Here is a 144,179-nt window from a genome sequence, read left to right as displayed (position 1 = left end):
ATACTTTGAATCATATGGGGTGCATGGTACCATGCAGGGTCCCTTAAGAAGCATGACAGAAATTAATTGAAGGCCTTGAGGTACATCAGATATAAAGGGCAAGTCACACCTGAAGGAAGAAAATACATCATAAATAAATGATTTCAACAACTCACATGAGTCTTTTTATAATTTTACTCAAGTTAAACTGAGAAGTAAGAAAATGACATGTGAACAGAAAAGAGGGAAAACACATGAAACAGGAGAAAATGATGAGTTGGAATTCATAATCTACACAAGGAATAAAAGTATCAGTTAAGCATCTTTACGGCATTCATTATAAAAATCCAATAAAACCGTATTTCAAAAAAAAAATTCATTTGCTCAGAAAAAATAAGTCAAGTTGACCTTCACATTCACCTGGACGCTGGACTTGAATTTTACTTTCTTTCATTGTTTAATTTTGGTTCTTCAGTCTTCACTCTGTCATAGTAAAGTTGCTAGAACATTGTCAGGATCCTAATATCCCTGGTTCAAGAGTGAAGAAACCATTATGCTTCGGGGAGGAAGCCAGGTGCCATAGGCTACCTTCTCCTCAGCAATATCAGAGTTGCATTTGCTCTCATTGGATCAAAATCTATCCCTAAACCAGCTAATGTAGCTTCTGTAACGTAATTCTCTGAATGGCCAGGTCTAAATGGAATAAACATCCTAGAGTCATAGGTGGGATGTGCATCACCAAAATGCTATGTGTGTGGTGGGGAAGGGAGGCGGACAGTGCTTTACCAGGAGGAGAATTCTGACGAAAATAGGTGGCAATGAATGCTAACAAGGAAACAAACAAAAAGGATAAATTCTATTACAAGAAGAATGAAAGAAAGAAAACCCAAGAGCTGATGGACTGCTTTGTACGAAAATTGATCTTGGATTTTACAAATGATGGAATAAATTATGGCAAGTCAAACCATTAATTTTGCTGTTTTCAAAACCCCAACTCTGTTGATTAACTTGTGAATTACATTCACTCAACTCAATTGATTTGGGAAGTCAAATGATTAAAACTTCAACCTCATTGTACTATGACTCTTAAACATTTGTCCGGCACTATAATCTTTATGAAAACTTCCTCGCATTTGTAGTTGAGGTTGAATGCTGTCAACACTCTCCAATACTTGTGCAGAATCTGCATGAATAGTAAAAACGTTACTCTCTGAGACCAGAGAGGGATGGAAAACAATAGCACCACAGATATTTCAAGAAGAATCAAGAAACAAGTATGGGATGGACACAGAAAGCAATCTGGTTGCTGCAATCTAAGTGGAGGAAAGAAACCATTTTTCACTGAAAGCTTAATAATAAGCTTCCTGTGAAGTAAGGCATTAAATTCCTATTTTTAACTTACAAAACAAAACCAATGAGACTAACGAGACTGGCAATAATTAACTTTACAAAGGTATTTTGCTGGTCAAGCCCAGGACAAAGACTCAAACCCAAGTCCCTATCACCCTAAGATCCAATGCATAGACTACCAAACTCTCACCCTCTACAAAGAGTCATTTTATTGGGTAATGAAATTCAGAGTTTCCCACATTTCCAACTTCCTTTCCCTGAATCCACATTCAAAAAAAAAAGCAGGGGAAAAAAATTCTCAGAATGGTAAGTGGGGAATACAGAGGTTTACAGAGATTTTTAGGAACCTTTCCTCATGGCTACATCTGTCTTTGATACTTTTGGTGAAATATTTATTTCTCCTGAATGCACTGTGTAAATGAATCTGGTTTGCATTTTTTTCTAGTCTTGCTTCCAAATAATCTGAGAAAAGTAGACACTCATGGGAAGGAAGATGACCACAGTTGGATTAGGCTTAAAATAGGAAGTAGTATTTTTAGAAGTCTTAGAGTGGGGTCGGCATTGTGGGTCAGCCTCCATCTATTTCAAATAAATAAAATAAAAAATTTTTAGAAAACTAAAAAGGTCCTCAGAATCATTGCTTCTGTGTAATTTATTTTAAGTGTGCAATTATGGATATTTCTAACAATGCCTTTGCTGCCTCATAAAGAAGCCACCAGTGATGAATAAAATGAGAAAACTGTATAATGAAGAACATTTCTAAAATTCTAAATAATCAAATTAATACACATTGGTCGCGTATCCAGATACCTTTTTCATACTAAAATATGGTGTTCTAGTATGCACCAGGAGTATATCTAGTTAGGTCCCCATGCTTCGTAAGAAGGACTCCCCCACCCCAACATTCTACATTTATCTGCTAGGACATTTTGTTTGATAAATCTTATACATAAAACATGTTCTGAGGAAAATCTAAAGACAATGATAAAAAGCAAGAGGTACTTATCAAATTTCAGGGCAGTCTTAGCACTATACAATATTCAGCATGCACTAGGTGACAAAAGATAGCAACTATTCTTTACCACAACAAGGAACATTTTCCCTGATAAAAAGTCAAGAATCTGCAAAGAAATCTTTCAAAAGTCAAGAGTATCGTTTAGAAGCAAAACTCAGGGAAGAAATTCAGATTTGTGAAAATTTGACCACTCCTTCTCATTTTTGATGGTATTTCTCCCCTTAAATAACAATTGCTGAATGGCTTATCTTAAATTGATATAATCTTGGAGCCGGCGCTGTTGCGCAGAGGGTTAATGCCCTGGCCTGAAATGTCAGCAACCCATATGGGCGCCGGTTCTAGTCCCATTTGCTCCTCTTCTGACCCAGCTCTCTGTTACAGCCTGGGAAAGCAGTAGAAGATGCCCCATGTCTTTGGGCCCCTGCACCCACATAGGAGACCCGGAAGAAGCTCCTGGCTTCTGGCTTCAGATCAGCGCAGCTCAGCCGTTGTGGCCATCTGGGGAGAAAACCAGCGGACAGAAGACCTCTTTCTCTGTCTCTAACTCTCTATATAACTCTGTCTTGCAAATAAATAAAATAAATCTTTAAAAATATTGATACAATTTTATGCTTTTTCTCTCATTTCTTCATGAATTTTTACTAATAACAACAGTAAAAACTAGCTAAATATGATAATTTACATAAAATTCATGATTCATGTAAATAAAGGATATACTGCCGAGTGTTATCAAAGTTTCACTCAACATAGTGATCTTCCTCAAAGAATCATACACAGAATGTGGGCTGGCGCCGTGGCTCAATAGGCTAATCCTCTGCCTTGCGGCGCCAGCACACCTGGTTCTAGTCCTGGTCGGGGCGCCGGATTCTGTCCCGGTTGCCCCTCTTCCAGGCCAGCTCTCTGCTGTGGCCAGGGAGTGCAGTGGAGGATGGCCCAAGTACTTGGGCCCTGCACCCGCATGGAAAACCAGGAGAGGCACCTGGCTCCTGGCTTCGGATCATCGCGAAGCACCAGCTGCAGCGGCCAGTGGAGGGTGAACCAACGGCAAAGGAAGACCTTTCTCTCTGTCTCTCTCTCTCACTGTCCACTCTGCCTGTCAAAAAAAAAAAAAAAAAAAAAAAAAAAAAAGAACACCAGCAATGTTTCCCTTTAGTTTCATGTTGGAGATAAGCAGCCAGAACACCTCAAATATCACAAAAAGGTAACTTGGCAGGAATGCTAATGGTGCTTGTGTACAAAGCTTGTGTCTTTTTGTTGTTGTTAATCAAAATACCTTTTGTATAATTTTCTTAAATGAAACAAACAGTATTTTTATTTCATTATAGGTAGAGATTTTTCTACTCTTTAAAAAACACAGTAACTTCAAGAAGAAACTCATAGCCAAACATGAATTTAGTCACTTGAAACCATTGTGTTCATCAGTGTTAAAAAACTTTCAAATTTTCACAATATATATCGCATTAGATACTCTTTTAAATGTTGTAGACCATTTCTATTTGTTAGTTTTCCTTCTGGCAGTATTTGTTAAATAGAGATGTTTTTATACCTTTGTCAACGATGATTCTGAAAAGAGAAAAACTCAGTTGACAGCACATCTATTTAGACTAGAAGCACATTGCAGTGTTTATTTTTATTTCATGAACTGCTTTGGAAATGAACAATTTGTCAAATATAAAATCATAAGGAATATGGATTCATTTGATGTTTACATTATGAAAATTAAATGTAACTCTCTTGAAGTCATGAAACTTGTCATTTTGCTCAATGATAGTCTAGACTAATAGAAAAGACTACTGAAAACAAAAAAATTACATTGCATCATATTAGTAAATAAATAAATGAATCTGAGAAAATAGAATCTATTTTATCATGTTATGTTGATTTTATTCATACAGTAATGTAAAAGTAATCAAGACATTTATCAATAAGACAATTTAGTATGCATAAAGCATTTAGCAACATTTCTCATACAGTAAGGTTTTTATTTATCTTCTTCTGGATTAATAAAAACAGAAATTTCATTCACAAACATTAAGAGAAAATGTGTCAATAACACCAGTAAATTTCATTTGTGTGAATAAGAAAGTAAGATAAGGGCTGCCATTGTGGCATAACTGATTGGACTATCACCTGCAGTGCCAGCATCCCATTTGGGCACCAGTTCAAGTCTTGTCTGCTCCAGTTCCAATCCAGCTCACTGCGAATGGGCCTGGGAAAGCAGTGGAGGATGACCCAAGTCCTTGTGCCTCTGCTTCCATGTGGGAGACCTGGAAGAAGCTCCTGACCCTGGCTTCAGTCTGGCTAAGACTTGGCCATGGCAGGCATTTGGGGAGTGAAACACCTAATGGGAGATTTTTTTTCTCTCTGTCTCTCCCTCTCTCTTTAACTTTGCCTTTCAAATAAATAAATCTTAAAAAAAAAAAGAAAAGAAGATATTGGTTAACTGAACATCAGCTGACATTATTGAGCACTTACTATGTGTTGGAGATATAGGAGTTTGTTTTCCCAGCTGTTTCAGGGTAAATTCTAGGATTCATTTTTGTTGCCATAGGCTCTATTTTTACCTCAAGTCAGGGAAGGGGACCAACCCAACTTGAGCTACAATGATTAATGATTAATTTTCTCAAAAGAAAGATTGTAAGTCTATTACCAAAATAGGAGGGATTAATACTTACCAGGAAAATCATAACTTTACAATTCCCAGTTTTTAAAAGAAGTGGTAGCTCTTAGTTATGTAACAGAATTTTAATTCTCAGCCTTATCCTACTAATGGTGACTGCATGGGGTTTTAGCTTATTTTAGGTAACTGTTCTGGAATTCTCAGCTGTTCTCTCGATCCTCTCCCCAAGCCTTTTTGTTCCTTCCTTATACTTAGAGCTCTCATATATGTGAGTAAATATTTGCCTGCATTCCTCTCTAGTCCTGTTGTCCACTGTCATTTTCCTTTAAATGTCTGTTGTTGGACAAATTGTTGTCAGTGACAATATGCAACAACTAGAGTGGACTAAAACCTACAACGACTTTCAGAATGAAAGCAAAAAATGTCTCCTTCATTTCTAACCTTTGGGGGAAAAAGAGTTCTGATGACTGTCCTGGTAGAAAGCTAGGGACTGAACCTGCCACAGTCTTCTACAAAATGAGCTGATAACATTGTCCATTGATGCTGAAAGGTTAACGGAAAAGTTAGACCATCCAGAAAGTTTATTAAGTAAAATTATGGAATTCAATAAATTTTTTACCAAGACATTTCCTGATCACTGCTCCAGAATATAGATTAATGATGATCATTTATATATATATATATATATATATTCTCTTACAAAGACAAAAATGGCAAAACCAATTATTACATGATTTTTTACCTAAAGATTTTCCAAGAATCTTATTAGTTACTGAGATTAAGTCAAAGTTCAGTTATTTTCTGCTAAGAATAATTACTCAAACAACATGTTTACTATAGAATTCAATAACAATATATTAAAAAGATGCAGATTTATTTTAGAAATAGATTTTTATTTAATACTATTCTGCCACGTTGATAGTAGATAGTATTACTTTACTAATTAACTGAAAATTGAGATGTTCCAAGGAAAATACATGTTGATCTATGTATAGTTACACTGTATATGTAATATACTTTAAGCAGCATGTCAAATTTTAATATATTGAATAGTTTTTACATCCACCACAACACAATTATAATGACATATTAATGTTTGAAATGCATAAATATCAGGCCTTTTTATTTCAAGCATTTTAATGAATTAATTTGTGGAAAAACAATAAAAATGTATTGAGTCAATATTCTTTGGAAAACAAAAGGATTTAAAAACGAGCACTTTTGTGTGTACTTAATAAAATCACTCATCACCAGAAAACATGGTAGCTACTTATCCTTGATATTACTGCATTACATGAAAGTCATGGGATTTTGCCTTGGAACTAATAATTAAAGGCAGGTACAATGAAGAGGAATATGAGATATTGCTGGATATTTAGGATGACATTTTTTGAAGATGATATTTTTTACATTGGTGATAATTTCTCAGTTCAGTAATTTGTTGCTGGTTATTTTCTGTTTCTGTGCAGGTGTTTGCAATCAATTATGATGTCTTATATATAAAAATTATTAAATTGCTAAACACTCCTAATCAATGTCTCACTGATGACAAACCTGATATAGAAAAATTTAGATTGCCAATAGGCATTCAACCTATAATTTCACCAGATCTTGGAGCTACAGAACTTACTTGGCTTTCATTTCCTGCTGTTAAAAGACTTGGAATGCAGCCCTGTGCTGTGACCCAGACCGTTAAACTGCTGGTTACAGAGCTGGCATTGCATATGGGTACTGGTTCAAGTCCTGGCTGCTCTATTTCAGATCCAGCTCTCTGCTAATGCATCTTGGAAAGCAGCAGAAGATGGCCCAAATATTTGGGCCTCTCCACCTATGTGGGAGATCCAGATGAAGCTCCTGGCTCCTGGGTTTGGCCTAACCCAGCGCTGGCTGTTGTAGGCATTTGGGAAGGGAGCCAGCAGATGGAAGATCTCTGTCTCTCCTTCTTTCTGTAACTCTGCCTTTCAAATGTATGAATAAATCTTTATTTAAAAAAAACCCTTGGCATTCAGGACTCTATATAAATGAGGAGAGCAAGGTTGCAAGATGTTTCCTAATGTCCTCAATATGGCAAAGCTGGTAAGATGAGAAGTTCCTTTTAGTTTCAACTAGCATTATTTTACTTCATGCTTTAAAACAAACATGAGCAAATAAACAATTTCTTCCAAAAAATAGAAATAACAAACATTGCAGGTTCTTTGTTTCTTTTAAGCACAATAACAGATCGAATTCTACTTTTAAAAATTTACATTATCCAAGAAATGCAGTGCTTATTGAGCCATAATATTTTATTCATGTGATGTTGGGAATGTTTATAGCATGTCATTCTCCGGATAGAAGAGGACACATTCTGTGTATGATTCTTTTTTTTTTTTTTTTTGACAGGCAGAGTGGACAGTGAGAGAGAGAGAGAGAGAGAGAGAGAAAGGTCTTCCTTTTGCCATTGGTTCACCCTCCAATGGCCACCGCGGCCAGCGCTCTGCGGCCAGCGCAATGCTGGTGCCTCGACCGGGACTAGAACCCGGTGTGCCAGAGCCGCAAGGCGGAGGATTAGCCTATTGAGCCGTGGTGTCGGTGCTGGTGTTCTTTTTTTATGATTTTACCATACAAATATACAAATTACTGGGCTTTCATTGTCTCTCTCTCTCTCTCTCTCTTTTTTTTTTTTTTTTTTTTTTGACAGGCAGAATTAGACTGTGAGAGAGAAAGAAAGAGAGAGAGAAAGGTCTTCCTTCCATTGGTTCACTATAGCTAAGGCTATAGATAAACCTTCTAAATCATGATTTAAATTTTAAATTCTTATTCAATAATGGATTTGTATAATTCCTAATCAAATATATTGTAAGGAAATCATCTCAGTTTTTGTTCCCATGTTCCCTCTCTTTTATATTTTTAATATTTAGTTTACTGATTCTTCTTTGCATTCCTCATAATTACTATTTTGTCAATGTCATTCTTTAAGAAAGGTCACTTAACTCTAAGGATGTTAATGTTAGTGTTATAATCCATCTATGGTTAAAAGACTGCAAGCTTATATATGCATGTGTTTACCTCCCTGCCTCCCCCCCCCCCCACAGATTCAGAGGAAGAAAAAGAGATAAAGTGTTACTTTTTGTAATGATTATGTGTTTTTAACCTTATTAACCTTATTTAAAAACTACCTGAGAAGTTAGCATTTGATGCGGCTGTTAGGATGCGAAACCGGACGTATCAGGGTGCCTAGCTCTAGCTCTGGCTACTTGGTTTCCAATGGAAGCTCCTGCCGATGTGCAGATGTGCACGATGGGAGGCATCAGGTGATGGCTCAAACACGTGGATGTCTTTCCCCCACGTGGGAGACCTGGGTAGAGTTCCAAACACTTAGCTTCAACCTGACCCAGTGTGAGCATTTGTGTGGTAAACCAATGGATGGAAGACCTTTCTCTGTCTCCGTCTCTGTGTCTCTCTGCCTTTCAACTAAAATGAAAACTTAAAAAAAAAAAAAAAAAAAACCTACTTCAAATTAGATTTATGAAACCATTGAGAGTAGTTCCAGCTAGAAGTGATACTAAATGAGCATAGGAATTTATGGTATTTAAAATTACTTTTGTCATTAGCCTATGTTATCTTATAATTTGACAAAGAATAAAAATAACAAGGATACTTCACAAGTTCATGGAAAGTGGAATTAAATAATAAATGTATTTTATGGTAGAAAAGTTAGAGGGTCCAGTACTGTAGCACAGTGAGTTAAGCCACAGCCTGCAGTACTGGCATCCCATCTGGGCACCAGTTTGAGTCCTGCTGCTCCTCTTCTGATCCAGCTCTCTACTAATGCACCTGAGAAAGCAGCAAAGGATGGCCTAAGTCCTTGGGCCAGTGAACCCATGTGGATGATCAGAAAGAAGCTCCCAGACCCTGGCTTCAGTCTGGCATAGCCCTGATAGTTGCAGCTATTTGGGGAGTGAATCAGCAGATGGAAAATCTGTCTCTGTCTCTCTTTCTCTCTGACTATAACTCTGCTTTCAGATAAATAAATGAATCTTAAACAAAAAAGAAAAATTTGCAAGTTTTCTCACAATACTCAAATTCCACCCAGTTTCTCAAGACCCCAGGTATTAAGGCCATGGTTTAAAAGCTGTGTGTCTTCCTTTTCCTTTTTTTTTTTTTAAAGATTTATTTTATCTAATTGAAACACAGAGTTACAGAGAGTTGTAGAGACAGAGACAGAGAGGTCTTCATCTGCTGGTTCACTCCCCAGATGGCCGCAACGGCCAGAGCCAGCAGCCAGGAGCTTCCTCCAGGTCTCCCACATGGGTGCAGGGGCCCAAGGACTTGGGCCATCCTCTACTGCTTTCCCAGGCCATAACAGAGAGCTGGATCAGAAGAGGAGCAGCTGGCACTAGAACCGGCACCCATATGGGATGCCAGCACTGCAGGCCAGGGCATTAACCCCACTGCGCCACTGCGTCGGCCCCAACTCCGTGTGCCTTCCTTTAATATGCTGTGGGAAAACCTGGCTGTTTGGTGTCTATCACCCAAAAGAAGCTCCTCATTTTAGTTGTTTATTAGTATGGTTTTACTCTTGGCTTTTCTGTGCTCTCTGCATCCTTAAACTTTGGGTGTTAGCTTTGAGTCCAGTGGCCTTCACCTGCATAGTGTTGTAATAGGAAGAGGGGTCTTAGGATGCCTGCTGTTTGAGAAGAATTTTACAGTTCACATTTGGTTCCAGCTGAAAGCAGACTTCACACAGTACCTATACTGGATGATGGGATATCTGGGAAACACTATTTTATAAGCGCTGGGACAGTGGCAACCCCAGATTTGCTATTTTAGCCATCTTGGTCCATTTCCTCAAAACTATGTCAGCACTATGCTTTGCTCAAAGGAAACAAACCACAAAGATTGGCTGATAAATATTTATTAATCAATTTTTAGAAAGCCTTGTTTGTGGAGTACAATTTGGAAATTAAATATTTTATATATGGTTTCCTTTGTGGGTTTGTTTTGACTTCCAGATTGTTTTATACTTTTTTGAATCTCATAATATATTTATTACATCTTTTCTAAGAACTCTTTAGGATATTTTGCAAAAGCCAATTCCCATTTAATGCCTATTTTTTGAGACTATGTAAACAAAACACACTAAGCAGCAGAAAGCCTATAATTGAAATAAATACTAATTTTCTTTAACTTTGTTTTTGAATGAACACTTTGGATTAATTTAGAAAGGAAGAATATTGCCTTACAGTGTCCTAAGGGTCTACAGCATTCATTCACACATTAATTATTCCAACTGCAGAAACTGCATGATGAAAATTGACAATATTTACTTTCAAGTGGCTTCTAGTCCAGTTATAGCCATATATGGAAATTGACAGCCTCAATCTTTTTAAAACTGTTTATCTAGCCTTTCATCATTTCTGTTCAAGTGAATACAAGTTCCCAATACCCTGTGTTCAAATTATCATAACTTAGGACAAAATATCATTGGGATCTAGATCCTGATTTACCAAGATTCTGCAGATAACTAAAATTTATGCTTAAGCACCTTCCAAAATACATCTTTGAAAAATAAATTAAGTACACACACACACATATTCATTTGCCCAAGTGCTAGAATTTTGGGTCAGAGCAAGAGAACATTTTCAAACACAAAATGGAAGGGATGACTATATACAAGCTTTCCCTAAATGGACATACAAATATTTTGTAAAAGTTAAAAAATAGCCAGTATTAATGTGACCCTGATTTTGATTATGTCAATTTAGTAAGAGGAAGAATTTGTAAATGTTTTAATGTTGCTGAGATGCTTTTTCTAGTTTTTAACACCACTTTTTTTCTTTTACACCCCTTTCATTTGTTTCCAGTTTGTGTAAATATTATAGAAGTTTGCAGGGAGGTTGTACAAGGGGCCCATGCAAGTAGAAATTGTACTTTCAAGGCAGGATGGAGAGGCTCTTACTTGCTCTAGCAGAGTGAAATGATTGTAAAGAAAAGCAAAATCATTCCAGGACCGTCTGGCTGTAAAAGATGAGATTAACATGAGGATCATAAAAAATCGATTTTCAAATTGCCACTGGGTTGCTTAACAGCACAAAGAAGTGAGATGAAGATTTAAGAAGCAAAGGGAAACAGAGATATCAGAAACAAGTCAGAGAAACGAAGTCATGGAATGAAGGAAAATGCATAAAATGATTTTGCCAGAGGCACCTGACAGTATGCATCAGAGCAGCAGGGGGAGCTATGGTATCACAGTTGTCAAATTCCAGTTTTTAGAGTGAAGTTGCAGATTTATGGTTCCAGCAAAAAGGACATGTTAGCGATCCTTACTTTGTAATAAACAACCTGGCTACAGAAACAGGGATGAACTTTAATGATCTGTATCTTCCACAGAAGTCAAAAGCATGATCAACACATTGTCAACGTTGGACAGACTTGGTCTGCATCTCACAACGGTATGAATGAATTTACTCCCTGACCAGTGTTTTTCCTCCTACATTTATGGGATTGGATTTTGAAAGAAGTCATACCTATCTTCAGTTAACTGAGGGAAGAAATTTCATAGGTAGGAGAACATATGCAAATTGTCATGTAGGAAGCAGAGAGAATTTTCTTAACGATTATATTGTTTGTTTAGTCTTTTATTTTAAAAATACTTTTATTACTTTGGCTTGCAAGGAATTAAAGGCCACGTGGCAGAGTCGGTGAATGCGGACACATCACCTTTTCATAATGAGCCTTTTCATAATGAAACTTGCAGTCCTACCTCTTATAAATAACCTATTTCTTAGCCATTATGGCTGCCTCCTGAATATAATTCCATGGTTTATTCCTAGCTGTATTTATAGCTATGTATTATATCTATTTATTTAACATAGATGACAAGGTTTATGCACAGTGAACTGAAATGTTGCCTCTTTGATCCATCATGCTGTAAAACTCCTTGTTCCATGAAATCTGCCTACCTTTTTTTGAAGACTTAATGAAGAAGTCAGCCCCCAGTGTGCTTCTGTGCTGGTAGCAGGATTGGAAGCCCATGGAAACAGCATTATGTGAAAGGCATTTCTCAGAGAACTCTTCCTAAGACAAAATGGGTTATTGCGATTCAGGGTACTGTATTAGTTTCCCAGGGCTGCTGTAACATACCACCACAAATCAAATGGCTTAAAACAACAGAAAAATGTATTTTCTCATAGGTCTGCAGGCTTGACATCAAAAACAAGGACTTCTCAAGGAAAAGACTAGGAAAGACTCCTTCCTTGCCTCTACCGAGCTTGTTGTGGTAGCTGGCAGTCACTGGCGTGCCTTGGCTGGTGGAAGCGTCATGCCAGTCTCTGCCATTGGCTTCTTATGCCTGTTTTCCATGTTTCTCTGTCCTCTCTGACTTTTAGAAAGACTGCAGTCACTGGATTGAGGGCAACTCTAAATCCATTACGATATAATCTCAATCCTGAATTAATGACATCTGCAAAACTTTATTTGCAAATAAGATCATATTCTACGGTTCTGGGTGGACATGACCTCTGAGGTCAAGGGGAACATATCAAAGGTAAACATCATTTTTCCTGGTTTTGATTGATAAATTATAGAACAGAAGGCAAAGTAGCCAAATCAGAATAACCTTAAAGATGCAAAAAATGAGAAAATAGGTACTTGGATAAACAAATACTATGCCTCCAGCAAGAGCTTAGTATTTATTAACAGAGTTAAAAGAAAACAGAAAAGAAATATTTAGTTGCTATATCCAAAAATCAACTGACAGATGTGATTACACTCACAAATGAATTTCCTTGAAAACATCTATGATAACTGTGCAATTTAAACTGTTTGTATGTAATATGAAAAAAAGTCATATGGAAGTTGAATGCCATGGGTTTGCATTCCAGCATTGCCACACATGTAGTGCAATGTAGACTTATTATCCATTGTTTTGGAAACTGTGTTTCTCTATCTTCAAAACTGAATATATAATATCTCTGGAATTATCAGAAAATGTTTGGAGTCAAAGGCTAGAGTAGGGAACATGACAAATATCATTTATCCTCTTTTACTTCTTCCTGTATTCAGTTCTCAGTCCCCCCCAACACTTAGTGATAATTTCAGACTTGAAGGGTAAACAAAAACTGATTTGTGATTTTATACAATGATAATACTGGCTATGTTTCAGGCATTGTTATACTACTGAGTTATCCTGAAAAACTAGATTTTTTTAATAAGGATGAAAAGTCCAATTCCCAATTGTTTTCCATTTTTCCAAATACTTAGCCTACTGAAGGCTGCATTTGTATGACAAATATTTATCGAACAGATAAAACTCTTAGCACAGTGCTTGGCATACATTCACTTATTTATCTTTTCTCCAATAAACATGGACTGTATGATTACTATGTGCCAGGGCCATGCTGGACATGAGCCCTGCCCTCATGGAGCCCAGTTTGGTCAAGGAAACAGATGTTATTAATCAAATGATCATGCAAATGTAGCACTGGCAATATGATAAGGAATATTAAAAAACGAAGTAACTGAGTTCTAGAAGCTAAAGATTTTGGCCTGATCAGCAGCCTTTCCTAAATAAAGTAAAAACTGCCCAGAAACCTGAAAACTATGAAGTGTTAGCCGGGAAAACAGAGTAAAGAAATCATGTTAGGGTGGAAAACCAGAATGCATAAAGTCCTGATGACAGGAGAAATTTTCAAAAAGCAACAGGATTGTGGAGTAACGTGAGGCTGAAGAGACGAAGAAGGGACAAGACTGCATGGAATCATGTAGGTAAGGATAATTGTCACTACTGTAACCTAAAAGTAAAGAATGACAATAGAGGTTTTCAAAAAATAAACCAAAAATTCTCAAACTTGGCAATGAAAATATTCTTGTTGCAGTTGAGATGGAGTGAGGAAGTTACATATTTATTTAAGTAAACCAACCTGGGAGGCTCTTAGAATGGGCTATGTGACTGCTTATAGCAGAAAGAAATGTATTTACAGAGTAAGGTCCAAGGATTGGACACGAGCACTTAATTCCAGAGCCAACTGAATTGGTACTCAAATCTCTGGCTTGCCCAACTGGGTGGATAATATTGCCATTCACTAAGAAAGCAACATTGGAATGGGAACAGGTTTTATTGAGATGGGGTAAGAGGAAGAGTTGGGCCATGATAAATAGGAGGAGTCTTTAAGACCTTCTAGGGGAGATGTCACCTAGGTAGTCTGAAAAAGGGACCAGAAGTTCTAGAGACTCTAGTTTGGAGTTACTAATTTGCCCAATATTAAGATTGTAGGGGACCGGCGCCGTGGCTCACTAGGCTAATCCTCTGCCTTGCGGCGCCGGCACACCAGGTTCTAGTCCCATTCGGGGCGCCAGATTCTGTCCCGGTTGCCCCTCTTCCAGGCCAGCTCTCTGCTGTGGCCAGGGAGTGCAGTGGAGGATGGCCCAAGTGCTTGTGCCCTGCACCCCATGGGAGACCAGGATAAGCACCTGGCTCCTGCCATCTGATCAGCGCGGTGTGCCAGGCGCAGCGCACCAGGCGCGGCAGCCATTGGAGGGTGAACCAATGGCAAAGGAAGACCTTTCTCTCTGTCTCTCTCTATCTCACTGTCCACTCTGCATGTAAAAAAAAAAAAAAAAAAAAAAGATTGTAGGGGCTGGTGCTATGGCATAGCAGGTAAAGCCACTGCCTGCATTGCCGGCATCACATATGGGCACTGGTTCAGGTCTCAGCTGCTCCACTTCTGATCCAGTTCCCTGTTAATGCACATGGGAAAGCACAGGAAGATGGCCCAAGTACTTGGGCCCCTGCTATCATGTGGAAGAAGCTCCTGACTCCTGGCTTTAGATCGGCCTATCTCTGGCCTTTTTGGCCATTTGGGGAGTAAATCAGTGGATGGAAGATCTCTCTCCCCATCCCATAACTCTGCCTTTAAAATAAATAAGTAAATAAATAAATAAATAAATCTTTAAAAAAAAAAGAGAGATTGCTTACAGCAACTATAAAGAAGGAAGACCTTGTGGCGCCAGCACACCGGGTTCTAGTCCCGGTCGGGGCGCCGGATTCTTTCTCGGTTGCCCCTCTTCCAGGCCAGCTCTCTGCTGTGGCCAGGCAGTGCAGTGGAGGATGGCCCAAGTGCTTGGGCCCTGCACCCCATGGGAGACCAGGATAAGTACCTGGCTCCTGCCTTCGGATCAGCGCGGTGCACTGGCCACGGCTGCCATTGGAGGGTGAACCAACGGCAAAGGAGACCTTTCTCTCTGTCTCTCTCTCACTGTCCACTCTGCCTGTCAAAAAAAAAAAAAAAGAAGAAGGAAGAAAGTGATCCAAGGATTTAAATAAACATCAGTATCAGAGATATAGTTAGTTTAAATAGTAATATTTTATATTTGTGTGCTACATGAATAATTGTGTGTGTTTTAATGTATTTTTCCCATAATATATTTAAAATTCTAAGTCAATTTTACTTTACACATGATCAACAACTGAATAATTTTTAAGTAAATCAATAAATTGATGAAATTTTCTCTTTGTTGATCTCTCCAAGTTGCACTAAATCTGGACCTGTACCCTTACATCACTTTACCTTACACTATTTACCAAATACACCCTCTACCAGGTTCGGTGCTAGGTACTTGCAGTACAAAGATAAACAAGACATGTTCTATGCAGTTTGAGGCAACAACTTCTAATGCTCCATGTAGAAGCTACAGCATGGGGAAAAGCTAGACTACATGGGTTAAAGAGCATATCTTTACATACAATATAGATAATATTTTGTGATTGTTTTCAAGGGATTTAGCAGAAGGCGTCAGGGAAGACTTGTAGAGGAAGTAATGTTTAAGCAAAGCATTGAGGGAGCAGAGCACAGAGGAAAAGGAAGGATCCCAAGAGCACAGCAGAACATATTCAAAGATTCACAGTCAAGACCCTGGTGCTTTCTGGGAAATAAAGCACTTTGATATGAAATTAAGCGGATACTTCCAAAAGTTAGTAGACATTAAATCATAACTGAATGCAGTCTTGTTTTGCTCTTGTTACACAGTTGGTAAAAGAGATTCCTGCCAAATCTATAATTGGAGGGGTTAGATGAAATGAAAATAAAACACCTTTATGATTCAACATTTTCTGAGGTTTGCACATTGACAGAGGGAAAAACATATTTCTCTGAGAGAACATTTGCTTGTTTTTTAAGTACTATCTAAGTAACACATTATATATGAAATGTGTATGCTAACATATCAAAGATCTTTTCTCCACCCTTCACATTTTACTCTTTATCTTTTGAGCTCCAACTGTTGGAGACTTCTTTGATTCACACTTCTAGATGATGTACTTCCTGTTCAAATGAAGGCTTTAAAGTCTTACTGTGATGAAGACCAGCACATGCTAAGACCCTGTAATGTGGTATGAATCATGCTTCACATGCAAAGGTCTATGCTTATTGTAACCCAACAGCAAGGCTGCAAGAACAATCCCAACCCCTTATCTAAGGGGAAGGGCAATTAGTGATGAAAGCTTAGTAGGGAGGATGTCTAACTACCTCCAGTGCAAAGAGTACACAAAAGCAGTTGTGCCTAAATCAATTTTTTCTTATGTATCGATTAGACATAGTTGAAACCAGGTTTCCCAATACATTACATTTTTTTCTTTGTAGCAGACAACAGAAATTTTTCCCTGTCAGCTGTAAACTTCCCCAACCTAAAGTAATTAGCACTGATAATCAAATAGCTGTTATTTGTGAGCAACCTTAAGATAAATACTCTTCAAGAAAACAAACAGTTGGAAGAAAACATTCTTATGTACGTGGATAGATGGATGATAGATAGATAGATAGATAGATATAGATATATATGTATAGATTAGTTCCATTGCTGATTTTCCTCTTCCTTAAAATTAAATGAATTCTTCATTCACTATTATAAACTAAATATTTCCTTTGAGTCCAATTAGCATTGCTGAAAGAAAAAGCAAATCAAGGCTCTGTTCAGCATGCATCAATGTAATGGAAAATCAGGTCTTTTATTCTAGCTTTAATAACTGCAGCTTGATTAGAGGCAAAGAAAAGGCTATGAAGGGAGAAGGGGGAAAGGAGAAGGACTGCCAAATTAGTTCTATAAGAATTCTCAACCTGTCTGCTCTCTGGCTCACTATTCAAATGCTAATTGAGCCTTTTGGTAAACAGAATGGGTAATCATGGAAGACAAAAACAGACAAGGAAAACAAATGAAATATCATACCTTATCCAAAACAGCATGGCATTTTTCTGATAAGCTTTGGAAGATTTAAAATTTTAAGTCCTTTGGTCTTATTTTTTTTCTGGCAAGATTATAATTAATATAATAAAATAAATATTACATAATCAAATAAAAAATGACAAAGAACTGCTTTGTTTCAACAATGAAACCAGTCATGTTATAATTAGATAAGAGGATTTATATTCACAGCTATAAACATGAAAGTAGACCATGAGGCTGGATAAAGGCAAGTTTTTAATTCTTAAAAATTAATTACATGGCATTATTCTTATCAGTACACAGAATGCATTAATTATACAATTAATAAAAAGATGAAAGGGATTTTTTTGGGGGGGCAATTGTAATGCACATGGGGACATTTGGTTTTATACCCAGAATTGTCCTTCAGGCATTTCTATAATCTTCTTACTAGGCAATGTCAAGACCCTAAACCAGTTAGAAGGAATACTGAATGGAGTGGGTCTTTATGTCAGCACTTACACACATTTAGGAAAGGTGGTGGATTTCCATGTAATTGGGATCTAAGGTGTAATAGGTTTAATTTGAGGTCCTCTTTAAAAGAACAGCAGGAAAAGCATTGTCAGCAATGTGTAATAGCCAGCAAGAGTGGCAGCTCACTGGTTCACAATGGGCTTCCTTAAGGATGAAAAAGTGATTATCTTACTACCACAGTTATTTCTCTGAGTACTTCCATCATCGACATAGAATGGAAAATGCCTAGTGTATGCTCCCACTTTATCCTTGGAAACATTATATAGCTATAAATAACATTCATGAAGAAGAAATGTGGTCATGAAAAGACAGCTAGCTATCAGGAGTACACTCACAGGCCGAATCCACTTTCGGAAACTCCAAGGAGCTATCCAAATCCTCTTGCTGTCTTACAATTGTGTTGTATCAACTATTACTTGCAGTAAATGGGCTATCAGCCAAGGCTAGGACATCTGTTTTTGTTATATACAAATAGTTGATGTAACATACAGCAGGCTGGCACAGTCAGATTGCAATAGCATTTGACTTGGCTGACCTGCTGGTAATATTGTATGTGGCAAAAAACATGGGACAATATCTTACCTGAGAAGATATCACTCAGGTACTTTAAGACTATGTAGCAAACACTTGAAAATAGCACATATTCTTCAAATTAAAAAATTGCTAGATGTTGACAGTTTTGGACACAACTGTAATAATATCTAGACTGTGATACCAATGATAGCTTTCCTTTTTGGGGGAGGAAAGGGAAAAGGTCTAAAAATAGAAACTACAGGATCATAATGCTGGTGTCTGGGCATTGAGTACACTTCCCTGTAGGGCCACCTGTCCTCATTCTTTGATTTGATATCAAATTGATATGAAAATGCAGCCTCAAGCTCCTACCTATTCATATCAGATTACTCATGCTCAGACCCTTACATAATACAAAAAAAATCTGAGATACCACTCCTTGCTTTTAAAAGCTGCCCTATTCTGCCATTCTCTTTTCTCTGTTTTTCTCTCTGCCATTCTCTTTACCTGTGTATCCCTCTCTTCATCTCTCTCTCTTTCTCATACACATATATCCTACAAATATTCTTTGCCAGTTCTATAGCCTGTCACCTTGCTGTTTTCTGCTTCATTGTCCCTGGGCATAACAACATTGCAAGGTTAATGATGAAGCACCTTGGAAAAGGGTGTTTGTTTAGCTTACGGTAATGTTTTAAATGTCTTTCTGTGTGTGTCAATTTCATTGCTTCTAAAACAAAACCCATCTGCAATCTGAACCTGCATTCCATATTAACACCTCAGACACATTTCTGCAGGTTTTTTGCCATCCTGTCCTGGTTGAAAAATTATATGTGAGACAGGAGCTGGCAAACACTAGTATCAGTCTGATAGGTTCAAGCTTTGAAAATCACATTTTTCCAAGTCTTATTATCAAACTGATGTGCTGTGGCATCTTGTCCTTCCTAACTTCCCTCAACTCCTGGCAAATGGAGTAAAGGAACTGTGTATTTAGCCACCATTTCTTTGTGATTCCTTTGCAACTGTAACTATGGAGCCTCACCATAGTCACTGATGGGGAAGTTTTCAATTCTTATAAGAGTAGGCAGCAATATTTCTCTAAATATTAAGGTACCCGTATTTAATAGGGATGCTTTTGCTCACAATATCAGTTACCTTCCTATTATTTGTCTCACAGTTAATATAAAAGATCAATAGGTTGTCATTAGGGCACCTGGTGAATTGGTACCCCTGACACTAAATGAGATTAAGCAAATGGGCTGTGATTTGCTTTGGTCAGTGACACAGACCAACACAGCTGTGATGCTGTCCTGCTGGAGTTTTAATTGTCAGTCATCAACTCACCGTATTTTCTCACCTTACGAAGAAAACTGTAGGAGTTCATTCCTCATGGAGTACCTCGTACTCAATCCCTGGAGAACCAGGCTTAACAGAGCAACCAATGACCCTCACTGGGAACGAGAAAGAAATTTAACTCTACTTGGTTAAACCACTGAGAATTGAGGTTTGCTTGTTTGTTTTCACAGAATAGCTCAGAATATCGTGACTGATACACCATCAGAGACCAATCTTCCATTAAATATCCCTAGACTGAGAACTCAAAGAATGATGCTGTGGGCTAGGAAAACAACCCATCTGCTCACGTATTCAGGGTAGGATAAAAATTCTGCGGTTCCATTAGTACTAAGCATTGCTTTAAGAGTTTTATATGAACTATGGTATTTAATCCTCACAACAAAAGGCACTGTTAAAATCAGAATTTGTTAATGTTTAACTTCTCTGAATTCTATATATTAGCTGCTTAGTATTTAGTTAAGAGGTTTTTTTTTAGAATGAAATATGAATTTATTGTTAAGAACAAAAGAAACATAAGCCTTCATTCTCTGTGCAAAACCATACTGTCAGTTTTGACAGTCTTGAAGACAGCCCTTTAAGCAATTGCTGTTTGGTAAAGTATGCGCCTAAAAAGACTAGGAGGAAAAGAGAAGAATCAAGCCTCCTTAGGTCTTCAGTAATAGTGTGCTGAGGAGACAAAGCAATTGTTCTCACAAATATGCTTATTTAAGATCATTATAGAAATTTGTTTCCCTTCTTTCAAAGAATATGTTCTGAGGGCTAAAAATCATCCTATCATATTTGGACACACAGAAATAGTTACCGTTTAAGGATTGAGAGGTTATTTGTTTCAAAAGTTGTACATGCTCTATCACATAATCACAGCTTGTAGTTTTCAGAATAAGCTCTTGCTTTGCCATATCTTTTGAGTTTAAGTTGGCATCAGGGACATAGGTATCTGTCTATTCAAAGATGTGTGTGTAAAATATATAAGCTTATATCTTTGCCTCATGAAAATTTGCTTGTGAATGTCACAATTAAAAAATCATTCTAGAAGGCAATTATTCAGCAAATTATTAAGAATATTCATAATTTCTATAATAGTGGATATACCCTCTGGGTATAAACAACTGAAGAAAGCCTCCATCCCTCTCACTCTTTTATAAATACACACACACATGTGGATAGCTCAAGGGCAAAAAAAGTGAAGATTGATTTGCCAGTCTCATTCTGTGTTTTTGAGAAGTGCCCTTCCCAGTAACTCAGAACAAATTGAGGAAGCATTGCATCATGAGAAGATAGGCTGGTATGGGAGAAGTTCAATATAAAGTATTCCATTCAGATTGCTGATCCAATCCAGAAAAAGCCGAGTAACTGTGATTTTTGCTACTCAAACTGTAGAAACTTATAGATTCATATGGGGTCCATTTAGACTTGTTCCATTCTTTTGGGTAGACAGTATATGAATGCTAATCAGTGACTCCCTATGATCAAACTTTATGGGAGCAATAAAAACACTTGCATTTGTAAATTTTTGTCAGCATGTGGTAACAGGTGTTCTTCATGTGCAAGGACAGTGAACAACACTATGAAAATATGAAGTACACAGAGGATTTGGGGGCAGTGAATTCTTATAATAATACAATGATGGACGCCTATCACTTCACATTTGTCCAAACCCATAGTACGTGCAACACCACGAGTGAACACTAGCAGGAATCATGGAAAATAAGTGATTATAATGTGTCAATGTAGGTCCATCAACTATAACAATATACCATTTTGGTGGGACTGTTGATAACAGGCTATGTAAGTGGGACATCAGGCAGTATGTGAGAAATCTGAACATTTCTCCACTATGTATTTTTGTATGAACATATGTTTCTGTATGTGTATATATCCATTATATATACACACATATATAAGATATAAAGCTGTTTGTATTCTTTCTATATTCACCTGAGACTTTCTGTCTCATGTTAACTTATGATTAGCACACTAAGAACATCGTGCAACATTCTGAACATGACGTTTTCTTATGCATATGCAGTTCCTTCTACCTGAAATGCCTTTCCTTTTTTCTCATTGAAAGCTCCTTGCAGCTCATCCTGTGAAACCTAAGTGCTCTGGTAATCACGGCCTTTTCCACCATATTGTCCCAATGTGAATAAGGAATACACCACTCTAATTTCATAGCTTGCTGAAATTTTGTACTATTACCACATCTGTTAATAAATATTAGTTTACATAATTTCAAGCAAATTGGAAGCAAGAATCTTGTTTTTCATTAATCTCTTTATTCATAGTATATGCACATGTAGAAAGTCACTAATTTGTGGAATGAATAAATGACTGGATAAATGAAAACTGATAATCTGGTAGAACATTTTACCCACCAATTCATCAGCTATGGTAGGCACTGTGGAAAAATGAGGCAGAGAAGTGCCTGTATCACAAAAGGTAAAAGTCAATGTAATGAATAATTTATACTCTAAGCAAACTTGATGAAATTATTCATTACATCAAGCAATTTTCTGAGCTTATATTTTTCTAGTTGAGAATGTGAAAAACAAAGAAAACTGAAAACCACAAAATTTAGCCAAATCCCATGTTATTAATGATATTTAACTATTAGTCACATTTTGTCATATTTATTTAATATGTTAAGTAAAAGAATTACTGTTATCTGAACATGTCCCATGAAATTCTGTTAGAGATTTAGTTTCCAATGATGTTGACTTTTGGGAGGTGTTTAGATCACCAGGCTCATGAATAAATTTACACCTTTACAAAGGAGGCTGAAGGAGAAAAGTTCATCCTTTTTCACCCTTTCCGTCTCCTGTCTCACCTACACGGAACAAAACTACCAGAACCTTGATTTTGGACTTCCAGACTCCAGAAGTGAGAAAAACACATTTCTGTTCCTGATGTAAGTTACTTAGTTTCTCATATTGTGTTACAGCAGCATTAAAAGACTAAGACAACAATATTATAAACCTACCTCACTGGCAAACTATAGGCCTTTGGACATGACTATACTAGCATGCTTCTTTGCTACTTCTACCCCATAATAAGAGGTTTCCCAAGCATTTTTGGAAAGCTAACATTCAATCTCCCTCCCAAGCTTTTAGCACAGAGCCAGCTATATGTTTCGCAGAGCCCAGTGCAAAATGAAAATGTAGGCTGTCCACTGGGGACAGGGAAATCAATCTCCCCTTCTCAAGAACCTCCCGCCCCAAGCCAAGGCTGAAAGGTTATTCTCAGGTAAACAGCTGAGGTGTGAGTGAGAGGCTACTTACTAAACACACTGTGCCACTGACAGCCCAGGAAAGGAACGGCTGACATTTCAGTTATGGCACCAATAAAGAAAAGGAAGAGAGTAATTAACCTGTCCAGTTGCCAGAGCAGGGCAGGCTTCCCAGAGTCCCCACCAGTGTATAGCAACCCAAGGCCCCGTACAGAAAAGCTCCAGGTTTGGAGTGGAATGCTCTGTGGTGGCTGCCTTGAGATTCCTAATAATTTTATCTTTGAAATTGTGTTTTGTAAGCAGTCAAGTGGGAAAATAAGGCATGTGCCTAGAGGCCTGAAGCTTCACTCACATGCATGTGAGTCCCCAGAGCGCTTGTTTGGAGGTTCTAGCAGGGGAGTGCAGCTACCTGTATACCCTGTGAGGGAGGAAGGGCACACGCACCCAGCCAGCCAGATCAGCCGAATCAACCCCGATGATCAACAGGGTGACATATGGCACTGCCAGGTTGCCCTTACATCCGAGTACGTTCTCAGTAACCCACCCTTTGCTCCACAGAACCCCAACCCTGCCTGATTGACCCCACCTGCTCAGTGAGCCCTTATCTAATGGCTGCAGCCCTCTACCCAGATGGGCAACCTGGTCACGTTAGCATGAGAAGGTCTATTTTCACATTGGCTTCTGCCCCCCAGGGAGCCCTGAGTGAGGACACTGGATGAGCATAGGGCACAGTTAGAATCTCCCCCCCCCCCAGGCTAAAACTAGAGTGAAATCTTCATGATCCTTAACAAATAAAAACAAATAACAAAACTGATACTTCTTTGTAAAGTCTCTTCCTCCTTAGACCGCCATCTTTCTCACTTATCATTCATTGAGAAGCTTATTGAAGCCCTGACTATCTTGTTATCTTATTTCTTTTCTTGTCTTCCTCATTTTTCAGCTCACCATTAATTGACTTCTGGTACCACTACTCTTCATTAAACATGGATTGATTATTAAACTTTTAACTATCACCTACTATGTCTTAGGGCACTGTTTAAAAGCTTTAAAAATATTGCCTTATTTGTTTTTCACAATAACCTTTCAAAATATATACTATGCTATGCCTATTTTTATAGATGATGAAAACAAGGCACAGAAAGATTTTGTAATTTGCCTCGGATCCCATTATTAGCAAATGGCAGAGTCAGGGTGGTTTCCTTCTCCTTCCTCTTTCCTTTCCGCCCCCTCTCCCCTTTACTCCTTCCTCTTCTCTGTTTCTTATTGTATTCATGAGGCAAAAAGAGTATGACACAGACAGACACAAAGAGGGAAAATTCCTATCTGCTGGTTCATTCCCCAAGTGCCCAAAAACCAAGAGCTGGGTCAGGCAGAAGCCAGGAAGCAAGAATTGAATGCAGATTTCCCATGTTGAATGGCAGGGATCCAACTTGAGTATCACCTGCTACCTTCCAAAGATGTGCATTAGCAGGAAGCTGGAACTGGAAGCAAAACGTATTCAGACCCAGGCACTCCAGTATGGGACAAGAGGCTTTCAACTGGTAGCCTAATTGCTAGGTTAAACGTTCTCCTCAGAGCCAAGATTTAATTCAGAAAGTCTAGTTGTAGATATTTCACTTGTCACCACTGTTCTATACAACTCCACAAAGAGTGTACCTCCACCTATTTAATCAACAAATCCAACAGTCTTGTTTTATTTCATATTTTTCTTACTTCCAAACTCTTTTTAATACTGCTGAACACCTAATCTTTTCTGAGACATTACTCTCTGCTTCTTAAAGTAGCATTTCTTCTTGATATATCATCTATTCCTATAGTTGGTTTACAAATCTTTAATGTTTGTAATATTTTAATATTTGTTAATATCCATTTCTTCATGATTTTTCCTTCCATATCAATGTCCTTAGTGATCATTTCTCAAATCTACTCTTTATGCTCTACAAAATCTGCCTGAGTGACCTCCTGGACAGTAGCTCCTCTTTTACCCAAGGTCCTTTTATAGATTCTTTAGATGAAACATTAATTATTTCTACTAAAACCACTGACTACTGCCAAAAATCTTTTGACTGCTTGCAGGCAGTTGGCTAGAATTTGTCTCCTCTCTGCACTGTCACTTTTCTTACACCTAGGTGAATCAGTGGCCCTCACATCAGTTGATTTTATTGCCAACCTTGAAAGTTTAAATATATAGGCCTTTTAATGATTAGTATCTTTTAGATACAGATGCAACCAACATTTAAATTTGCCTGTTCTTTTGGACTTAAGTTAATGACAGATTATTAATTGTTGACATGCATGTGTGTATGTGTATTCATAACTTTATTTATCCATGTTTTGTATGATTTGATCATGACCTTCTGAAGCAGAAACTAAGATGCTGAACATCTTTATACCTCTGTGCTACAGTTCAGAGTATGTCTTGAATATATGCTAAATATTTAATGAACAAATGAAGACACTAAAACATGATCTTAGATGTTCAAGAGACAAACTAAGTATATAATTGCTAGAATCAGCCCTTTAAAAACTTAGTTATGTTCATCACTTTAATACTGTTTTACTTTAAAAATACATTTGAGGGCAGCTGTTTGGTCTAGTGGCTAAGCAGCCAGTTAGGATACCTATATTCTGCACTGCAGGGTTTGAGTCCTGGCTCTACTCTCAATTCTAGTCTCCTGCTAATGTGCACCCTGGGAGGCAGCAGGCAATGATCCATAAGGTTGGGCGTATGCCACCTATGTGGGAGAACTGATTTCCATCCACAGCTTGACTCATCTCTGGATGCTCTGGACAATTAGGGAGTGAATCAGCAGAGCTCAAGAATAGTAATATATGGTAAGGAATAGCAATATATAGTAAAGTAAATACACACACACACACACACACACATATATTTAGAAAGAGAGAGAGAGAGAGAGAGAGAGTCTTCCATCATCTAGTTCTCTCTCCAGATGGCTGCAATGGCCTGTGCAGGGCCAGGTCAGAGCCAGAGCTAGGAGCCAGGAGCTTCTTCTGGGTCTTCTAGGTGGGTGCAGGGGCCCAAGCATTAGTCCATCTTCCACTGCTTTCCCAGATACCTCAGTAGGGAGCTGAATTGAAAGTGGGGCAGCTGGGACTTGAACCAGCACCATGTGGAATGCTGTCATCACAGACAGATTGCCACAAGACAACTTGGGTCTTTCGACAGACCACAAGACGTAGCCCTGACATATAACGAGGTAAAAATCTTAGAGTTTAAAAATTAAACTATAGGGCCAGCGCCATGGCTCACTTGGTTAATCCTCCACCTGCGGCACCGGCATCCCATGTGTGCACTGGGTTCTAGTCCCGGTTGCTCCTCTTCCAGTCCAGCTCTCTGCTGTGGCCTGGGAAGGCAGTGGAGGATGGCCCAGGTGCTTGGGCCCCTGCAACCGCATGGGAGACCAGGAAGAGGCACCTGGCTCCTGGCTTCGAATTGGCGCAGTGCTGGCTGTGGCGGCCATTTGGGGAGTGAACCAATGGAAGGAAGACCTTTCTCTCTGTCTCTCTCACTGTCTATAACTCTACCTGTCAAATTAAAAAAAAATTAAACTGTACTTTTCTACTTGTGAGTTTTGTCATCTTGAGTACCTTGCTTTTTTAAAAGATTTATTTGTTAATTGAAAGGCAGTGTTACAAAAAAAGAGACAGAATCAGAGAGAGAACTTCCATCCACTGGTTTGCTCCCCAAACAGCCACAATGGCCTGGGGCTGGGCCAGGCCAAAGCCTGGAGCCTGGAACTCCATATCTGCCTTGCATGTGGGTCCCAGGTCCCAATACTTGGGCCATCTCCTACTGCTTTCACAGGTACATCAACAGGGAGTTAGATCTGAAGTAGAGCAGTTGGGACTACAACCATTGTCAACATGTGATGCAGGCTTCACAGGCAGAGGCTTAAGCTGCTGCACCACAACTGTAGCATGAAGTACAAAAGTATTTTAAATTTGTTTTCTTACTTAAATATATGAATAATAATACTGTCTCCATCATAGGATTACTTGGGGAATAAATTAGGAAAACAGACAACACAGATTGAACATGAATGTATCAGCCACTTTTATACCAGGGTATGGAACTTCAGTACCATTGGTCATGTTTGAAACAAGAACAACATCCATTATCCAAAAGGTTGTCTTGGGGCCCCGCATTGTGGTGCAGTGGGTAAAGCCGCTGCCTGCAGTGTTGGCATCCCATATGGGAGCCGGTTTGAGTCCTAGCTGCTCCTCTTCCAATCTAGCTCTCTGCTATAGCCTGGGAAAGCAGAAGATGGCCCAAGTTTTGGGCTCCTGCACCCACATGGGAGACCCAATGAAGTTCCTGGCTCCTGGTTTCGGATTGGCACAGCTCTGGACGTTGTAGCCATCTGGGGAGTGAACCAGCAGATGGAAGACCTCTCTCTCTCTCTCTCTCTCTGCCTCTCTCTGCCTCTCTGTGTGACTCTGACTTGCAAATAAATAAATCTTAAAAAAAAAAAAAAAGCAAAAGCAAAAGGTTGTCTTGTTATGAACTAAAAATATCTATGTTACATGGTTAGTAAGGAGTTTGAAATGCATTAATTTAGATTTCATTATCAATCTCCATTCTAACCATTTAATATAGATGATTTCTCTAAATGTTACCCACCAAAGGATTAGTGCCTTGTACTAAATTACACAAGTTAACCACGTATCATAGACACTGCTGGAATCATGGTGCAATAAAATGCACTTAAATACTTTTAATAGTCTTATGACTGGTTTATGAGATAAAAGAAAACAGCATGAAGGACAAGCATTGTGGCATAACGGGTTAAGCCAGTGCCTACAGCCTGGGCATCTCATATGGGCACTGGTTCAATTTGAGTCCCAACTGTCCCACTCTTGATCCAGCTCCCTGCTAATGTACCTGGAAAAGGAGCAGAGGATTGCCCAAGTCCTTGGACCCCTACACTCATGTGGGAGAAACAGATGAAGCTCCTGGCTCTTGCCTTTAGTCTGGCCCCACACTGGCTATTGAGCCATCTGGGGGAGTGAGCCAGTGGATGGAATTGCCCTCCCTCTCTTTCCCACTCTGTAACTCTGCCTTTTAAATAAATAAAATAAATCTTTTTTAAAAAAGTGTGAATTTTAAGGAAAAACATGAGAAGACTGAGTACAGGGAAACCCCAATGCACAGCAGTTATGGAATCATAAGTGACCAATCCAGGGATGAAGAGGGAAAATTAAATGACGAGTAGGAGAGGGCAGTGCCTTGGAGGGCAAGTGAACAAGTTGTTCCAGGCAGAGAAAGTGACCAGCTATGTCAAGTTGTGAGGTTGGATCAAAATATGGAGAGTATTAATTTACCTTCTAATATCTGTATGTTCTCCCTGATTTGTGTCCATTATTTTACATCAGTAAAAAAAGTGAAATTTATTTTCTCCCTTTTGGGGTCTTGTACATTGGCTACTAGTACAAGGCATTCAAGTCAGGGTTTACCCTTAAAAATAGTACTTGAAAAATTTCATGGAAAAAATGGAATGAAAAAGACAACCTTATTTTGGTGTAAAATATTTTTTGAAATCCACATACAGATTTTTCATAGTACACATCTTTTCCATTGACTTTTGAAGGTCCCTTATATTTGTCTGCATTGTGTCCACCTGTCCTTTTCTCTTAAGCCTTCCTTTCTGACATCTCTTTCTCAATAAGATAGCATCAAATTGTTCTATGTCAGCCAATTGCAATTTGTGGAGACAGCAGGTTTTAAACCTGTCCTTCGTTCCATCACTCACGCAAAGTGAAAGTTTTACACCAAAATTGCCAGTTTGTATAAACACTCAAAAGCTGCCTACCTTGTTGAGCTGCTTATAAATGGAAACCTTGTCAACCTGTGTGGAAACATTTCATCTTTAGACTTCAAGATATTGATAAACACCATCAAAACCAGGTAGACTTCAAGATGGGTCTAAGTTCTGGGTTGTTGGGCAGAAAACAGTTAAGACAACGATGATTCCTTCAAGCCCTGCTTTCCACTTAGCACACGGAGTAATTTCATGCTTTTAGGGGATAGATTGCTGAACCTTTCTGAACTAAATGGTCAAAGCTTTCTAAAATATAAATGGCAGATAATGGCAAGAAGCAAAATTGCCCTGGCTTTCCTTTTTAAATAAATACGAGAAATAAAATTGGACTGAAAGGTGTATTTTGTGTACATTCTAAATTTGGATTATATTTTTGCAATTCAATGCATGGTTTCCCCAAAAAGGTGGACTAATGCTTTGCACACCAAGGCTAATCTAGTTTATTTCATTAAACCATTCCTAAAACTTGGAACTGAAAGGAAATTTAATTTTACTTCTAACTATGTGGAGTCCCACTAAGTCATCTTCCATCAAATGCTCTGCTATGATTATGACTCATCAAATCATTCATCTTATTTATCCTGTGCTATGCTTTTTCATACAGGGTATCACATTTGCTCCCAGGAAAAATTACTCCTATTTCTTTGAAATTTTCTCCTTTCAGGGCTGGCGCCGTGGCTCACTTGGTTAGTCCTCCACCTGCGGTGCCGGCATCCCATACGAGTGCTGGGTTCTAATCCCGGTTGCTCCTCTTCCAGTCCAGCTCTCTGCTGTGGCCTGGGAAGGCAGTGGAGGATGGCCCAAGTCCTTGGGCCCTGCACCTGTGTGGGAGACCAGGAAGAAACACCTGGCTCCTGGCTTTGGATCGGTGCAGCGCCAGCCATGGCAGCCATTTTGGGGGTGAACCAACAGAAGGAAGACCTTTCTCTCTGTCTCTCTCTCTCACTGTCTAACTCCATCTGTCAAATAAATTAAAAAAAAAAAAAGCAATTTCCTCCTTTCACTATTTTCTATCCCATTAACCTTGTGGACAATATGTTGAGAATATTTTGGCATGTTGTTCAAATATCAAAATTCTTCGATGTCTGTGCAACTACCACCCTCTTTAAGCACATTTTTGAAATATAAAGTAATTAAATGTTTAGTCAAGGTTCTGTGTTTGAAAATGTACAGATAATCATTTTAGTGGCTAAATGCCTAGACTCTAAACTTGGGCTGTCTGGTCCGAGTTACTCCTCTGTTCCTTACCAGCAGTGAAATCCTGAGTGATTACTTAACATCTCTGATTCTTTGTTTTTCTCACAGATAAAATGGCGTTAATAATAAATATTTTATGGCATTGCTAGGAGGAATATTCACTAACCTCCATCACTGTTTTGAAAAAACATAAAAGGAGTGCTTTAAGAGAGCTTGAAAATTAAGGAAATTCATTTAATCAATTTCATAAACAGTAACATCACACACAGTAGATGTGTGGAGTCAATTTTGTATATCTCTAACTTATAGATATTTATTCTTGACTTAATCTCAAAACCTAGGCAAAACTGACATCTTATTATTAGTGCTATTTATGGTTGTGATAATGAAATGTAAATATTCATGATCAAACTCTGCTAGTCCCTATAATTTTGTATCTCTCCAATTCATAATAGAGACTATTAAACAGGATAGAAAAGTATCAAAAAACATGCTGAAAATAAAGGAAAGAACAAGTAATATGTCAAATATTGATCTTTATTTATTTGGGTTTTTCTCTTATTTTATTTGAAAGGCAGAGAGACAGAGAGAAAGACAAAAAGACAAGTATTTCCATGCACTTGATTTATTCCCAAAATGCCTGCAACAGCCAGAATTGAACCAGGATAAAGTTAAATGCATGGGAACTTAATTTGTGTTTCCTACATAGTGGTAGGGACCCAACTGCTTGATCAGTCACCTGCTGCCTTCTAGCATGTGCATGAACAGGAAGCTGGAACAGAAATGGAGGCAGAACTCAAACCAGGTTCACCCATATGAAATCAAGACATCCAAGCATTCTCAGGCACTGAATCAAATGCCCACCTCTTGCATTCTGTCTTAAATAGTGAATTCTGTAGTAAACTTAGATCCTTAAAGTAACACCAAATTATAAAAATAAAGACAACATATTTTAATTATTACCAGAACAAACAAAGAGTTGTACAGGGGTGCTAGTAACATAGCCTGCAACAGTAGTATCTCACTTAAGTGCCAGTTGAGTCCTAGTTGCTCTGTTTCCAATCCAGTTCCTATTACTGCATTTGGAAAAAAAAAAGCAGAAAATATGTCAGATGTTTGTGCTCCTGTTGCTCACATGGAAGTCCCTGATGGAGCTCTCGGCTCCTGGCTTCTTTGGGCAAGGCCCATCTTCTATTTTAGGAGATTAACCAGGGGATGGAGGATTTCATTCTTTCTCTGTTCTCCCTATCTCTGTCAGTCTGCCTTTCAAATAAACACATTTTAAAAAAAAGTTGTACCAGCGCATAAGACTGTACATGTTTATATACATATAATCTTGTGTATGTGTTTGTACAAGCAGGCTTCAAAAATTCACAGAAAATGGAATTAAGATAATGTTCATTTTCCATGAAGTTTTTGAAGACCTTTTGTGTAAGCACATGAGTTATCACTTAGAGCATTTTGTAATTCCCATTGCTGTGTACAACTTTATGCCTGTAAGTGTTATCAGAATTGTCAGAGCCATGCCATGTAATTCTAATAATAAGGGAAGATCTGAATAGCTAGATTGAGAACAGCAGATGTAGCTTAATGGTACTGGTTATTTACATACTTTGTTTTATTCACAGATGCCTATATTTATAGCTTTTATAAAAGTCCAATAAATACGTTGCTACATTTATTACTGAAAATTTTCAGGGCTGGTGTGGCACAGTGGATAACGTGATCCTGGGATCCCATATGGGTGCTGGTTATAACCTGGCTGCTCCACTTTTGATCCACCTCTCTGTAATAGCCTGGGAAAATGTCTTGATACATTTACCAAGAACTTTCAGAAGCCACATTGAGGGGGCAAATTGCCTGAATAAGTATTTATGGACTGTGTGCTATGTGCCCAGTGCTATGGTAGGAATGTAAAGGTATATGGAATAGAAAGGATTCAATCTCATGATCTCAAGCCTCTCAGAAGCAATTGCTCAACTTCTTTCTTAGACTTAATCCTATATTGGAATATTTCTTAAACTTCAATTTACCTCAAATCTCCAAGGGATCTGACATGATTAAGTGTCATATCAAAGTGTCAGATTCAATCAGTTTAGGGATGGACCTACGTTGCATTTCTAAAAAGATCCCAAGTGATGTTGATACTATTGGGTGGAGAACATACTTTTTGAAAAACACTAAAATGTCATCAATTGTATTTCTTCACTGAATGGTACAAGGAAGCCGAGGTGCTGCCCAAACAAGAATATAAGACTTTGTATGTTGGGTACTAATGTCATAATTAAAATTCTTTTACTTTCCTATCCTGATATATAAATCGCATTTTATATATAAGTATATAAATTAATATATATACATATATATATATATATATATTGTGTGTGTCTAAGTGTCTAGAATATTTTTTTGAAAACCATGTGCTTATTGATGGACAGAAAGTTAGTGACACAAAGAGAAAGAAACCAAAGTTTCTTAAACACCAGCAAAAAGACGGCTAAAATGAGTTGACTACAAATTATCATTCTTTTAGGAATTATGTCCATTCTACTTAATTACCAGAATGATTGAGATCAAGGAAGCTAAAACAGTATAGTATCCCCACTTATCCAAGGAGCATATATTCCAAGAACCTCACACCTCATGGATGTTTGAAACTATGGCTAATATTGAAACCTATACAAACTATGTATATCCTAATATCTATCTATAATAAATTTAAATTTATAAATTGGGCACTGATACAGTGATGAAATAAGTACAACAACTAATAACAAAACAGAACCATTACAACAAAATAAAGTAATAAAATATTTAAAACTTATGAATTGTTGATTTATGATTGTTTTCCATTTCATTCTTTCAGACTGTGGTCAACTGCAGTTGACTGTAAGAAACCAAACCGTGGAAAATGAAACCTCAGAGAAGTGGCATTATTTAGAAAAAAAATTTAAATTGTAAAAAGGTGTAAGATGGCCGGTGCCGCGGCTCACTAGGCTAATCCTCCGCCTAGCGGCGCCGGCACACCGGGTTCTAGTCCCGGTCGGGGCGCCGGATTCTGTCCCGGTTGCCCCTCTTCCAGGCCAGCCCTCTGCTGTGGCCAGGGAGTGCAGTGGAGGATGGCCCAGGTGCTTGGGCCCTGCACCCCATGGGAGACCAGGAAAAGCACCTGGCTCCTGGCTCCTGCCATCGGATCAGCGCGGTGCGCCGGCCGCAGCGCGCTGGCCGCGGCGGCCATTGGAGGGTGAACCAACGGCAAAGGAAGACCTTTCTCTCTGTCTCTCTCTCTCACTGTCCACTCTGCCTGTCAAAAAAAAAAAAAAAAAAAAGGTGTAAGATGCAGTTTTCTTAGAGAGTTCTTCCTCTCATCTCTGAATCCTAGAAGCACAACATGGGCCATCTCTCTCCCTATGGCACCAATGTGGACTTTTTCTCTTCATAACTGCTGACTGTACTGGGCCTAGCACAAGTCTTTTTGTCACTTATTGAATTTCACTGCAGTGAGGCTCTACACCGTGGAGAGAAGCTAGACACAGGCCTTACATGCACCTCAAGATTCCTAAAGAACATGTGCCATGTGTTTGTCATCCTTTCAGAAAAGCACATCTGAAGAGCACTTTAATGAGTTTCCTAGAGAAAATCTGAAGCAATCGTAATGCAACTAATCATTTCCTACCTTCCTACTGAACCTCTTATTAATTAACATGTTAATGCTCTGTTTGATTTCTTAAATTTAGTTTGAGAGACAGTAAAACAGCTATTTTCAAATTAAATTAAATTGAGTTGTGAGAAGATTTTCAACCGATATAGGGCTTTTTGTACTCCACTAATTCCAGTACTCATTAAGGTAAAAAAAAATCAATGAGCTTGAAATGAAAGTGTTGATATTATTGTAGGTGAATTCTACTTCTGAATAACTTATTCCTTCCATGACAATGTTTTACCACGTATGTGACATTAGAAAATGCAAATTTCAGTGCTTAAGGAGAGAGAAAATTTTCCTCAGTTACCATAAACGTCGCACAAGTTTCTGTTTAGGGAATTAGCATAGTCATAAACCGTAAAAATTAAGATTTTTCCCTAGTACAGTAGACATCCTTACTGTAATAGGTTGCAATAATCCTTTGCTTTTCAATGGTGTATTACTCTCAGTTCACTGTGCAGATTTCAGGTATAATTAATTACATTTTATCTTACTCTAAGGATTTTCATTTTAAAGCAAAAGTGGTCTAGACTTTTTCTCTAATGGAATCTACCGGGAAATGTTATAGAAGATAACCCTTAACACAAGAGTTAACACATGGATATGGACCAATTGGTTATCACTTATTCTTCTTCAATAGACAAATTTCAAGTACTTTTATTTATATTGATTTGAGTTTCCTAAATCTCATCTCTTGATCATTTTATGTTGATATTCAGGATCTCTTCTATCATCAATGTTCGCAATCAACTATTATTAGATCAGCCTACAGCAACAGTTTGGGTTCATCCCAGAATGTCTTCAGCTATAAGAAGAGCTGTGGCTATAACAAAAAGCTTCCCAATGTTTGCCCTTGGATTATGCCAGTGTGTCGGTGCCTTTCAAATTTTAATCATCATATGAATCATTTACATGTTATCTGATATGCAGATCCTGATTCAGTGGAGCTGGGGTGGACTCTGAGGTTCTGCACTTCTTAGAAGTTGTAAGATGATGGTCCTCGGAGGGGCAAGGGTTTAGATGACATTGATAAGTCAAGGGTAAGGTTAATATGTATCTTTAATAACTGCAGTTCTCACAGATTGTATGAAAACCATATTTCTTTCTGCTCATAAACAGTACTTTCAGCAGGACCAATATTCTGGAGGAAAAATTAAAATATTTCTATCTCGTTCTACCTTCCTAAGTAACACAACAGATTGCTAAGGTGAAAAGACATCTTGATCCATTTTCACTGCATTATCCGTTTGTAATTTTAAGTTACATGATACTTGTTATACATTTTTTGATCTTCATTTGCTTTTTGAACAAAGCATTTGGGGGGCCCAGTTCAGGAAACGCTTATTCCTTAAATTCCATTGCGACAAAGTTTCTTCAAATACTTTTTTGTTTCTTTTCTTGGAGAATCTTATAAAATGAGGATACACAAAAGGACTGCATGTGGAGTTGGGACAACATGCTTGTACAGTCTTAAAGATAGCAGTCATGGTCAATTGTTTTGTAAAGGACAGTAAGATTTCTTAACATCCTACAAGAACCAAACAGAACATTAGATAACAACTTCCTTACCAAGTTATACTTAGGTCCTTCTTAGAATATATGAACACGTTGAATCAAAATTCTATAGCTTCTGAAGTGTTAAATAATGAAGTCAGTCTATATCTGTAAGTAATTTTTGTTACTGGGAAAAGAATTTTTTAAGAGGACTTCTTCCTTTACTAAACACCCGTTTCTTGTCAAAATGTGTATTTTAGTTCAAGACAGCAGTTCTCAAACTGTGCCTTGCATTAGAAGCACAAGGAGATCTTGCTGAAATACAGTTTGTTAGTCTTCACCCTCAGAAGTCCTGAGTCAGTAGGTATGTGTGGGCTATTAGAAATTACATTTCTAACATTTTCTAGAGTCTGAAGATATTTTGGTCCAGGGCCTACACTATGAGAACTACTAATTTAAGGAAATGTGTTGTACTTTCTCATGCTTATCAAAGATGGCCAAATTTTGAGAATGTTAGGCTACTAAGGAGAAGTGTGAAGATCTTGGTCTTTGTCTAAAATATTGAAACAGAGGATACAGATCTCTTGGAAAATGAAACATCCGACAGATGTCAGTGAGTACTAACTTTTCTCAGCCTAAATACAACATGTCCAAAGAAGTCTTCACAGATGCTTAAACCACTATAGCTTGCTATAATTGACCTTCATGGTGATAATCACAATTGTAATCATAAAACAATTATTTGTGAAAATATTTGTTTAGTGATTCTACTGCCCATTTGACTGATCTTTTTAAATATCATCATTACCTCTATTGGTTAACACTGTATATGTTCAGCATCTGGTTTGGAGTTTGGCATATTTTTGATGCTCAGTATCCTCCAAAACAAATGGTGGGGATAAAATATTACTACTCTAATATTTATACAGAAATGGTAGGCTGTAAGTCTCTTAAATCAGAGATGATATTCTCCTTTTTCCATCGTGGTTACTTTTTATTGATTATGACATCCTTGCACGTTGAATGCAGACTGGGCCCTGGAATTATTTTCAATAGACATAGCTTCTACCAGTTGTCATCTATGGCCTATGAGATAAAATCTAATTGAAATTCCCACAATCGCTTCTATTCCGAGTGGACTTAGCTTTGTTCACTACATATTCTCTAAGATTTTTGCCTCTACCTTTGTTCATGCTGTTTCATTTATCAGAAATAGTTACTCTCCTCCAAACACACTCCATTTGTTGAAAACCTATTAATTCCTTAAGTCTTATCTTGAGCATCATCTTTGCTGTGAAGCGTTTTTAAATCCCTTTAATTAGATGAACCTCTGACGACTCTAACCTTACTCTACCTTACAAGTTAGTAATCTGTATGCTTGCCTCTAACTTTTTTCTAAAATAGTCCTCCTTAAAGACAGGGAAAGCTTACTCAACTTCTTCAAGTAACTTCAGTTATTAAACAAATATATAATGAACAAGTATTTTTATGTGCCAAACCCTGAATTAAGTAGGGGATACAAAGACAATGAAGACCTAGCATCAGCCTTCCAAGAAGTCATCATTTTCCAGGGAATAAAATAAACATTTAAATACAGAGTTTTAGAATAATACAGAAGTTGCTACATTAAAGGCATTTCAAAGACCTAGTAATGGGATAAAGAATGAAATTATCATCTCTGTCTAGCCTAAGTGTGGTGCGGTAAGATACTACAATGGTTAGACACTATTAAGTATGAGGCTTAAGAGATGAGTAAAAGTTTTCCAAGCATGGTAGATGTTCAGTTCCTTCCATTTAATCAACTTACTTGCATTGATCCTAACACAGCTCACAAAATTGAAGCTAGTTAGGCAAACTGTGTTCTCTTTATTTTTCTGAATGTCTGCTGCATGAATGTTTCACAACTTTCACACCCTAATTCTCCCACCATTAGCTGCTGTTCTACAATATAGCACAGTTTGCCTCAATCATACATCTCTTGCCCTTTCCTTCATATGTTTCTTGAAAGGCAAAATGACAAGCCAGCGCCGCAGCTCACTAGGCTAATCCTCCGCCTTGCGGTGCCGGCACACCGGGTTCTAGTCCCGGTCAGGGCGCCAGAGTCTGTCCTGGTTGCCCCTCTTCCAGGCCAGCTCTCTGTTGTGCCCAGGGAGTGCAGTGGAGGATGGCCCAATGCTTGGACCCTGCACCCCATGGGAGACCAGGAGAAGCACCTGGCTCCTGCCATCGGATGAGCGCAGTGCGCCGGCCGCAGCGCGCCGGTCGCGGCTGCCATTGGAGGGTGAACCAACGGTAAAGGAAGACCTTTCTCTCTGTTTCTCTCTCTCACTGTCCACTCTGCCTATCAAAAAAAAAAAAAAAGGCAAAATGACAGAGGGAGAGATGGAGACAGGAGACAGAGCGAGAGAGAGAGAGAGAGAGAGAGAGAGAGAGCAAGCTTCCATCTATTAGTTCACTCCCAAAGTGCCAAAGTGCCTCAACAGCTGAGACTAGGCCAAGTCAAAGCCAGGAGCCCAGAACTCCTTCTGGGTCTCCCACATGGTTGGCACGGACCCAAGTACTTGGGCCATCATCCAGTGCCTTCCTATTTGCATTAGCAAGAAGCTGGATAGGAAGTAGAATACCTAGAACTCAAATTGGCAGTCCTACATGAGACACGGGTGTCCTAAGCAGCAGCTAAACCTGTTGTGCCACAGCACTCACCTCAGGAAAGGCATTGTATCAGAATACTTCTGAGAAGATTCAAAGAAATCAAAGGTGGCTTTCATCAGTTGGAAAACACTTGGTGTATCAATCAAGTTATAGGAAACGGTGATTCCCATATAAACACAAAGCTGCTACAATATCTCTTAGCTCTGAGTGTCTCAAATTGTAGGGTTTCCCATACTCATCCAACAACTGCTAAGAAACCTGAGACTATTGAGCCCCAATTCTACAGATGGATTTTAGAAAGTCTGGCTATAACTCTAGAACTTTGCAGTTGGAACTTGCATCACAATATGGAGGCAATACTGTAGGTGAATTATGCCTGATCTTATGGGGTTAAGTTTGAAACAAAACAAATTATTTTTCCTTCCACAATTTCTGAAAACTGAAGAACTTTGCAGTTGGAACTTGCATCACAATATGGAGGCAATACTGTAGGTGAATTATGCCTGATCTTATGGGGTTAAGTTTGAAACAAAACAAATTATTTTTCCTTCCACAATTTCTGAAAACTGAAGTGGGAAAGAGCAGATGAAAGACTGTACCTTTTCCAAATGGCCTGCTTCAAACTCCCTCCTCTGTTGCCCTGGAGCAAATCAAAGGGGTTGGCGGGGAGGGGTAACTGTTGTCTCCCCATAAGTGACACAAAAGCAATTTTAGAAATCTATTTCTCTTATTGGTCCCTTGTGCCATTATGATTTACTTAACAAGAAAGATTGAAGCCAATACTTGCTTAGACGATTGTCTAAGAAGTGCTAATCGAAGTTTCAGTATCTATCCTAGAATCAACCAAGCACACAAAGTTTTCCTTATCACACTTTCCCCTCATGATAGCTTTAAGAAGATGGTACAGCTGCCCCACTTTACAGATGAGAAAACCAGATCAATACCAGGGAACATCCAAAGGTGAAAAACAAAGTCCAGGTTAAGATTAAAGCTAAGTGTCTGATTCTATAAACCACTTTGTCTGTAACACATCAAGTAGATGGTACTTCATTTCATTTTGGTGGAGCTGCATACCTGAAGTAAAAGGTTAGTTTGTGCATGTTGTATTTACTAGTTTAATGATAAGAAAGAAACTCCATCCTTCCCATGTATCCTCACTCCTACCTGAGAGTGGAATCTGTTATCAGTTTCTCCTACAGTAGGCTTTTGCCTTCTCTGGTTTCCTTTCCCTCTTCATTTAAGATTCTGTATTATCTGTTTTTGATTGAGCCACCTTTTCTTTCTTTTCCCGTGTATTTCTTCCCAGTAGCCCTCTGGTTTTAATACTCAAGACTTTAAACCTCTCATTCTTTTTTTAGCGTTAAGCTCTGGGCTTTCCTCTCTCTCCTTGTCGCTTGTTGTTTCTTTCATTTAGTTTTCTATTTCCAACCATCTATTCTTTTCTGTATCCCATTGTTCTAGATTTCATCTTAGCAACCTATTGGAAGGGATTTCCTTCTTTAGGATTTCAGTCTTAACCGGTGGAAGAAGAAACTATTGACATATCTCTTATTAATTTAACTGATCATATCTATATTTTTCGGGTTTTATTTGATTTACTCAAAAGTGTGTGTATCCTATTTGTGGTCTAACTACTATGAATTGCAAATCTGTGATATAATTGCCAAAAAGTGAAGTGAATTTAGCAAGAGATATGATAATACACTCACTCACCCCTTGAATCACAAGGACTCATCAGCATTGAAACAGAACATTCTCTGAAAATAGCTTTCAACAAACATGCAAGTTTTTAGACACTTTGGATCAGTAGATTTTTCTAATCTAAGGTATTGTCATAGTAACTACTAAATATAGCTTTAAAAATCAACCTCTTCTCTCTCAAGTTCATAATCTATTACAAGAGCATATAAAAACTTATTGCAATGATTTATTATCACAAAATTTATAAGATTGAGAATAATCAAATGTTATTTTATATCATGATTCACAGCCCCTAATTTGCAAAGACTTTTGTTTCATATCGCAGTTCTGTTTAGTAAAGGAGTTAAAAGCAAAAGAGCTGCCAGAACAGAGAAACCATCACAGGAGCAAGCAATGCAATGCATCAAAGCAACACAAGATGTCACTTTTACATAGGCCTGCATTTCTTGAGTAAGGCTGCATCCACCTTGTGCATAAAATGACATGTGGACGGGGAAAATATCAAGAAGATTCACAAATACTTCAGAAGCATGAATAGTAGCTAAAACCTTAGTTTTGTTGTCATTATTTGTAGCAATATCTTGAAAAGTATCCCCAAACTGGAATTATTCCCCTTTATCTATATAAGAATAGTGCAATGCCCTCACAATGCATTATCTTATCCCATATCCCTGTGACTTTCTGGATATCTCAGAGCACAAAACCAAGATCTCTTCAGTTCTAACATTTTTTTTTTTTGGACAGGCAGAGTGGACAGTGAGAGAGAGAGAGACAGAGAGAAAAGTCTTCCTTTTCCGTTGGTTCACCCCCCCAATGGCCGCCACGGCAGGCGCGCTGTGGCTGGCACACCATGCTAATCTGAAGCCAGGAGCCAGGTGTTTCCTCCTGGTCTCCCATGCGGGTGCAGGGCCCAAGCACTTGGGCCATCCTCCACTGCCTTCCCGGGCCACAGCAGAGAGCTGGACTGGAAGAGGAGTAATCGGGACAGAATCCGGCGCCCCAGCCGGGACTAGAACTCGGGGTGCCTGTGACGCAGGTGGAGGATTAGCCTAGTGAGCCGCGGTGCCGGCCCTAACATGTTCTTCATCGATGCTTCATTATTGCTGCTCCATTAGGTGCCTACCAATCTCTTATTTGAGACCTGATCTATCAACTATCTTTTTTTCTGATCTTGCTAAATAAACTCATTTTGCATACTGCTCCTCTTAGGACCCTCTAAAATGGTTCCAATATCAAACCTCATTTGCTTCCAAGGTCAGGTTTAACATAAAATATTAGCTTCTTGTAGCTGCCAAGAAAAAATAACCTCAAATAGAGTGGTTTAAGATAAGAAACACCGGCTGGCCCCGTGGCTTAATAGGCTAATCCTCCGCCTGCGGCGCTGGCACCCCAAGTTCTAGTCCCGGTCGGGGTGCCGGATTCTGTCCCGGTTGCTCCTCTTCCAGTCCAGCTCTCTGCTGTGGCCCGGGAGTGCAGTGGAGGATGGCCCAAGTGCTTGGGCCCTGCACCTGCATGGGAGACCAGGAGAAGCACCTGGCTCCTGGCTTTGGATCACCGCAGTGCACCGGCTGCAGCACCCATTGGGGAGTGAACCAACGGCAAAGGAAGACCTTTCTCTCTGTCTCTCTCTCTCTTGCTGTTCACTCAGCCTGTCAAAAAAAAAAAAAAAAGATAAGAAACATTATTTGTTGAACATCAAATACATTATAATTTGTTGAACATCAAATACATTGTGGCTTAACTGGTAAAGCCCCAGCAGTTTTTCAGCTGTTCTATTTCCAATCCACATCCCTAATAATGGCCTGGGAAAATTAACAGAAGATGGCCCAAATGTTTGGGCACCTGCCACCCATGTGTGAGACGCAGATGAAGTTCCTGGCTCTTGGATTTGGCCTGGTCCAGGACAGGCCATTGCAGCCATCTGAATAGTGAACCACAAGATGGCAAATCTCTTTCTCTCTCACTCTCACTCTCTGTAACCCTTTCAGATAAACTACATAAATCTTCGAAATTTGAGTTGGATCTCACTAGGCTAAAATCAAGATTTCAGTTCACTTGTATCACTTTCCAGAAAATCCGGTAAGAATTTTTTTTCTTTTCTAAATTATGCTTGCTTTCTATTAATCATGGCTCCTTCCCCTGCCTTCAAGTCAATATCATCAGACAAATCTTCTCACGCTGCCATTCCTCTGGTTTTACATAGCTACATCTTCCTCTATTAGTTTTAAGGATGCTTATAATTCTATGGGCTCACCTGGGTTATCCAATACACTCTCCCTTTCTTGAGATCACCTGAATAACCCAACTTCTATCTGCAACTTTCTCTTTTTACATATACCTAGCAATCAACAGATTCTAGGACTAGAACATGAAAAATTTGTGGCTTCATTATTTTGACTACCTCACATGGTTCTGAAGTCATTCAAAATCTGTCACACCTTAACTTGCTCTCCTAGTCCCCTTGAATGGTTCACTCTCTTCCTATTTGTCCCTGGTTCTTTACCCAACCTAACATTCCCATTGTCCATTCTTGACTCCCTGCACTTCAGTCAGCTTCCACTTCAATTCACCTGCACTAGGAAACTTTTAAGAACTCTCAGGCCAGGGGCAGCCATTTGGTAATACTGGTTGATGCTGCTTGGTATGCCCACATTCCATAATGTCATGTCTGGGTTTGATTCTTGGCTCTACTACCAATTCCAGTTTCCTTCTACTATACACCCTGAGAGGCAGCACGTGATGGCTCAAGAAGTTGGGTTCTTGCTACCCACATGGAAGATCTAGAAAGAAGCTCTAGCTCCTGTCTTTGACCTGGCTCAGCCCTAGCTGTTAAGGGCATTTGGGAAGTAAATCAGCAAATGGGAGATCTCTGTCCACCTGTCTCTGTGACTTTCAAATAAAACCTAATAAATAAAAAAGATTTAAAACCTTCTCAGGCAGAACTGACCACTCCTTTGTTTATACATTCACTGACTACTTTTTCTATAGCATTATTGCATTATTTAATTTTTCTCTTTATTTTTTTATCCCAGTGAGTTCCCTAGGATACACTTTTCCCCAATCCTTAAAGTTATAAAATCATGAAAAGTGGTAGATATACTTTGTTTAATGTTTGAAAGAGCACATTAAGGAAAAGGATAAGCTGCTACTATAAGCTACCATAAACTGCTACTTCTTTTCCAAACACCAATTGTTTAACATAATAGAATAGTATTTTTGATCATTTATAATACAAGGCAGATGTTCCTGGTCCACTAGGAGTCTTTTTGTTATTTGAATCCAGACATTAGAAGGAAAAAGAACATTAAAAAAACAACTTAGCCTGTAGGCCATACCATTTCTCTTTATGTTTCCTTGGAGAAAACTTAGTTATGTGGTCAAAAATTCAAAGCTTACAAACAAGCCTGGGAAACACAGTCCAATCACACATACAGCAAAACCCTATTACCACAGGTAAGGAAGTAATATGTATATAGAGAGAATTCTAAGCCCTGCTATGAAGATCCGATTCCTCTATGATGTATTTTATCACTTAATAGCTGTGTGGCTTTAGGCAAGCAACTCAGCCATTTGAATCATCAACTCTTTGAACTATGAAACTATAATTGGGGAAAGGTTATCTACCCATTCTGTGGATTATACTGGACAGTTAATGGAAATCACTTAGCGTAATGTATATGTTCATCATCAAAATGACAAGGCTGGTGCTCCTGATAATTTTGCTTTTCTATAACAGAGGTTACTTCAATAAAGTTTGCCATTTATAGATGTAGTTTATTCAAATTCAACAAGATTAAGATGAATGATATTATTCCATTTGAATAAACATACAACAAGGAATGCTTTTATCAGAAATAGAATAAGAGAGATAGATAATCAGAGGCAGACACAAAAGTATTTGAATCATTTAGATAACTATATTTATATGAATCATAATAAAAGTATTAATCAATGGAAGGATAAAAAAATACCTAGCATCTGTTTTAACTATCTCTCTGAAAATAAAATAACATAATGTCAGACCAGCTTAACTGTCCTTGCACTGCATACAAAATTGAAAATCTTAAAGTTGACTCAAAATCAATTCTGAATGGATTGTAGGTAAACAAAAACATATTTTAAGAGATTAATTAAAGAATGAGCACACAGGTTTTCTGAACAATGAGCTGAAGACAAGTGGAGGGGTTGTTCCCAGCTGGAGACTAATAAGAAAAGAGCTGCTATATTTCTTAACTAAAACTTTTTCACAGAAACTTGTTCCATTTCTCTAGGGTCAACACTTAAAATTGTAATACTTAGCACAATCTTTAGTTTCATTAGAAACTGTCACTTTTCCAAAGTGGTTGTACCATTTTACATTACTTTGGAATTGTTTGTTTATTTCAGATTCTTTGGTTGACAGAATTATGTCCACTTTACATACTAAGAGTATTGTCTTTGTTAGGAAATAAATGGAAGACCTGACCACATGAACCCACATGGTCTGAAATAATTGGAAATGAATATCCATTAACCCTTTGAGAAGATAGACCATGAAGAATCCAATTTCCCTTAGACTTCACTATCATTCCTACTTGATCTACCATTTGATACCACTGACACCTACATATATGAGTTTGCATACCCTGATGCAATGGACAACAGGTACAATCTAAGCCCCTTTAGCTGGCAGATCACTGTCATTTGAGTGGCAACTTGAGCTCCGAGGTTTGTATGTATACTTTCTCATTGTTGTTTTGGTAAGTAGAACATTTCTGTCTGCTTTTGACTGCTTTCTCCTTTAGCTACGCCCAGAGGGTGATGACAGAAAAAGCTACAAAGCTATTGCCATGGGAGAAGGTTCTGATGACAGTGGCAGAGATCACAAGTCATGATTAATACAACCTCAGGATATGTCATCAGCTTAGTATTCTGTTACTTAAGACTAATGATATGAAACATAGTTGGAACACTGAAGTTTCATTGTCCATTTCAAAGTGCTTCAATTCCCCATGGACAGACGCAAGCTGATAGAAACTTTCAGGCCGCAAACATAGAAGAGCTAGCTGGAAGTATGCCCTTTACGCTTATGTGAATATTCCGTCACTGTTAATTCTCCCAGCTTGTTTATTCTGCTACTACATAAGAACTGAGGCTTGTTTTTAGCAGCATTGATTAATGTGTCATTGGTCTTTAAGACAGGAAATAGAACATCCAAATTTCCCATATGAATTTAAAATAAGTCAAATTTAACATCAAGATAAAATGTTTACCATGGTAATAGCAGAATGGGCAAGCATCATTCAAAACCTTTCAAGGCTCACAAAGAGCATTTGAAATCTTAATGTCAATATATACATGGCTAGATATTAATTGTATTAATCTACATAAGTGTGTCAACATGCTTTTAGTCAAAAGAATGGGTAGTTCATTTATTTTATACATATTTGTATCCATTCAAAATTTGCATAGTTGTGTTTTCTATCATCAATAGAAATTGGTCTTACTATTAGCAGTTTAGAATTACTGAGACAAGCATGAGGTTGAACCTATACCTTTAGAACACTTTCTTAAACTCAGCACTATTGAAATATTGAACTAAACAGTTCTTTGGAGGAAGAGACTGTCCCATGCATTGTAGATGTCAGAAAGTATTTCTGTTTTCTACCCATTAAAAGCCAGTAGCAGGGGCTGGCACTGTGGCTCATAGGCTAAGCCTCCACCTGTGGCACCAGCATCCCATATGAGTGCCAGTTCCTGTCCTGGCTGCTCCTCTTCCGATCCAGCTCTCTGTTATGGCCTGGGAAAGCAGTGAAAGATGGCCCAACTGCTTGGGCCCCTGTACCTGTGTAAGAGACCCAGAAGCAGCTCCTATCTCCTGGCTTCGGATAGGCCCAGCTGTGGCAGTTGCAGCCCATTTAAGGGGTGAACCAGTGGATGGAAGACCTTTCTCTCTGTCTCTCCCTCTCTCTGTAACTCTACCTCTCAAATAAATAAATCTTTAAAAAATAAGCCAGTAGCACCCTCCCACTAATTTGTGACAATTAAAAATTTCCCCAAATATCTACTGGAAGTAAAATTACCCTCTGGTTGACAACCATTACTTTTCAATAAGTGTCATTTCTCTCTTGTTACAAAACTTAACAAGGGACACAAAAGTAGCAAGATGAACATCTAGAACAGGGTGGTAGGCCTGTTTAGCTTCAAAACAAAACAAAACAAAATATGTTCTATACACTAATTGACAGTGTCTCTTGATTCTGGAGTTACATGGACAACATTGTGTTTAATTAGATATGAGGCTTTTCATCAGTTTTTATTTTTATTTTTATAGGAGATGAATGTCTACTATTTACAAAGTACTATGACAGGGAAAGAGGCAATTATAAATTTTATTAACTTACCACCACTAAAGAACATAAACCTTTTCATTCATAAATGACTAATTCAGAACTGAGGATAGAAATTACATGAACTCAAATGCACATAAAGGTTGAAATATACATTTATATGTACTCACCATTATCTTGTTAAACATTCTTATCCCATTAAAGTTTGAGCATCATTACATAAATATATTGCACAACAGTGAAGTTATTACCTGTAGAATTACATAGTGAGGCATCAGTTTATTCTTGTAGTATAAGATGGTGAATTTGGCCCATTACCTGTTCCTATAAATAAAGTCTTAATGGGATATAGCTAAACTCATTTGTTTTTTGTTTGTAGTTACTTGCATAATATGAGGATAGAGTTAAGCAGTTGTTTTGGAAATCACAGGGCTCACAAAGCCAAAAGTATTTAGTTAGGCCTTTTAAAAATAAAACTTCTCAATCTCTACATATAAATTCAACATGGCCAGGTTTCTGTAGATGGGTAGTAGAATGTATCTTACTTGTCTGTGTTTATGCATTGTATGCCATATTTTGAAACATGTATTCACCTGAAATACACAGCTGTTTTCATATCTGTGAAGCTCAGGAAATAACAATTAGCCTTTCTTCCCCTTAAATTAATTTAATAAGAAAAATTGATCCAAATGTGCTAAATGCTCATTCTGTGTCAGCCAATTTTCCACTTTTACTTGCATTCTACTTAATTATTACAACACTGTGATGTAACCATATTCTTACTTTCCAGGGAGATATTGAGGCTTATGAAGGCTTGCAACTCCCTCAAGTTCACACAGAACTGGAATTCAGGTATGTTTGACTGCAAAGCTCAAGTCTTTACATACTATACTCTGTACAGTAATATTTAGTCATTTTAGTTTTTACACATATTTTCAAGATCTAAGCAAATACATTGTCTCAGGAAAATAATAATTCTTCTAATCTCCTTATTTGATGCCTGCTCTAATGAAAGGAGGCCAAGATTATTGATAGTCATGTGGAAAATACATAGTGAGCTCCTTCCCTTCATTAGACCCTGTGCAAGATAAAATCAGAGTACTGAAAAAAGACAAGATCCATGACCTCGCTAAGATATCCTTCTGGAGGGGAAATAAAAGACAAGCAAAATATGACAACTCAGAGATGAAATGGCCATACCACTCATAGGGACATGTAGCAGGTAATAAAGGAAGACGGAGTTTTGATAAATTCATATGGAACCAAGATATAAGACATCAGTAGCAATTGGCACCAACATCAATGTGGACATTGGCAGTTATCTGCTTACTTGAGGAGTCAGAAAAGTTGGTAAGTGGTCAGGGAAGACTTCTTTGGGAATGAGAAGCCAGGTGTTTAAAATCTGTCATCAGCTGAATGGATGAAAGACACTGCCCCAAGAAAATGAGAAGACTGACAGGGAACAAAATGGGTACCATGCCCACAGAAACCAGGCTCTGGCATCATACTAGAACACACTACAAAGCAGCAGATGCTGATCAGGTAGGCATAATCTACCTTAATTGGCCAGGTCAACAATATTTCTAAATTGTCTCATCTCTCACATGGTCAACATGGTGACATTTATTAGTGAAACAGGAATCATGAATGCTATGCAAGAGACAAAGAAAAGACAAACCAGATGCCTGACAAATGGAAACTATATAGAACTGATCAATTGATATGCACTTTCTATGTAAACTAGCAATGCCCAGACATTGATAAATGGCTCCCTTGTGGAACTACCCTGGCAAGCAGGAGACTCCTTCTCAGAGGCTTTGCTCATCCCGCTCCTTTATTGTCCATGTTGTTCTTCTCCATCACTGTGAAACACAGAGCTCACTCCAAATTCCTGTAACACTTACAAATGCCTTAGGATATAGAACTGTTTTTACACAATTCCAGACTCTGCAAAAGTGGGTCCTTTAGTTGGGAAAAACATGATATAATATGTCTAATATTCACTAACAGTAGAAGACATAATAAAAGCAAGTGCTAAATTGTGTGGAACAGCAATGAAGTACAGAAGACACTGGGAGTAGCAGAGATAAACAGAGTATGGAAGAGGAAGGAAGAAAATAGGACACAAGTTGACAGTTTAAGGAAAAGTAGGATCTGGATAACCAGGAAGGAGGTATGTTAGGTTGAGTGAATGTTTTTGGTGATAAACTGAAGTTGGGATAGAGTGCACAAGCTCTGGACTTCTAAAGACAATGATCCAAATGAAAGAAAGTGTAGAGAATACTGGAAGAGAATTTCCTGTTGATAGCTTTACATAAAAATGAACATCATTTCTGATAATTGAGTGGAAAACCTAATAATATATCCAATCACAAACAGGTAGTATGCGAGAAATAAAATTCTATCTAAGATAACAAAAGAATAACAAATATGCTTACAAATCACTGCTCCAGACAATTGAAAAGTGTTGAATAATATTGAATTTGATAACAAAATAACTTTGGAACTTTCATGGAATTTGTATCATGTTGAAATGAAGATAGGCTGTACAGGTTCAGTATCTCTAATTCAATAACCCAAAATTTGACATGACAGGACAAATGGAAAATTCCGTATCTAACCATTTCTGATATATTATAGTCAAACACATAAAATTATTGTAAAATATTATCTCAAGTGAACTACAGGCTATGTCTGTAAGATGTATGAAAAGCATAAATGATTTCAGTTTCACACACAAGATTCTAATTATGTATAGACAAATACTGTAAAATCTGAACATCCTAAATCTGAAACACTTCCAGTCCCCAAAATTTTGGATAAGGATCCCAATCCCAAACTTAACTTTAAAAATATTTTTATCATAAAGTAAATCACTCTAACACCACTACTTTTGCATTTCTAATAAATATAACTTTTTCCTTGTTTAAATAATTGTTTTAAATATAATGTGAACAAATTTCATGTATTTCATAAATACAGATCTAGGAGCACAGTAATACATCCCACCCTAACCTCCTTCCCACCCATTCTCTCACTCTCCTTCCTCCTTCTTTTCTTATTCTTTCCTTTTCTTTATAGAATGACATGCTTCCAGTTTATTTTATAGTCATAAACTTAACCCTCAACTAAGAATTCAACAAATAGTAAGAAGAAGGAAAAAACACCTCTGCTGTTCAACAGTAGAGACAAGGGCTGTAAACCAGTCATTGAATCTCAAAAATTCAATTTCGCTCATACACATTGCATTTTTGTAGTGTATTAGTGACCAAAGATCAGGGATAACATATTTGTGTTTTTGGAACTGGCTTATTTTACTAAGTATAAAGGTTTCAAGTTGCATCCATTTTGTTGCAAAACAGAGGATTTCATTCTTTTTTAATGGCTGAGTATTATACTGTAGTGTGTGTGTGTGTGTGTGTGTATGACATTTTCTTTATATACTCATTGATTGGTGGGTGGGCATCTGGGTTGATTCCAAATCTTAGCTATTGTAAGTTGAGCTGCAATAATAATGGGGCTAGAAGTAACTCTTTGATATGCTGATTTGAAATTGTCTGTATAAATTCCCAGGAGTGGGATGGCTGGGTTGTATAGTAGATCTATTTTAATATTTCAGAAAATCTCCATACTGTCTTCCTCAATGACAGTATTGTTTACATTCCCACCAACAATGTATCATGGAATCTTTTCCCCCAGTCTCACCAAGATTTGTTGTTTGTTGATTTCTGTATGAGAGCCACTGGAATTAGGGTGAGGTGAAACCTCATTATGGTTTTGATTTGCATTTCCCTGAAGGCTAGTGATCCTGAGCATTTTTTTTTCATGCATCTGTTGCCCATTTGAATTTCATCCTTTTAAAAATGCCTGTTCAAGTCCTTTGCCCATTTCTTAACCAATTCTTTGCTTCATTGTTGCTGAGTTCGTTGAGCTCTTTATAGGTTCTGGATATTAATCCTTTAAATGTTGCATAATTTGCATATATTTTCTCCCATTTTGCCTGCTGCTTCTTCACTTTACTGGGCATTTCCTCTGCACTGCAGAAGTTTCTTAGCTTGCTGCAATCTTATTTGTCTATTTTTGCTTTCAGTGCCTTTGCTTCTGAGGTCTTTTCCAAGAAATCTTTGCATATGTCAATGTCTTACAGAGTTTCCCCAATGTTCTCTGGTAGTTTGATTGTATCAGGATGTGGATTTAGGTCCTTCAACCATTTTGAGTTGATTTTTGTGTAATGTATTTATTTAGGCATCTAACTTCATACTTTTGCATGTGGAGATGCACTTTGCCCAGCACCATTTGTTGAAGAGACTGTCCTTGCTCCAGGGATTGATTTTAGCTCCTTTGTCAAACATAAGTTGGTTATAGATTAATTTCTGTAGTTTCTATTCTGTCCAATTGGTCTATATGTCTGTTTTTATGTAGGCTATTTTTATTATAACTGTCCTGTATTATGTCTTGAAATCTGGTATTGTGATGTATCCAGCTTTGCTTTTGTTGTATAAGATTGCTTTAGCTATTAGTCTCTTGTGTTTCCATTTTTCAGCATTGTTACCTCTGGATCTGAGAAGAATGCCATTGGTGTTTTGTTTGGGATCACATTGAAACTATAATTTGCTTTTACTAGTGTGGACATTTTGATGATGCTGATTTTTCCAATTCATGAACATGGAAGATTTTTGCATTTTCTTATTTCTTCTTTCATTTCTTTCTTTAATGTTTTATAGTTTTCATTGTAAATATTTTTCACCTCCTTGGGCAAATTTACTCCAAGGTATTTAAATTTTCTTTTATGATATTTTGCATGGGATTGATCTTACAATTTCTATCTCAGCCATGGCACTGTCTCTATATACAAAGGCTACTGATTTTTGTATGTTTATTTTATATTCTACAACTTTACCAAACTGTTTTATGAGTACCAATAGTCCGTTAGTGGAGTCTTTAGATTTGTCTCTATATAGGATCATGTCATCTGCAAACAGGGATAATTTGACTTCCTACTTTCCCATTTGTATCACCATGTGTTTTTTCTTCATGGGTTTAGGTGGGCACCTGCCCCTGAGAGGGCTCCAGACAATACTCTAAGTCCCTGTGGTCTGTAATTCTCTGCCTCAGGCAATAACACAAGGGACAGTGGCTACTGCAGTCTGCTCTCATTTCTCTTCAAGAAGATGGCATCTTCTCTTGATGCTGATTCTGATATTGGTAGAAGCAGAACAGAGGAGCACTGCCTGACACCGAGTACGGTGCTCTGTAGGAGTGGGAGACAGGAAGAAGCAGGTTGGCTCTCCTGTTCCAAGCCTGGCAGTTGTTAAGACACCAGTCAGCTCCCCAGGCTAAAGCAAAAGTCAGTGGGTAACTGTGAAATTCCCTTTCAGCTAGAGCAGTGGGCCACACAGCAATTTCTTCCTACCTTGTCCTGGTATCATGGTGGCTCACGGTCAGTAGTTGGGTGCAGCAGTGTCCTATCCTCTCTCATGTTGTTCCAAAAAAATGTTCATTTTTTTTTCAATTTTTTGCAAAACATTTACACCATTCAGGTCCCTAGAAATGTGGTCTTCCCTTTTTTCTTTTCATAATCAAGAGCAGCTGAAGTTAGTGTGGCTATAGCCTATTCAGCCATCTTGGATCTCCACCAATTTATCACTTAATTACAGTACTTACCTTACTGTGTATATGACACAATGTAAATAGAAAGCATTACAATTCATCACCTTCCTGGCTCTAATCTAATGCAGGTGGCAAGGTGTAAATCAAATTACCACATGAATGACCCCATATTCAAAAGACAGATAAGAATTACATATTAGAAGCTGGCCTAAAACATTATCCTGAGTGAAATAAGCCAGTCCCAAAGGGACAAATATCATATGTTTTCCCTGATCAGTGACACCAAAAAGGAAACCTGTTAAAGTGAAATGAACACTATGAGAAACGGTGACTTGATCAGCCCTTGCCCTGACTGTTGATGAACAACTTAATACGTTATCCCTCTTAGTATTTTTTATGTTTGTTCTACTTAATACTTTTGGTTGAATACTGTAATCAATACACAGTTATTCTTAAGTGTTGAAATTTAACTGAAAAGTGATTGCTGGTAAATATAAGAGTGGGAGTAAGAGAGGGAAGAGATGTGCAATTTGGGACATGCTCAAGCTGACTTGCCCCAAACGGTAGAGTTAGAAACATACCAGGGGATTCCAATTCAATCCCATCAAGGTGTCATGTACCAACGCCATCTCACTAGTCAAAGTGATCAATTTCTGTTCACAATTGATCATAATGATAGGACTAAGAGCCAAAGGGATCACATAAACAAGACTAGTGTCTGCAAATAAAACAAAAAGAGAGTGTAGGAGAGTGTATACATGTGAAGTAAAAACTGGCTATTGTTTGGGTATTTGTGAAAGGACATTAGGAGATCACTGTTTTAACACATGCACATAAGAAATAACACCAAAAGAAAGTAAGCACATTTTACAAAATCATTTCTATAATCCATCATGTGGAGTTGGACTGAGAACAAATCAGGGAGCCAGGATCACAATCCAGGGCTCTGTCGTAGGTGGCAGAGACTCAGTTACTTCAACCTTACTGCTGGCTCCAGAGACTGCACTGGCAGGAACCTGGAGGCAGGAGCTGGAACTGGGAATTGTACTCAGGCACTCTGATATGGTATGCAGATGTTTTGAACACTAGGCTAAATGCCCACTCCTAATGTGAGGTTTTAATGTAAAGTGAATTAAAATGATAGAACCCCTTTTTCTTTGAAGTTGAGCCTTTACTTCAACTATGACAATGTTAAAAGAGATACTGATGACTTTAGAATACTCTGATTATTTTCATATTTGAATGAAAATGCAATTACATTTTTTTTAATTTGTTGCCTTTTAAGGGGTGCTGCAGACCAATGCACTGCTGGACTGCAGGCTTTTTTTTAAATATAAGGTGAACAAATTCTATATATTTCACATATACAGATTTAGGAGCATAGTACTTACTTCCCCTTCCTCCTTCCTTTCTTATTTTTTTCTTTTAATTTTTACAATGACATACTTTCAGTTCATTTTATATTCATAAGATTAACCCTCCACTAAGTCAATAATTTAACAATTAATAAGAAGGAAAAAACACTTTTGCTCAACATTAGAGCAAGGGCTGTAAACAATAATCAAATCTCATATCATTTTCACTCAAATACATCAATTTTGTTTGTACTCTATTAGTTACCACAGATCAGGGAAAACATGATATTTGTCTTTTTGAGATTGGCTTATTTCACTAAGCATCATGAAATACAGATACATATATGCCAAATAGTTTCATGGAGAATACATTTAAGGGATAGTGAGAGATAAATTGATTTAGATAATTAAATGGAGTCCTAATTCAATGTGTGCCTCATCGGTAGGCAAAGACATTAGAGAAAAGAAAAACAAAAAGAGAGTGTAGGAGAGTGTATACATGTGAAGTAAAAACTGGCTATTGTTTGGGTATTTGTGAAAGGACATTAGGAGATCACTGTTTTAACACATGCACATAAGAAATAACACCAAAAGAAAGTAAGCACATTTTACAAAATCATTTCTATAATCAGGGATGATAATCATCAGTAACACATGATTTACTTTTAAACCTATCAAATGCTAGAATAGCATATTTTAAAATTATATACTTTTGTGCTTCACTGCAAATTAAATATGGACCGCTGGATAACAACTCTCCTAAAGTTTGACCAAGTATATCTTTCTAGTAAATGTGATATTTTAAAATGAAGTTAGGAAAGTAGGATGATCTACAAGAGAAAAAGAAAAAATGAGACCTAATTACATAACAATTAAACCATCAGTTGTCACTCTCTAATACTGTGGAGTTTCAAATGGAATGTCATGAATGATTTACACCTGAACAAAAATGCTATTATGATCACATCTCTTTTGTCCATGTCAACAAATGACACTTTTGACAATCAAAATTTAATTTATGCCTAATGCTGGAATACTATCGGTGCTCAGATTTGTAACATGATTTTAATATGCTGAGTGTCTTAAGAATGCATTTCATCCCAAATGGTAGCAAAATTATTCATGACAGAATGTTATTAGATTAAAGGGAGTTTATTAACTTGTTTCTGTCCTTTAACTGTAATTCAATTAATTTGCCAATCTGAGATAGGACATTATCTTCAAATATGCCTGAATATTCCCAGAAATATATGGTAATGGAAAATAAATGTTCATCAGATAGTAGTGACCATCTTAAACCCAAGCATTACTTCTTTAATTGTCAGAATAGTCTTATGTCATCTCTAACTTTTATAAATAAGAAACATGAAGCCTACAGACTTTAGCACTTTTGAAGTAACCCACATGCGAAGTTGATGAGCTACAATTTGAAACCATTTATCCCAGCTTACAAATGATAAATCAAGTAGCAAGTTTTACTACCAACCACAGGAAGACAAACATACAACCTATAGCTCTAGAAGTACCAGTGGCTAGATCACACAATCTCAAATAGCTGATTTATTCATTTATTCTCCATAAACTTCATGTGACTCATCTGAAAAATGACATTCATAGTAGTACCTACCACTTCTTTGAGCTGAGATAATTCAATGACACGTTGCACAGAGCTAGTTTCATAGTCCAACTTTGTGTTATGTTTGACCCTATGTGTGTATTCAAAAACAGCTTACACCCTACTCTCAGATTCACAGATATGTTTATAAAGTTGGGTATCTTAAATTTGAATGGTGTAGCAAACATTTCAAAATGATTTTACACAGAATATATTCCTGCACATGGTTTTACACTGTACATTTTATTTAACTATGATAAATTTAATATCCATGAATTTAAGGCTTAGGAATAATACACAAATTACAAGAGCTGCAACTCAACTTGCTTTAGGAAAAATTTCAGTAGAATATTCTGTTTTTTTCTTTTGCTAGCATGGCTAGGTTTGAGATTCAGATCTAGGCATTTTGCTACTTTAGGTAGTGTACTTACTCCTCAAAATACTTGACTTACTTTCTAAGCTTCTGTGGAATCAGCAACCTCTTCATTTTTTTCCCTCCCTTCAAGAATTTCTCCAAATCTGAATGAATATATACCTTTTATACTTTATCTATCCTCTTATTATTTCATCTGAGGATGATACCTCTATTTTATTTAAAGAGGAAATCTCACTTAACTGTGTGTTGCTTGAAACTAGGATGGGTTCTATGAATGTTCTTTCAATATCTGGAATGTTGTCTTGCTCACTGTAGGTTCTTAGTCAATTTTTAATAGAACTGCTGAACAAAATTTGAAAATCTGTAAGCTTGGGATCTAACTTTTTATGAGATGCTATTCATGTCATCAATCAAGCCACTTATAATTTCATTTGTTAAAATTCTCGTTTCAACATCATTTTTAATCAAGTCTTTGACAAATTTAAAGAGAACTTTGAAAAATATAAGAAACAGAGGCTATTTAGCAAATACATTGAACTTATGTCCCTTTCCTTACTACATTCCATTTTCAAAAGACTATCACTTCCATGTGCTGTGCATATTCTTCCAATTCAAGTTAGTGCCTATGTCTGAACTGTAGGCATTAATACAAAATATACTGAACTGAATTGTATGTTTTATTATTTATATCAGGAGTATTATATCTGTGAATTTCATTTTTCATTCAATTTTGAAATAAACCATGTAAATATACAAAGAGCAAGTTCACTTTAATTGTCAAATAGAATTACATGTTGTAAGACATCACATTGTTTCTTTACAAAGGAGAACAAAATAAATAAACAATAATAAACAGTGCTGTATTGCATATTCTTGTGCATGCTTCTTTGTTCATGTAGGTAGGAGTATCTAGGATATAAACCTTCAAGTGGCATTGCAGGATTGGGAGATGTATGCATTTTCAACTATTTTGCTCTCAGAATCACCTTTTTCTCATATTTCATAAACAGAAAATCCGAACTTCCACATTTGTGAAAAATGTCAATCTCAGCCTTCTTTGAACCATTCCCACAGCTTCCGCTGTGGCCTGGATTTCCTCTCTGGATAAGCTATGGCACCTGCCAACTACCTAGACTTCTGTACCCACACTACCCCCTACAGACTGTCTCCCAAATAACAGTTCAGGGGATAATTTTGCAACCTAATTCAAATCCTATCACTTTTCTCCTTCAGCAAGTACATTGAGTAAAATAGAAAGACCTTGGAACATTTCATAAGATGCAGCCACATTCAGAACTGCTTTGTTCATCTGCTTCCTTTTCTTTTTCTGTTTTGTTCCTTGCTGTAGTTGGCAGGAGACCTGCCCTGTACCACCATCATGTTTCTAGGAACAGGCCAGGATTCCTCACTTCCTGAGAATGTGTGTGGTGTTTTGTAGTCCCTCTGCACCGTCCCCTCCCACCAGATGACCGGCAATGATGTTGACTTCTGTCCCTCTGCTGAGCAGGGGACTTAAACTCCATACCCTGTTTTCTTAGGTTAGCAGATGACTCAAGGAAAATTTAGTTCAGTGCTCTTGAGATCTATTCTCTCTCTTTCAGATCACACTTTCTTTTCTATTAAAACATGTTATTCCCCCATCCTATCAACGCTTGGTCTCTTTATGATGTCTTTAAAGTAAATTTATCTTCTAATTTTTCCAGCAACTTTTTTTTGGAAGGACCATGACATGTAGTCTGATTTTTAAGCATTATAATTTATTCATTTTTATTTATTTGAAAAGCATAAAGACAGAGCAATCTTTTACCTGCTGGTTCTCTCCCCAAATGACCACAATAACTGAGGCTGATCCAAGCTCAATATCAGGAAACTGAAACTTATTAAGACCTCCCATGTGAGTTGTAGGGATCCAAGTACTCAGGGTACACATTTACAGGAAGTTGTAATCAGAGGTGGAGCACTGCAATATGGTATGTGAGTATCCCAAATGGCATCTCAATTGCTGTGCCAAATGTCCAGCTCTTAAAAGACTTTTTTTTTTTTTTGATTCAAGAATCTTTGTGCCTGGTATGATTAAGCTTTCTTTTCAAAGACAGGGAAACTCATATAAAAATCTGCTTTACAATTAAATGAATATAATATGGTATCAACATTTTTAAATGCCCATAAAACCCTTGTTCCTTCACAAAATCAAAAGCTCTTTGAACACAATCAGTTCCTAAATGAGATGTCCTACTTGTTAAATTAGCCCTTTAACTTTGATTTTAATAGTCTCCAGTCCTTCAGAAGCTCATCAGAAAAGAAAATGCTATGTAGCTATTACATTATTAGGTACATGGCATGAATAAATGGAAAGCGTGCAAAATAAATTCTTGCACTATTTTCATTGTGTAAATAGATTGAAACACCCATCACATGCAAGTGGTTGAATTTCTAAGTGTCTTAGAAACACAGAAAAGAGTGAGAAAAATGACAAAATGTATAATAGCACCATGAAGTTAAATTAATGAAATAAATGTGGAAAACAATTTATATACTTTGGTAATCTTTCCTTTTAAATTTTTATTTAATTGCTAAGATAGGAAAACAAAACTGTAAAAATCTTCCATAATTTGTCATTCAAAAAATTAATAAAATAAGAAAAGCTGTGTAACTTCATCTCTTGCTCTTTCAATCCTGAAAACTGGGGAAAGACTTGCTGGAAACTTGGCATGTGTTTCTGGAATTCTTTACATAATGTTTTCATATACTTTCTAAAGATTTTTAATAAAGCTGAGATAATATTATATAAACTATTCTCCATATTGCTTTTTTTGGTTTCCTTTACCTTAAGTTAATGCATAAATTTAAGTTATATTTAAAATTGTGAATAATACAGAAATACAAATATGTTTCTATTAAAGAATTAGAATAGAACATGTGTTGGCACAAAGACAGTGCCTGTAAATGGGTTACAATTTAAAAGCTATTTTATAATTTCTTTTATGATAATATTGCTGAAGAGCAGGTATTCAGCCCAGTGACTGGTTAAGATGCCCACAACACACACTGAAATACCTGGGTTTGATCTCCAGCTCTGGCTCAAGTAACTCTTAACTCCAGCTATGGCTCAAGTAATTAGATCATTGCACCTACGTGGGGGACTCTGGTTGTGATCCAGACTTTGACACCCACCTAGTCCCAGCCACTGTGGATACCTGGTAAGTGAATCAATGGATACCAGCTCTTTCTCTTAAGTCTTTCCATCTTTAAAGAAACCTTTTTAAAAACAACTATTTTAAAAACAACATTATAAAAATAATTTCATCTTTTCTAACGTTTGTCATGTGGATACTGGACCCTGAAAAGAACTTAACTGGTTCACATGATAATACTTTTGAAAGTGTTGGTATAAGTTTGGTTTCTGCTTATTTTATTTGTAACAATATACTTCTGTTTCATAAATAAAATCGCAAAGCTCACAAAGGAAGAAGTGACATATAAAGCAATCTATTGACTTAGATGAAGTCAAGGACTTTTCCAACAACCTATGCAATCTACAGTAGATCACAGAATCAGGAAGTAGAAGCCCAGATGGCAGATGGAAAAAATTTCCAGATTCCATCATTTTCTTACCTGTATATCCTCTGGGTGATCCTGAGGAACACACTAGTGGGGAAGATTATACAGAATGTTGGTTACCAAGAATTTCCTCACTTCACATTTACATAACAGTCATGAAGGACAAGTGAGAAACTTAAGTATTCAAGTATTCATTAAAACCAAACTGCTTCTGCATCACAAATAGATCAAATCCAGTTTTTTAAGTGTATGAATCTCAAGTTTGTCTTAGTTCATTGGGGTGCTATTAAAAAAAAATCCTAGATTGCGTAATTGATAAATAAGAGAAAATGATTGTTTATAATTCTGGAGACTGGAAAGTCCATGATCAACGTACTAGCAGATTCAGTGTCAGATGAGGCCCAATTCCTTATTAATGGCAACTTTTAGCTATGTCTTCCTCACATGACAAAAGGGAAAAAATGCTCACTCAGGCATCCTTATAAGGGTATCAGTCCTATCCATGAAAGTGGAGACCTCATGACCTAAACAATTCCAAAGGTCTGACCATTTAATACTAACACATTGGAGATTAAGTTTCAACAAACCAATCTGGAAGAGGCTAAGTATTCAGAAAACATCACATGTATTCTGAATCAAAGAAACATTTCAAGTGTATATGTTGTGGTGTAGTGGGTTAAAGTGGCACTTGGGATACTCACATCCTGTATCAGAGTGCCTGGGATCAAGTCTGTCTTCTGCTTCAAATCCACCTTCCTGCTAATGTGCCTGGAAGGCCGCAGAACATGGCCCAAGTATTTGTGTCCCTGCTAAATCTCCCTTTGGGAAAGCTGGATAGATTCCCTGGCTCCTGGCTTTGGTCAGTTTCTATGGGCATTTGGGGAGTCAAGCAATGGATAGAAGATATTCTCTCTCTCTCTCTCTCTCTCTCTCTCTCTCTCTCCCTCTCTCTCTCCCTTTCAGATAATTAAATCTTTTTCTTTAATAAACCCATTTTCTTTTTAAAACAGTTTATTTATTTATTATTTAAAGTCAGAGTTACAGAAAGAGGGGGAGACAGAGGGAGAGAAAGATCTACCATTCACTGGTTTATTCCCCAAAAGGCTCCAATAGCTAGACCTGAGACAGGGCAAAGCCAGGAACCAGGAGCTTCATCCGGGTCTCCCACATTCATGCAGGGCACCAAGCACTTGGACCATCCTCTAGTGCTTTCCCAGGTACATTAGCAGGGAGCTAGATGGGAAATGGAACAACCAGGACTTGAACCTGCAACCATATAGACTGCCAGCTCTATAGATGTCAGACCCAATCCTAAACATAAAAAATATATAGATTCCAAATAAGTTTTTGTTATAATATACCTTAGTGCTTCCTACTACATATTGAAAATTAACCATCAAATAAGTTATTACAAAAAAATTCTTATAAAACAGAATGTTCAGGTGCCGGCGCTGTGTGCAGAGGGTTAATGCACTGGCCTGAGGCACCAGCATCCCATATGGGTACCGGTTCTGGTCCCAGCTACTCCTCTTCCAATCCAGCTCTCTGCTGTGGCCTGAGATAGCAGTGGAAGATTGCCCAAGTCCATGGGCCCCTGCACCCATGTGGGAGACCAGAAGAGGCTCCTAGCTCCTGCCTTTGGATCTGCGCAGTTCTGGCTGTTGCGGCCAACTGGGAAGTGAACCAGCAGATGGATGACCTCTCTCTCTGTCCTTGCCTCTTTCTGTTACTCTTTCAAATAAATAAAATAAATATTTAAAAAACAACAGAATATTCAGTTAGTTAGTTCACCTTGTTTGCAAACATGTTGATTAGTAAGTGTGTCCATATTATTTAGAATATTTGAAATTTCAGCTTGAAGTGGAAGCATGACTGAAAGAAAACTAACAGAGCTGATAATCCAAGTATTTGAATTCTTGGCTCTAACTAGTTAGATGGCCTTTTACAAGTTGATTGCTTTCCTGGATCTGCACTCATTAGCTGCAAAAGTCAGGTTTGTACAAGGACAGCTAAAATGCTGTGGTTATGCTTCAGTGTGCTCTCTAGTACAAACTCTCAAAGAAATTCAGACTTAGACAGGCAGAAGAAAGAATATCCAAACTAGATGACAAGTCTTTGGAAATCTTGCAGTCAGAACAATAACAAACAAGAACAACAAAAACAAAACAAGAAGAAAATAGAAAGCTTAAAAACAGTGTTGGAGATTTATGGGATACTATCAAATGACCCTATCTACTGGACGTAGGAGTTCCTAAAGGTGTGGAAAGAGAGAATGGTTTAAAAGGCTTATTTTGTGAAGAAATTACAGCAATCAGTGCCTATATCAACAAAATGGAAAGGTAACAAAATAATGAGCTATCAATGCATCTAAAGATCCTAGAAAAACAACAAATCAAACCCCAAAATGGTAGGAGGAACAATATAATTAAAATTAAAGAAAAAAATAAACAATTTGAAACAAAAAATACAAAAGATCATTGAAATGAAGATCTGCTTTTTTAGAAAAAATTGACACACCATTGCCCCCCCCCAAAAAAAGATGGAGAAGACCCAAATCAATAAAATCAGAGATGAAAATGGAAATGCAACAACAGATACCACAGAAATAAAAAGAATCATCAGGAATTACTACAAAGAGCTATATGACAAAAATGTGAAATCTAGAAGAAATGGATAGATTCCTAGACTCAAAAAAATCTATGAAAATTGAGTCATGAAGACAGAAAACCTAAACAGATCAATAACTAAGACAGCAATTGAATCAGTAATAAAGACCCTCCCAACAAAGAAACACTCATGACCAGATGGCTTCACACCTGGATTTTATCAGACATTTAAAAAAGAATGAATTCCAATTCTTCTCAAGTATTCAAAATAATAGAAATGGAGGCAATCTTCCCAAACTCCTTCTATGAAGCCTGTGTCACCTTAATTCCTAAGCCAGAAAAAGATACAACAGAGAAAGAGAACTATAGACCAACAACATTGATGAACACATTGCAAAAATTCTCAACAAAATATCAACTAATCAAATCCAACAACACATCAAAAATTTCATTCACCCATATCCCTGGTATGCAGGGATGGTTAAACAGTTGCAAATCAGTCAAAGCGATATATCACTTTAACAAACTGAAGAACAAAAATCATTTGGTTACCTCAATAGATGCAGATAAAGCATTTGATAAAATAAAATATACTTTCATGATGATAACCTTAAGCAAATTAGGTATAGAAAGGATATTCCTCAATATAAGGTAATTTATGACAAACCCATGGCCAGCATCCTATTGAATGGGGAAAAGCTGAAAGCATTCCCACTAAGATCCATAACCAAACAAGTTTGCCCACTGTCACCATTGCTATTTCATATAGTCCTGGAAAACTGAGCCAGAGCCATTAGGCAAGAAAAAGATATTAAAGGGATAAAATTGGAAAGGAAATCAAACTATCCCTTTTTGCAGATGACATGATTCTATATATAAAGCACCCAAAGTACTCCAATGAGAGACTATTGGAACTCATACAAGAGTTCGGAAATGTGGAAAGATCTAAAATCAACATGGAAAAATCAAAAGCCTTTTAAAACAAAGATAATACCATGGTTAAGAAAGAACTTTTAAGATCAATCCCATTCACAATTGCTACAGAAAGAAATACCATGGAATAAATTTAACCAAGGATGTCAAAGATCTCTATGTCAAAAATTACAAAAACACTAAAGAAAGAAATAGAAGGAGACATTAAATAATGGAAAAATCATCCATGTTCCTGGATTGGAAGGATCAGCATCACCAAAATGTCTGCACTAGCAAAAGCAATTTACAGCTTAAATATGATCCCAATCAAAACACTTATGCCATTCTTTGCAGATCTAGAAAAAATGATGTTAAAATTCAATTGGAGGGGCTGACGCCGTAGCACAGTGGATTAACGCCCTGGCCTGAAGCGCTGGCATCCCATACGGGCACCAGTTTGAGACCTGGATGCTCCACTTTTTTTTTTTTTTTTTTTTTTTTGACAGGCAGAGTGGACAGTGAGAGAGAGAAAGAGAGAAAGGTCTTCCTTTGCCATTGGTTCACCCTCCAATGGTCACTGTGGCCAGCGCACCATGCTGATCCGAAGCCAGGAGCCAGGGGCTTCTCCTAGTCTCCCATGGGGTGCAGGGCCCAAGTCTTTGGGTCATCGTCCACTGCACTCCCGGGCCACAGCAGAGAGCTGGACTGGAAGAGGAGTGACCGGGACAGAATCCGGCGCCACAACTGGGACTAGGACTAGAACCCGGTGTGCCAGCGCCGCAGGCGGAGGATTAGCCTACTGAGCCACAGTGCCGGCCATGGATGTTCCACTTCTGATCTAGCTCTCTGCTATAGCCTGAGAAAGCAGTAGAAGATGGCCCAAGTTCTTGGGCCCCTGCACCCGCGTGGGAAACCCAGAAGAAGCTCCTGACTCCTGGCTTCAGATCAGTGCAGTTCCAGCTGTTGTGGCCAACTGGGGAGTGAACTATTGGATATAAGACCTTTCTTTCTATCTTTCCCCTCTCTCTGTGTAATTCTGACTTTCAAATAAATAAATTAATCTTAAAATATTCAATTGGAAACAATCTTATACAACAAAAACAAAGCTGGATACATCACAATACCAGATTTCAAGACATAATACACGACAGTTATAATAAAAATAGCCTGCATAAAAACAGACATATAGACCAATTGGACAGAATAGAAACTACAGAAATTAATCTACAACCAACTTACGTTTGACAAAGGAGCTAAAATCAATCCCTGGAGCAAGGACACTCTCTTCAACAAATGGTGCTGGGCAAAGTGGGTCTCTACATGCAGAAGTATAAAGCTAGATGCCTAAATAATTTACACAAAAATCAACTCAAAATGGTTGAAGGACCTAAATCCACATCCTGATACAAACTACTAGGGAACATTGGAAAAACCCTGTAAGACACTGACATAGGCAAAGACTTCTTAGAAAAGACCTCAGAAGCAAAGGCAATGAAAGCAAAAATAGACAAATGGGATTACATCAAGCTGAGAAGCTTACGCACTGTAAAAGAAACACTCAACAAAGCAAGAGATACTGACAGGATGGGAGAAAATATTCGCAAACTATACAACTGATAAAGACTTAACATCAAGAATCTATAAACAGCTTAAGAAATTCAACAACAGCAAAATAAACAATCCAGTTAAGAAAAAATGGCCAAAGGCGGTGCCGCGGCTCACTAGGCTAATCCTTCACCTGTGGCACCGGCACACCGGGTTCTAGTCCCAGTCGGGGCACCGGATTCTGTCCCGGTTGCCCCTCTTTCCAGGCCAGCTCTCTGCTGTGGCCAGGGAGTGCAGTGGAGGATGGCCCAGGTCCTTGGGCCCTGCACCCCATGGGAGACCAGGAGAAGCACCTGGCTCCTGCCTTCGGATCAGCGCGGTGCACCAGCCATGGCGGCCATTGGAGGGTGAACCAATGGCAAAGGAAGACCTTTCTCTCTGTCTCTCTCACTGTCCACTCTGCCTGTCAAAAAAAAAAAAAAAATGGCCAAAGGACTTGAACAGGCTTTTTTTCGAGAGAGGAAATTTAAATGGCCATCCAACACTTGAGAAAATGCTTACACTAGTCATCAGGGAAATGCAAATCTAAATCATGGTGAGGTTTCACCTCACTCCAGTGAGAATGGCTCTCATATGGAAATCAATAATAAACATATGCTGGTGAGAATGTGGGGGGAAAAGGTACCCTAATCCACAGTTGGAAGGAATGTAAACTGGTGCAGGCACCGTGGAAGACAGCATGGAGTTACCTCAGAAATCTGAATACAGACCTATGATATAACCCAGCTGTCCCACTCCTGGGAATTTACCCAAACCAAATGAAATCAGTATATTCAAGAGTTATCTATACTCCCCACGTTCATTACAGCACAATCCACAATAGCTAAGTTATGGGATCAACCAGATGGCCATCATCTGTGGACTGGATAATGAAATTATGGTATATATACATATACATACACACTATATATACAGCTGAGTACTACTCAGCTGTAAAAAAAAAAAAAAAAAAAAAAAAAGAAAGAAATCCTATATTTTGCAACAAGATGGACGGAATTAGAAACCATTATAGTTAGTGAAATAAACCAGACCCCAAAAGACAGATACCATGTTTTCCCTCATCTGAGGTAACTAATAGAATACCTGAAATATAATATATTAGAGTTAACAAGACATATTGAGAAATGAAGATTGTTTATAGCCCTTGTCTCTTCTGTTGAGTAAGAGTGTTTTCTTTTTTTCTTCTTCATACTATTTGCTGAACTATTTTACTTAGTGTAGGGTTAACTATATGATCATTTTTTAAAAATATTTATTTATTTATTTGAAAGTAAGAGTTACACAGAGAGAGGAGAGGCAGAGAGAGAGAGAGAGAGAGAGGTCTTGCATCCGATGGTTCACTCCCCAAATGGCTGCAATAGCTGGAGTGCACCCATCCGAAGCCAGAAGCCAGGAGCTTCCTCTGGGTCTCCCATGTGGGTGCAGGGACCCAAGGACTTGGGCCATCTTCTACTGATTTCCCAGGCCATAGCAAAGAGCTGGACTGGAAGTGGAGCATCTGGGTCTTGAACTGGTGCCCATATGAGATGCATAACGCCCAGGCCTGGGCGTTAATCCACTGTGCCACAGCGCTGGCCCCAACTATATGATCATTAAGTAAACTGAAAATAGATCATTTTAAAAATTAACAGTGGGAATAAGAGAGGGAGAAGGAAGAAATATTTGAGCATGGGGTCGGGGTGGGGAGGGAGGATGGCTAGGAAAATACCAATATGTTCCTAAATCTGTACATATAAAATACATGAAACTTGTGTAACTTAAATAAAATTTTAACAAAAAGGTGATCAATTTTAAATATATAAACCAATAGATAGATAGGCAGATACACATACACTCAGGCCTCAATCAATAATCTTATTAAATCCTTGCTTTTCAATGGAACACTTTTATATTCGTCTTAAACATGAAGATGAAGATAAATTCTGAGTACACAGAAGTGTGACATAATATACAGAGCCAGACTACTATATTTTCTAAGATATTTAATTTTTAAAGAAATAAATATTTGCTAAACTTGTTTTTAAATCTTTGTAATGACAAGAGAGCTGATACCTATTTCTCTAAATCATTTTCACTTTTAACAAAGTACTCATAAATGGTAGTATACTAAGCAGGTTAAAAAACTACCACTATGTTACCACTCTGAATAGCTGCTTTTTGGTTAGGTTTAGTAATTAATTTCTTACAAAAGTCAGCATGTAAAAGCCACAGAACATGACAAACAGAAACATATTATAAAAAAAATAAAAGTAACATATTATAAGAGTAATATATTATAAAGTAACATATTATAAAAAATATTTCTCTGATTTTAGTTCTTTTAGTCAAATAATTACATTGATACATTATTGAAATCAAGCTTTTACTGATACCTAAAAGCTTTTGAATGAACAAGTTATGGGGTTGAACCCTGCCTACTGACATAATTATAAACATCTTTGAAACACGCATACGTAAGACTATCAGAAGAGTCTGTAATAGCAAATTTGACCCTTGATCAGAAACTCCATAATGTAAATGAGTTAAGACCTTAAGGATGATGTGATTGTGAATACTCTGCAGATAGATTAGATGAAGTTGATGAGAAAAACATACTTCTGTTCAAAAATTTATAAAATAAATTATGCCTTTCCTATGAAATCTTACATGTCCTTTCATAGTTGGCAGAAGAAAATTCTATGGGAGGCAGGGAAATGGAACAAAATGCAAAAACAAAATGAAATGATCCAATCTTCACTTTCTTCCACTTTCTTTTCACTGTGCTAACAATGACTCATTAACTTCCTCTTCATATACCTATTATCTTAAGTAAAATGAATTTGAATGAAATGTTTTGTTAATAAAACAATATTAAAATTGGAATCACATTTCTGTCTTCAGATTCTTTCTTTTTTTTCTTTCTTTCTTTCTTTCTTTTTTTTTAACAGGCAGAGTGGACAGTGAGAGAGAGAGACAGAGAGAAAGGTCTTCCTTTTTGCCCTTGGTTCACCCTCCAGTGGCTGCTGCAGCTGGCGCGCAGCAGCATAGCGCTGATCCAAAGGCCGGAGCCAGGAGCTTCTCCTGGTCTCCCATGGGGTGCAGGGCCCAAGCACTTGGGCCATCCTCCACTGCACTCCTGGGCCACAGCAGAGAGCTGGCCTGGAAGAGGGTCAACCGGGACAGAATCCGGCGCCCCGACCGGGACTAGAACCTGGTGTGCTGGCGCCGCAAGGCGGAGGATTAGCCTATTGAGCCAAGGCGCCGGCCCCAGATTATTTCTAAGATGCTAAATAATCTGGAGAAATGGTAGGAAAAAATATAAAGGAATTCATTCTTAAATACCTTGCGAGAGAAACTTCCAATAAACTAGACAATTAGAAAAACAGAGAAACATGAGAATAATATAATATAGCATATTAAAAATCATCCAGTCCCCAAAATGTCCACATATGAGGAATACTATCCAACCATCAAATGGTGCATTTGCATTTTACATACTCTGTGCAATCAACAAGACAAGACAAACACCTGCCTTTTCTGTATCAAAACATTAACATGCTTAAGTTCTATTGTATTCATCTTTCAAATTGATGTCCTGGGTAGTTAGCCTACAACAGAGGGGGAAAATACTCCTGTGAGTCATTTACAGAACTCAGAGACATCTACTCAACACAGTTAATGCTTGACCTACATATAAGGTGATTTTTTTCTTTGAGGACAAAAAGTAGCAGATTGACAGAACCAAATCTTCATAACATATCATTACTGAAGCCAAAAAGAACCTCGGGAAAATGAGTAAAGGCAACAGCACATATTATTTAATGCATCTCTTTTTCCTAAATATTCTTGCCCTCCAATCTTTTAATCATTGTTCTGGCATCCAGCCCAATTTAAAGCCTACTTGTATCTTTTGAGTAGTTCTCCTGCAGCTGTCTGAGTGCTGTAGGCTAATGGTGAAGGGGTTAAAATTTTCTTCGTTAGCATATTGACACTTTAGGTTAAAGACCCTTGAAAAACAGCAGGTGCAGAAAGATTATGCTGTTTATTAAAAGCAGACAAAATCCTCATATGAAAGACACCCTCCCACATTACAGAGAGGCAAAATCCTTATCCTCAGGGAGACAAGTCTGAATCAGAGAATTCTGTAGCGACATTGTTAAAGTACCTTTTAAGCCTCCCCACATAACTTAGTTGATTCTTTAAAACTTACTACAATTTTTATAATTCAATATTTAAGTAACTGTTTCTTTGATTTTTTCCTTTCTTTATGAGGGATCTGGTGTGACAAACAACTTTTGTTATATTTTTCTCTTGTTAATCTAATTCATGTCCATTTAATTCTCTGTCCTACTTTTGAATCTGGCTAAAAGGTTCATGAGAGTCTCACAGGCATGGAAAGCCATGACATGGTGGCAAAAAACAATCTAAAAGAAAGATCCTGGTGAACAACACTCCAGCAGAAGGAACAGGCCATCAAGGAGAGAAGCGCCTTTCTCTGAAGGGAGGAAGGAACCTCCACTGTGATACGGCCTTGACTAAACAAGTTCTGAGTCGGTGAACTCAAGGGGCTTCCATAGCCTAGACAGCTCATAGCAAGAGTCTCGGGTGATTGCTGACGTCATAAATAAGAGTGCCAATTGTTAAATCAACAACGGGAGTCACTGGGTACATGCTCCCCACGTAGGATCTCTGTTCTTAATGTGTTTTACTATGAAACTTAAAAACAACACTACTGGTCGAACAGTACCCTATACCTTGTGCGGTTGTGTGAGTGCAGCCTGTTGAAATCCTTGCTTAGTATATACTAAGTTGATCTTCTGTATATGAAGGTAATTGAAAATGAAACTCGATGAAGGGCGGGATGGGAGAGGGAGTGAGAGAGGGGAGGGCCATGGGAGGGAGGGAGGTGGGGGGGGAGCCACAACAATAAAAAAGTTGCACTTTGTAAATTCACATTTATTAAATTAAAAATAACTATATAACAAACAAACAAAAAAGAACTTAATACTTTACCCTTTTAGTATTTTTTAAGTTCTACTTAAAACTATTGGTTGAACTCTGTAATTAATACACAATTACTCTCGGCTGGCGCCACAGCTCACTAGGCTAATCCTCTGCCTTGTGGCGCCGGCACACCGGGTTCTAGTCCCAGTCGGGGCGCCGATTCTGTCCCGGTTGCCCCTCTTCCAGGCCAGCTCTCTGCTGTGGCCAGGGAGTGCAGTGGAGGATGGCCCAAGTGCTTGGGCCCTGCACCCCATGGGAGACCAGGAGAAGTACCTGGCTCCTGCCATCAGATCAGCACAGCACGCCGGCCGCAGTGGCCATTGGAGGGTGAACCAAGGGCAAAAGGAAGACCTTTCTCTCTGTCTCTCTCTCTCCCACTGTCCACTCTGCCTGTCAAAAAAAAAAAAATTAAAAAAAAAAAAAGAGAAAAAATACACAATTACTCTTAGGTGTTTAATTAATGCTATAACTAGTACTGAAATAGTATTTTACACTTTGTGTTTCTGTGTGGGTGCAAACTGTTGAAATCTTTACTTAATATATGCTAAATTGATCTTCTGTATATAAAGATAATTGAAAATTAATCTTGATGTGAATGGAAGGGGAGAGGGAGTGGGAGAGGGGAGTGTTGCGGGTGGGAGGGAAGTTATGGGAGGCGGAAAGCTATTGTAATCCATAAGTTGTACTTTGGAAATGTATGTTCATTAAATAAAATAAAATAAAAAAAAATTCTCTGTCCTAGCTGGGACACCAGAGATAAAGGTGGAGTATTTGCTGCCCATACAATAGCCACTGTGTAACAGACTTCACAAACCAGCCACGATGATTATCCTTACAGGTCCATTCTTTCTCATTTAAAATAATATCCACCTGTAGTAACATCTCAAATATTAAAAAAAAAGCAAAAATATGTAGTTTTAAGGGTTGTTGATAAAATAATGTTTCTATTTTGCATTTATATGACAGATTTTTTTTTGTGGGAGGCATTAAATATTTTTCTTTTCCCTTGAGGAGTTCTAAAAAGGGACTCCTAGAAACTGATGGAACTATATAGCAGTACATTTATAGCTGGCAGGAAAACCCTTGAACTTTACAACTGCTTAAAGTAACGCTGACTCCAAATATTAAGCAGAGTCATTTTCCAGATTATTTATCAGTTTGGATAAATGCGCAACTGGTAAATGTGAAACACCTCTTGGGCTGCACTGTTAATATACTCATGCCTTTTCCTTATAACCTATTGTGGGTATCTAGTCCACATACATTATGAAGAATAATGAAAGCTTTATGCAATATAATTTTTTAATCTTGCAAAATTTATATTACTTTACACCTCAGTTGATTTCTCATACGAATTGCTATAGTCCATTGAGAAAACTTTGAAAATGCATATTTGGAATTCACTGTATGAATCATGCCTTTAAGTGTTCTTTATTTTTATTTTCTGACAATAACAAAATTACTTAATGTCATTCCAAGTTCATCCCATTCTATATACACATGTACACAGTGCTGGGGTAATTCACTTATGTAGTTCAACATCTCCTTTGTTACAGATGGTAAACGTGCAGATTTCTCCCTCAAGGAAAGAAACTGTTTCATAAAGTAATTGCATATTCTGCTCATTTTTTCTCTTCACTGATGCTTTTGTGTTGTTATTACACCCTGTCAGATTAATAATTAGCATGCAGCCTCCGTATGACAAAAATGCATTTCTCTTGATTTTCAAAAAGCCCTTTTAGTGACTCAAAGCATGTAATAACTCTAGCTGGTAGAGATAGTAACAGCGAGAGAGAGAGAGAGAGAGAGAGAGAGAGAGAGAATTAAAAAGCAAACAAAACAGGAACAACTTCAAGAGCTACAGCAGGATCAGCTCGATGTATTCCTTTTGATCAAGGTGTTGAATTTTGCGATGATCCTCAAAGAGGATCTTGGGATCTGGAACAGGTGACTTTTGTGTGACTTTTGAAATAATTTCTATTGAAATAAATAATTAAATGAACAGTTCATGTGATCATGTCAAGGGGGAAATCATCCAAGAAGAGTACCCAGTAATAAATCTTTTGAAAAGGAACAAAATAACAGAGTTAATCCTTAGGCAGACCTTAAGTGAGGCTGAAGACCCCAAAGCTTTGGCAGCCTAAAGCACAGAAGTTGAAAGACACTGTCAAGTATAATCAGATGGAGAATGTGTCCATTAGAAATTGGATTACTAGAAGGGGTGACTAACACATTCCATATCTGAGATATCTTTTACGAAGGGAGAGCGGCAACAAGCAATACTGGGACCAGTGCTGTGGGTTAAGCCACTGTTAGGAACGCCAGCATCCAGTAATGGGGCACTGGTTCGAGTGTGGTTGCTATGCTTCTGATCCATCTCCCTGCTAATGCACGTGGGAAAGTAACAGAGATAGCCCAAATGCTCGGGTCTCAGACACGCAAGTGGGAGATCCAAATGGAGTTCCAGGCTTCTGCCTTTGTCCTGGCCCGGTCCTGGCTGTTGAGGACATTTGGGGAATGAACCAGCAGAAGGAAGAGCATTTTCTTTCTCTCTCTGCTCTCTCTTTGCTCTCCCTTTCTCTATGACTCTTTCAAACAAATGAAAAAAATCTTGAAAAAAAAAAAAACAATAAGAAGAAATTGTTTTTGCAAAATTGCAATACTAAAGTTGTTCTTAGAATGTGAGAGGGAGTAGGAAGAAGGGTTGGACCTTGGTAGGAGAGGGTGTGTGTGTGTGTGGGAGGAGTGTCAGTATGTTCCTAAAACTGTATATATGAAATAAGTGAAACTTGTTTAACTTAAATACAATTTTATAAAATGAAAAAAAAGTTGACACATACATATACACACACACACAAATAACCACAGAGTGTGAAAAAAAAAAAAGAATTGATTACTTAATGTGTAAAGCTCAGGACAAAATAAAAATACAGGGTGCTGTTTTCAAAATAGTGATAGCAGAGCCTTCCTGGGTCAAGTCCAGGCTCTTAGAAAACTTTATGTTTGGGGATCTTGTAACTAATGTCATGTGTCATGCCTATGAACCTGGCCTTCCAATGAAGGTAGCTAGTAGACTGACCTGGCTGTTCTCATTATATGTCTCAAATTGAGAGCCAGCAAAGTCTCTAAAGAAGGATAGAGATGCACCCTGATTTCAGTCCTGGCTCTCCTTTGACTGTAAGTGTGACTCTGGACAAATGATTCACCTTTCTAAGTCTCAGTTTCCTCATCCACAAAGTTGGGTCCACCACATACCCACAGCACCCGTCGCAGAAGCCCCCATATTCATAGCAAGTGCTCAGCAAAGGCTATTTACCATCTCACGCGGCAACTGATGACGTTACAGGCCACGTTACTCACCATTTCTGCTCCTTTTATCTGTTATGTTAACTGATACTGAACTTAAATCTAGTGTGAAGATGTAGAAGAGAATTACTACTGTTGATTAGCATTTTATGCTTTTTTCCTTATATAATTAATGGGAAATATCAATAAAAGTTGAATCCATTTTTTCCTCCTTAACTAATATCACTTAACAATGACTACATCCCAGGACTCTATTACCTAAAACCATATGGCAACTTCCAAGGTGCAACTAGCTGAATTGATGAGCAAATTTCAGAAAGAAAAGTAACATATCCTAGTATATCTGTTGTATGTCACCAGTGTCAATGACAATGACCCATAACAATGATTATAGTTAAGATTATGAAATCATAATGATATCATTGCATAGTGTTGACAATACTACTGGAATTCCAGTAAAACATAGACTATAACATACAGCTCAGAACCTTCCAACAAAGAGAAAAATATTAAACTGCCATCATTTCCTGTGTATAAAATGACACAAACTGATATCCAAATATAAAACTATCTTACATGTATGTTAGTACTGAGCAGTTATACTGAAACATTTTATTGACCTTATGATTTCACCCAAAGTTCACTGATTTGCTCACTTAAAAGGAGAATATATACATACGTATGAATTCATATTTATATTCTACACAAGGAAACTTAAAATGTTGGGAAATGGAATTAGAGATATGCTTGTTTTGGTGTAAAAAATTGAAATCTATGCATAGATGTCTCAAAATGTGCATTTTTTGAAGATACCTTGCATGTATGGATTTCAAATATTTTGAAAGTAAATAAAATACATTTAATTTTAATCTCATTTTTCCCTGAACTCTTTGAAGGAGACTCAAATATAGGGCACATTTATAACTTATATGACTTAAAAAATCACTAGATGTAATAATTGTACCTTTTGGTGGAGTGCTGTGTAATACTCGAAAACATGTATACAACATAAACTGATTAAATCTGCAAATTACGTCTCCATTTCCTTATCTGTTTTTCTTTATGTTTGGGGCATTACAGCTCCTCTCTTCCAATGACTTTCTCTTTTCAAGATATAAGTTATTCCTTCCATCCTTTATTCATTCTACAAATATTTATTAAGCACTTTCTAAGAGTCAGGTACTATTGACACATTTGATATTTTAAAAATGAACACATTAGACAAAAACTCTTGTCTCCACAGACATTACACTCCACCGGGAATGATTCTCAACACGTAAACAGTAGGACAAAAACTTGATAATCATAAGCAAAATAGACAAACAAAATTTTTTCCTAAAGAAACCTTTTATTTAAGGAATACAATTTTCAAAAGCACAACTTTTGGAATATAGTGATTCTTCCCACCATACCCGCCCTCCCACCCACACTTCCACCCTTCCTCCTCCTCCTCCCATTCCAAGTCCCATTTTACATTAAGATTCATTTTCAATTCATATTTTTAAAAAGAGGAGATTTAGAATCCAGACATTTCTAAGTTTTATATTAGCACTCAGACATAAGATAACTTAGATTCTATTCTATGATACTTTAATATAAAGGGTGACTACTTTGTACTCTAACCTATATTGAACAAAACTATGAAATTTTTGTGTGACTGGAGTCTTATTATGCTATGCATTTTTTAACTTTTATTTAACAAATATAAATTTACAAAGTACAGCTTATGGATTACAGTGGCTTTTCTCCCCCCCATAACTTCCCTCCCACCCACAACCCTGCCATCTCCCACTCCCTCTCCCATTCCATTCACACCAAGAGTCATTTTCAATTATCAATTTAGTATATATTAAGTAAAGATTTCAACAGTTTGCACCCACACAGAAACACAAAGTGTAAAATACTGTTTGAGTACTAGTTATAGCATTCATTCACATTGTACAACACATTAAGAACAGAGATCCTACATGAGGAGTAAGTGCACAGTGACTCCTGTTGTTGACTTAACAAATTGACACTCTTGTTTATGGCATCAGTAATCTCCCTAGGCTCTTGTCATGAGTTGCTAAGGCTATGGAAGCCTTTTGAGTTAGCCGACTCTGATCTTATTTAGACAAAAAAAAAAAAAAAAAGAAAGAAAGAAAGAAAAGAAAAAAATTGAAACCCATTAATTCTGGTTTCAATGACAAAATGTGGATTATCTGGTTTAAGAACATAGAGCAATACATATGAAAATACTGGATATTTCATTAAGTGCTCAATTCTCACATACAGACATGAATGTAGACCAAACAGGAAGAAGACAGGAGATTCCTAACAAGATCAGGCAGGCTCATCTGTTAATATTAGGTAGAGACATATGCTTTCCCTAGGTGCGTGCACGTCCAATTCAGCTAGTAAACACCGAGAACCTTCAGGGTTGCTTATCTTTGATTCCCAAAACCTTGTCTAGGATGTAGGGACATGTAAGACAATCAAGAAAGAATTATAAGATGAAAGTAACTATTTCATTGCTTCAATCCATTTTTCATGGAACTGGGAGAACTATTACAAGGAGATAGCCCTTATCTTTAAGCACATTATAATTATTTCTGAAAATCTGGTTATTCATATAATGACAAATCTATATCTACAGATACTGGAGATTATTCAGATTACTGGGGATATTACTCAGATTCTACTTTTATAAAAAAAAAGCCTTTTTCTTTAAGGTTCAGCAACTGGCTATATTGTTTCCTGTTGAAATTTACTACAATGAATATATTATAAAAGTAGAAACCTATAATTTAATCTTGGAGGACAATAACTTCTACAGAGTACAAAATTCAGAGGTAGTGTAGTGGAAAAGAATTACTAATATCCATAGCGTAAGGTCATAAAGCTATCACAAATTTCATTTGATTCTACCAGTTTGCTCTCAAAAACTGTTTTAAGTTCACTTATATTTAGTCTGCACATTTGAACACTATGATTTAATTATTTGCACCATAACTGATGATACTAAATCAGATATACATTACCTTTTTTATCCCACATGACTATAACTTCTGATTCAAAATGACCAACACTATTAAGACACAATAGTCAAAATATTTCATAATCTCACAATTATATTTTTTAAAAAAGCCTCAAGTACTGTAAAAATACTGCTTCACTGAGAAATATCATGGACCTTTATTCAAGCAGAGGGTCAGAATTTTATTGTACTATGAGTGAAGAACACAGCCTTGGGAATATCTAAGTGAATCATGGCTCTTAATTTTTCATCCAGTAGCTTTTTAAATAGTTATGGGATAAAATGTGTATCTTATGATAATAGACCGATTCACTAAATAGTATTTACATGATTAAATGGGGTAAATTAATATAAATGGAGTAGATGACATTCTCGTGAAAATAAATGAAGGCTAACCAGGGCTTGTGTGCATCTCCTGTGGGCACTGGTTTGAGTCCCAGCTGCTCCACCTCCAAAGCAGCTCCCTGCTGATGGCTTGGGAAGGGCAGCAGAAGATGGCCCAAATGCCTGGGCCCCTGCTACCCGTGTGAGAGACCTAGAAAATCTCCTGGCTCCTGGATTTGGCTTGCCTCACCCTCAGCTGTTGAGGCCATCTGGGGAGTGAACCAGTGGATGAAGGACCCCTCTCTCTAACTCTGATTTTAAAATTAGATAAATTTAAAAAGTAAAAAAAAATCAGAAAAAAGCTAACTAAATGACAAAAAATATCACTTTTTATATTTTAAATAATATATGTTGAATTTATTTTCTGAATTCAAATCATGTGTATGATTTATTTATACATAATATACCTTTAGTTCATTTTTTTCTTTTTTTAACTTTTATGTAATAAATGTTTCCAAAGTACAACTTTTGGATTATATTGGCTTCCCCCCCCCCATAACCTCCTTCACACCCACAATCATCCTATCTCCCACTCCCTCTTCCATCCCATTCTTCATCAAGATTCTTTTTCTATTATCTTTATATATAGAAGATCAACCTAATATATACTAAGTAAAGATTTCAATAACCTGCACCCGCAAAGACACACAAAGTATAGAGTACTGTTTGGGTAGTAGTTTTACCGTTAATTCACATAGTACAGCACATTAAGGACAGAGGTCCTACATGGGAAGCAGGTGCACAGTGACTCCTGTTGTTGATTTAACAATTGGCACTCTTGTTTATGATGTCAGTAAGCACCCAAGGCTCTTGTCATGAGCTGCCAAGGCTATGGAAGCCTCTTGAGTTCACCAACTCCAATCTTGTTTGACAAGGCCATAGTCAAAGTAGAAGTTCTCTATTGCCTTCAGAGAAAGGTACTGCCTTCTTTGATGGCTGTTCTTCCCGCTGGGATCTCACTCACAGAGATCTTTCAGTTAGGTCATTTTTTTTTTTTTTTTTTTTTTTTTTTTTTGCCACAGTGTCTTGGCTTTCCATGCCTGCGAAACTCTCATGAGCTTTTTAGCTAGATCCGAATGCCTTAAGGGCTGATTCTGAGGCCAGAGTGCTGTGTATTTATACCCTCCAGCTGTTTCTCTGCAATTGTTCTAGTCTGTGGGATGTTATAGAGTTATAAGCAAATTGCTGGAAGTCATTGTCTTTCTATACATTATGTTCTAGTGGAAAGATAAAGTATGAACAAATACATAAGTTATAAATATTGCAAATGGTGATAAAGACCTAGAGAAACTAGGTAAGGAATGAAGAAAGAGGGATGCTATTGTAGGGAGAATGGTCAAGGAAGATGTCATATTGGTAAAAACCTAGAGGACATGACTTTGCAAAGCACTGGGAGATATGAGGACAGCTTTCTAAGAGAAGAAGCAAATGCAAACATCCTGGGCTGGAGATGAACTTGGTGCACTGGAGCAACAAGAAAATCAGACTGACTGGACTGTAGTATTCAAGGAGAGAAGAGCAAGAGACAACAGAGAGAATTGGAAGGCCTTGTAGGTTTGGTAAACAGTTTTGGTTTTATTCCTAGTGTGACAGAAAGCTATTTTATAAGTTTTGAGTCAGATGACAATATGGTTTGATCTACAGTTTTAAAAAGGCAGTACCTTGGTTTCTTCAGAGCAATTATGGGAGAAAGCAGACAGACAAGTGATGGAATGACACACATTATGGTGCTAATGGTGCTACCGGTACAGTTAGTAAGCCATATGGCATTATTATGTTATTCAAATATACTGGTTTTTGGTTCACTAGCAGAGAAAGACACATTTATTTATTGTTTAATGTTTTATATAAAGAAATACACTAAATGATACGAATGGATATAAAAAATCATATTGAACGCTGGCGCCGTGGCTCACTAGGCTAATCCTCCACTTTGCGGCGCCGGCACACCAGGTTCTAGTCCCGGTCGGGGTGCCGGATTCTGTCCCGGTTGCCCCTCTTCCAGGTCAGCTCTCTGCTGTGGCCCGGGAGTACAGTGGAGGATGGCCCAAGTCCTTGGGCCCTGCACCCCATGGAAGACCAGGAGAAGTACCTGGCTCCTGCCATCGGATCAGCACAGTGCACCAGCCGCAGCGCGCTGGCCGCAGCGGCCATTGGAGGGTGAACCAACGACAAAAGGAAGACCTTTCTCTCTGTCTCTCTCTCTCACTGTCCACTCTGCCTGTCAAAAAAAAAAATCATATTGAAGGTGATTCTGGCCTGTAAAACCCACGATTCTTTAAGGAAAGTCTTTCCATCAAGGGCTAAGAATGAAAAACAATGTTCAAGAAGGAATATTTTTACTGATGGTCATTTCTTCCATCTGAGGAAAAGTAAATGCACCATATGAACAGATAAAAGAGATAAAGCTCCTAAATATATCTCAAAAAACAGAAAAGTTTACAATCACCAACACAGTGACTATATTTTTATGGATTTACTAAGCAGCCACTCTGAGCAATAGTAATAGCACAAAAATGATGCTACCATTTTTGCAACTCATTTACTACTCCTTGAAGTGGTTTGCTTTATCTCAACTTACTCCCTTCCATAAATGGTCTAGGGAATTTTACACTTGATTTTAAAGTCAAGGGCATTCAGGCACCAAATGTTTAAGTTATTTGTGCATTCTAAGTCACGGTACCAATAAATGATAAAATTGGAACTCAGGCCTGGAAATTTTTGCACTTAATCACTGTACACTAGTGGTTAATTTAGTGGAAAACATACCGACCCAATTTCTCTGGAAGGTTTGGAAAAATTAAAAAACAGCTGATGACCACCCTTTTTTCTGTTGGTTGTTTTGAAATAAAGACACAGCATCTGTTTCATTGCAATATGGGCCAGTAAGGAAGCTTACAAACAAATACATCCCATTGCAGGGTGTATAGTGGCCATTCTAAAGTCAGCAAGCCAATATAACCAACAAGGACATAAATACACTATGTGACAGCATAATTAATCCTCCATTACATAATCAATGAAGATTCGTAATGTTTCTAGGGAAATGGAATACAGTAGAATGAACCTGAATTTCCCCTGTGCACATATGTTGAGTCCTCATTCAATGAATCCTCCCTGGAGGGGACTGTAGCAAATACACAGAGCCTCTCAAGGACAGCCAGGGTTGTAAATCGTAGGCTATAAAAATAATAATATCATATTGTGCCAACATTTATAATTTATTTGTTGGACTCACAAGTGAGAAATAGGGGTTAGCTGGCAGGTCTAATTTGAACTAGTGTTGGCAAATTCATGCTGCATACTGAAACACTGCTTCCTATATTTCATTTAGCTTAAAATATATAATAAAGCTCAGATGAAGGAACTTCCTTTGCACAAATGGAACAATGAACAGAGATTTTTGTAATAAAATGGGCATAGATTTTTGATATTGGAGTGTGAGCAAATTCACAATTTTGCCTGACTTGTAATGGGGAATTCTGATTATTTAGAATTGAGGGAAGTAATAAAATTAATATAATTATTTTTAAAAGAAAGCAAAATTGCATAGTTTGTTCATTGCTTTGCTACTGAAAATTATCATTAGAAAATGGAGAATTACTAACTGAAGAAGGACACCACTCTGAGACAGGGAGAGGTTGTTAAATGATTTTAGTTGTTTGGCACCAAAACATGTAGTCTTATCTCAGTTGTGACTTAAACTCTAGTGATTTTGGACAAACTGTTCAGTTTCCACAAGACCCACAGACAGAGCTAGGAGTCCTTGCTATTTTCACATTCATGAATATAAAGTAAAGTGTGTATAAGAGAAAGCAGTATTGCTCTGTGTTGAAGGGGGTCCGCCATTCCTAGCTGGTAGTACTGGCAAAACTTTCAGTTTCTGTGTATGTCAGTTTCCCCATCCTATCAATGGGAGAAATAGTATTTATCTTTGAGACGTTTTGAGGGATAATAAAATGTTATATATGTCAAGTTCTGAGAACTGTGCCTCTGAGAAAGTGAGAGCCCAATAATTGTTAGCCTTGTACATACACTACAGTTTCTAAAAAGCGGCATGCTTTCAGTAAATATTTACTGAATAAGAAGAGTGAGTGTGACTAGGAGTTCCTCTGTACCTATGCCAGCTTCTTATATAGAACTATGGTTTGCTATAGCTTGTGGATTTGTACAAATGTGTCATGGGTAAGCCACAAAAACATGTAACTGCTATTTCTCTCTGATGATTTTAGCCAAGTACATATAGAAATATTTGAGGGGTACCCTATTGGGTTTTTGCAAAGTAGAAAGCATATGAAAAAAAGTCGTGAACACACACCCACAGCAGGGAGACTGTAACATTTATTTGTAAAATTGTTAGTCAGTGGATGGTTTAATATAAATGTATGAGTGATAGAAGACAACAGAAGCAGAAGAGGTAAGAAATGAAATTTAACTCTTAGCATTAAGTAAAAAACTTTTCGGAATGTGGTGTCAAGTACACTAGAATGTATTTTTTGGAGGAGGAGTTTAATAAATTTGAATAAAAGGTCACCAGGGAAACATTTTCTTTTGAGCTATCAATAGTCACACCTTTAATGGTTCAGTTTTTTCCCAGTTACTTCCTTATCTCTCACTTAGACTGCACATGTCTCTCTCCTAGATTCCAGATACAAAGCTCCCAAAAGGTAGACCTTGTTCTGACAAATTGATAAAATATAGCCTTGGAAGATCAACCTGGCAGAGATATGTTAGATGGAATGAATAGGAAAAAAAGGAAAAGAGGAGACTCAGAAGGAAACAACTTCATTAGATCAGTGGTTGAATGGCAAAATTCTTAGTGAATGTTATGATTCCACTTGGAAATAAAAATAAATAGAGCATTTATGTTTTGGGGAACGTAGACAAATATTGCACAAGTTCAGTAGCAACAGGCTTCTTTGTTGCTTTTATTGCAGTGTATAATATGTGATAGCTTGAAGTCCCAATAGTGTGTTTACCCACTTCTGATGTAATTTTGGCTCACTATTACCATATGGGAGGATAAGATTGCTGAATTAGAGTAGCATATCTAAAATTTTAGAGTAGAAAATCTAAATTTTTCTTGTGGTTTGAATATCCCAGAAATCTTTCAATAATTAAATAACATACACATTCTAATTGAGGGGAAAAATTGGTCTTGAATATTCTTATAACGCATACTGTGATACAAGAAAATGAGTCTTACAGATAAAACAGATTTCTCCTTCATATATTTTGAAATAAAAATTAATCTCTAGAATAGGGAAGAGACTATAAAATGCAGGGTCTTCCCATTACAAATGCCTGTAGATTATGTATAAATTTCAGCTGTAGGGAACAGATTTATCCCCAGATCCTTTCCACCCTCTGAGTAGGGAATCCTGCTGACAAATGGAGAATAGACTGTTACAGAAGGTTAGAACAGTTTGAACACCAGTTTTTCTGTGTTTATCCAACTCTGTAATCTCTCTTGTGGATATATTAGATTTGTTTGCATTTTTAAAATCTCATGACTAGATTTTGAAAACAGGAAATTGCTTCTGCTATGAGAGATCAATGAGCTCTTGACTCCAGCATTTTCAACAATAGTGTGCTCTGCTGATATGGCAATGGAGATCAGAGGAATATGAGAATAAGTTTGGGTTCCCTATTAGGCTTTTCAAAAAATAAAGGCACTCAGCACAAACACAACAATACTTAGGAGTTTTTAAACTTAACAGTGCTTGTCCAATTAGGTCATTCAGTTACCTAAAGAAGCAAAACACTTAGGTTCACACCCACTGTTGTAAAGTTGTCTTTTTGATAGAGGAGAGATTAATAGATTTAATTTAGAGAAAACTGTATTATATAATACCCTGTAATTACAAGTTAAAAAAGTAAAAACACAAACAAAACCACATTTTTGGCGCCTCAGTCCAAAACATAAGCCAAACCATTTCAAACTGGAAACAGTTCCAGAAATGTAAGCCTAGGATTTTTCATTTTATTTCATCTTGATCAGAAATAGCATGAGATAAATTGGGTAAAAATGTATTTTTCCCTCAACAGAACCAGTTAACCTCTTCCAAAGTAAACACCATGATGTGGCCAAGTATGGGATACATTTGAGTCTTCGCCTAAACCACGCTGTGTCATTGGTCTTCCCATTATATTGCCTAAATCACTATCCTCACCCCCTTTCCTGCCCTTTTGGAAGTTCCATTTCCAAGATTTGATGCTAAAAGTTTAATTTCAAGGTGTCTTCTAAATTATATCTAGAAATCCCACAAGCAGCCCAAACTTTGCATATTTCAATCTTAGTAAAATATCTACCTATCTCCCAATAAGGATTCTTTCTTTTTGCTTTCTGTGCTTGATTTCTGGTACAGCTTTTCATCAAGTTCAAATTTTTGAAAACTTTTCTCTAATTATCCACCTACAAGTGATCCCCAAATGAATGTTCCTCAGAAATCTCTGCCCACATTTGTATATCTTCTCCCTGGCATTTATGCCTTTATTGAGTCTCAGTAAAACTATATAATATCTAAATCCCCAATTTACTCTATGCCTCTCATTCTTTGCAGCCAAAGAGGTGTTAGCATATCCCATATATTATCCCTTCTGTTACTCACACCTTGCAGTCCTTCAGTGATTCCTATTGCCATCAGGATAAAATACAAGCCTTTGGATTGATTACAAGGTGCTTCATGAATTGGTTCTCATTTGCAGCTGACAATTCTCGAAGTTCTCTCCTTTGCAGGCTATTTTCCATCTGTGGAAAGCTTCCTGTGTTTGTTTTCATAATTACATTCTGGCACTTCAAGATACTTACCATGACCTCAATAAAACAAAACGTAAATGGTCTTAATTTTCCTTCTATCACTCAAGGTGACAGAAGCAGCATTATAAACATAACAATGTAAGAAATTAATATAAATACTCCAAATCCCTTTTTTCTAACCTCTTCTGTTCATTATCAATGTACAAAAGTAGCTTTTTAAAAATTAACTATAGTTTAAAAATGAGTAAAATTTTGTAATTCTGTTTAGCTAACACTCAATGTACGTATACTTCACTCAAAGATTCCCTTTATGTAATTAAAATCCTACTGAGTTCTTATTTGTATCATGAAGGCTGTATATCTCTGTTCTGTCATGTCCACTGCAAGGACTTACTTGTTTGGAAATCATCATTGGAAATTTCAGTCACCTCTCTCTAAATGACTTATGAAAAAGTATATAGAAAATCAGTAAGTACATGAGAGACTTAACCCTTTCAGCCATCTTGAATATACAGTTTTTTTCCAAAGTACATTTCATTATTCAACAAAATTGACTATATTCTGGGCTATAAATTAATGCTAATTATGTATAGGAAGACAGCAATAATAGGGGATGTGTTGTCCGATCACAATAAAGTTAAGTGAGCATTTCATAACAAAAAAAATGGAAAATTCATAAAGTATTTGGAGAGAAAACAACACATAAATAATAAGATAATGCACAAACCAAAAAGGAAATTAGAAAATGCTTTGAAAAAGATGAACACACAGCACATCAGTATTTGCAGAGGATAGCAAAAGCAATTCATAGAGGGAAATCCATAGTATAACATACTTACATTAGAACAGATCAAAGGGCTTAGTCAATGATTTAAGATTACTACTCGGGGCCATGTTGCAGCACAGCAGGTTAAACAGCCATCAAGACGCCAGCTTCTCATATTGCAGCACCTTGCTGGTCTACTTTTGAGTCAGCTCCCCGTTAATGTGACTGGGAAAGCACCACAAAATGGTCCAAGTTGGCCTGTATCTCCCATATGAGAGCTCTGGATGTAGTTCTTGGCTCCTAGCTTCAGTCTGGCATACCCTGGCAATTGTGGCCATTTGGGAGTGAACTGAGAGATGGAAAATCTCTTTCTCTCTGTCTCTCCCTCACACTATCACTCTTTCAAATAAATAGAGAAAATTTTTCTCTTTTTTTAAGGATTTTATTTATTTATTTGAGAGGTAGAGTTACAGATAGTGAGAGAGAGACAGAAAGGTCTTCCTTCATTGGTTCACTCCCCAAATGGCCACAATGGCTGGAGCTGTGCCAATCCGAAGCCAGGAGCCAAGTGCTTCTTCCTGGTCTCCCATGTGGATGCAGGGGCACAAGCGCTTGGGCTGTTTTATACTGCTTTCCCAGGCCACAGGAGAGAGCTGGATTGGAAGAAGAGCAGCTGGGACTAGAATTGGCACCCATATGGAATGCCAGTGCTATGGCAGAGGATTAACCTACTGTGCCATGGCTCTGGCCCTGAAAATTTCTTTTTTAAAAAAGATTATGCTTAAAAATTTTAAGACAAAGGGGAAAATTAGACCCATACAAAAAGAAAATTAAATCCAGTAAGAAGAAAAGTACTTAGGGAGGAACAAAAAAGAAACAATGTATCATACACTTAGTTAAGACACCTGTATTCCACATCAGAGTACTGAGGTTTGATTGCTGATTCTGTCTCCTGACTTCACCTTCTTGCTGATGCACACCGTAAGAGGCAGCTGTGACAGCTGAAGTAACTGGCTTCCTGCCACCCATGTGGGAGACCTTGGTTGAGTTTCAGGCTTCAGCTCAACCCAGTCCCCCTTGTAGGTGAGAATCAGGGGAGTGAACCAGCATATGGGAGATCGGGGTTCTCAATCTCTCTCTCTCTCTCTCTCTCTCTCTCTCTCTGTCCCCTTTCCCAACTGCCACCACAAGTAAACAAATAAACATTTTAAAAAGAAGGAAATTAGTGTATCCGCAGAAATCAATGAAATAAAACACAGTAAAGACAATGGAGAAAAATCAATGAACCCAAAACCAATGAAACCATTTTATTGACTAAAAAGTCAATTAAATGGCCAAACACACTAATAAAGAAAACAAATGAAAAGTCACAAATTACCAAATTAGAAATGAAAGAGGTACTGAGGGATGAATCTCACATGAAGTAAAATGATAATTATGGGGTATATGAAAAAATTCACACCAGTGGATTCAACAACTTAATATAAAATGGACAAATTCTTGGCTAGCACAAACTACTACAACACATTAAAAAATTAAATTTTTGATTAAAAAAAACTTCTCATCAAACTGGTAATAAATCAGTTTTCACAATTCTTTTTCTTTATTTTTTAGCTATTCTCAGGCATGATGCAGTAGTTAAGATGATGTCATGTGGGACATTCATATGACACATCAGAGTGCTTGAGTTTGAGTCCTGGCTGTACTTCCAATTCCAGCTGCACACTAATGTACATTCTGGGAAGCAGAATAGCCCCAGGAGTTGGTTCCCTGCCACCCATATGGATGAAGTGGATTAAATTTCTGGATGCAGTCCAGCTTGACCTTGTTGTTATAGTCATTTGGGGAGCGAACAAGCAGTTGGAGATCTCTGCCTATCTCTCTGTTTCTGTCTTTTTTTCTGTCTCTCTACCTTTCAAAAAACATGCAGTCTAAAAAAATTCCAGAAATAATTATTGTGCTCTAAATTGAAATCTAGAGGCCAGCATTACCATGATACCATTGAGGCCAGTATTATCTAACAAAACCAGAGACGTTAAAAGAATGAAAACTAAAAATACCCTTCATAAGAATACGTATAAAAATCCTTAATATCTTAGTGAATTGCATCCAGCAATCCATGAAAATAATAAGAAATCACAACCAAGTAGGATTTATTTCTGGAATAAATAGACTTCATCATATCAAAGTAACAAAGAACAAAATTCATATGATCATCTCAATAGGAGCAGAAAAATATTATCAAAATTCAATATCCATTCATGTTAAAAATTCTCAGTGCACTAGAAATAGAAGAGAATTTCTTCAATCAAACAAAAGAAATCTACAAACCTATAGGCAGTATCGCACTATGATCAGGAATAAACCAAGAATGTCCATGATCACCAGTTTTATTCAGCACTGAAATGAAAACATATATCCACATAATACATTAGCACTCAGGGAAAAAATAACAATAGCAAACTACTAACACATACAGAAATATCAAAAGCATTATGTAAATTAAGACACCAAGAAGAAAAGACTACATATGTATGATTTTTTTATATATAACATCTTAAGAAATAAAGAACTCTAAAATTATAGGGCCAGAAAGTAGGGAAGTGATTGCCAAGGGTAGAGAAGGAGAATAGCAAATGATTATTGTTAAAAATTTTGAGGGTTTGGGGTCTGCATTGTGCTGCAGCAGGTTATGTTGCTGCCTGTGACACTGCTATCCTATACTGGAGTGCTGGTTCTGGTCCTGGCTGCTCCACTTTCGATACAATTCCCGCTAATGTGCCTGGGAAGTGAGCAGAAGATGGTCCAAGTAGCTGGGCCACTGAAATCTGTGTGGGAGATCCAGATGAAATTCCAGCTCCCAGCTTTGACCTGATCCATCCCTGGTCATTAGGGACATTTGGTGAGTGAACAAGTTGATGGAACATTCCCTCTCCCTCCCTCTCTCTCTCTCTCCCTGTGTGTGTGTGTATGTGTGTTCCTCCTTTCCTCCCTCCCTTGCTCTATCACTCTGATATTGATAACTATAACTATATATAAATATAACTATATCAATATTTTTTTAAAAAAATTATGTGAAGTACTTGCTTTGGATCAAGCTCTAGCATTATAACTGTCACCCCTGTAGACCAGACCAAACTAAAAATCAATCACTGATATGAAATACCACATAATCAAACTGAAACCTTAAATAAACAGATTCTGATAACAGGAGACTTGAGTCTACATGAGTCAGAGTAATATGTAACTTCTCTCTGTTTGAAGCATTACAAAATAGTAGCCATAAGTAACCTGCTGGTAACCAATCAACATTTTTCCTATAATTATGTTTCTATGTCCACATTACAGAATCTGCTGACTGTTCTGCCACTGCCTAGTGGAGGCTCTCTAATTTTGCAGAATGGATGCTGTCTCATTTGTGGATCATGAATAACAGTCAATTTGAAGTGTAACTAATTTACCATGTTTTCCTTTTCTTAAAAATAAAAAAAAAAAAAAGATTTGTTTTATTTGTTTGAAAGGCAGAGGTACAGACGGATGGGGAGAGACAGAGAAAGAGATCTTCCATAAATGGTATCACTCTCCTGATCTCCACAATGGCTGCAGATGCACCAAGTAGAAGCCAGGAGCTAAGCAGTCCACATGGGTCCCCAGAGGGGTGGCAAAGACCCAAGTATGTGTCATCCTCTGCTGCTTTTCCAGGTGTACTTGCAGAGAGCTCAAATGGAATTAGGGTTGCCTAGACTTGAGCTGACACTCAGGATACTGGCATCACAAATGGTGACTTAACCTGCTACACCACAATGTCAGCCCCATTTATAGCAACTTTGTCTTTTGAAAGCACCAAAGAACACAAAGGAAATTCTTGGAAAAATGGGAAAATATCCTGTGTCATAATCTTATTGAGATTGCTGAAACATTTCAAACTGTCCAAACAAAGCTGCTACATTTACTGGGTGTAAATTATATGTCCAAAATAAGATTTCAATGGTTAGAAACTTTCTGAGGAAAATTAACTACACTTACTTATTACATTTCCAATATGCTGCAGAGCAACATTAAAACAGAATTAAGAAAAAGTATTTAGCCAATGATTATATCTCACTCATTTTAGTCTACCTGGGTCTAGAAATACTTTTCAAGGCTAATGTAGATGAAAACAAGCATACTAGACCTTTTATTAGCGAGAATACTTGTAATTTTACATAAATATTCATTTGATGAGTATTATTCATTCAAATGTTGCTATTCTCCCACAGTAGTTGTAGTTCAGCTCATAAAATTTCTAAATTATTATATCATTCTACTATCTTCTAAATCAGCTGAACTGATAAGAATGCAAGCTATTTTGTTACATATGGCATACTTGTGCAAAATGGTAAACGGACTATGTTGCACACTCTGATTATGTACTATGTAATCCCCAGACTGTGTTGAAATATTAGTTGCTACAGCCAAGGCTATAGATCCTAGCTTATCTTTCATCTGACCTTATATATAAATGAAAAACAATAAATTTATTTCAAGGTTGCACTGGGAATAAGCAAGGCCAGTTGAAACAGAGGCTCTAAGCCTCTTCCAATTTATATTCTGAACCAAGCTAAAGTAAGAAAAGAATTAGAGTTACCCATTCTATTATTAAATTATACTTATATGGAGACCATGATACATAGCTAGATACAGAAAAGACCAATATTCACCATGAATAAGGACTATCCATCATCAATGAATGATTTAAAGTAGCCAATCATAAGAATATGGGAATACAGCTTTGTTTCCTTTTCATTTGCTTTATTCATTTATTTATTTTTAGTTAGAGACAACAAGAAAGAAACAGAGAGAGAGAGGAGGTGGGCCAGGCAGACACCAGTATCCAGGAATTCAATCAAGATTTCCTACGTCAGTGGCAGGAACCCACTTAGCTGAGGCATCATCTGCTGCCTCCCAGAGTTGGCAATGGCATGAAGGTCGAACAGGAAGCTGCTTCATGCAGCCAGGACTCAAACCCAAATACCCCACACAGGATGTCTTAATGTCTTTAACTAATGTCTTAATCAGTAGGCCAAATGCACTCCCAGGGAAACAAGTTAAAGACATCAATTAATATTTCACATTGGACGGTGCTGTGGCATAGTGAGTAAAGCCAATGCTTGTGGTGCCAGCATCCCTTGTGGGCGTGGGTTTGAGTCCTGGCTGCTCCTCTTCTGATCCAGATCTTTGCTATGGCTTGGGAAAGCAGCAGCAGATGGCCCAAGTCCTTGGCCTCTGCACTCATGTGGGAAACCTGGAAGATACTCACGGCTCCTGGCTTTGGATTGACCCAGCTCCTGACATTTTGTCCATTTGGGGAGTGAACCAGTGGATGGAAGACTCTCTCTCTCTCTGCCTCTGCCTCTCTGTAACTCTACCTTTCAAATAAATAAATAAATCTTTAAAAAATTTCACATAAAGAACATCATTTTTTTCATTCAAAAATTTTCATATATCATTTCTTAGGGGAGTAAAAAAAAATATGCGATTTTTCCATGTACCTCCTTAAGGATCATGAGATTAGAATAAAGCTTTAAGTTCTTTAAAACAGCAAATTGGGAATGAACTTGAAATAGAACATAACTTTCAATGAAGGTCAAGTAAACAGCACAGATACATAGCTGCAGAATTAACTTGAAGAACAACACATTGTAAACAAGCCAAAGGCTCAGCCCATGGGAATTTACAGATTACTATTTAATATAGTACAGTGTCTGTTTTAGATAAGGCTTTGATAGGAAATTGCTCTTGAATTTGCTCCCAGTGAAATTTGAATCTGAAATACCCACAACATTGGTGTTCCATTTCATTACTGTGTATTGATTGGCCGTGTGTATACTTCTAAGAAAGCACAGAAAGTTGATGGTTACAAATTCTCTTATTTCAGACTGATACTCTATTTTAAAAAGTGGAATGCTACAACACAACTGACTGTTAAGTCACTCTGATTTCAGTTCCCATAATCAGCAAGATAAACTTTAGGTAACCAAGCAAGGGAAGAAAATTATGTGCAGGCCTATCATTTCTGGTTCTTGTTTACTAGGCTCCCTAAAACACACCCATTTGAACAATGAATAGCAAGGGATACATTGAGGGAAAATACATTCAGGACTTATTTGAGGGTAAAACTGAAATTGAGCCTATATACATTAACTTGGATAAAGGTGCTCGCATCAGGTCCTTGTCTGTCAGTCTCTCAGCCTCCCTCCCTTAGCTTAGTTTCCTTGTCCTGCTGTTAGGACTGCAAAGGAACCTCTTACTAAAGTTAGCTCACTGAATTGAGGGAGTGGTATCACAGGCCCTACAGGATTGTTGAACACAAGACTGTGAAGCCATTTTTCTCTTTTTAGATAATATCTTGATGTCCCCCTTGTCCTGAACAATTTCCTTCCCCAAAACTCCAGACCCCAAGCAAAAATGTTATTACCACCTTCATGTTGCCCCTTGACCAACTGGAGCTCACTTTGCCACCCAAAAGATTCCCTAAAGAACAGAGTATCTCCATCCAGGCAAAGGAGGGCCACGAGATACTACAGATGCCAGGAACTTGGACACAAGCCAAACATGCACCTTTCAACCCAACTTCAATCAATAAAAATCTTTATGCTATAAGCCGTAAGGGAGCCCAGGGGATAAGTGATAGCTGCCTTACTCCTTGCCTTGTACTTTGCAACAAACATCTACTTTTTTTTACCATTCTTGTGTCTCTAATTGACTTGCTGCAAGTCAGGTGAGAGGACCAAGTTTTGAGGGTTCTACAGAAATTCCTCCAATGAGTTTTAGGGGTTTTCTATAAAATACAAATTGGTCTATTTCCATTGGTTTATTATACTTTTGTACTCTAATAGAAATTTAGTGTATGATTGTATTGTAATCTGTATAAAATTATTCCTGTGCATAAACTGTTGAGAGGAAATGGCTTAAAATCTAAATGAACTTTATTATCTTGCAACCACACAGGAAATATTTAGACGTTACATTGTCATTGATTCTATATAATTTGAAGAAATCATGAATGACTGACAAAAAATTGTATATGGGTGAAATGGTCATCTATACATTCAATTATTATTTATAGCTAGTGTCTATATTACCACTAAACTAGGGTCTTCTTGCTTTTTAGTTGTTAAAATTCTTATTTTGTGAAGTCCTTAAGCCTTTTTACTTACTTTACTATGATGAAAATTTAAAATATGTTATTTCAAAAGCTAAAAATTGGGGTCAGCACTGTGGCATAGTGAGTGAGGCCGCTGCCTGCAGTGCTGGCATCCCATATGGGTGCGTTTGAGTCCTGGCTGCTCCACTTCCAATCCAGCTCTCTGCTGTGGCCTGGGAAAGCAGTTGAAGATGGTCCAAGCCCTTGGGCCTTGCACCCATGTGGGAGACCCAGAAGAACCTCCTGGCTTCTGGCTTCGGATCTGCACAGCTCTGGCATAGGCATAGAGGTCATCTGGGGAGTGATCCACTGGTTGGAAGACTCTCTCTCTCTCTCTCTTTCTCTCTCTACCTTTCCTTCTCTCTGTGTGTAACTCTGACTTTCAAATAAATAAATAAATCTTAAAAAAAAAAGCTAAAAAAGAAAGGTAGGAGAAAGGGAGGAAGGAAGGGAATGTCATAATGTTCTTGGACTTAATAGCTACAAATCATATTGAATCTGTTAAAATTAATTAAAAGTAAAATAAAAAATTGAAAAAATTTAAAACTATAACAAAATTTCTATTGAAATATCTGCTCTTTGTCTGCATTTGATATGGGCACAAAATTTGGGTCCCTGTGTAGAAGAGAGTATGGTCTATTTTACTTTCTCAGATTCGTGCAAGTGAACCGAGATGGCTATGACATGCGCTATTATTTCTGCTTTTTTCATTGCTCTTCAATGAAGGCATGAAGAAAGTTAATTTCTCCTTCCAAATTAATATGGATGGTCTGCCTCTGTAAGCCTCATGGCTAACATCATCTCATTTCTCCTTAAAATGAGTTATCCATATGTAAACTGCTGATTTCTTTGGGAAAACTGTCACCATGAACATTGTGTAAAATATAAGTGGTTTCACCATTCTTTTACCCAAGTTATATCATGAATCCGATTCTTTTCTTCAATTTTATCAGAATTCATGTTGCTCTGACTCTTCACAAAGTAATGTGCCTCAACTGCTCAGACAAGTCATGCGATAACAAATCACAACAAATTTTGCTGCAAAAATTTCAAAATACAAAACTTTCTAATAATGTTCATTTTTATGAATATTCTGAAGACTTTTCATATATATACACACATATAAATATAGTGACAACATATAGTACTGCTGATCCAGTACTCCTTTTCAAGAAACTGGTTCCATCAACACCAATGTCACAGAAATGCACATTTTACTTAAGGTGACTCTTTCCACTAAACGGAGCTCACTGGTCTGGAGCTCACATCTGATGAAGAAAAAGTGAATTCTCTCATCTTGTTTGAGAGTTTTAAAACCTGAAAGAGCAGTACTTCAGCCTCTTTGCAGTGGTTGAATTTCTAAACTGCAAACTTAGAATTTTCAGGCATATTTCATGATCTGTAAGGGTATTATTCATTGACTCACTGTTCTTTTTATTCTATTCAAGCTCCTTCTGAAAGGTCTTTTAAAATTGCTTAAGATAAAGGGCTAAACTTATTTTTCCCAAACTTCCCTTCAGTTGGGTTGTAGGAGGGTTTTGAACCTTGCCAGTCAAATATATTTGGATGAGATAAGAATTCAAAATAGTTTCCAAAGAAAGAGGTAAAGGTTTCATTAGAACAGGAAGGTTCTTCAATAAGCAATTATAGTAGGTACTTTTAGCTTTGTTGGAATATTTTATTAAAACTTGTATTTCTTCCTTTTTTATTTATTTGACAGAGAGGGGGAGGAAAAGCAGAGGGAGAGGAGTAGGCAGAAGGGGGAAGGAGAGAGAGAGAGAGAGAGAGAGAGTGAGAGAGAGTAAGTGGGAAAGGCAGAAAGCCAGAACAGGAACAAGACCCTCCTCCATCTGCCGATTAACTCCTTAAATGCCTTTAAGATCTGGAACTGGGCCAGGCTGAAGCCAAGAGCCTGAAACTCAACCAGGGTCTCATAGATAGGTAGCCGGGATACAAGTACATAGGCCATCACCCTCTGCCTCCGAGGGTGAACATTAGCAGGAGGATGTAACCAGAAGTAAAACCAGGACTTGAAACTGGACACTCCAATATGGGATGTGGATGTACCCTGAAGTGCATTTTATTTATGCCTAATGCAGACACTCGTTGGCATCTTATAGTCAGGGAACAGATAGCAGTTCTCTTAGTAATGCAATGTGCAATGGGTTTTTGAAAATTGGGAAATTATGTGTTTTTTTTTTCTCAGCATCCCCTCAAATTCATAGCTATTTTTAAAATGCAATGTATACCTTTCTGTTGAAACTAGATGGGTGGCTTACTTTCCAATGCTGTCTCCTAGACAAAGCTAGTCTGCTGTGAGAGACAGGAACACAGGTAAGAGGCTGGGAGGATATCAACCTATCTGGTTTCCTGTTCTAGATGTGGCCCTGGTATTTAACAATATGTTGGTATTTCCTCTGGGGTTAGATATTCAATTTTTTCCTTGACTCTGCCAGCCAATAAATTCAAATTTTTGCTTCTACATTGGTTTAAGTTTGGTTCCAATCATTTTGACCACAAGAGTTATACTAAGGGGCCTGCACTGTGGTGTAATAGGCTAAGCCTCCGCCTGTGGCACCAGCATCCCATATGGGTGCCAATTCATGTCCTGGCTGCTCCTCTTCCAATCCAGCTCTCTGTATCCTGGCTTTGGATTGGCACAGCTCTGGCTGCTGCAGCCATTTAGGGAGTGAATCGGTGAATCAGTGAATCAGTGAAGCCTTTCTCTGTGTCTCTGCCTCTCTATGTCTGTAATTCTAGCTCTCAAATAAAAAAATGAAATTTAAAAAAAGAGATACTCACGCAATATGTTTTGCAACATAGGACACAGAAGTGTATACCTTAAGTCTACTGTGCATATTAAACAAGTTTCATGACTAAATAATGTTGAAGAGTTTTATTGTTGATATTTCTATAAATACCTAAAAATATTTTATGAGATGTTTTCCTACATCACATATATGTGTATATATAGATGGATATTATTAATTAACTGAGATTGGTCTCAACAAGTACTGTAAATGAGAAGTGCTTTTGAAAATTTTTCAACTTTTGGAGAAAATTCCAGTCATTCTGTGAACTTTGACTCTATTTAGTCATGACCAGAGATAATCCTAATAATCACATTGATTATTCCATCAGTGGAAATGTGAACAATGAAAGTTTAAGCATATTTTGCATATGCCAACAGAGATGGCATTTCTTTGATGAAGAAATTAGCTATCAAAAATTGGTATTAGCAGTCAAACTTACACATATATAACTTTAATACTTAGAGTCTACTAATTATTTCAAGGTATTTTAACTACTGATTCATCCACTAATCTTTTTAGCAAGTTCTTCTTCCCACTTCCTGGGGGAAAGTGTAAAAATTTATCCATCGCAAGCACCTCAGGGAAGGCACTTGAAGGAAGGAATTTGATTATTATGCACAGGAACCCAGCTACAATCATGACCTCATTTAAATGAGCTTGAACTTGCCATGAGGCAATACAGTTTAATCAATCAATCAATAACCTGATAATGATCAAATGTCTTGACTCAGAAGCAAGTAATGAATAATCTCTATTGAAACTGGAAGCAGGGAGTTTAGCAGCACTACTTATTTTTTTTAATACTTATTTTTATTTTGGTCACAGGATTTAACCTTTAAATACACATAAATGGAAAGCATTTTGTTCCGTTTAAATTTAGACTTGGAAAATCAAAGTGAATAAGAAATTGTTTATCTTCTCCAGCATATGACAGTAGCATTTATAATTTCATACAACAACAGATATCTCTCACTTGGTAAATCTCTGCCTGGAATAAATCAAATTTGTCATGTCAATTTTGTATTTCGTTTGTCTTGTGCTGTTACTAATGTGCCAGGTTTGAAATCCTAGTGACCCTGTATCTGAGCCATGAATTCCTGGGAAAGACAGACATATTACCTAACTCTTCATGTTCTATTTCCTCCCTTTCATTTTCCCTTCTTTTAAAAAGAAAAAAAAACAAAAACAAAAACAAAAACAACAACAACAAAAAAACAAAACGCCTTTAGAGACTTCTTGAAATGAACGACATCACCTAAAATGTTAGTGGTTTTGAGTTAGGCTCTGTCTTACATAGGAAAAGAGGTGCAGTTATTTATCTGGGGCCATTTAAGCAATACTATAAATGAGCCCTTCTGATATGCCATGCATAGGTGGGCACGTAGTTGAGCATAAGTGAGCTGGAAGCTTTGTAGCTTTGCATGTTATTTATCTGTCAGTCAAAGAAGTCGATGTTCCCCAAGATCCCCAAGGTCTCATCTGATACCAAGATGGAGGAGATGCCATGACAGTTATTTGACTATGAAAATCCATGTGGGAGTGCCATTAAATTCCCAGATGGCTTCACACATGCTGAACATCACAAGACATAGAAAGGGGTGAGCACTTTTTTTGGCCACAAACCACACCTGAGGGTGCTACTCAGGCTTTTTCCTCTCCCTTTCTCTTAGGGCAACCCTCTGACCCCTCATGATAGTGATCTATATTCACAGATGACTGTATGTTTTCTCTATTAAATAAATCCAGTTCTTATTTGTACAAGCTACTATGTCTCTACTTATCTCTGTGAGAGGCAAGAATCTGGAATAGAAAATAATATGCTCATGTCCACACCACTCCCTTTCATAAAGTTCCTTCTCCTAGGCCCTAAAAATTTCTATTAATCATGTTTCAAACCATGGTATTGTCTTCAGCTCTCCAAGTCTCTCTCTCTCTTTCTCTCTCTCTCTCTCTCACACACACACACAAACACACACACAAACACATATACCTCCCAGGAGATAATTTAAAAAGTGCAAAAAATGAAACAATAAACAGAATTCTAAGCCATGAACATATGTATGTGAGCTAATTAATCAGAGATGCTATCAGTAATGTTTTCTTGCAAAGTTCTTAGTGAGTAAAGCAAGAGATAACTAGGATTTTAAAAGTATTTTTCTTTTTAACTGACATGTAATAATTACTTATGAGGGTACTTCAGAAAGTTTTGAAGAAGGAATTTAAAAGTTTATTTTGGTGTAAAAATATTAGTACATCCATGATAAAATATTTATAAAATAAAATATGATGTTTTGATCCATGCATACATTGTGTAATGATTAAATCAGGGTAATTAACACATTTATTACCTCAAGCAGTTATTATTTTTTGTGGTTAAAACAGTCAAAATTCTTTTTCTAGATATTGTGAAATATATGACATATTTTTAATTACAGTCACCTTACTTTGCAACAAAAAATCAAATCTTCTTCCTGTTCTCTAACTGTGATTCTGTGATCATTGACCAAATTCTTCCTCTACTCCGCATTCACTGGTAATCACTATTCTATTTTCTTCTCCCATGAGATGAACTTTTCTCATATTGCACATATAAGGAATATCTGTTTCTGGATCTTTTCACTTAATATAATGTTCTCCAGGTTCATCTATATGATCACAAATGACAGGGTTTCATCCTTTTTGTAGGTAAATAGTATTCTGCCATGTTCCTATGTATACTATATTTTCATCATCCATCCATTGAAGGTCAACTTCGTCAATTCCAAATCTTGACTACTGTCAACAATGCTGCAATATATGGGATGTGCAAATATCTCTTCAATTTACTTATTTCCTTTGACTATATAATCATAATGGGATTGCTGGATCATATTGTAATTCTATTTTTAATTTTTTGAGGCCCCTCCATAATATTTTCCATAACAGCTTTACTGAATAGGCATTTCTTGAAAGAAAGCATACAAATGGCCAAAAGGCCCATCAAAAAGTGAGAAACTCAACATCAGCAGCTATCAGGGAAGTGCAAATCAAAAGCAACAATGAGGTATCATTTCACTACAGTGAGAATGGTTGCTATCAAAGAGATAAGTTTTCTTTTTAAAGATTATTTATTTGAAAGTCAGAGTTACAGAGAGAGGAGAGGCAGAGCCAAGATATGGAATCAACCCGGATGTCCTTCAACTGGTGACTAAAAAAAGAAATTATGGTATATATACACTATGGAATACTACTCAGCCATACAATGAAATCCTGTATTTTGTAATGCAATGGATGCAATTGGAAACTATTATACTTAGTGAAATAAGCCAGTCCCAAACAGGCAAATGCTGCACATTTCCCCTGATCTGTGACAACTAACGGAGTACCAAAAATGTAACATATTGGAATGAAATTGACATTTTGAAATTTGATGATTGTCTATAGTCCTTGTTCTACCATTGAGGAAGAGTGTTTTTTTTTTTTTTCTAATTACTATTTGTTGAACTCTTTACTAACTGTAGAGTTCATCTTATGAGTATAAGCAAACTGAAAAAATTAAGAGGCATTAAGTGAGAAAGGAGAATGCATGGTGGGAGATTGGGTGGGAGCGAGGATGGGGTGGGAATAATCATTATGTTCCTAAATTTGTATATATTAAATACATGAAATTTGTATGCATTACATAAAATCTTTTTTTTTAATTTTTTTTATTTTTGACAGGCATAGTGGACAGTGAGAGAGAGAGACAGAGAGAAAGGTCTTCCTTTGCCGTTGGTTCACCCTCCAATGGCCGCTGCAGCCAGCACGCTGCGGCCAGCGCATTGCGCTGATCCGATGGCAGGAGCCAGGTGCTTTTCCTGGTCTCCCATACAGATGCAGGGCCCAAGGACTTGGGCTATCCTCCACTGCACTCCTGGGCCACAGCAGAGAGCTGGCCTGGAACAGGGGCAACCGGGACAGAATCCAGTGCCCTGACCGGGACTAGAACCCGGTGTGCCGGTGCGGCAAGGCAGAGGATTAGCCTATTGAGCCATGGCGCCGGCTGCATTACATAAAATCTAAAACAAAATAAATCTCATTACTACCCTAGGTTCACTTAGGTGTTCTTTTATGTTGTCTTCTGGGCGCTTTATATTTTTGAGTATGACAATTGGATCTGTAACTCTCTTTTTAGTTAGATCTTTTGAAATACGTACAGTTAGTATACAGATTAATTTCTGTTATTTTTCTTTTTTCACATGCGTAACTGATTATTCTGCTATCATTTGTTACAAAGGTTATTCTTTCTTTATAGAGTGTCTCTGAATCTATTTCTAAGATGAAGACTAGACATGATTGCTTTTTAGTAAAAAATGGACTAGCATTTTTTGTCAGACCACTATGTGAATAATTGCTCGAATGTAATGCATACTGAGATACTGTTACTGAGCAAACATAAACACAGGTAATGCAAATTAATTGAAATCATTTAAACATTAAAATGAACAACTGAACAATGACTTGGATGTAACTACACTGGTCAGTTCCTAAAAGGGCAATGACTATCCTTTGCTATCTAAGTTTAGCATGTTCTGTCCATGTTTTACTTCTACATAGTTCCACATTTATGTATATTAGCAAACAGTAAAATATATCTTGACTGTAAACATTGACACATTGTGGTAATTATCACAATTTACAATAATTAATGAATATTGACAAGTCTGGATGATAACAATAAAGATACTGCATTTGAGACTCAGGAAGCTACAAGGCTCTCTGGGTAGCACAGAGATGTACTTACAGCAAGCAATCAATACATGTGTCTAGGACTGTGTTAGAGATTCTTCTCCTTCTTCATTTCCCTTCCTGAATCACTGAGTTTCATTTGAATAGAAATGTGTTCTGAGAACCCCCAAGACATTGGCATTGCAGCACTGATCAATAGTGTAAATCAAAACCCAATCATTAAAATGCATATAGGAGGCTGGCACCGTGGCTCACTAGGCTAATCCTCCGCCTTGCGGCGCCGGCACACGGGGTTCTAGTCCCGGTCGGGGCGCCGATTCTGTCCCGTTTGCTCCTCTTCCAGGCCAGCTCTCTGCTGTGGCCAGGGAGTGCAGTGGAGGATGGCCCAAGTCCTTGGGCCCTGTACCGCATGGGAGATCAGGAGAAGTACCTGGTTCCTGGCTTTGGATCAGCGTGGTGCGCCAGCCGCAGCAGCCATTGGAGGGTAAACCAATGGAAAAGGAAGACCTTTCTCTCTGTCTCTCTCTCTCACTGTCCACTCTGCCCGTCAAAAAAAAAAAAAATGCATATAGGCAGAGGTAGGCATTAGCAATTACAGATTCACAATCTTAATATTATTTTAGAACTATTAGTAGCACCTGAAAGGACAGATTAGAGTGAAGGGTTAAGATTTGCCCAGCATGTATGGGGTTTCTAATAGCCAACATTTCCTTTTGAAAACACAGTGTTGATTCTCTGACTCTAATAAAACTGAAATCACAGTGCACTAATACTCCTTCGCTTATGTTACTTTCTTATAATGATTCTCCCCTAAAATATCTCTTCCTAAGAGTGACCACATAATTTCTAGGACCCAGCACAAAATAAAAATGCAGACCGCCTTTTTCAAACAGTATATAGAATTCAACATGGCAACAATAGGGAATCAAACCCACAAAGGACCCTTTTACGTGTAGGGTTCTGTGAAAGTGTTCAGCCCTATCTGTCCTAAAAAAGTCAAGATTATATAATTCACAAATTTCTCATCCCTTTCAATATTATTATCTCATTTCCCTGAAACCTCATGGTATTTTACTACAGTGTACCTTATGTTTTCATACATGCCTCTACCTGTGTCTCCTCCAGAATTCCCTAAAACATAACCACCAAAAGTGAAAATCTGGAATTTCAGGAGTTGGTGACTTAACAAAAAGATTTATTTTCTTATTTGAAAGTCAGAGCAATAAAGGCAGAGGGAAAGACAGAAACACACAGAGACAGAGAGGAAGAGAGGAGGACAGAGAGAGGGAGAAACATATAGAGAGATGGTCCATCTACTGGTCATTCTCCGAATGATTACCCCGGCCAGGCCAGATCAGGCAGAAACCAAGAGGCTGGCACTCCACACTGCTCTCTGACACTGGTGGCAGGGCCCAGAAATTAGCGCCGTTACCTACCGACTTCCAGGTGCATTAGCAGGGTGCAGGATAGAAAGCAGTGCGGCTGGAACTCGAGCCTTGTAAGGTATGTCATAAGGGATACCAGAATCATAAGTTGCAGTTTAACCTGCTGTGCCAGTTGAGGAGCTGCCTCAAATTTACTCAGTGGTAAGACTTTACCTCCTGCGTGATCATAATACCATAGCTACCAGACTGACAGAAAGAACAATGTTTCCCACAAGTAATTGGTCTGATTTGCAAAGTTTATGTGTTTGATCTTTCACTAACAGTCATTTCAGAATGTGGAACAATTTTTACTTCTTCCCAGAGAGATGTACATGAATTTTTATTAGACAGATAATTATTTATACTCAATTATACACACAAGATTTATTCTTACTGCCTGACATCCTTTTTTTTTTTTTTTTTTTTTTTTTGACAGGCAGAGTGGACAGTGAGAGAGAGAGACAGAGAGAAAGGTCTTCCTTTACCTTTGGTTCACCCTCCAATGGTCACCGCAGCCGGCGCACTGTGGCCAGCGCACCATGCTGATCCGAAGGCAGGAGCCAGGTGCTTATCCTGGTCTCCCATGGGGTGTAGGGCCCAAGCACTTGGGCCATCCTCCACTACACTCCCGGGCCACAGCAGAGAACTGGCCTGGAAGAGGGGCAACCGGGACAGAATCCGGTGCCCTGACCGGGACTAGAACCTGGTGTGCCGGCGCCGCAAGGCAGAGGATTAGCCTATTGAGCCATGGCGCCTGCCTGACACCCCTTTTATTAATCAAATCATCATTTTCTGTTTGTGATATCTAGTTACTAGTATCTCCCACTGACAGTTCACTTCCAAATAATATTTTGCTGCTTTGTATTCTATGGCTACCATATATTTGCTTTATGTAATTTTTCATTGTAAAAAACAGGTCTTGGGCCAGTGTTGTGACATAGTGGTTAAAGCTGCTGCCTGCGATTCCAGCATCTCATGTGGGCTTCAGATCATGTGCTGTCTGTTCCACTTCTGATGCAGCGCCCTGCTAATGGCCAGGGAAAGCAGCAGAAGATGGCAAAAGTGCCTGGGCCCCTGAAACGCACGTGTGAAACTTACTTGGATGCTGCTCCTGGCTCCTGGCTTGGGCCTGGCCCAATCCTGGCTGTGGCAGCCACCTGGGGAATGAGCCAGAAGACAGAATACCTCTCTCTCTTTCCCTGTTTCTCCTCCTCTCTCTGTAACTCTATTATTTTTAACTCTAATCTAAATTATTTATTCAAATAAATAAGTAAATGTTTTAAAAAACAGGTCTTGGGGGCTGGCACTGTGGCATAACAGGTAAAGCTGCCACCTGGGATGTCCATATGGGGCATTTCGTGTCCTGACTGCTCCACTTCTGATCTAGGTCCCTTCTAATATGCCTGTGAAAACAGTAGAGGATGGGCTAACTGTGTGGACCCCTGCACCCATGTTGCAGACACAAAAGGCTCCTGGCCCCTGGCTTTGGCCTGTGCGAACCCCAGCCATTGTGGCCAGTTGGGGAGTGAACCAGGGGATGGAAGCTCTTTCTTTCTGTCTTTCCTTCTCTCTCTGTATCTCTGACTTTCTAATAAATAAATAAATATTTTTTTAAAAAGTAGGCCATGAAAGGATTAAATAATTAAAGATAGAGTGGGTACAAAAATAACTTAAATAGAGATGTCTGGTATTCACAGGGGCATGTACGTATAATGACATAAAAATGCCAATATTTATTCTTTCACTTTCCACAAATATTTGCTGAATGCTTTCTACCCACAAGGCACCTTGGAATTCAACAACAAAGCAGACAGGCATAGCTCTTATCCTCAGGAAGCTTTTATTCTAGTGCAAGGGACAGGCACAAGTCTTCAAGAGACTAATGATAAACTCTGTAAACACAAATTTGTGGGGCAAAGAAAGCAAATGTCAGAGGTCCACGCTCATTTAGGAACCTGGAGAAAGTTTTGCTGTACAAAAACAATGTGAAGGTAATGACAAGCCAGCTGGACAAACTTGGGAACACAGGAACAAAGGACGGAGCCTCTGGCAGGAGTCAATACAGAACATTCAACGAATCTACAGCCTTTTTATTCCCATTAGTCATACACATGCCTGACATGGAGTAATGTCTCAAGGGTAGAGATGACAGAAACAATACCGCCTTTGATTTTCTGAAAATCCCAACTCTTTCCAGTCCTACAATAACTGTAAAAGCTCTAAGATGATGACAAGAACATTTTATTAATAGCTCCATACTGATACCGGATCTCCTGATTCTGCTCTGTCCTTGCAGACACAAAAAAACAACTCATCCTAAAGTAATGTCTGTCCATACATTTCTTCACTGAAATAATGATGATTACTTGTACAATTTACTTGCCCAATTAATCACAGACTATTTTGTAAATTCTACCTACTGAAATCTTTAGGAGATTGTTGTAAATATCATTCTTTAAACTGGCACTTTTGAATATTTTTACATATGTAAATTATAGTTTTCTTGAGCTAGAAATGATTATTTATTATTTATGACTGTAACTTTCTAAAATGTGTTAGCAAACACTAGACTTCAACTAAAGCAAACACTAGACTTCATCTAAAGGGGAGAGAAACATATATATTAAATTTATCTATGAAATATTTCACATAGGTTCAAGAGGAATTTAATACTGATGTAAAATGAGAATAGCTTTTCATTCCAATTATCTTTTGGATAACATCTCTAACTTTACAGAGCATAAATTTGCTTTTTGAGTTTTCAAAGTATCATGAATTGCATCAGAGATTACTTCTCCCTCCTACCCAAAGTGTTGTTCTAAATGTCATTAAAATCCACCATACTTTAAAACTATATGCTAAATTATGCTTTCCATCTGCATTTGCCTATTATGTCTTTTTTTAATATTTATTTATTTTACTTGAAAGTAAGAGTTACAGAGAGAGAGGAGAGGCAGAGAGAGAGAGAGAGAGAGGTCTTGCATCCGATGGTTCACTCCCCAGTTGGCCGCAACGGCCGAGCTGCACCCATCCGGAGCCAGGCGCCAGGAGCTTCTTCCAGGTCTCCCACATGGGTGCAGGGGCCCAAGGACTTGGGCCATCTTCTACTGCTTTCCCATGCCATAGCAGAGAGTTGGATTGGAAGTGGAGCAGCCTGGTGCCCAAATGGGATGCCAGCACTGTAGGCGGCAGCCCCATCTAGTACACCACAGCACCAGCCCCACCTATCATGTCTTAGTCCCTTAGTTTTCTTTGATGCAGATTCTTCACTGGCCTTTAAGACAATTCTCCTCTATGCCACTGGAGTCTTGTTGGGGCTTCCTCTTCCCTGTAACTTTGATATGAAATGACTCAGAACAAAATCACTGGTTGCCTTCTTTACTCATACTCATTTTGTGAGCCCATCAGTCTCATGGCATTCACTTGAATCTCTATACCAATGATTTCCAGCAGCCCATTTCTGAAATTCCCATATCGAGAGCCGTATGTTCAAATTCCTCTTGTTTGATCCATTTGAATGTCTAAGAGTATTAATCCAACAATATCTAAACCTGATGTCTTGATCCCTTTACCTGATGACACAAATGAGGCTCTAACCATACCATTTCCCATTTCACTCAAAGGCAGTTTCAATTTCCTGTTACTGAATACAAAGACCTTTGAGAGATACTGGATTTATCTGTTTTCTCACACTTTACATCTAATCTGTTAAGGAGCCCAGTTGGATTTAACTTTAAAATACATCTTGAAACCCAGTGAAAATGGGGAACAAAAAGAATAGACAATTCTCAGAAGCAGAATAGCTAATGGCTCTTCAACATATGAAAGAGGTTCAATTTCATTCATAATAAGATAAGTGAAAACAAAACTACACAGAGATAGCATTTCTCATATATCATTTTGGCAAAAGTTCAAAAGCTTGACAGAACAGTGTGTTGAAAATGCTGTGGAAAAACTGACATGCTCATATGTTTCTCACTGGAAAGGCAAAATGCTACAGCCTATGCGGAGAAGAATTTTACAGCATTTAACAGAATTACAAATATATTTCCTTCTTGGCCCAACAGTCGTACTTCTAGGAATGTATAATTGTGTGCGTGTGTGTGCATGTGGATGATCATACGCCTAAACTCTTTCATTGTAATTTGCAACAGCCAAAGGCTGAAAGCAAACCAAATAACCATCAATGATAGGCTGGTTGAATACATTTATGGCATATCTACTAAATTAAGTTATAAAAAGGGAAAATAATGCATAAATGTACTAATTGATGTATCTGTGTGATTTAAATGGAGCTAACATTGTAGAATGGTGTATATATTATGAATTTTTAAGAATATAAAATAAGATTCATAAAGAAACAGGAAAAGTATGGCATAGGATCATTTTTAAAAATGGTTACCTATACCAAGGTAAATCCAACTGTGAGCCAAATGCCAAATACTGTCTAATAAATAATTTTGTATCTGGTTTTATTTTCACACAAGCACAGCCATTTATTATCTATTCTTACTTTCTCACCACAAAAAGCAGAGTTGAGTACTTTTCATAGAGAACACATGGCCTATAAAGCTTAAAGCATTTGTTCCCTGTTCCTTTATGAATCTTGTCATCCCATGATCTATTGGTGTGCAAGAGTATAGGGTAGAGAGAACAGGGACAGAAGCGAGACTTTTCTAAGCATATCAATTGGTGAAGTTGTGACTTTTAAACCATAAATATGTTTTACACATCCAAAAATGTTTGAAAGAGCAAATCTTAAAATGGAAAACAAAAGAAAAAAAATCTACCTGCATAAGGATATCACCTTAATAAAACAACCACACAGAATAAAATATGGTTCAAGTAACTTCTGACTGTGCATCATTTGAGCATCTCTAAGATTTGGATAAAGGGTTTCTCTTGATGAGTCACGTTATCAATGTCATAGCTGCAGACATGAAGTCTTCTGGGCCAACCATACTGAATCTGAATTTAATCACACCTTTAGACCTAACATCCAACTTACAGGAAATACAGGAAAATGCCCTGAACTTTTAGAAAGGTTAAAGACAAACAAAATAAACCATTTCTCTAGATTAAAAGAAATTTTATACTCAAATATAATATAGGAAAATGATTTAGATCCTGGCTTAGAATCACTTATGCATACACATATACATATGTGTGTATGTGTCACATGCTTTAAAAGATATTTTTACAATGAGTAAAAACATTTGGAGATCATTTGAATATTAAGCAATATTACAGAATTCTTAGTTTTCAGGTGCTGCATGATGTCAATCACTTTCCAACATTTACAAAGACAAATTTAAACACTGGACCACTCAGTTTCTGGATGATGAATGCTTACTGTAGTATTCTAACTTTTCTTTATACTTGAATTTTTCATAGGAAAAAGTGGAAGAAAAAGTATGTGTGCTTATGTTTGCTATGTGTGTGTGTATACATAAATGCACAGCCCTTTTGCTTCTCTGTGAACACAAGGTCACAGTCGTCATTTTTCACAAGGATTCCTGCAGTCTTCTCTTCTCTAGTTTCCCTGTTGCTCTCATTGACCAAAATCTATTCTAGCAAGAATGGCCTCTGTTCCTTCTCAAGCATTTGGGCTACTTTCCACCAAAGATCCCTGCATTAGCTACTGCCTCTGCCTATAATACTCTTTCCCATCATATCTACTTGCTAACTTTTCTGTTTCCTCTTAAGTTTTTCTTAAATATCACCACTACACTGTGGCATACCTTGATCACTCCAGTTATATTAACAAACCATATTTTATTCTGTGGCATAGTGCTATACTCTCAGTAACTCTTATCATTCTCTATTTTAATTGATAGATTTATATAGGCTGTACTTAAAAAAATCCCATCTCATTATCACTTGACATATTGCATATGGTATATTTATTTTTTAACTACTTTACCTTATCAGAAGGTAATCCCTATGATGGAAGACTTAGTTCAAAATGTATAACTTTCATAACTGGCCCTAGGTAGGTCTGTTTCAAGAATACATCCATTGAGTGAATGAAAGAATGTAGATTAAGCTCACGTGTGACATCTTACATTGAGAATTTTCTATTTTAGTAGTTTAAGTGCAATGTAAGCTTTTCCATAATAACTGACAGTATCTGGTCATATTAAAAATTGTTTTCCCTCAGATGGCAGAAAAACACAGTTTATAACACTAGAGAGTATTTAAATCTACCATGCTTCCACTAACACTAATAACAAGAAGAATCTCTATTTCTTTAAGAAGACCCCGTTCTCAAATAGCAAAAAATTAATTTTCCTTTTTTTCTTTTTTTTCTTTTTATTTTTTTTATTTAGTAAATATAAATTTCCAAAGTACAGTTTATGGATTACAATGGCTTCCCCCACCCCATAATTTCCCTCCCACTCGCACCCTCCCATCTCCCGCTCCCTTTCCCATTCCATCACATCAAGATTCATTTTCAGTTCTCTTTATATACAGAAAAACAATCTAGTTTATATTAAGTAAAGATTTCATCAGTTTGCACCCACACAGAAACACAAAGTGTAAAGTACTGTTTCAGTACTACTTATAGCATTACTTCACATCGGACAACACACTAAGGACAGATCCCACATGAGAAGTAAGTACACAGTGACTCCTGTTGTTGACTTAACAATTTGACACTCTTGTTTATGGCGTCAGAAATCTCCCTAGGCTCTAGTCATGAGTTGCCAAGGCTAGGGAAACCTTTTGAGTTCGCCGACTTTGATCTTATTCCGACAGGGTCATAGTCAAAGTGGAAGTTCTCTCCTCCCTTCAGAGAAAGGTACCTCCTTCTTTGATAGCCCCGTTCTTTCCACTGGGATCTCACTCGCAGAGATCTGTCATTTAGGTCTTTTTTTTTTTCCAGGGTGTCTTGACTTTCCATGCCTAAAATACTCTCATGGGCTCTTCAGCCATATCCGAATGCCTTAAGGGCTGATTCTGAGGCCAGAGTGCTATTTAGGACATCTGCCATTCTATGAGTCTGCTGTGTATTCCGTTTCCCATGTTGGATCGTTCTCTCCCTTTTTGATTCTATCAGTTAGTATTAGCAGACACTGGACTTGTTTGTGTGATCACTTTGACTCTTAGACCTATCAGTGTGATCAACTGTGAACTGAAATTGATCACTTTGACTAGTGAGATGGCATTGGTACATGCCACCTTGATGGGATTGAATTGGAATCCCCTGGCACGTTTCTAACTCCACCATTTGGGGCAAGTCCAAATGAGCATGTCCCAAATTATACATCTCCTCCCTCTCTTATTCCCACTCTTATATTTAACAGGGATCACTTTTCAGTTAAAATTTAAACACCTAAGAATAATTGTGTTAATTACAGAGTTCAACCAATAGTACTAGAACAAAACAAAACAAAAAATACTAAAATGAATAAAGTATTACATTGTACATCAACAGTCAGGACAAGAGCTGATCAAATCACTGTTTCTCATAGTGTCCATTTTACTTCAACAGGTTTCCCCTTTGGTGCTCAGTTAGTTGTCACCGATCCGGGAGAACATACGATATTTGTCCCTTTGGGACTGGCTTAATTCACTCAGCATAATGTTTTCCAGATTGATTTTCTAAGAACAATTTAGTGCTTTACAAAGAATTTTCAAACAACAGGTAGTAAGCTTATTATTCATATAATTATTTTGTTTAACTGTAAGTCCTTTGACTACTTGAATAGTAGTGAAAATGTAGCTTGTATAAAATTAATCAAAATTATGCACATTAATGAAAAAAGACACTATCAACTACAAAAGTTAAGATGACCACATGTGAGTTAAGCCGGTGTCATTTTTGAAATGATGAAACAATATGAAATATGAAAAAATCATGTTTTGCTGAAGGAATGCTCACAAATAAAAAAATCCAATTTTTTCAGAAAACTCTATGTCTAAATCATGTTTTCAGAATCCAAAATCACAAATTTTAGCAGACATTTGGTTTCCTATAAGCAACCTGCAACATAAATTTTTCAAATCAAAAACTCAGCCGACAGGACTCTAATCTGAGTAATTGGAAACATGCTTACTGAATGAAACTGGGGCATAGGGCTGTCAACATTTAATGTAAGGTGCAAATATGAAAAAGGGTGGAAGTGATAAAATGAGCTGATTAAAAATCAGAGGAGACATGAATGGAAAAAAGGAGCTACAGTATGACTGAAAGCTCCTGAAAATACAATGGCAGCCCATGAGGCCCAGGGAAAGTGCCCAGAAATTGGAGTTTTTAATTTTAAGGTAAGAAATAATCCAATAAAATTAGCATAAAGTATAACCAATTTCATAAAACTTAGTATCTAATATAAATGAACTAGAGAAGGGCTAGAAAATTCTACTTTGAGTTAGTGAATCTAAGAATTACTTGATTTGGGTAGAAAGCGGGAGAAAGAAAACATAAAAACGTAGGGGCCAGCGCTGTGGCATAGTGTGCTAAGCCTCTACCTGTGGCTCAGGAATCCCATTTGGGCGCTGGTTTGTGTTCCGGCTGCTCCACCTCTGATCCAACTCCCTGGTAATGGCCTACGAATGCAGTAGAAGGTGGGCCAAGTGCTTAGGCCCCCGCACCAGAGTGAGAGATCCTGAAGAAGCTCCTGGCTTCAGATGGGCTCTGCTCCGGCCTTGTGGCCATTTGGGGGTGTAAACTAGAGTGTGGAAGATCTCTTTCTCTATCTCATCCTCCCTCTGTCCATAACTCTACCTCATAAATAAATAAATAAAATTTTTTAAAAAACCATGAATATGTTAAGAATTCTGAATATATTATTTTTCATAATTGATAGAAGGGACTTTTTTGTTTTTTAAATATTTGTTTATTAATTTATTTGAAAGGCAGAGTTACAGAAAGGTAGAGGCAGAGAGAGAAAGAGAGAAAGAGAGAAAGAGAGAGAGAGAGAGAGAGAGAGAGAGAGAGAGAGTGTCTTCCATCTGTTGGTTCACTCCCCAGATGACTGCAATGGCTGGAGCTGCACCAATCCAAAGCCAAGTACTAGGAGCTTCTTCCAGGTCTCCCACATGGGTGCAGGGGCCCAAAGACTTGGGCCATCTTCTACTGCTTTGCTAGGCCATAGCAGAGAGCTGAATCCGAAGTAGAACAGCTGGAACTCAAACCAGCGACAAGGGGACTTTAAAAAAAAAAAATTATGTATTTGGAAGCACAGAGTTAAAGAGAGGGAGAGACAGAAGAGGTCTTCCATTTGTTGGTTCACTCCCCAAGCAGATGCAATAGTCAGGACTGGATCAGACTGAAGCCAGGAGCCAGGAGCTTCATCCAGATCTCCCACATGGGTTCAGGGGCACAATCACTTGGATCAGCCTCCACTGCTTTCCCAGGCCATTAGCAGGGACCTGAATTGGAAATAGAGCAGCTGGGACTCGAACGATAACTGATATGGCATGCTTGTGGTGGTACAGGAGACAGCTTAACATGTGGCAGTATTGTGGTAGCCCCAGGAGGAACTTTCTTTAGGTACTTATTTCAGCACAGTAGGTCGATCTGTTCTATATATTATACTGTTCTATTTCTGAAGCTACAAACAGCGAGTCTGATTTATGATATATCTAAGTCTGCATGCAGATGAATGGTTTCAACCGATTCCTAAAAAAGGAAATGAAATATATTTAATTCTGTTCATTAAAGCATGGAAGCTAAGAGCTCAATGGCTCTTGAATATATTTTTTAGGCTCATAGCCTAGGTTATTAGTTAGCACCTTGGATAAATTATTAATTTTTCCACAGCTAAATTATGTCACTTATAAAATGTGAATACAGACTGTATCTACTTTTTTATCCATAGTATGTATGTTGTGTACAATACATGTTAGTTATGATTATTTTATAATTCTTTTAATTGTAATTATGTCTTCAAAATAGCTAAAGATTTTGGAAAACGTTAGTTTTATAACATTAGATCTAAATTTGTTTTGTTCTTTCATTTCCTGATGAAGGAACAGGCTCATAAAAATGAGCCTTTTTTTTCTAAGTATTAATGACACAATTTCTTCTATTCCTGTTCCAGAGATATGTTTTCATACTAAAAAAACAACTAATTTTATTAAGAAAAATTAAAATTTTGCATATTTATAGATAATACTTCTCAACATTACAGCTTCATTGCTTTTCTTTTTTCTTTCCTTTTTTTTTTTTTTTTTTGGACAGGCAGAGTGGACAGTGAGAGAGACAGAGAGAAAGGTCTTCCTTTTTCCATTGGTTCACCCCCACAATAGCCATTGTGGCCAGTGCATGCTGCGGCCGGCACACTGCACTGATCCAAAGCCAGGAGTCAGGTGCTTCTCCTGGTCTCCCATGCGGGTGCAGGACCCAAGCTGTACTTCCGGGCCACAGCAGAGAGCTGGACTGGAAGAGGAGCAACTGGGTCAGAACCTGGCACCCTGACCAGGACTAGAACCAGGTGTGCTGGCGCTGCAGGTGGAAGATTAGCCTATTGAGCTGTGGTGCTGGCCAGTTTGCTTTTCAATCATTCAACTATTGTGTGGACAAAGAGCTGTACAAAAAATCATTTAAATTATAGTCCAATTTATTTCAAAGAAGATATTTGAAAATTGAAGACATATACAGGCACTCACTTTTTGCCAGAATATATGAAATAATTGCTTTCAGCTATTACATAAATATAATTTGATATTTGAATGGATAATGCTTAAAATTTAGATTCAGTATTGCGAATAATCTTGCATTAGAATTTTTCTCTATATATTTGTTTCAATTTGCTAGATACGCAATAAAAAGCCACCACAGACTGTGTGGCCAAATAACAGTATTAATTGTCCCACAGTTCTGAGAATAAGAAATCCAACAAAAAGGTGATGGCTGGACTGGTTTCCTCCAAGGCCTTTCTCCAGGGTTGGCAGGGACTGCCCCTCTGCTGCCTCTTCACATGGTCTCCCTCTAATGTCTCTGGTATTCTAATTTCCTCTTATAAAACAGGTCAGATTGGATTAAAGCCCACTCTAAGCGCCTCATTTTAAATTTAATTACCCCTTTAAAGGCACTGCCTCCAAATACACTCACATTATGAGGTTAACGGGGTTAGGGTTTCAAAACATGAATTTTAGAGGGACACAGTTCAGACTGTAAATAGTCTCCTTTAAAATTATCTTAAGTCATAAAATGTCCCATAGCTTAATAATTTATTGGAATTTCAAACTTGCGATTTGTTCCCTGCACCTCTTTATTTTTCCTGACCTTCAAGAAATATGACTTGGCTTAGAAAAATGAACTGGTAAAATCTATTCCTGTGAGATCTTTAAATAACCCAGAAATTGTCTTTGGAACCAGCTCATGAATCATGTTCTCAACTTTACTTATGTTGAAATCCATTTTTGGATCCTATCTTTCGAAAATGGTTAATGATCCATGTACTATCTGACAATTCAAAATTTCTTCAACTTCTAGGTTATATTTGTGGCTACATTTCAGGGATACAACATTTTAATATGATAAAAATTGGATAAATTGTCATACTATTGAAACACAAGGGTGGGAAAGATGTCAAAGCTGTTGCAAGAAGGTATGTAATTTAGTCTGAGTTTCAACTCCACATGTTTTAATGATATTATCTCTTCTGCTTTTCAAGCATACCTCACACAGTTTCTCTCATTGTCTCCCTATTTCATTCCTAGAGCACGGTTGAGTGAGAGAGAATACTGGGGAAACATTAGCTGCTCTACATCCTTCTGAAATATCTATTTTCTTCATTTTTTTTTGTTTTCACTTGCAACTTATAGCTGTAGCACATGATCTTTTCCTGAGCAACCTCCCCACTATAGAAGTAGGAAAAATGCAAATAAGCATAAAAAAGAAAAATCTGGATGTCTGTTGCAAATTTAACATACTGGATTCTGTGTAAGGCAGGAGGAACTCAGAGAAGCAAGAAATTAAAAACAAGTCACTGAAGGTTCCTTGGTAGGGGTGGATCTTGGGAATATCTTTCAGGACATGTGTGACACAGATAAGTTAGATGAATGCCCTTTTTGACAACTTTCACAGGATAAGCTAGATTTTGGGTAAGGATTAGAGAACATCTAGGGTATGCTGAACATTTTTTCGGACTAACTTTGTATTGTTTATTTTTTTTTTCTGTTCATGGGTTATTGGTATATTCATATGACACTGATACGATGGATTTGAAAGTATAAATGACCACCATGTCTAGCTTCCTGATGCACATTTGGCTTTTAAAAGCTGTGTCCACCTCTGGGATTCTATTAAGCTTGTAGGATTAACATCATGGGTAAAACAGCAGGCTTAAAGAAAATGACAGAACACAACAAACACAGCAGTATAGGTGTCAGAGTATGTAGTAAAGAGAAAGGTGGATCTAGGAGGCTGGAAGAAGAAGCTGGAGAGATGTGGACTGGGTGCCTGTTAAGAAACATTTGGGGGAGGGACCCATATGATGTAACTGGGAGTGGGAAAAAGGCAAAAGGCTGATGTGCATTTTGAAGAAATGTGTCTATGTATTCTGCCTGTCATCTTTTCCAAAAATTACTTATTTGTTTACTTTATTAGGCTCGAAAGAAAGACACAGAGAGACTCACAGAAAGATCTTCTGTCTTCTGGTTCACCCCCCATATACTCTAAACAGCCATGGCTGGGCAAAACTGAAGCTAAGAACCCAGAACTCCATCCTGGTTTTCCATGTGAGTTGCAAGGAATCAGGACCTTGAGTCATCACACCCAGGGTGAGCATTACCAGAACAGTGGAATCAGCAATTGCGCCAGGGTTCAAATCCATTATGGGATGTAGTCATCCCACGCAGCATCCCAACCAATGCAGCACATGACGTCTCTCTGCCTGTAATCTTAACTACATCTGTGCCACCACCTAACTCTCCAATGATACCCTGAAGCAAGATTGCATATGTTCTTGCTCCATCATTTTTTATCACTTATCTATGGCTACGGGGTCTTAATTATCACTTAACAAGTCACTTAACTACTGTGTGTTTCCTTGTCCTCAACCACAAGTTGGAGATGACAAAACGTCTTTCACAGGGTATCTTGTCAGGTTGTTGGAATAGTTAAATCAGGTAACACGTGGCACAGTGAGTATAAGACAGTTTTGTGCTATTCCTCAATGCCTAGTACTACTGTTTCAGAAATGACAGCATCAAAGGGAACTGGGAGGAAAGACTGGTACAGTGGTTGTAAGCACTGTGGCTGGCTACAAACTGACTGAGTAACTCAAGTCAAAGTGGCGGCTCTGCTTCCTGACTGTACGAATGTAGGCAAGACTATCAACCTGCAGATAAGCATAACCCAAGACTGCCTTTTCAACCAAAGCTCAACAAGGGCCTGCATTGTGGCGCAACAGGATAAGCTGCTGCTTGAGACACTGGTATCCCGTATCCAAGTGCCAGTTGGCATAGTCCTGGAGTCCTGGCTGTTCTGCTTCTGATCCAGTTCTCAGCTAACGTGCCTGGAAGACAGTGGATGACAGTCCAAGAACTTGGAACCCAGGTACCCATGTAGAAGATCCAGATGAAGCTCCTGGTTCCTGGCTTTGGTTTCATTTGGCTTTGGCTGTTGCAATCACCAGTGAATCTCTCTCATTTTCTATCTCTCCCTCTCTCTTTCTGTCTCTGTGTCTTTCAAATAAAACAGTCTTGAAAAAAGAGAAAATAAAGGCTCAACAAATTCATATAATTTTTAGAAAGGCATGGTGAAGCGGGATCCTTGATCCATTTATCACAAACTTTATTTTGAAACATTATTACTTTCTATATCCCTGCAAAATAGTCATAAAACCTTTTCTTTCAACCCTTCAAACTTCCATATCTGTCTCTGTCAAATAAGAACTGCTACCTTATCAGGTTAAAGTAGGAATAAAAGCAAGTCTGCTTGTAAGTGCTTAGTCTGATACCTGGCACAGCAGTTACTGTTGCTTCTACTCTGTTCACTAAACAAGAAGTATGTTTGAAAAGATAATGTGTTTTCCTTAGGAATAGAAATGTGATGTGTTTTTTTTTTTTTCTTAGTGAAACTCTTAATTTTAAGAAGAAAATATAGGTAATGAAAAAAGTTAGTTTTTCTAAGCACTGGACTAGCCAGGTTTCATGGGAATGTACAACAGAAACCATAAACACAAAACTACGAACACAAGCTAGGGTGTGAATGTAATTTCCTCGGCCATTTCTAAGGAGCTTTCCGCAGCTCCTTTCCATTGCTATAGACTTCGATTGCCTAAATCACTATAAGGAAGCATTTGTCTTCCTATAGAATTTCCACTAGGTTTGTTCTCAAACTTCAAAGTCACTGAAACTCCATCAACAAACAAACATGGAGACTATGGACTAGTGCAGGCAAAGCCTGGAACTGAAATCAAGCTGGTGACCTAATGCCTATCGTCTTACTTATGTGCCATGCTGCTTTTTGTTTTCTTGCTGTGCATATAAGAAATACTCATTAGTTTATATTTCTCTTTATTATTAAACAAAAACCAACCATATCTGCCTAAAGAACAGAACACATAACCAAACAAGCATGGAATCTAATTGTGAATTTCATGCATTTAAATTGCAATGGATTCTTAAATTGTTGTAAAGTTCTCTAAGATGACTTATCTTACTTATTTTGAATCTTAGTCACATTTTATATTTCTGTTGTGGTGATAAAGAGGAACTACAATCTTGGGAGTTCCATCTTAAGCAAATATTATGAATGTTGGTTCAAAAACATGTCAAGTAGAATAATTGTCTGAAATTTATATTAACTCATTTATCAGTCTCTAAAGTTCAGACAAGTAACTCATTTTTTTTTTTTTTGACAGGCAGAGTTAGACAGTGAGAGAGAGAGACAGAGAGAAAGGTCTTCCTTTTTTCGTTGGTTCACCCGCTACGGCCAGCGCTGCGCCTATCCGAAGCCAAGAGCCAGGTGCTTCCTCCTGGTCTCCCATGCGGGTGTAGGGCCCAGGCACTTAGGCCATCCTCCACTGCCTTCCCAGGCCACAGCAGAGAGCGGGACTGGAAGAGGAGCAACTGGGACTAGAACCCGGGATATGGGCACTGCAGGCAGAGGATTAGCCTAGTGAGCCATGGTGCGTGCAGACAAGTAACTGATGAGAAAAGTTTTAACTAAATCCAAACAAAGTCACAAGTAGTTAATAGTTCCAACTTTAAAAATCCACAGCCAGCTCTTTATTAGAGCAGTTGAAAACAGAACAGCAACTTAGGTAGCCACTTTTGGAGAGAAAATAAAAAAAGGAAAATTTATTTATCTAAATGTGTAATATAATAAATTTTGATTTTAAAGACACACACATATACAAATACATACCCACAACGTGTTTCTATGAAGATATGTTTGTATTTTCTTCATTTGAGATTCACTTTATCAACTTACTAACAGCAGTTTATCAGAAAAAGGGAAAAGAATTTAGACAGATTTTGGAATACTTTAACTCTATGTTAGAATGTAATGAATTTTCTATCTTACCTTTAATTGAAACATATACATTAGTAGTAAAATTCATAAATCACACGTGCAGAAAAAAGAACATGAAGCCATAAATTTGACACATTTTACACTAAAGTGATACATCAGCTATTAAAATAAATGTATCTCCTACTGAGAAAATAGATCAAAATCAAATCTAATAGTTCTCTTACCAAATCAGACATCTACTATTGAATCATTACTTATTGAATACTGAAGAAGATACATCATCTATCAAATCAAATACCTTCTCCAGTAAATCAACCCCACCATCTGATTCAAAACTGTCTTCTACTAAATCAAAAACCACCCAATAAATCAAAGCAATACTGCATCAAAGAATTTCATTTAAAGTAAATATAGTGCATCACCAGACAGAATATATCACAGAGGAAGTATCATTTATTAAGAGAAAGATACAGCTTTTGCCATCTTATTCTTTCAAATGTGTTCCTTATACTAGAGTAAAAGCATATTCACTTAGGATCCTTTGTTACTACTTCATAAAACCTATTTTTCCAAAAAGATAGAAGTGTTTGACATTCTTAAATTAAGTTTGAACTCTTAAATAGGTCTACCTTGTTAACAGTTTCATTTCATCTCAATATTTAAATGAGACAAAATGTCACATTATTGTTTTGTTTTGTTTTATTATTTATGTATTTAATTGAGAGGGAGAGAGAGTTCCTACGCACTGGTTCACTCCACAAATGCTGGCAATGGTTGAGGTTGGACCCCTCTAAAGCCAGGAGCCAGGAGCACAACACAGAACTCTCACATGGGTTGTCAGAAGTCAGTCCCTTCAACCAGCACCACTATTGCTAAGGGTTTGCCTAAGGACTGAGCTGGAGTAAGGACCCAGCACGAAGTATGAGACTCAGGACTCTGTCCTGTGTGGAATGTGTATGTGCCAATCTGTATCTAATCACTAGGATAAATGCCTGCCCCTTATTTTGTTTTGTTTGTTTAATCAGGTGGTGAGAGAAGATTGAGAAGCAAGAAGTCAGAATTAATTTTTCTGTTTATCTTTTCTCTATTTTATAAACACATACAGACAGCTCCAGGTCTCTTCTTATCCTATATCACAGCCTTGGGCCACACGTCCATCAGACAGAATGCTGCATATCTGCAAATGAGATAGTTGAGGTCCATAGCAAACACATCTTCAAAATTCCAGTTTCCTGAAGAGTTTAAAGAAAAGCATTGTCTCTAAATTTACATTAGGAAATATGTATTATTGTTTAATGTTACATTTTTAGCTCAAAAGAAATTTAACCACAGATATCTTAAGAAGCATTCACTTCTTTTGAGTTCCACCTCATCCTGTCTTAAAGTTCGTGATGAGACGGATACAGTAAAAGCATGCCTTCTGGGCTATTTCATGTTGGGAGGGGGGAATATGTGGCATTATTGAAACTGGGAGCATTTCCTTTATGTAATTAATGATATGGGCAGAACAAGTGTATGTTTATAGCCATGGTTTTGCAAGATTTAATCATTTATTGTATATTCACTTCTTTCTTCGTTACTTTTTCATATTATTTACTTTTTAAAATGTAAAATTTTTTATTGATACTGATTGTGTATATTATAGAGTACAATGTGGCTTTTTTTTTACTTGTATACATTGTGTGCTGATTAAATTGGGACAATTAGAGGAAAGGGAAAAAATTTTGACTTCTCAGTGGAGGAGATATTGTACAAGAAAGTCTAGGAAAACTTTCATCCAAATCACCATTTAATTTAGAGTATTTTTATACCTCAACATGAAATACGATTTTTTAAACTGAGCAAATCAGCACATTTATTCACTAAGCAGTGAAGTAAGTAGAATTTAACTTTCTGAAGCAAAATTCACTACTGTTATCAAAGCACTAGGAATTAAATTCCATAAAACTGAGATTCATAACTGGCACAATTTGGACACAGTTAATTTACAGATTATTTATTTTCTCTTATGGTAGGCTGATCAATTACCTAAATTTTAAATTAAGATATTCAAATAGAATTTTGATAACAGATTCTTTGGAAAAACAATAATATTTGATAGTTCTAAATCCACGTTTCCTCCAGCACCAGTCAGAGTGAATAGCAGCTACTGTTTAGGGGTAGCGTCTGTATTCTCCATCTACCCAGAGTCATTTGAGGTCGAGTTGCACTAACTCTTGTCTCTGCCAATTTCACTTGTCTATTTCTTCAGTTTGACTCTTATAAACCTAAGCTTAAAATCCTAGCTATAAATTCATTCAATAAATTTCATGCAATTTCTTTATACTTAATCATTTTTGAGACTATAAAGCTAAGAATGCATCTAATAGCTAGTTCCTATGCTCAAGTTTCCTTACCTTGCTTCAAAAACCCACGAAAATTTTAGAGCATAGAGAAGTATATAATAATATGCTAAGTATACTGCATAAATACTTAAGACATTCAGTAAAGATAGATCACATATGAGTGGAATTTACAATTTATATTGTGTTTAATATGTGGAAAGAAGGAAGAAAATATTAATCAAATCTGCAGATTTAAACATGTTATAGTTTAAACAGTTTGGAGAAGTAAGTAAAAGTTAACCAACTAACAAAAGAATACCAAAAATATGATTGGGGTAACATATGAGGATTAATTACCAGAAAGTAAACTAAGATTAGATCAAATTTACATAATGATTCTAAATGATAAATCCTAATAAAAACACTATTATCTTATTGTTGCAGAAACCTTAGCTTATTCTTTGATCCATTCTCTATACTCAGCCAACACCCTTATTTCAATCATCTCAAACAACAATAATCTAAAAGCTTTGCTTTCTTACTAGAAATATAGCCACTCTACTGTTTGTCTTGAAATACCCTTGCCAGGTGAAAGCTTGAAAATAGACTATAAGTCATTTATGAGTTAGTCAATAAGACCAGTCCTCCCTTATTGCCAGCTATTTATAAAATGCAGCCCAAACATGTTTATTACTGATCAGCAGTTTCTCATTATTGCTCTGTCTCTGTCAATATGAACATTGATTAATTGTAATTGTAGTTTTGGCCGGTGAGGATTGATTAGAACATAAAGTAACAAGAATTGTAAAAGGATGTCAAAGGAAGGAACAGTTTCATAGAACAGATTGAGGATACCCTGATACACTCAAGATAGAGGGCATTTGCTGTGTCAACCAGCAACGTAGAAAGAGACAATCACACCATGCTAAGAAACGAAATGGATTGTTAAAAGAAAATGTTGAACTCCATAATTAACGTATTCCAGGTTTCCATTTTATATGGAATAAGTCAGAAATTTTAACACTTTGTAAAAGGCTTCTTATTCACTCTCATGTCAGATTTTCATTGTTGTTATATTATAAAATACTGATATTAATTTTATATCATTTTCCTACATAAAACAATATTTGAGGAATATAAGTACATTAAAGAAAACTTTGTATTTTTTTAAGAGACTTATTTATTTTGTAAGAGTTACAGGAAGAGAGGGAGACACAGAAAGAGAGGGGATCTTCCATCCTCTGGTTCACTCCCCAGATGGCCATAAGAGTTGGGACTTGGTCAGGCTGACGTTGGGAGCCAGGAGCTTGAACACTTGGGCTGTATTCTGTTGCTTTTCCTATGCCATTATCAGGGAGCTGGATTGGAAGAGGAGTAGTAAGGACATGAACTTGTGCCTATATAAAATGCTAGTGTAGCAGGTGATGGGTTTACCTGCTACACTACAATGCCAGCCCTAGAAACCTTTTGATTTTTTAGAAATAATTTTTCATAAACTACTCAAAAGGTAGAATTAGATTCTAAAATATTCTTAAGGAATAAGTTTCTATGACTTTCCTGTAAAATATGTGTCATATTTCAACATTCCTTTTCTGACATATTCACTCAATGAATATGAATATATACTAGTGCTATAGTTTGAATGAGTCCCTCCAAAAGCATGTGTGGGAACTATTCCAGTGTGGTAATGTTGGAAAATGAAACCTAATTAGCAACAGGTGAGGACTCAGCCCTCATGAATGGTTTCCTGGCATTACCTCATGTGTAGATTTGTTAGTATATGAGTGAATTCCTGATGGAAGGAAAAGTTCAGCCCCTTCTCTTTCTCACCTATGTGATGCTTTTCCCTAGTAATGAAGCAGTCCAATGGTCCTTCCTAGATGCTGGTGCCTTGAGCTTGAACTGCCCAGTTTTCCGAACCATGAACCAATAGAAATCTGTGCAATATATACAATTGTGTTTAGGTAATTCTGTTATAATAGCACAGAATTTATTAGGAAACAAGGTTCAAGACTCTACCCTAAATTTAGAGAGATGATGGAAACAAGAATATGCCTAGCACTCGAACTGTTACTATGCCACCAAAAATGAAAAAAAAAAAAAAACAAATACACATACAAATTTACAAGACAGAAAGCAGCACAGCCAAAAAAAAAAATCAATGATACCTTATGCTGTCAAACAGATAAATAAGCAGCTGTTCTAGTTGAAGCCAGGGTTGACTCCTGTCTGCCGAATTCTACCCCATCACTTCCATGCTCACCACTGTGGCTACTGAGGTACACCTTTTGAGTCTCTGGTGAATATGTGGTGAGTATATGCAATGAATAAAATAGGCTAGACAAACAAAGCAGGAGATTATAATAGATTGTAGATTGCACAGCATGTCAATACTTCTAATCATTACTCAGCAAAACTTAGATGGGTCTACTTGGAATGATTTAATTTTCCTTGGTTTTGATATAGGGGCTTTGGTAGAGCTCCACTTTAGAAAGACACATTCACATGTACTTCTTTTTTTTTTTTTTTTTTTTTTACAGGCAGAGTGGACAGTAAGAGAGAGAGACAGAGAGAAAGGTCTTCCTTTGCCGTTGGTTCACCCTCCAATGGCCACTGTGGCCAGTGTGCTGCGGCCAGTGCACCATGCCAATCCGAAGCCAGGAGTGTGCCGAAGCCCGGTGTGCCAGCGCCGCAGGTGGAGGATTAGCCTAGTGAGCCATGGCGCCAACCCACATGTACTTCTAAGGGAAGTAATCACAGAAAGTTCATAATGGACATTAATAATGCTCTCAGCATGGTTTAGGTATACAGCATGGTTTGGATATGAAAAAACCTATAACCAAATGCCTGTATGGTATTGGTTGACGCCGTTGCTACTAACAGAGGAAATGGAAATAGTGAAGCAGAATGAATTTGGTGAATCTGATGTAGATTAGAAGTTAACTAGCAAAGAGGAGCTAATGTCGGAGGTCTTTTCCTGGACCCTGCCTGTGCTACAGGTTCACTTGTACCACCCTAACTCCTCCACTTTTTGTGTAGTGGAAACCTGCAACTTCCAAGAAATAGCTCTAAGAAACAGTGCCAATCCAAAATAACTAATGTAGCTATGGACTGTAGGTCCCACGCAATGACATTTATCTAACTGTAATGTCATTATAATATAATTACCATGGCTGTCACTTCTACTCTCATCATGCATCTGATACCATGATGCTTATGAGAAAAATGGACAAGGAAAGGGATAGGACTCAAACTCTGATCCTTATGAATATTTCATTAAACCCCAACCCTGAAAACACCCCGCTGCTTTTCCAGATCATGGACCTTGCTGAGTGTAGCTATTCCTTGGACATGCCTGCACTCCTTCCTGAATGTGCACTTTCACTTACCATACAAATAAACCTTTCTTTGCTTACCTTGACCTATGTGTTATTCTCAAAGTTTTTTTTACATCAGAGATAAAAAAGTCAACCAGTACCCATGACATTTTCTGCATTGTTTTTGATGCTGAATACTTAGAGAAAGTGAGTATGTTGAAAGCTGTGAATGCCTAACTCATTCTCATAAAGAGGTGAGTAAAAGATATGTATTTGAAGATTCATTACAGAATGCAAAAAAAGGACAAAACAAAAAATCTTCATGGTGAAATGAATTTGAAGCCCAAAGGAATTAATTTATTTTTTAATATCTGAATTAATTTGTAAAATTCCCTGAGCAGTTGTTTAACTATAAAAAAAAAAAGCACTTCCAAGAAGAAGCATTAATTTATAGACATTCCTAGAAAAGTTCTGTCTAATCCTTTCTTTAAATTAACTCTCTGGCTTGCTATTTGAATATTTATCTCTGGAAACAAAGCTTTTTGCTCCCAACATATTGTCTGTGGCAACCTTTGTAGGCCACCTATGCATGCAGACCATAAATCAATTAAACACAATTCATCTAGTCAATTAGGAAACTCTAAAACACTACAACTCTCAAAACCTTCTTTGTTTTCCTTAATGAAGAAAGAAAAGACAAATGCCCACTCAAATCTGGTTTAAAAATTAAAAAAAAAATTGGCTAGACCTTAGGTCCAACAAAGAGATATCACTTCATTGACTCTGCAAGATTCTGAAATCATATCTGATAAGTGGGTATTTTTTGTACATCAATTAGTAAAAAATTGTTAACCTAGACAACTGTATGCTGTAACTAGGTAACAAATATTCTTTACTTGAGATGAGCTACTACTTATGTTGGTTCTTTCATTCAAAATTTCCTCTTGGGGCCAGCGCTGAGGTGTAGCAGGGAAAGCTGCCGCCTGCAATTTCGGCATGCCACATGGGTGCCGGTTCAAGTCTCAGCTGCTCTACTTCCAAACCAGCTCTCTTCTATGGCCTGGGAAGGCAGTGGAAGATGGCCCAAGTCCTTGGGATCCTGCACCCATGTGGGAAACCTGGAAGAAACTCCTGGCTCCTGGCTCTGGTTGTTGCAGCCATTTGGGGAGTGAACCAGTAGATGGAAGATCTCTTTCTTTTTCTCTCTGCCTCTGCCTTTCTCTAACTCTGCCTTTCAAATAAATTAATTAAAAATAATTTCCTCTTATAATCATTTCTGCAAATGTTAAAAGTGATCACAATATTGAGAAAATACTTTGAAAAATCTATTTCCTCATCCCCATCCCAAAATTCCACTTATTTTGAAGGTGAGATATAATTTAATTTGACTTAAAAACATACCCCACTTAACTTTAACCTCATTTCTAGTTCACCTTTTCTGATGTACATTCATATTCAGTTATTCTCATTTTCTGTTTGGTAACATGGAGACAGATATGGATCCCACAACAGTTACTTACAGGTAACTTTTGTGAAACAATGATCATATTAAAGGGTCAGAACAAGACAGCAAGCAAACACAATGAAGAGGTTAGTGGTACTGATTTAAAGGATTTTGGAGAGACATACCTTGTTTAGACACACTCTACTACTCAGACTACTTAACCTATTCTGGCCTAAACATCTCCTTCATAAAATAATTGTGAGAAATGTATGGAAGATGCTTAACATGGAGTTTAGTAAGGAGAAAGTGCCCAAGTAATTGATGTTTTTATTTCATTGCTAACTTTCAAGTTGTTTACAGTCACATTTTTCCTGGGGATGCTTTCATTTTTCAGTGGACAATTGCAACAAAGTTTTTCTTTGCTCCAAGTGTCCAAATAGTAAGTAGCTGAGTTCAAACTGAAATCCAGTTTCTCAAAAAATATGCATTATAATAAATCATTAAAATAATGGAAAAGAAAGGACACCTCTTCCCTGGCTTAACAACAAGCTTCCCTTCACTGCTTAGTGTGCTTTCACTCCTAATAGTCATGCCCCTGCCTGTTGTATGACAACTTGCTATCCTGCAACAGTTGTCTTTGTTAACAATCTGTTTCACTGTTTGTTCAGAGTTCCGGATGAAACTGGACCGAACTGGCTGAAGCCAAAATGTTGACTGGAGCCTGTACAGATCAATACAGACTGGAAAGTCACCTTCTGGTTCATTATAATGTAAAATGACACAATTCCAATTACATTCCAGCAGCCATCTTTGAACATGCAAGGCATGTGATGTAATGATTGATTAAGGCGCATCTCTCAGGACTTTCCACACCCTTTTTCTCTGCATGTATCACATCTATGACTTAGTTTTTATCCAGTTAGAACCTATTTACCCAGCATCATAAATTCCCAAATTGCTTCTGAAAGGGAGAAGAACTGGGTTTTACTGGTATTATTTTCTGTATAACCTTCATGTCTGTAATATACCTTCTCTCTTTCTCACAAAGTTTATCTGGTTTTTTTTTTTTTTTTTTTTTTTTGGACAGGCAGCAGAGTGGACAGTGGGAGAGAGAGAGACAGAGAGAAAGGTCTTCCTTTGCCAATGGTTCACCCTCCAATGGCCGCCGCGACCGGCGTGCTGAGGCCGGCGCACTGCACTGATCCGATGGCAGGAGCCAGGTACTTATCCTGGTCTCCCATGGGGTGCAGGGCCCAAGGACTTGGGCCATCCTCCACTGCACTCCTGGGCCACAGCAGAGAGCTGGCCTGGAAGAGGGGCAACCGGGACAGAATCCGGTGCCCCAACCGGGACTAGAACCCGCTGTGCCGGCGCCACAAGGAGGAGGATTAGCCTAGTGATCCGCAGCACCAGCCTATCTGGTGTTTTTCTAATAGCAGTTCTTAGTAGTGGGCTAGGTCTGTTGCTCCACAATATAATTTCTTTTAAAGGAAAAGTATTGGGGTGGGCATTTGGTGTATTGGTCTAAACATTGCTTGAAAGAGCCACATCCAAGTGCCAAGATTCGACCCTTAGCTCTGAAACCAGTTCCATCTTCTGGCTAATGATCATCTTGGAAGGCGCAAAGGACAGCAGCTCAAGCAAGTTGAGTAGTCCCTGGCACCCAGATTGAGTTCCTGGCTCCTGGCATCAGTCAGCCAGACCCCAGCTGCTCCAGGCATTTGGGAGGTGAACCAGCTGATGGGAAATTTGTCTCTCTGCCTTTTCCCTTTTCTTTCAAATAAATAATATGACAAATTAAAATTTAAAAGTAAACTAGGAAATTAAAACAGCCAACATTTCTATCTGCTTCTGTAAACATTATTTTGTAACTGTTGTAAACATTTTTTGTAACTGTCTTCTGAGTTCAGGAAACCTTTTCCTATATTTGGATGTTTTATATATTAAACAACACAAATGCTGAAAAATTTTTTGAAGATGGAGTGGAAAAAACTAGTATAAATCAGAAGGTTATATTTCCACTTTTTAGTTTCATAATGTAACTAACCATTTTAAATTTGTCTTTCAAATTGTTTCTTTATTCTTCTTTTTCATCACTATGCAGGAAATTTTTCACCATTTTAGAAGACATTAAACTAACAGGAGGTGAGTCCAACTGTCCCACTGTCTTATAATACAACCAAGACGGAAGAAGAAGTTCTTGGATTTCCTGGTCCTTTCTCCCCAACCCACCTTACCTCTCAGGAACAGTACATTGTAAGGTCAAGTTTTATTAGAATTTTTCATGTCCCTTTCTAAAAAGTTTTGATATGGTTGCTAGTTCTTGGAATTACTGAACTGTTGTCTGCATAGTTTCTGTTTGAAAAAGGGAGAAGATATTTCTGTGTGAGTTGGAGGACTTGAACAAAGTGAATATGATTTCATGGATAATGGCTTATTATTCAGCACAATAGTGACTTAATTGAAGAGCCACCTGTCTTGCTGAAGCACGTTGATCTTGGGTTTATCAATTTTTAGAATAAACAAGAACATGTAAATTGTTTTACATAGAAACTTGTACCATTCCCCTTTCTCCTGAGAAAACAGACTTTTTTGTTACTTGTAAAATGTCTGAGTATATTTTTTATTTCATCAAACCATAATTTTGAAGGAAAATGGTCATTATTCAAAACTAAATCCTTAATCAAAAACCTAGAATTCCACAAGAACAGAATTCGCAAATATATGTGAAGCCGAGGCCGGAACAATTTTGTTTGATTTACAAGGAGCCTCTTGTCTCTACATTTCAATGTATCCATGTGCCCCTGCCGTCATCTGTCAGACTGGGCAAATTTCCAGATAATCAAAATGTCACCGAGTTAGTGCTTTTAATTTTTATTTCATCTCCTACAAGTATGAACTCTGATTGTAATTATAGCTTCATCTGCTCTTGAATGATTTTGTTTTATCAGACAAAGACAGTACTCTAAATACCACACTGACAGTGAGTAAGGAAAACTGCTCGAGATTGGAAACAATAAGTATTCTATGTTTTGGAAAGCAGCAAACAACCTGAAAATACAGATTATACCATATGCGTCTTCAAGGCGTAATTAGCAGCTAAATATTTAAAACCTACAGCTTTCATTGTTTCATCTGCCCAAAATATTGACTGGAAGGGAAAAACAGAGCAAAAATAGCAACAGTGGAAAAACTAAATAAATATGTAGACAAAATCTAATTCCACAGGATTGATCAATTAAGTCGATCATTATTTAATAAGATAAGGGATTCTGGGGAATATTTATGCTCTGCCTCACTCAACCAGCCTTACTCAATACTACTTATGTAGATCAGGCCCTTCCCCTCTTTTCATCCTAAGTCAGATGGCTTAGGAAGACTATTTAGGATTGGCTGATACTTTTAATCTCCTTTAGCCAGTGTTTGGCCTTGAAAAAAAAAATCTATAAAACCCAGGTTTTATTCCTTACTATACAGACATAGTTATATTATTTAGAACAAGTCATTGAACAATGATATTTTAAATTCTAGTACAGACTGGCGCCATGGCTCACTAGGCTAATCCTCCACCTGCGGCACAGGCACACCGGGTTCTAGTCCCGGTTGGGGCGCCAGTTCTGTCTCGGTTGCTCTTCTTCCAGTCCAGCTCTCTGCTGTGGCCCGGGAGTGCAGTGGAGGATGGCCCAAGTGCTTGGGCCCTGCACCCACATGGGAGACCAGGAGGAAGCACCTGGCTCCTGGCTTCAGATTGGCGCAGTGCGCCAGCAGCAACACGCTGCTTGGTGGGTGAACCAACGGAAAAAGGAAGACCTTTCTCTCTGTCTCTCTCTCACTGTCTAACTCTGACTGTTCAAAAAATTAAAAAAATAAATAAAATTCTTCTAGTACAAATAAGTACTAATACCTGTCTTTCTATGATGTGGGTTATTTATATGTGGAAATGAAGTGACATGAATTTTGGTAAGTTTGTATTATGAAACTAAGTGGTATCACTTGTTACCTATTCTTTAAACAACAGCTTTTTTTTTTTTTACAGTCAGCTTTTTACCAGGTTTAGTAGAAGAACAAGCACAAGAAACAAATTCTGTAAGAAATTGTTAGAGATGTGGAAGAGCATTTTACCACATAATGGAATTTTGGTCTCACTGAACTTCTTAAAGTGTATCTACATCAAATGTTTTTCTTTAGATACAGAAACCTGGAGAAGCAAACAAGTCATTCTCCACGTCCCTCAGCTGATGTAAGGCATACTTTGGGCTAAAATTAAAGTTTCTAGAATCTGAGAAGAATGTCCTTTTTCTTTGCCAATATACTGCATCGCCTTACTTTATCCTTACATAAATCCCTAAAAATTAGAAGGCAAATATCTTTAGAGTGATAGATCATGCGTACCCCACACACATATGATTCTAAAATCTTAACATAGAAAATGCCCTTTGAATCTATCTAACTCAAAGAATATGTATGACATTTCCACTCTCATTGGCAAATGATGGTCCACTTTCTATGATAACCTCTTTTTTTTTTTTTTTTTTCTGACGGGCAGAGTGGACAGTGAGAGAGAGAGAGAGACAGAGAGAAAGGTCTTCCTTTGCCATTGCCGTTGGTTCACCCTCCAATGGCCGCCGCGGCTGGCGCACCGCGCTGATCCGAAGCCAGGAGTCAGGTGCTTCTCCTGATCTCCCATGCGGGTGCAGGGCCCAAGTACTTGGGCCATCCCCCACTGCACTCCCGGGCCACAGCAGAGAGCTGGCCTGGAAGAGGGGCAACCGGGACAGAATCCGGCGCCCCGACCGGGACTAGAACCCGGTGTGCCGGCGCTGCAAGGCGGAGGATTAGCCTAGTGAGCCGCGGCGCCAGCTGCTATGATAACCTCTTGAAAAAAAAAAAAAGAAAATGTTTTTATTGCTATTGTCATCAGTATGGAAAATACATTTAGGCTGATGATGCTTTCTGCGTATATGTGATTATAGTTTTTTCCCCACAACGGTGTTAAAAACCAATTGACAATTTCTCATTATACTCAGATATAAATTCCCAATTTTCATCTTGTCCCATAAGCCCTAAAAAATCTACATGGCCCCCCTCCAAACAACATTGCTCTCATACTGACTCACTCAGCAACAGGCACATTGGCCTCTGTACCCTCCCAGGCCATTTTCAAGCACATCAGATGTTTTACCAAATTGAAAACATCTGCATGCCACTTCTACTCAGAAAATGGCTCCTCCAAACCTCCTTCTCTTCATGCAAGTCTCTCCTTAAATGCCTTTCTTCAGAAAAAGAGACATGGGAGCACCCTACCCTGATCAAGACCCCTATTCACCCAGTCCCTGTTTCCCCTCACCCTTTCTTTGTCGTGTAGTTTATGTGTTTGCTGTTTGCCTGCTTATACCATCATGTAAAGTCTTGAAAGAAAGATTTTGTTCTAAACAATGTTTTATTTATTCTCAGTGCCCAAAACAGGGCTTGACATACATAAGAAGGTTTCAAAAAGGAATCTGAAAATCTTTAAATCTTGTAATACCGCTTTAGATATTTTATGATACCACATGGGAGAACTACTATAAAAAGTGCTCCATTAATTATCTACCTATTTTAAAAGAAATAGCTTTTATTTATCTTAGTGATAATTGTGGTGGAATGAGAAGGTCATGCCAAGATGGCCGCTGGCAACAGAAACTGACTGACAACAGGCTGTGATTGGATGGTTTCAGAAATTGCCTGGCAACAGAGTCTGACTGGCAACAGGCTGTGATTGGATGGCTTCGGAAACTGCCTGGCAACAGAGTCTGACTGGCAACAGGCTGTGGTTGGATGGCTTCGGAAACTGCCCAACAACATGGTGTGATTGGTTAGGGCATAGACCGCCCCTTCACCGGATTGGCTGCCTTGGGGATATAAGCTGCTGTAGCAACTGAAATAAACGAGTCTGCAGGCTGCTTCCCTCAGGCCTGCTTTCACCGGACTCCTGGGGTCTGTGTGGTGACTCCACACCTCTTGCCCTCACCACGCTCCTCCTTTCAGAACCTCAACAGATAATTACTCCAATCTCGCAATTATTGTATAATTACCAAGTATATTTCAATCTGTGAATCATCAACCTGAGGCACTTCAATGATTTTGTTCATTATGTGGAACACCTACCTATAATGATAATGGACAATCAGCTTAAAATATTTTTGAAATATCAGATGTATACACATATGTTTAAAAAACTCCTCAAAGGGTCGGTGGTGTGGCACACTAGGTTAATACTCTGCCTGCAGTTCCGGCATCCCATATAGATGCTGGTTCTAGTCCTGGCTGCTCCTCTTCTGATCCAACTCTCTGCTATGGCCTGGGAAAACCGTAGAAGATGGCCCCAAGCACTTGGGGCCCTGCACCCATGTGGGAGAGCCTGAAGAAGCTCCTGGCTCCTGGTTTCAGATCGTCACACCTCCAGGCATTGTGGCCATTTGGGGAGTGAACCAGCAGATGGAAGACTTGGGTCTCTGTTTCTTCCTCTCACTGTCTCTGCCTCTCAAATGAATAAATAAAATCCTTAAAAAAAACTCAAGTATTGACCAAATTAATAACTTTGCTGCTAACATTTCACCATACATATGTAATGGATCTACATACTTGCAATTTATGGATGTGAAACTTAATTTACAGTGCAGAGTGGATGAGGGAATTCCAAGTTACTTTCTGTTGACAATGGTGTGTAGTGACTAACTGGTAATTGTTATATTAGTATTGGTGACAAAAAAGAAGACAGGAGGGAGAAGAAGAGAAAGAGGGAAAGATACTATCAGAATGCAAAAAAAAAAATTCTTAATTTTGAGAATTGCTAAGGAAAAGGGGAGAATGAAAAATATCAAAGTCCTAAAATGCATAAAGAATTATAACATACTCAAGAAGCAAAAAATGAAATACACCAATAAACATAGAAAAAACTGAAAATAAGTAGACTAAGTGTCATCTGCCAAAATAGCCCTAGGTTTAGGCTAATTTTTATAGCCAAATGTCTTCAAGCTTTCATAATACCAATAATCTTTTCTTATATAAGTATTTGGTACATTTTTTAAAATTCCTATTCTGTGTTATACACTAAGCATAATTCTATAGAAAATCTGAGATAGCACAACATCAGAGAATTTCAGAAAAAAAAAGTTTTAAATGTGGGAGCAAAAACTATACATAAAATTTTGTATACTGAATTAACCAAAGTTTTGAAAAACCAATGTATCATGTTCAAGAATAATTTAAACTACAACGCAAAAATATTTACCATCAATTTTTAATAAAACTTATTGTGATACTAAATTTTCTCTATATAAATTGATTTAAGATAATTTGATAAAATTCCTTACCAATAACAAAATTTCAGACTTGTATCACAGTCATAACAAGGAGTACATAATTAAAACCTCACCTTGGGGCCGGCATTGTGGCTTAAGGTGTAAAGCCACCACCTGTGATGCCAACATCCCATATGGGTGCCAGATTGAGTGCCAGCTGCTCCACTTTCAATCCAGCTCCCAGCTAATGGGCTTGGGAAAGTAGCAGAAGATGGCCCACATACTTGGATTTCTGTACCCATATGGGAGACACAGAAGAAGCTCCTGGCTCCCGGCTCCTGGCTTTGGCCTGTCCAGGCCTAGACATCGTGACCATTTGGGGAGTGAGTCAGTAGGATGGAATATCTCTTTCTCTCTGTCTCCTCTCTCTCTCTCTCTCTCTCTCTCTCTCTCTCTGTGTGTGTGTGTGTGTGTACCTTTGTATTTCAAGTAAATAAAAGTAAATCTTTATATAAAACAAACTTACCTAATTTTGAAATACTAGAAGCAATCCCATCAAAGTCAAAGAATAGGTAAGAATGTTCTCTTTCATCCTCACTGTTCAAAAATGCTTCACAATTTCTAGTTATACTATAAAATACAATCAATAAAATAAGTCCTCACTTTTCAAAAGAAGGGAATGAAATCTGCACTTGTGCATGTTACTGAACACTTAATATATCCAAAAAAGATGGCTGGAAAACAGTTTAATATGAGATTTGGTTACCCAAATACCTAACAAAATAGTTTACTTCCTTACATACCAGAAACAGTGTAATAGAAAGCAAAATAGGGGCCAGTGCTGTGGCACAGTGGGTTAATGCCCTGGCCTGAAGCGCTGGCATCCCATATGGGCGCCAGTTCTAGTCCCAGCTGCTCCACTTCCTATCCAGCTCTCTGCTATGGCCTGGGAAAGCAGCAGAGGATGGTCCAAGTCCTTGGGCCCCCGCACCTGTGTGGGAAACCTGGAAAAAGCTCCTGGCTCCTGGCTTCGGGTCGGCGCAGCTCGGGCCATCGCAGACAGTTGGGGAGTGAGCCAGTGGATGGAAGACCTCTCTCTCTCTCTCTCTGCCTCTCCTCTCTAACTCTGAATGTCAAATAAATAAATAAATCTTTTTTTTAAGAAAAAGAAAGCAAAATAAAAGAATATCAATAATAGCAAAAATTGCATGAAGTACCTCTGCCAAAACCAAGAGTTATTCAAAGCCTAAATGGAGGGAAATACAAACTCACTATTTAAAGTAAACAACAATGCAGATACATTGCAAATATCATGCTATTCTTGGATTTTGAAATTTGATATTATCAAGACACCATTCCTGCAAAAGTAATTAGTATATTTGACATAAGGAAAACAACGCATACATTCCTCTAAATGCTCTTACTTCCAAATCATCTTTTAAAAAATATTTATTTTATTTATTTGAAAGGTAGAATTTCAGAGAGAGATAAGGAGAGACAAAGAGAGAGGTCTCCCAAAGGGAGGCAATGGGCTGGGCTGTGCTAGGCCAAAGCAAGGAGCCAGAAGCTTCGTCTGGGTCTCCCACATGAGTGCAGGCGCCCAAGCACTTGGGCCATCTTCTGCTGCTTTACCAGGTGCTTTAGCAGGGAGCTGGATCAGAAATGGAGCAGCTTGGAGCCAAACTGAACCCAGGTGAGATACCGGCATCACAGGTGGCTGCTTTGCCCTCTATGCCACAATGCCTGCCCTTCCAAATCATCTTTAAAAGCATTTCATTAAATTCTTTGCAAAATCCATGCATGTGGGAATATCACAACTTCGTCCAGTAGTTAAAGTGGTTGTTCTAGCTTAGTTTGCAGGAAAAAAGAAAACAATATCAACAGTAAGACGTGGACAAAATCACCAGCATTCTTTTACCATCATGTGTAACTATACTTGAGAGTCATAGAACTTCAATAGATAACCAGTATAAAGGCAAAAGCTTGAGGTCAGTATTAGCATTGCCAACCTTATTAAGTTCTAAGGAAATAAAGACACAAAAGTTAATTCATTTATTCACTCAACTTTTATATCAAATCAACTTTAAAATCTGCTGAGTTACATTTTAGGGACACAAAAACATAGTGAGTTACAGTGAAATTTAGTAACATGAGCTGACACAAAGGGATGGGTTTGTAACAGAGACTCATATATCTAATTCTAAAGACTACATAGTTCCACAGAAATTAAATTAATAGCGTAAATCCCAGTTTCAACCAATTCTGCGAAGAATTTGTAATGGTACTTATTGCTGTGCCCTGTCCCCTTTCAGAACTAGCAACACTGTGACAATAGTAAAGTTGCCTCATATATAATAAAAGAACTAAACTGAATACATAAATCGATACAAATGCAATAAAATGTGATTTGATCAGCAAAACCCACATTTTTTCTTAACACCAACAGGCTACTGTGTTGTCTGTATTCATATACCAACAAGTAGTAGGAATTTCTTACCCCTTGGAAATATACAGATGAGTGGACATTATTACGTACCTAAGTTGCCTGCTTCCAGAGTGAAACTTAAGTATTTTTCTCCTTAGTGATTCAACACACCCTGCATTTTAAATCATATATATATATATATGTATATACACATATATATATGTGTGTGTGTGTGTGTATGTATTTTGAGTCCAAAGGGAAAACATATTTTATTTGCCAGTAGAGTAAGTTTATTTTGTGAGAAAAGTTTAATTAAGATTAAACAAACTTAGATCGTTTGTTCGCTTAAAGGCATAAAGCTCTAAAAGTAAATTAGTTTCAGGATAATTGCTGTTTTGAAAAATATTTTCTTATGCATAAGCTCACTACTGTATATTTTAAATTAAACTTCAGATGTCTCCATCTAGACAAAGAATTCGGAGAACAACAAACCTAAAAAGTGCCATAATTTCCAAGTATCTACCAATCTACTATGACGTCTTCATTTTTTTTAAAATTTTTTGAAAGTGGAAAAGTGATTGGCTGAACAAAATGAATGGATAAAATGATGAAAACGGGAGTTTGTGAAAAACACCCATTTACAAATGAAATTTTTTCCCCTCTGGATTAAAACTGAGTATCAACTATTAAAATGGAAGGTATTAATGGAGTGGAAGGCAGCCAGCTTTAAAGATGTAATGACAAAAATAAGATGCATGTGGACTGGAATCAACTGTGTGTATGCATATATTCATTTTTAATAGGAAAGGAAAGTGGTACAAGAAACAATACTAATTAAAAGGAGTTTTTTTCTGTTAATAATAAACGGTTTAAAGGAGCAAAGGAATAGACTCTGTCTTTAAATAAAACAACAATGAAAACAGAACTTCTATACAATAACCTCCTCACATTCTCACTCTATAAATTAATGTGAGTTCAGTACAGTAAGCAGAGGCAAAATCCTTTATTTCAAGATATGTTGACATGATGCTGAATCTCACCTTAGGAATTTCACATAGTTCAAATGTTTCTTCTTTTGAACCAATAACAAAGTACTTAGATTTTTTTTTTTTAATATGATGGAAACTTTACATGATGTTTTCAGTCAGTCTGCTTACCTGTTCATTTTACTATCACATTTAAGGTGGCTTTTAAATATATGAAATAAACTTATCCTAATAATCTGTATTTTGGTGAAGGACCAAGGACAAATTGATGGTTAACTATCAAGGAAATAATTAAAAAAACAAAAAAAAACAAAAAAAAAAACAGGTAGCTGTTAGCCTTGGCCGTCAGAAGCAACTTATGTTACTCCAGCATGCCTGAAAATTAGGAAACTGAAATAATGCCAACTCAACTCAAAGGGATGACATGTTTTATGTAAAGCACCCTCCATCCACTATGACTCAAATATAATCTTTAAAGAAATGTCAAAGCAATATTTCTTGGTTTTAAAAATTAACACTCTAAGAAACTGCAGATTTTTGTGTTGTCAAGTAGATATACATGGTATGTTTTAAGGAAATCAACCACTTGCCAAAGCAACTGGGGTAAATGAGTGGACAAGTCACTTATGACCCTACTTTTACTTATTATTGAACCTTTAAATGAGGCTAACCATGTAACTACATTGTCCTTTTCTTTTTAATGCAGATAAAATGAGTAAAATATAAGTACTATGTAAGTTAGAAAGGTGTTTTTAAGTAGAGATATAAACAACACACGGGTACATAACATGTGATGCATAATATTTGATGATTTTATAAAATTTCCGATTTTACTCACAGAACAAATTTAAGGGCTACGGTATGCCACTGACAGGACTAATAATTGGACTGCATGCATATTTTACCAATTTAAGAAACGTTTTCCCTAGATGAACAGTGTAAAATCATGGTTGAGAAGTAGATATGTTAAATCTAAATTATATTCAAGATTTTTTCTAGTTTATTAAAATGCATTAGAAGTTAACTTTCCATAAATTTTAAATATCTCCTGTCTCATCATCCCAATGTATTTTCCAAATTGTTCACATTTACTTTGACATCTTAAGGTCTGAGAAAGAAAACACAGCTGAGCGATAGAAAGCTGAAAGAAATAGACTTTTGGCACAGGAGTTAAGACACTGTTCAATATGTCCACATCATATATTGTAGAGCCTGGATTCAAACACTAATTATGCTTCTGGTTCAGCTTCCTGCTGGGGCGCACTCAAGGAGGTAACAGGTGATGGCTCAAGTAGTTGATCCTTGTCACCTACATGGAAGACCCGCAGTGAGTTCAGGGCTTCTGGAACTCAGCCTGCCCATCTTTGTGAGCATTTCATAAGCGAATCAGAGGATCAAGATCTCTACCCATCTGTCTCTCTCTCTCTCTCTCTCTCTGCTTTCCAAATAAGTGAAAATAAATATTTTAAAAGAAAAGTTGTAAGGAGAAATGGGAATTCTCAGGTCCTTAAGTAGACTTGCTATTTTTTTTCTGCCTTTTTCTTTCTTTCTTTGAGGCAAATGTGGTTATGCCTCAGAGCTCAATGCTATCTTCGAAAGCAGTACCTCAGAAGATTACATGATGGGTACATCAGTCATTGATTATATAGCTATGTATATACAGCATATACACTTGTACATCTACATTTGGCTATGATTCACATTTATGAACACAAAAGTCTGGATTCTCATCATGCTAGTAATTATAATCACTAGCTTGGTATTTCAAACTCAGTTGTGTTTAATTTTTAAGCTTGTATTATATGCGTTTAATTTTATTTGAAAAGAAAAAAAAATTTGTCTTACTCTTCATCTCAACCCACCATGTATTTTCTTTTTTAAAAAACCAAGTTCGGCCGGCGCCGCGGCTCACTAGGCTAATCCTCCGCCTAGTGGCGCCGGCACACTGGGTTCTAGTCCCGGTCGGGGCGCCGGATTCTGTCCCGGTTGCCCCTCTTCCAGGCCAGCTCTCTGCTGTGGCCAGGGAGTGCAGTGGAGGATGGCCCAAGTGCTTGGGCCCTGCACCCCATGGGAGACCAGGAGAAGCACCTGGCTCCTGGCTCCTGGCTCCTGCCATCGGATCAGCGCGGTGCGCCAGCCACAGCGCGCCAGCCGCGGTGGCCATTGGAGGGTGAACCAATGGCAAAGGGAGGACCTTTCTGTCTCTCTCTCTCACTATCCACTCTGCCTGTCAAAAAAAAATTAAAAAACAAAAAACGAAAAAACCAAGTTCACAGCTTGCAAAGAGTGTAAAGCATTTGTATCCAAACTGTGTAAAGAACTTAAGGAAGGTAAAACGTTAGTAGGTATGCCTCTAGTTTTTGTCTGAGTATTCTCATTTACAAGCCTCGAGCAATAGAATTTCCCAGGCCACCTTGATACCATGGTAGGAGCCAGGAAAAAATTATGGATCCATAGTTATGACAATAAAATGGATATTACTGGCATGCACTGAGAACTTAATCTTGTGACCGGCACTGTGCTAAATGCTTTGCATGCTTGATTGCACACCAGCCTCTCAGAAACCATGAGAATTTTGTGATTAGGATCCTCTCTCTTTCTATGGACAAAGAAAACGGTGCTCAGTCTAGTAAAACATGCCAAACTATTGAGCCAGATGACTGATAGTCATGTTAAAAATTTTTTTTAAATATCATCCAACCTTGGCAGGGTAGGGAAGTTCGTGGTGCAGCAGGTTAAGCACTGCTTGGGTGGCCTGAATCCCAGACAGAAGTACTGGTTCAAGTCCCAGCCACTCCACATTTCCGATTCAGGCTCCTGCTAATGCAAATTGCAGGCAGTCCATGATAGTCCAAGTGCTAGGGTCTCTGTCTCCCACGTGGGAGACCTTCATGGAGTTCTGAGCTGCTAGCTTCGGCCTTACCTAGCACTGATTGTTGAGGGCATGTGGGGAGTGGGAAGTAAACCAAGCAGATGGAACATGCCTGCCTCTGCCTCTCTCCCTGTCTCTCTCTCCCTCTCTCTCTCCTTCTACTCTCATTCTCCCTCTCTTCCCTCTTTTTGCCTTTCAAGTAGGTGAAAATAAACATTTTACAAAATATTATTAAAATTTATTTTAATAATAGACAACTGAAATAAAAGTGAATTAAATTATTCTTTTTCTTAAAAAATTAAAATCTGGGGCTTGCATTGTGGTGTAGAAGGTTCAACTGCCACATGCCACACTGGCATTCCATAAGGGTACCAGTTCGAATCCTGGCTGCTTCACTTCCATACAGCTCCTTGCTAACATGCCTGCCAAGGTAGCATAGGATAGGCCAAGTGTTTGGGCCCCTGTCATCCATGTAGGATACCTGGAAGAAACTCCTGGATCCTGGATTTGGTCTGACCCAGCCCTGGCCATTGTGGCCATTTGGGGAGTGAATCAGCAGATGGAAAATCTCTCTCTCTTTGTCTCTCCCTCTCTTTAACTCTGGCTTTCAAATAAATCCTTCTTATTTTTTTTTTAAAAAAGCTTATAATCTGTCAAAATAAATACAGTAATACAAACAAATTTGAGGAAAATATGCACTGTTTCAAATTAAGCACATAAAAATTGAGGCTATGAAGACCAAGAATTACCCAAAGTAGGGGTGAAGAATATTAGTATGTAAAACCAACCCAACGGAAATGCTTCCTAGGTCTCATATGTATTGTTTTCTTTTTCTTGAATTTTATTTAAGGTATACAAATTTCATGTATTTCCCATATACAGATATAGGAACATAGTGATACTTGCCACCCTATCTTCCCTCCTACCCACACTATCCTTCTTCATTCTCCCTCTCTTATTCTCATTCTTTTATTTTATTTATTTATTTTTTTTTTGACAGGCAGAGTTAGACAGTGAGAGAGAGAGAGAGAGAAAGAGAGAGAAAGGTCTTCCTTCCATTGGTTCACTACCCTAATGGCCACCACAGCCGGCGCTGCGCCCATCCAAAGCCAAGAGCCGGTGCTTCCTCCTGGTCTCCCATGCGGGTGCAGGGCCCAAGCACTTGGGCCATCCTCCACTGCCCTCCTGGGCCACAGCAGAAAGCTGGACTGGAAGAGGAGCAACCGGGGCTAGAACCCGGGATGTCGACGCCGCAGGTGGAGGATTAGCCAAGTGAGCCACAGCGCAGGCCTATTATCATTCTTAATTTTTACTAAGATCTATTTTCAGTTAACTTTATTATTTTCTTACAAATCTATTTGTAATGACTGCCTGCATAATTTTTAATTCTATTTTTCCAATCCAATTTTTGTTTATGTAGGAACAATGTATATTTATTTGGGCTAATAAATCTATCTTCTTCGACAATTCAAAACACATTATTTCTTCGACAACTTACTATACACAAGTAAGTTTTTCCATCTTAAAACAGGAATCATTTGAGCCTGAATTACACTGATCAAGCTTTGCCCTGTATAGTTTGAAACATTAAAAAAAAAGGGAGAGTTTTTCCAACACACATAACATAATATTATCAAACACAGACAAGAAGTCTTAGCATAATGAGAATGTTTTGCAAATGAGAAATTACAGATAATTGCTGTTTGTTCTTGTTTTCACAGAATGAAGTGTAATTATTATTAACAAGAGGCTTGTTTCAATAATTATTTCTAGTTGTCCCAGGGCACAAAAGCATTGAAGCAGAAAACAATGTATTTTCATTTAGAGTTTTGGTTCCTAGACCATCTCTTATCACCACCAGAGGTGACAGACAAATCCTTGCTCTGAGTTTGTTCAAGTCAGGTTCTATGCAACCAAGTGTGTGTGCTTGCTGAGCTGAGTTGAATATCATCTGATTTCAATATTTCATATGCTGTCTTTAATATTATAAAATAAATTATCCAGCAATACCCCATATTATAGTTGCTTTCCTAAGTGATAAAAGATTTCAAGCATGCTTATCCAAATGAGATTGGGATTACAAGGAACAATTACTAAGAGAAAAATATGCTGTTAAGTGTTGCCCACTGATGTGCCTCATTTTAATTTTATGCTTAGATATTTAAAAATCTGTTTTGAAGTAGTATCTGCCTTAATTTATATAAAGTAAGGAATGATCAGGGCTGATGTGGCCCAGATATTCAGGTACGGCCTTCCTGGTTGATACATAATCACTGCCTTGAATCCCACTTCATCATTAAATGTCCTCTCCATCCAGTGATTATAGTGAGGACCTCACAAAACTAGCATTCTGGCCTGGATCCATTTTCATTGGTAGGCACCTATTTCTTCAAACCCCCTCAAACTCATGTTTTTAGTAACCTACTTGTTCCCCCAAGAAACTCCAGAAGGTTTCCTGAAGAGTCAGTCATGGCCCAAGTAAGCCACAGACACTGCTCTGGGCCACCCTGTGACCTGTCACCTCACTGTAACTGAGAATAAGGTGGTACTTGTGGCATGACCTAGACACCCAGCAAGTAGGAGGCTTTTCATATCAGTAAAGTCTTTTGATTTAGAGTTTTGGTTCTGAAAATAATAATAGCACTTAGACATGCTCCTTTATTATGAATAGGCATTATTATGAATAGGCACTATGTTATGCATATTTAATTCTACCAGGTAAATATTATTATTATTCTCTCTTTTACAGAAAAAATAAAAGTACCAAACAAGTAATTTTCCCAAGGTTACTCTGCTAGGATGTGCTGGTGCTGTCTGCAATGTAGCAGTTTGGCTTTATAGTTAACATTTTCTCCTAAAATTAAATAGTACATGACAGTTTTGCCTTTAATTGTTTCTAAGATTTTAATAAAACTAATTTATGATAATGATTTTCAACATCATGGCTCAACTGAAATTGAGAATTACCTTCCAGAGTGGTACAGAACAGATGATCTAAAATTTTCTTAGAAGTAAGGATAAAATAAAGTCTAGACAGGCAGATGGAATGTTCTGTTTCTGGCAGCAGGGAAGAGAAGTAACATTGTGGATACAGGGAGTTATGCTAGCACCTACGGGCAGAGCCTCTGCAACTAAAGGGGAATGGTTGGGTTTAGATGCCAGATAGCTTGCAACGGAACCAGTTATATAAGGTCATTATCTGAGCTACACCAGTAGTCAACCTCATGTAAATTAATGGTTACACAATTATTATCAGTAAAGCAATACCATTTTTCCAAAGGAAGAGGGCTAGGGGGTCGGGTGCCTTAGCAAAAACTTGGAAAGGCACAAGCACTCAACAAACATTTTGGATGAAAAACTTATCTGTTTGTCTTGTGAGAACAAGCTGTAACCTAAGCACAGCCTTGATTCCTTCTATAAACATTTAAAAAGCATTAGGAAACTACAGACATTTCTCACTTGCCTCAGCACCTGTGCTGTTACTGTAGTTTTAAGAAACTCTAATGCAAGAACCAGTATTATCTAAAACAGTTATTTGTACTTACCATACAGAATATATTTGAAATTTAAAAGGTTAAACCATTCAGTTTATTTCATGGTTTCTGCACAGAAAAAAGTAATATGATAAATAAGCATACATTACTATCTTGGGCAAAATATTCACCATTATGAAGCCAGTTCATATACACATGTGTCAGTACACATGCTCTCACACACGCACAGTAACATGCACACACACACACACACACACACTTGTATATACTTAGGCACAATATAGATGACTGACTAGATGAAAAATGAAAGAATAAATGTAGAAATACATTTAATAGCTTACCAAAAATTATTCATAAATTAATAAGCTATCTTTTATATTTCTCTGTAAAACAAATTGTATTTGGACTGCATTCAAATCTTGATTAGAACAAATGCAATTTGGACTGTATTTACATTTAAATAGAATGGAATTCTTGGGAAGTTCACTGACTGTTGGAATTTGATGATACTCTCAGGCTAACACAGGGATGTTGACTTCTGGTACAGGCTCATCGTACCTTGTTAAAATTAGAAGACATATACAAAACTGCTATTTTCTACACTTGTAGAATCAGAATGAGAAATTTCTTCATTAGTAACATTTTGTATCTGGTTTTAGGCACTGATAAGTGGGTTTGCTACTCTCCATTTTAACTAAACTCCAGTGTTTGCACTGCCTATGTGGCTGAATAGGCTTCTAGACAAATGTGTGTTCTGTGTGTTCATTCCTTATTGCAATCACATCAATTAATTATGCATTATGTTTGTGTATCTTAATGACTTATTTATACTCATTATATACACATGATTATATTACAAAAGTACTTGCCATCCTTGGAGTGAAAAGAAAAGCGATGTTAAAAATGTCTTCTAAATAGATACGTGTGGCTAAAATTAGCAGCACAGAGAAAACTGTAGGTAACACAAAGCTGCTGATTGGGGTTCTGCCAAATGTTTCCAACAGGGCTACCTGGCTGTCTTCATGCTATGAAAAGTTGTTGTTCAATGTTCTTCAGTTCTAAAAATAAATAGAAATAAATGCTCTTGCCAAAATAATGTTTTGAACCTTGCTTTCCCTTATTCCATCCACTGAATATTTCAAAACCCATAATTAACAGATGCAGCTGTATCAACACCATGATCCTTCCCATGAACACACACATACACTGTGCCTGCACACTCACAGGTATTCACGCTTGGTAAGCAACTGAGTTTCCCTAGGGGAGTATGAAAAGAAGTGCATTATTACAATGTGCCTTTTTAGATCCTATGTCATAGTCACAGATAAAAGGATTTCTATTTGTCTTTGTACAATGAGCAGGCAATTACTGAAGAGCTGCCATGCACTCATTTGGCATCAAGTAAAAGTCTCTGTATGTACTATCTCACTTAACACCCACTATAAACATACAAGGAAAATGCTACTATGATTTCAAAGATGAAAAAAAAAAAGGCCTGAAGAGGTTACTAATGCTGTTCACCTAGAAAAGGTCAAACCAGATGACCTGATGCTGAAGTCTGTTTTCTTGATCATTTAGTTCCAAGGAGGAAAATGAGAAGGCTCAAGCCTCTTAGACTGTTTTAATTTTATTTGTAATGGAATAAAGAACAGAATCTATGATGAACTTGATCTACTATAATCAAGTGAGAGCCCTTGGAGAAAGGTTTTTAAGCTACTGAAGGGAATATGCAAAAGTCACTCAGATGTTTAAGCTTGTTTAAAAATATATTTGTTTATATATTTGGGAGTCAGAGAAAGAGAGGGAGGGAGGACAGGGATGGGGGAGAGATCTTGCATCTGCTGGTTCACTCCCCAAATATAATAGCTGGGACTGAGCCAGGCTGAATCCAGGGCCTGGACTTCCATCTGGGTCTCTCATGTAACTGGCAGGAACCCAAGTCCTTGGATCATCTTCTGCTGCTTCTCCAGGCACATTAGGAAGCTGGATTGGAAGCGGACCAGACAGGAATCAAAATGGTGCCTATACACTATACTGGTGTTGCAGCGTAATCCGCTGCACAATGATACTGGCCTCAAAGCTCATTTAGAATTATTAGTTACTACAGAATCAAAACTACTCCTAAACGTGGTCTCACACACACACTGTAGAGCTGTAAAATTTCAAATAAATACACAGTAAATTTAATTCTGGCACAAATCAACAAGCCCTTCTGAGTCCATTTCAGACAAAAAAAGTTATGAAGCTTCTTTGAAAAGGATGTCATGAAGGTGATTTGTCTCCAACTTGCGAGTCCCCAGCATGAGCCCAAAGAGGACTTAAGAGCTGAATTATCTCATGGTAAACTTATTAAAGATTCATGATTCCTTGAGTTTTAATTGGGTGTGATTGATCCCCATTAGAGTATTCGTGGGTAGTAAAGTTGCCTAAGTGGTTCTCTCTCCCTCTGAATAAAAACTGCCCAAGCTTATTAAATTTGATTACACAGGACAACATGAAATATTGTTTCTGGTATAACAAATGTTCGACTTTGAGAGAATGAATGCCGAGAGATATATTTCCAGCAAAAAAAAATATTGGGCAGCTCAAATTATTATAAACCTCTTAATCATTTTACATTGCTTAAAATAATATGTGGTGTCAGAGTTCTCCTACATTTTTTGTGTGTCCATATGCTGCAGAGAGAATTACATAGTGATGTTACATGGATACAATATCCAGCTATTACCTGATGTTCAACTCTGTTTCATACCTTTCTATAAATTTCTCTCATTTTGTGAAAAATTTTTGTAATGCTTACCTTTTTTTTGTTTTGTCTTTCCATGTACGTTTTATATTTTTTTACATTTTTTGTAATGCTTATCTTAAAACATGTTAGTTTATATACACAAAATATAGTCATAAAACAGGCATTGTGTCAGTGTTATAACTCAAGTAATTTAACAACATTTAATATCTTCAAATACTTGGTAAAAACTGACTTGAACCAAAATTTTCTTATGAAGACATTTTAACACTTTGTTTTTTTCATTTAGGATTAAAATAGGCCCATTTACACATGTGCTTTATAATTATTTCCCATATATAGATTACCACTCTCTCTTTTCCATATAAATTTTTGCTGAATGAAACAAAATTTTTGCTCTATATAGTTTCCTGGAGTTTAGATCTTGCTTTGCATCCTGTTGATGATGCTTATGAGGCAATTTTGTCTCTGTATTTTCTCTATCTTGGTACTTACGCTACACTGAGAGGAGTGATAAGATTCAGGTTTTATTTTAGAAGGCCTATGTTGCAGGTAGTTCTGCTTTCTTCCATGAAAAATCAGCTTTGTGATTTTCCACCAGGAAATATAAAGTATATATTTGTCTCTTTTGAAAATATTGCCCATCATGGATTGCCATGGTCTAGATTAATTACTTCATTTTAAATTTAAAAAAAAATAGTGATACTCTATTCCTATCTTTTTCTTTTTTTTTTGCTTTATTTTTTTTTAAAGATTTATTTTATTTATTTGAAAGTTACAGAGAGAAACAGAGACAGAGAGAGAGGTCTTCCATCTGCTGGTTCACTCCCCAGATGGCCCCATCTGCCAGGGCTGTGCTGATCCGAAGCCAGGAGCCAGGAGCTTCTTCCAGGTCTCCCATGCGGGTGCAGGGGCCCAAGGACTTGGACCATCCTGTACTGCTTTCCCAGGCCACAGCAGAGAGCTGGATCGGAAGAGGAGCAGCCGGGTACTAGAAACAGCTCCCATAGGGGATGCTAGCGCTTCAGGCCAGGGCATTAACCCGCTGTGCCATAGCACCGGCCCCTCTTTTTTTGCTTTATTAGCTGAAATACTACAGCCAAGAAAAATTTTTACTTCTTACCAACAGTTTGGTTATAAGAAAATTTTTTATATACATACTAAAATAATACAAAATACTAAATGTAAAATACTGAATCCTTACCTTTTATTTGCCAGTTTTCAAGATAAATTTGTTGCCTATCAGCTTACAAAAAGTGGTTTATTGATTTGTATTTAGTGCCATTATTAAAGTATGGGTTTAAGCACACTGATGTCATTATCCTTATAGATGTTCAAATTGTTGAATGTTTAACAGCAAAAATTATTTTAGTGGATTTTTCAGATCCTTTGAGGAGATTCTAACAACCTATCAAATTTCCCTCGTTTTCTAGCATGACAGCATGTTCTGGGATCATTCTGCTATTTCCTACTCTATACTTGAGGTGGCCATTTCTTTAAGGAATTTGGATTGCTTTTAATAGGAAAGAACAAATTTCATAGTGTGGATATTAAGGCACTGAACTGTTAACAAAGCACATTAGAGAAAAGAAAATAGATGCTTTTTATAGCCCTACCCAAATCACTGTAGCTTCAGGTCACTTTTTTTTTTTTTACTTTTATTTGAATTTGTGGTAAAATTGCATTAATTTCTTATTTCGTTAAGCAAATAAATAATTACATTATTCTTTATATAATTTAATGTTGCTTACTCAGTGACTGACTCTTCTTTTATGAACCTTATGAATACAGGAGCAGAGATCTTGTTTCAATCCACTCAATATGGTAAATGCAGCCAAAGAATTGACACCAGTAACTCCATATGTAAATGGAGAGTTATTTACTAGACATTTTCTAATTAGAGATAGGAAATTCTTTCTGATTTGAAACTTACTCTATTTCAATCTCATTTACAGCATCTTAATATCATGCAGACCTATGGTTAAACTAAAAAAGTCATCAGACGACTGACCAACGTTAACATGGTTGAAGTTTTCAAATATATTTCTGAGGTTTGTTTTTCTATTCTATTCCCTTCTTTACCTTCTTTATTTTTTTCTTTATAATTTAGTTTCCTTTCTATTCTATGGGTTTAAAATAAAGATTATTAGCCCATAATTTATTTAGCAGCTTGGGAGGTTTGGATTCCAGGCTTCAGATCCTACTCATAAACCTAACAATAAATATGAACTCTCAGTGTAAAAATTTACCACTTGGAAACATCACAAAGCAGCCAAATCAGGTAATTATTAGTGTTGACAAAAGACATGTATTGCAGGAGGTAGGGCATGGGCTTCTACTTTGTTTTTGTGTGTATCTGTATAGGCAAGGAGGTGGGTGCTAAGAGACCTAGAAAACAAGTGGAAATTGGTGAGATGCAATCTTTGCACATTTCACAAGAGACAAAAACACTCCTATGCTTTATTGCCTTTACTAACCTCAACCAATCTGCTGAGTCTTCAGATTTACAGACTGAGTGGTAAACAAGCTAAAACAAAAGTGGCTGTTAAGAGGACAGAACGCTAAGCAGTAACACAGAGAAAACTGGAATGCAAAGACACCAAAGATGAGGAACCATGAGCAACAATCTTACCATGCTACTAAGGCCCTTAATGAACTTTCCTCTAGTAGTAAGGGGAGAATAGAAATGAACTAGACTTCATATGCAGTGAACTCAACTTTATACAATCTCAATTCCTAACTGGATCAAAAAAATCTCCTCCCGTTTTAAAGAACTATGAAAAATAAATATTTTCTGGAAGGGTAAAACCCAGAATTATGCTAATTCCTCATATATTTCATGAAAAATAACCCAGAAGCTAGAACAAAAGACTAAACATTAAGATAAAAAGGTAAGACCCCATAGTGATCTAGATATTAGTATAATTACATAGATTTTTAAATAGCAGTGATTACCAAGAAAATAAGCCTGGTAAAGAATTTCACCAGCATACTTGTATCCATAAGAAAAAGCATATAAAAATACTTGGTAAACAAAGAATAACCAAAATCATGAGCTTTCTAGATCACTAAGAGAGCAGGTAGAATAATTTTCCAATCAACAAAATGACAGGTCTTATTTCTTATCTATCAATACTAACCTGGAATGTAAATGAATTAAATTCACCAACCAAAAGATTTAGGA

General features: G+C 37.5%; 1 long non-coding RNA gene across 1 annotated transcript; it reads left to right on the top strand.

Moving 5' to 3' along the window:
* The first annotated feature begins 46,393 nt into the window (after positions 1–46,393).
* LOC127490539 (uncharacterized) lies at positions 46,394–125,647 on the top strand. Its single transcript, XR_011389430.1, has 3 exons — positions 46,394–46,538; positions 123,294–123,334; positions 125,226–125,647. It is a non-coding gene; the product is annotated as an uncharacterized lncRNA (long non-coding RNA).
* The last annotated feature ends 18,532 nt before the right edge of the window (positions 125,648–144,179 follow it).

Source organism: Oryctolagus cuniculus, chromosome 6 (genome assembly GCF_964237555.1).
Source record: "Oryctolagus cuniculus chromosome 6, mOryCun1.1, whole genome shotgun sequence".
Taxonomy (NCBI): domain Eukaryota; kingdom Metazoa; phylum Chordata; class Mammalia; order Lagomorpha; family Leporidae; genus Oryctolagus; species Oryctolagus cuniculus.
This window is presented reverse-complemented; position numbering and strand designations above follow the sequence as displayed.